General features: G+C 27.6%; 6 protein-coding genes across 10 annotated transcripts; 2 read left to right on the plus strand and 4 right to left on the minus strand.

The window, feature by feature from the left end:
- Positions 1-36815: 36815 nt before the first annotated feature.
- LOC107446527 (uncharacterized) lies at positions 36816-51808 on the minus strand. Its single transcript, XM_043045097.3, has 10 exons — positions 51592-51808; positions 51279-51395; positions 50631-50709; positions 49519-49633; positions 47029-47213; positions 44962-45096; positions 43980-44141; positions 41579-41737; positions 40226-40393; positions 36816-37187 (listed from the first exon to the last, which is right to left on the minus strand). Exons 1-10 carry the CDS (start codon positions 51657-51659, stop codon positions 37002-37004), a joined length of 1374 nt encoding a protein of 457 aa, XP_042901031.1. The 5' UTR covers positions 51660-51808; the 3' UTR covers positions 36816-37001.
- Positions 51809-52099: 291 nt separating this feature from the next.
- mip40 (Myb-interacting protein 40) lies at positions 52100-64079 on the plus strand. The gene is made up of 10 exons (XM_016061207.5): positions 52100-52325; positions 54047-54119; positions 54201-54257; positions 56856-56950; positions 58418-58596; positions 59734-59856; positions 60168-60244; positions 60328-60402; positions 61113-61183; positions 63937-64079. Exons 1-9 carry the CDS (start codon positions 52286-52288, stop codon positions 61165-61167), a joined length of 774 nt encoding a protein of 257 aa, XP_015916693.2. The 5' UTR covers positions 52100-52285; the 3' UTR covers positions 61168-61183; positions 63937-64079.
- A 103-nt stretch (positions 64080-64182) lies between these two features.
- On the minus strand, positions 64183-71936 carry LOC107446530 (tRNA (carboxymethyluridine(34)-5-O)-methyltransferase ALKBH8). Of its 2 annotated transcripts, none has more exons than XM_043045098.3 (6): positions 71874-71936; positions 71037-71119; positions 70564-70630; positions 69460-69615; positions 68667-68813; positions 64183-64591 (listed from the first exon to the last, which is right to left on the minus strand). In XM_043045098.3, the coding sequence occupies exons 2-6, from the start codon at positions 71063-71065 to the stop codon at positions 64199-64201; spliced, it is 792 nt and encodes a 263-aa protein (XP_042901032.2). In that variant the 5' UTR covers positions 71066-71119; positions 71874-71936; the 3' UTR covers positions 64183-64198. The 2 variants fall into 2 exon arrangements, with proteins under 2 accessions (XP_042901032.2, XP_015916692.3); XM_016061206.5 differs by having other exon boundaries at positions 71698-71916.
- Positions 71937-72277: 341 nt separating this feature from the next.
- Acat1 (Acetyl-CoA acetyltransferase 1) lies at positions 72278-86537 on the plus strand. Of its 2 annotated transcripts, none has more exons than XM_016061205.4 (13): positions 72278-72444; positions 73494-73556; positions 76416-76533; positions 77889-77984; positions 78785-78885; positions 79868-79960; positions 81488-81538; positions 82120-82221; positions 82663-82810; positions 84274-84387; positions 84964-85028; positions 85635-85792; positions 86192-86537. In XM_016061205.4, exons 1-13 carry the CDS (start codon positions 72412-72414, stop codon positions 86310-86312), a joined length of 1263 nt encoding a protein of 420 aa, XP_015916691.3. In that variant the 5' UTR covers positions 72278-72411; the 3' UTR covers positions 86313-86537. The 2 variants fall into 2 exon arrangements, with proteins under 2 accessions (XP_015916691.3, XP_087021678.1); XM_087165552.1 differs by having other exon boundaries at positions 72313-72947; positions 73335-73556.
- A 1623-nt stretch (positions 86538-88160) lies between these two features.
- Positions 88161-89472, minus strand: LOC107452102 (queuine tRNA-ribosyltransferase accessory subunit 2). The gene has a single exon (XM_016068409.5). It carries the CDS (start codon positions 89360-89362, stop codon positions 88205-88207), a length of 1158 nt encoding a protein of 385 aa, XP_015923895.3. The 5' UTR covers positions 89363-89472; the 3' UTR covers positions 88161-88204.
- Positions 89473-96603: 7131 nt separating this feature from the next.
- On the minus strand, positions 96604-113383 carry LOC139425169 (RNA cytidine acetyltransferase). Of its 3 annotated transcripts, none has more exons than XM_071178902.2 (11): positions 112755-113383; positions 109336-109398; positions 106996-107212; positions 105448-105609; positions 104275-104501; positions 104054-104102; positions 103452-103638; positions 102019-102191; positions 98749-98964; positions 98527-98666; positions 96604-96761 (listed from the first exon to the last, which is right to left on the minus strand). In XM_071178902.2, the coding sequence occupies exons 2-11, from the start codon at positions 109395-109397 to the stop codon at positions 96671-96673; spliced, it is 1524 nt and encodes a 507-aa protein (XP_071035003.2). In that variant the 5' UTR covers position 109398; positions 112755-113383; the 3' UTR covers positions 96604-96670. The 3 variants fall into 3 exon arrangements, with proteins under 3 accessions (XP_071035003.2, XP_071035004.2, XP_071035005.2); XM_071178903.2 differs by lacking the exon at positions 112755-113383 and adding an exon at positions 111635-111906; XM_071178904.2 differs by lacking the exon at positions 106996-107212 and having other exon boundaries at positions 109157-109398; positions 112755-112787.
- Positions 113384-116996: the final 3613 nt, after the last annotated feature.

A 116996-nucleotide genomic window follows, 5' to 3' on the forward strand; every position in this document is an offset into this window, starting at 1 on the left:
CAAAACAAAAATATATCGTGGTGTCTAACAAAATTAAAAGGCATTAACAAATAATAAATCTAGTTTAAGTAAAAGATGTAGACGAGAAATAATTATGTTTCAACGAATTCGATATGCGATACGGCACTTTATGTAATTAACTTCATGTTAATTATCATTCCAACTTATATGGGGAAACTTAGCTCAACTTCAACACGCCATTTTGCTTATAAACGATCAGTTGGAGCTATCGTCTTAGATCAAATGTGTGGGTGTTCCTGATTTTCTTTTTGAAGTACAAGTACCCAAGGCTAAAGAGAATCGAAGTATACCAGGCATAGTACCCAAGGCTAGTTCATTCCGCTCTTAGAGCTGAAGCTACGATTTCTCTCCTCGTGACGTCACTGTATACACAGATCTCTGAGATCGCTAGCAAAGATATTGTGATAACTTTGCATCTTTCTCTCTGTAAAAATAAGTTAGACTTTTTCTGGTTATTAGATTTCAAACTTTACATAATTAACATATTATTTCCGTTCATAAACATAGTTCAAAAAAACTTTCTTGGCCATTATATTAAAAAAATACCATTTTAAACTTATAAAAATATTTTACTAGTTGGCGAAAATGGCACTATAAGTACTTTATTTTGAGAAGATCAGTTTTAAGAAAAGCATATATCGACATTTTTTTATCTACATAATCTTTGATAACTATAAGTTGTGTTAAATTTAGAATCCTGATTTTAAAATATGCCGTTTATAGAAATTTGTTCATACTTAATCATTAGGAAACATCAACCTTAAACGCTAATTACTGAAACAAAATAATAATTTAGGTTCATAATGATATTTGAAATTTTACAATTGTTTATAGATATTTAATCTTATGAGAATATAATTAAAAAAAATCATAAATATTTAGAATAACTACATTAAAAAATATGTTATGAAATTAGGAGAATTTTAACAATATGCTATATATTTTATTTATACTTTTTATTTACGCTTTGATTTTCTTTGACTTTATCCATTTTTAATTTTTTCGCCTGCCTTTCTTTTTGAAGTAATGAGGCGGTTTCTGTTTAGATGGTGAATTTTTATAAAAGTTCTTAACGATAGAATAAACGTATTGCTGTTTTATATTAACTGTGTCATTTCGTTGAATCCATTGTTTACATAGTTGTTCATTTAAATTTAGGGAACACGAGGAAAATTATATTTTTTCCTTTTGTATTTCTATCAGAATTTTTTGCAAGTTGCAATCGCGCTAACTGGCGTTTCATTAATAGTTTTAAATTTTCGTAAATTCACTGCAATAAACTGAGGAAAATCATTTTATAAAACAACAAATGTCTTGGAATATGTCACAAAAAGGAATGCTCCAATATTAGTTAGAGCTAGTTAGACCGAACGCTCCGTTCTTGAAGTAAAAGTGCAAGCTCCGCGCCACGGTGACGTCATTGGAGAAAATCGGAGGTTTGGCGAGGCGAGAGTTTCTTCAAAGGAGTGAACCTGCCCTTCTATTCTCTTTAGCCCTGACAAGTACCCAATTAAAGAGTTGCAATTTGACTAGTTAATAGGATCATTTTGAATTACAAAATCAACGAGAAATTTTTTTTCAGAAAACCAATGAATTGCTCAGTTAAATTCAAATTAAATTAATTAGACGTTATTTAGAATCGATTAGAAGTTCAATTACATTCAGAAGTCCTAATAAATTTCAGAAGTCAATTTTAATACATTTTATTTTTTTGCATTTTTTCCCTATAAATAATAATTAGTCATCCGTTGTTGTAGAAAAATTTCTCTCTTTTATGATTTTCATTTGAAGGTCAAACTCGTGCTTGACCTTCTCTCTCGCTGTTTTCATTTTATAAGCTCGTGTATGACCAGATGTCAAAAGTAACAAAAATATGAATGAAAAAAAAAGAGAAAGATGGATTAGATTTTTCCAGATATAAATCTAAATGTTTACACAGAAATTTTTAAAATACAAAAACTGAAAAGAGATAAAAGCTATTTCCAATGTGAACTGTTATATGATAAAAGGTTATCGTTTATATTGTTAACAAGCATAATAAAATAATTTCTAAGTTATTACTCTTCTTACTGTGTCAAACACTCTGTATTCCTAAGTTTATTTTATTTTCAATTGCGGTTATTTATTTTTAAAATCCAGGTATCCTTTATTTCATCACGCTTTACACATTAACGAAATGCGCTTATATAAAATTAACTTTTTATAATTTTATAAGGAAAAAAAACAATGATGAATGAGTAGCAACCACCGGGGTTGGTAAGCGGAGCGAACAGGAGCTAGAGTTTTCTAACATTTTAAATCAATGTAGCATGACTGTTGAAGGATTTTCAAATTAATATGAAATATATTCATAATGGTTATACAACCTATGTATATAAAAATGAATGGGTGTGTGTCCTTTATAGATAAAATGTACTTGTTCCATGGATTCAGATTATTAGAAATCAAAACAGGACGGGGGTACCCGTAATTTCACTATTCTGAGGAACTAATGGCACGAAATAAAATATTTTTGTCTTCTATTATAAAATTGCTTAAACGACGTTTAGCACTTTTACGTAGTTTTAATTTGGAAAAACTTTTACATCATTTTAATCGACGTAGTTTTAAATCAAAAATAAATAAGAAATATGAAGAGCCGATTAATTCTTGAGAGGTAAAAATTTAAAAATACAACCTCCTTGAGGTGGCGAAATAAGCAAAATTTGAAAATTTCATTAAGGAGGTCCAATCTTTCAATCGCTGTCATACTTAAACTACAAGCTAACCGTAAGAGGTTTTCGTGGTTTTTCTCTCCATATAACGCAAATGTGGGTTAGTTATATCAAAACAGTCCTCCACGAAAGGCTAATGTCTCCCAATACTTAATCCAGGAGTTTCCTTGTCTTCTAGATTGAGTTCAAAATTACAAGACTAAGGAGTTGAACATTAGTAATAGTAAATCCGAAAATTTGGTCGGCTGTTCAACAAAGGTTATAAAATAAAATTGCAGCTACCTGAGCGGTGGTGGCGCAGAGAATAGAGCGTTCGCCTTCAAATAAAGTGAACCGGGTTGGAATTCCAGCGATATTTTCGTTGATGCGAATTCCGCACCCGGCTCGCACCTATTACAATGGTAGACGAATCATGGGTTAGAGTCCCCCTGCCTTCAGGCTAATCGTGGGAGGTGTTTCGTGATATTCCTCTCCATGTAACGGAAATGCGGGTTAGTTCCATCCAAAAAGTCATCCACGAAGGCAAATTTCTACAATTACATGATCCATGAGTTCTTTTGTCTTCTGGAATGGGCTCAAAATTACAAAGCTGTGGAGTTGAACAGTAGTAGTCATAAAAATGTTCCCGGATGCCCCCTTGCTGGGGCGGGGCGTGGTTAGTTATCAGTAGTCGTAAGCTCAAAATTGGGTCGGCTGCTTAGTGACTGTTATAAAATAAAATAAAATTGCCGCTATTCCAATATTGTGTGCGCCAATAATCCAAATCTGTAGATCAAAGGTATGTTAAGAGAAAGTACGATTTTGTGTCTGTTTTGTAACTGAAATTATAATTTGCTTTAATTGCTCAGCATAAAGTTATGACCTCGAGCCTATAAGACTGTGTACAAGTACGTGAGAATCCGATCATTGCATGGAAAGGTATTCAGGCTTTTTTAAATTATACTTTTGTGTTGTATTAGATTATAAAAAATTTTAAATTTTTTTAGGGTATTTTTACAGTTAACAGATTTAAAATAATTGTATCAATATATTCTATGAATCAAAGGAATAGAACATCATTCGTATAATAAGTGATATAAATACAATGCCCTTATTTTTAATTCTTGTGTGCTTTAATTATTTTTTAAATGTGTATTAACGGAAAAATAATCTTTACAAAAATATATTTTCTTAGAAGAGCTGTTTTGTATCTTGTTAAAATAATGAGACATATATAAGATGAACAAATTTAAACATTTTTATTCTTTTCATAACGAATAAATTGATATTATAAAAATATTTTTCTAACTAACGAATCGAAACAAATACAGGTGTTAGAAATTCAAATACATCTCCTATTATTATATTCATTGTGTAGATAGATTTAATATTTCCAGTTGTAACGAAACGACGATTAGAAATCCAAAAGCGACTAATTTCCAATAAATTGGTGGGTCTCCCTTTTCTTCGAAGAAAACCTGTATCATTATCCTTAGTGAAAATGCTTCATAAAAACACACGACTGTATTCTTTAATTTTTTAAATATTTGTTTTATTTTTTATCCAGAGTTTGGAAATGGAATAACATGTATATAGGGCATGGAATTTTTCCGCTCGAATAGATTCATAAAACTCAGAACTCTAATTTTAATTCACCATTTAAAAGCGTCAATTTGAAAGTAAAGTGCGTTTTTCATTAGAAAATTTAAAACGGTGATTGAAAAAGTTTATTAATTGATTCAAATTTGCTTAACCATGAGTCAAAGTCAATTATTTATTCACCCACACAAAATATATTAGGATCATCGAAAATAAAAGCAATAAATTGTTATCCTAACTAAACAAAAACATAGAAACAAACATTCTTCTGAAACAAGCTTCCTCCCGCGATAAAAATATTTTTTTGTTTATTACATTTGTCTTCCTGTTCTATCAGATTTAAATAGCGTTTCAGTTTTTTCCTCGATTAAATATAGTTTTACCTCCATCAATATGCATAATTCTTTTTTTTTTAATTGATTCAAGAAAATACATATTAAGAACTGTCTTTACGAACTTAAGAACTGTCTTTACTTATATTATGCTAAATAATTTGAAATGTAACCGAAGTATAAATATTTAGTCAATGATTAAAATCAATTATTTATTTATTCTCTCAGATATTTAATTTGGTTTAATAAAATAAAAATATAGTGTATAAAAATTGTTTTAATTTAAAAAAAAAAGAATATTTTACAATAGGATATTTTTGAGGTAAGAACATTTTCCGTTCACTCAGAATTATAAAACTTGCAGCCCAATACAAATTCAATTCATGATTAAAAAATACGATATAAAATATTTAATCACTCATTATGGAAAATAATTTTTTAAATGTCCATAGGCCTAATATTTAAAAAAATTGAATCATTGGTTCAGAGCTTATTCATTCAATTAGAAAATTTAATTCTTTAATCCAAAATAATAGTATTTTCTAGTTATTGTCTTGTCTGAATAAAAAAGAAAATTAACGCAGGAAGGACACAAAGCTTGTGTTGATTTATGAAATTGAATTTAATCTAAGCTCAATACATAATGTAAAATAAAATTATGTTTTAAGTCATTGTGATGTCAGAGTGGAGTTTTGAATAACAATTTTCAATAATTTGAATTAATTTTCAATGGAAGAACAGTAAAAGATTCAATGGACAAAGTCAATATTATGCCTAAGTAGAAAATGTGCTAAGCACATCAAAGACAGCAGTAACTTATAGTTATCTTGATTAAAATTGACAATGCTGACAAAAATTGACAATGGAAATGACATTTTGGGAAACAGATTTTTACCTCACTTGCAAGGCTAAGAAACTCTGCTCAATCTAAAATAAATGTATAAGTTAACAATTAACGTAACTTAATCATGGTTTTAAAAAATTAACACTTATTGTAATATATTCTTAATATCTTGACTGAACGAAAACAAATTTAACTGTGTAGAGTACCTTTAAGGCGTAAAATTTTTCCACTCGTATGACTTTAATTTTATTTTATTTGGTTTTTAAATTCTGTATAATTCCATAAGTGCGTTTATCTTTTTTGGTCGGAATTAAATATTTACAAATGAAATTTATGTGTATAACTAAGTAAAAATTTAAATGTTTTTCAAGAAATGTGAAAAAGATCGATAAATCTGACATTTTAAATTTTTGAAAGTTCATTACATATATGAAATTATATAAATAGTGTTAAGTGTAACTTTTTATTCATATAATATTTATAGAGTGATTTATAGCAGTTATATATATATATATATTTATCTGTTAGGTCTAAATGTCCAGTAAACAGTACCGTCTTTACTTATAGGCACACAGGGCAATACCCGGGGACCCCATTTTCTCAGGGGGCCCTAGAGAATTGTACTTTTTTGAAAAATTGCATTAAAAAGAATTAAGACTAAAAACATTACCTTATATATTTTTAAATTTTTTTTATAGAATGTGCATATTTTTCCTACAAATGGTGATTGCTTATCAAACACCAATAATTGGAGTAGTTTATCACCAAGAAAACTTAAAAAGTCAACCGAAAACTATTTTTCTTATTTTATTATATGGGGATTACAACTGGTTAGAGTATCAATTTTTTTTAAACTATGCATAGTTTAAAAGTACTTTATTTGAGTTTTTGTGGTAATCAAAATTAGTTAAAATTATTGCATTATACAGTCCCTGGCCAAATTGTTAGACGCACTATAAGATTCTATGTAAAATCTTAATTACTCAGGTGATACTACACAGCTTTATTGTATTTACGCTACTGAAACCGGTTTGTACTTGTTTACGTTTGTGTATCAATTGGTTAAATTTGGCGATATGTAATATAAATTCGACAAAATTTAATAAAAATACAGATTATTTATTGTATCAGGTACTATATTATTATATTATAATAATTAGGTGAAATTAATAGGCGCACTGTTGTTTTTTAATAAATGACATGATTTGCACGAGTTTACATACTATACTTTCATAATTAAACATACGCGTTAATTTATTAATATAATGCATTTAATTATAAAAGTATTAATATACATGTTAATACTTTTATAATTAAACATACAAATGAATTTTTATTTAGGAGATTTTTCATTCACCTCCTATTTGTATTTATTTTTAACGTATTTCATTTCAATGTTAACCAACTGATACACTAACGTAAAGAAGTGGAAACCAGCTACTTAAAAACAAAAATAACTGTATAGTATTACCTGCTATAGTATTACCTGCTCTATAGTATTACCTTAGTATTATTTATTAAAATAGAGCTGTATAGTATTACCTGATAATTATAATTTTACATAGAATCTTAAAGTGCGTCTAATAATTTGGCCAGGGACTGTATCTTAAAAGTGATTTATTTTTTATATGTGAAGTTTTTTAGTTTGTTTTTAAACATTACGACGCATTATAGGTCTAAAATATTTTTTTGCCCTGGGCCCCTGCATGCTATGAAGATGATACTGCCAGTAAAACATAAATTTAATTGGTTTTGTTACTTAATCACCCAATGAATTGTTTTGTTAATAAATTTCCTTTCTAAATATTTTCCTTAAACACTGCCTGCTCTTTTAAAACTATTTAATAAAATATTAATACTTAAGAAAAATAATACATATAATTTATTAATGCCATACATTTTAAGTTCCGTTGTCGAATTAGACAGCATTCTTATGTCATATTAGCACTCTAATCTTACTGTGTGATTTTTTTTTAATAATATTAGGTGCAAGAAATGATTAGAGGCCAGCAAAATTGTATCGTTACGGAATGTTGATACTGACTACACAACAGATGTAGATTGTGTTCAAGACATTCTAAAATTAAAGATTATGTATCAGAAATAATGCAGACTTGTTCCTAGTGCAGTTCCAATGAATCAATATTGCATCTTTTTAATTTTATGTTATTTTATTTCATAAACTTGCTCAAATATTTATTTATTGTATAAAATGTATGCAATTTTATTTGTGTAATTTTTATTTTATTGAAAAGTATATTCTTAAAATATATAACCAAAAAATAATTTCTTTAGATAAGTTTAATAAAGATAAAACAAATTCTGCAACAAGTGTCTCGTTTATTTTTTTAAAACTCTAAGTATATATAATTAAGATATTTTAAATATATATAGCACATTTCTTATATATATACACACATGGAAAAATTAACAAATCGAAAAAGTTTTTTTTTTCAAGAAGAAATGAATTCTACTCAATTTTTTAAAGTCTTAATGAATTTTTATTTTTTAATAAAAATTACTTTTGTTAAATAAATATTTACTACTTTAAAATAAATTATAATTCTGCTAAATTTGCGAACTGAAAAAAATTTAAAAGCTAAATCGAATCCGATTATAATTAAAGGAGAAAATATGAATGCATCTGCTGCGCCCGTTCTTCAATCGCTCTTGACGGTAGCTTTCCTGCATTACACATTCAGCGCCCAAGTTGGGGGAAAGATCGTTACGACTTAGCATTGATAGTATAGGAAGTTTCCCTTCTTTACGCGAAGCGTATAAGTTCTTTGGTGGACTGATCGTTAAGACACGTTTCCCAGCAGATCACCGAAGTCAAGCATCACTGACTGAGGTCAGTGCGCGGGTGGGTGACCACTTGGATCAGTCTGCGTAGGGACCAAGGGTGTGCGGTATTGGTCCTCGTTAAACTGTGCTACCGTAAAGTGCTCGACTTCGCGTGCAGATCGTCTTGCTACCGAAGCGGGGTTGCCATCCCCTTCGCAGAGAATCAAAATTGTGATGGTATGTCGTCGGATCATCCTCCGGGATGTTTCCCAGACCGTCGCCAATAGCCCATTGTGCAGCTCTAGTGCGACGTAAATTAGCAACAACACAATTTTGAGCCTCTGTAGAGGTCGTAATAAAAGGTAGATAAAAAAAATTATATATTATTGCCTCCATGACCACTTCTATATTTTCATAACTTTCATTAAATGTATTTCTAGTAGTGAACTTCTTTTCCTACTCACCCACTAATTAAAATTAATAATTTCACAATAACTTTTAATCCTTAAAGAATCGATTTAAGAAATTCTCTCGCAAGAGTAGATAGAATAAAGTGACCACACGTCCCGATTTTGGCGGGACAGTCCCGCTTTTTGGTGGACTGTCCCGCGTCCCGCCGATTTTTAAAAATGTCCCGCTTTTTAGAAAATATCTGCATTTCTTATTTTAAATGTACTGTAAAAATATATTCCTATTATTTATTAAGTATTATGGTGAATATAAAGAAATAAAAAATACATAAAAAACACATAAAATGCGTGCAGAGTAAACTAAATTAGGCAATGTACCAGGTTAGATTTACTCGGTGGTGTGCTATCATTGTCTTTACGTTTCGGCTTAATTCAGATAAGTGCGGACTGCCGTTAGACAGTGCGGTTTGTTGTTCTCAATTTGACGTTCGGTTTGACTCATTATTTGATTGACAAAGGTTGAGCAATAGTCGCCACAAAGTAACGGTCAATAAGGTAAAATTTAATACTCTTTTTTAGCCTTTGTAATAATTTTTTTATTTATTTCTAGTATTTACCCACAAAATAAAAGATGAGTAAAAAAAGATGATGCAAATTTAATGAAGAGCTAAGCAGAGAATTTCCATTTATTAAAAGTACCAAAATAGACTATATGGTGCTGTGTGATAAACGCAACGCTGAATTTTCGGTCTCACATTGTGGAAAAAACGATATTACTAAGCATCTAGCGACAAAGTGGCACAAAAGATTTTTTAATAATGTCGCTTCCTCATATAAAATGGAACAGTTTTTTCGCAGTGCTAGCTTTGGCAACACGGAAAAACAGCTAGCATTAGCGGAAGGGCTATTTGCTTTCCGCACCATAAACCACAATCAAAGTTTCAGATCAATGGATTAGACGTCGCAAGTGATCAAAACATTATACGACAAAAAATATGCATGTGCAAGGACAAAAACCGAAGCAATTATTTGTAATGTTTTTTCACCATATTCGTTTTCACAATTGTAGAAAGAATTAGAAAAATGCGCATTTATATCCATATATTCTGATGCTTCCAACCACAAAGATTTAAAATTATTTCCCACAGGTGTTAGATTTTTTGATCTAGAAACAGGAATTAAAATTAGAATATTAGATTTTGTTTCATTGTCTGATGAAACTTCACAAATAATTTTTGATTTATTAAGTACTATTTTAAAAAAGAATAATTTAAACAATAAAATTATTGCCCATTGTGCTGATAACACTAACGTAAATTTTGGTGGAAAAGCTAGAAGAGGCATCAATAACGTTTTTACGAAACTTAACGAACATTTGAAGCAAAAAAATATTAGAGTAGGTTGTGCAACGCACATTCTATACCTATACTATTCAAACAGCATCTGACTTACTTCCAGTTGATGTTGAAAATATTTTTGCAAACATTTATTCGTATTTTTATATATATATTGTGCGTGTTGAAAGTTTGACTAAATTGTAATTCTCATTTCATCCCATTTGTCTCAATAAAAATGTGGTCACTTTAAGATAGAATACCGAAACAGTGAAATAATTCGAATAACTTTATTTTTTATTGACTGAAAAACAGGGATTTTTTTTATTTAAACTAAAATATTTTAAATTATGAAATTTTTTCAATTATTCTCAGAGAAAAGATGTTTATAGCTTTTTTATTAAATTAAATGCGTTTTCTTATTAAATTAAATATGATTTTTTTTATAAAATTAAAGATTGCATTTCATTTTTGAATGAAAACAAAGTTGCTAAAAAGTATAAAGAATTCGAAGTTCCAATTTTAAAAATTTAAAAAATAATTTTAATAATTAATAATTTTAAAAAATATAAAATAAGAACAAAATCTACGCACACAATAAGTAGTAAAATCATGAACTGAAGTACTATATAAATGAAATTTGATATACGAATATAAAAAAAGTAATTTTAACAGTACATAAATACACAGTTTTAAATGTATTAAATGAGTTCATGCAAATTTTAAACTTACCTCTTTAGAAATAAATTTACTTCTTTTTCTTTTCTTGTTGTTGTCCAAAGAAACATTTTATTAAGAATGGGAATATCACGATTTATGTTTAAAAAAAGACTGTTGCAAATAATTTTAATTAGTCTTGTGGGGGGGGGGTAGTTATCGACAATGCCAACCTTCATCTATCAAAAGGTACCTCAAGATCAAATCGAGTTAGCATGTCTTATATACCAGTGAATTGATGTTTAATAGTCGCAGTGGTGGTTACGCCACAGTCTCAATTAAAGTTAAATTTTAATTTCAAAACGTGAACAAAATAAAAGTTAACAAAAAATTTATATCTGAATAAAAAATAGTTAATTTAAATGAGCTAAAAACAGGAATTTGACAGAGAGTATTAGAACACATTTGTCTCTTGATAGAACGACCAAAGTAAATGTCAACAGGAGTCCTCCTTTTGGATCCCTTAAACCCATGAATCTGTTTTCCTAGAACAACTAGATCAGGGGGGAGCAACCTTTTTTATCAACGGGCCAATTAAAATTTTAAAATTTTTTGGCGGGCTGCACATAAAGTAACACTTATTAATAATTTACAAAACTTCATTTATAATAAACATTAGAATTAAAAAATATAAAAAAAAGTAAAGATTTCACATACAAATTTTAATGCAGGATAAAAACAAACAAGAAAAGAACAATAAAACTAATTTACTTGAAATTTTTAATGAGAAATTTGGCACTGTTTTTACGATACAAGCTGATCATTATCAGCCGGAATTGATGAGGTACGCTACTTACTAACACGTACGCTACTTTCTAATCGTGCACCACTCAGTCTTGATTGGTGGTCTTTTATTAATAATTTCATGATTGAAAATAATTGTTCGCAAACATACGTACTTCCGAACAGAGACATCATTTGCTTTGCATTTTTCGTCAAAAGCGGAAATTTCTCAGGACTCACACACGATTTATAAAAATTTTCGATTTTTACTGAGAAAAATACATTTTTTAAATCGGTATTATTCTGCATGTCAATCACTTCCATTTGAAAGTCTTCGGGAACTGTATCCACATCGATATTAAATGGCGAGGAAAACATTTTCATGGAAACCGCTGTATTCTCAGCTTTGAACATTTGGAATCGTAATTGAAATTCTTTGATTAAAATGCCTATATATTGTACGTATTTTTGAGAAGTAGTAACGTTTTCTTTTTCTAAATGTGGAAAGTGAGACACATTATTTTGCAAAAGATGTTGTTTCCACAATTTTAATTTGCGCTCAAAGCCCTGAATTTTATCATACAAATTGTGAATAAACTGTCCTTTGCCTTGAAATTCCACATTAAGATCATTGAGATGCTGAGTCATGTCGATAAGAAACCCAAAATCGCACATCCATTCTTTATTACCAAAATGAGGAAAGGCATATCCCTTCATATCCACGATTCCCTTCATATTCATTTTAGCATTGCACCTCTACTAAGCCAACGTACTTCGGTATTAAAAACCACGTCGCCATATTCAGTTTCTAAATCTTTCAGGAATTCTTTAAATTCACGGTGATTGCATGTTTGAACAAGTTGTCGACAAGTGTGTATCTCGTCACAAAAAATCGCACAGACGCGGCGAGTTCGTATTGCATGTTTGAACAAGTCGCCGACAAGTGAGTAACTCGTCACAAAAAATTGTTTCGGTTTAGTATGTACTACCATTTTTAATTTTATAACAATACGATGGGAGAAAGTCGATAAAATAAATGTGGTGTTATGGAGAGGAAAGACAGTTTTTTTTTTCGATGATGGAAATAACAAAATGAATTATTTACATATATGATGATATTTTAAATTTTTAGAAATATTAAGTTGAAAAGTGTGGGCCGTCTGCCCCGATGATTTGAACAAGAAAATGGGCCGTCAGCCCCGGTTACATAAACATAAGCCCCGTCTGGACTACGCAGTTCAAAAGATACGGGCCTGTGCCCTGTTATCGCAACCTGGGCTATTCAGCAACAAAACGAAGAGTGAGTCTGTGGGTTAAAAAAAAAAAAAAGGAGAAGCGGTGGTGTGGGGAAATCGTGACGCTGGAATCATGGCGGCAGTGGAAGGGATGAGAGGGAGTTCTTTTCCTCATCCTGCATAAATTCAATTTTAGAAATGCTTAGCGGACAGCATAAACATGTTTAACGGACCACAAGCGGGCCGCGTGTTGCCATCCCTTCTAGATAATTGCTTTTTAAGACAACTTATCAGACATATAGATGGTTCTGTAAATATATGGCATTTTATAAAAGTACAAAAGAGCCTAGGGTCATAAAAATGATTAAGGCATTTTAAAGAAGCAAAAGGATAGTGCAAAATGAGATGGCTATTTTTTGAGTAGTCAGATAACTGCGGATCCTCTCGGTGAGTGGTGAAAAGTTAAGAGATGCCTCAAATTAGTCAGTGTAGGATGCATTTTATTACTCTATCCAGGGTAGGGTAAAAGAGTGGCAATTATTTTAGTTCTCAAAACACACTTGTTTTATTTTCTTATGCTGTGCTCTTCTAATCTTTTCGCATTTTAGTTTTAATTTCTTTAATTAAATTAAAAGTTGTCATAAGTAGAAGAAAACAGAAGTATTTTTTTCGGGGGGGGGGGGAGAGTTTTCTATTTCAATTTGGAAAACAGCTACTAAATTGAAAAAAAGTACTAGTTTCTTTTTCTGAAATTACCAATTCTATTTTACTTTATCGTAGCGTATGTCAAAGTCTCAGATGGTGTGACGCACATTGCCTTTCCTCTCAATTAAATTTCAGAGGAAAATAACGTTTTCTATCTGGAAAATGACTAAAGTTGAAAATAAGAGTTTAATATTAATTTTACTTGACTTTATTTTCGCGAATGGAATTTCAGAAAAGGTGAAGTATATTCTTCACCCCCACTTTTAATTTAAGAGGAAAATAAAATTTTCCTTTTGAAAAATAGCTTAAAAGATTTTTTTTTTAAAAAAAAGACCACTTTTACTTGATTTTATTATTGCAAATGTATAAATTTCAAAATATAGAAAAATCATTTTTGCCCCCCCCCCCTCCTATTTTAATATCAGAAGAAAATAAAGTTTTCTACCCCCTCACTATAATTTAAGAGGAAAATGAAGTTTTTTATTTGGAAAATGGCTTCGAAGTTTAAAAACAAAACATCTTTTTTCTAAAATTTCCAACTTTACTTGATTTTATTCTATTAATGTCTAAACTTCAGAAGATGCGAAGCAGATTTTTCGCCCCCTCTTTTTTTTTTCAGAGGAAAACAAAGTCTTCTATTTAGAAAATAGATTCAAAGATTAAATTTTCTTGGTTACAATTTTTTTTTTTTTTACTTTATATTTGCGCACATCGAAATTTCAGAATGGATTAAACACTTTGTTCTCCCCCTCACTATTATTTCGGAAGAAAATAAAGTTTTCGACACGGAAAATGAAGAGAAAATTTAAACTAAATTTTTTTTTCTACTTTGACTGTACTTTTCCAAATCTCAAAAAGCACATTATTCGCCCATTTAGTTTAATTTCAGAACAAAATAAAGTTTCCTACTGGGTGTATAGCTTTAAGAGTTGAAAAGGAAAAGTTTTTTTTTTTCTCTAAAATTACCAATTTTACTTCATTTTTTCTTGGTGAATGACAAAATATCAGAAGGGGCAAAGCTCATGATTCAGCCCCCACTTAAAATTTAGAGGAATATAAACTTTTCTATTTGAAAAAAAGCTTCAAAATTGAAAAAAAATCTTTTTTTTTAATTACTGATTTTACTTGATTTTATTTTCGTGAGTGTCTAAATTTCAGGAGGGGCGAAACGCATTGTTGGCCACATCTCTTGAATTTTGGAGGGGCACTCTGCCCCGCCCCCCGGTTCGCACGCCACTGGGTCTCACACTAGATAGTAGAGAAAACAACTAAGTAATACAGAAGTACAATATACAAAAAGTGTTAACAATGAACTACATGCAGTTGTGACTCCCCCCCCCCCTCTACGAAGCTTCTTTGATCTTTTCAGAAAGAGAAATAATTCTGGGAGAAAGCCTTTTAACCGTTTTTTACCCTTCCCCTTATGCCAATTACAAAAAAGAAGATTTTCATCAATTCTATCTTCACACAATTTCTTTCCTTTATGTATATATATATATATATAACATAAAAAGCTTCTATTAATCTTGTTAAGCTATAAAAAAATGTTAGTTTCTTCGTTATAAAACAATTCCTAATTTATTACTAATTATTTATTCAAATCGAACTGCTTTCTCACACTTTTAAAAGCTACATCCTGTTTCTAAATCTATTTTTGGCCCAAGTCTGCATAAATTTAAATAAAGACATTTTTTCCTCTAGGCTTCGTGGGAATCAATCAACCTAGTTCATAAACCAATAGTAATTTCTGAGATTTCCCTTTTTTCCCTAAATAGAGACATTTTCGGATTTTTTGCAAGATTTTCCCTACTAGAAAGACTGATCGCCCATGTAGTAAACTACTTTTCTCTTGCTACTCAACAGAGTATGACATAAATAAATTTCTTTCTCTTTCATTAAAATCCTGTGCCTGTTTTCCTGCTCGGTCCGACTGCATCATTTTACAAGCCAAGCAGGATGTTTAGACCTGATGAAACGGGCGCAGGCTAATTATAAATAAATAATTAGTAATAAATTAGGAATTGTTTTATAACGAAGAAACTAACATATAAAGATTAATAGAAGCTTTTTATGTTACATATATATTTGTTATTGAACTTTTAAATTTTATACAACGATTATTGTCAAATAAATCGGGAGCCAAACAAACAAAAAGGAGAAAAATCTATACTAATAATTTATCGAAGTTACTGTAATAACTCCATAAAAAAAAACAGCATTGAATCGATCCGTATTTGCTTTTTTGCTAGTTTCAAATTACTAATAGCTCTCTTAAACCAAGACTGAACTGGATCAGTAACTTAACTGTCAAAGATAAAGCTGTCTTAATATACTGGAATGGACTATCATAAAAGCAATATTGTTTCTGTTAGGTTGGTAATGACCTCCATGTAAATAAATGGTTAAGCTTTCTGCTAAGATATGTAATTTATTCTGGTTATATACAGACAAAGAAAATTTTTGAAATGAGATACTAGCTTTAAAATATGAAATATGATTTATCACGTTTAAAAGTTAGTGATTTTTTTCGAAAATCCCAAAAGAATTTAAAATCTTTAAGCCATTAATATTTATATAAGTTAGAGCTAGAGATGTTCTTAATAATCCCTTAAATATCTTGATTTCTCGTTTATAATAATAAAATCTATGAAAACATTTCACACAATGAATATAGTCTGACACAAATATAATTTTATTTAAAAATGGATTGTATTGTATTGAAAAATATCAAAGTCACAATACTGTTCTTTAGAACACCAAAATACAGTTGACTATCAAAAGCTGCTAATGATGCTTAATATCCTAATATCTAATCTCAAAATGTCCCGGCCTCATCGTACTTGAAAAAAATTAAAAAATTCCCTACAAAAAGGCATCCTAGGCACATAATACTCTACATTAGCACCTAATTCCATTCTCTATGTTAAAACAACACTCTTTACAGCAATAAAATATCAATAAATTAAATTCCTAATACTGATTTCTCTTATTCTTTTGTTGCCAAGATAATCAGAAAACATTCCTTAATGTCCAAATTTAATTGGTACTGTAAAGAAATAATTAATTAGTGATATTTTAGGTTAGTAGCACGTGCAGGATCACTAGATATGAAATGTTCTCTTTGATTATATTTAAATAATGAACAAGTCTTTTTACAAACGGTAACAATTAATTTCAGAATGATTCAGACATATACAAATATCAGAATCATCATTTTTTAGAAAAAGTTAAGTAGAGAGAAATTACTAACCGAAATCACTTAAAAATATTCAATTATTTTATAGAATTAAAATAAAACTAATAATCAAACGAGTTTAGCTAATTTCTCAAATTCAACTAAAGACAGTAAAAGAAAATGGCAAAATTCTTATTTATCTAGCATAGTATTTAAGATTTTTTTCTGCCGCGAGCGGTTGTAAGCGTTATGTTCAGATGTATAGTTACTTCAGCACGTTTTGAAAAAAAATTTACGCCATTTCTTGTGTGACCACTAGGAAACTCTTGAAATACTCTGTGTTGTGAACAGAAGCAATTACATTAAGAGTTTCCTATCTAATGATTAAACACATAAAAAAGTCACATTTGTTAACAATCTTGCTCCAACTATCTTAGAGCTACGGTAAAAAAATAACTACAAGTTAGAATGATAAGTTTATCGTTTTCTTTTATTATTTTTAATTGCATTCATGAAGTTTGCTGTAATTCGCGATCGCAACGAACTATAGGGGGCGTTGTTGTATGAGACGCTTACCTGCGATTTCCATATGAACCGTCATTCAGTTACTCTGGAGACGTCGTTAATGTAGCGTGTAGCATTGCAACGTTCCTTCTTTAATGTGGCTTATTAAATTTAAAAAAGAAAAATGCTTGATCTTCTTTCTTGTACAACCGAAAACAAAATGGTATCTCTTTTTATTAGAGAAGGAATATCCAAAACACATCGGAAAAATATTTGTACATTGACAGAAAAAAATATGTATATTCTTATAAGAGTTAAAACCTAATGCCCGAGAAATAGTATTACTAAATGTAATGATATAACATGAAAGGCCCATTTAAACTTTACATTCTATAGTTTTAAGAATCATATTAGTTCAAAAATTAAAATGAACAAAAAGTATACATAAGCCTCATAATTTTATGAAATTTAATTTTGTAAACAACGTTTTTTTGACAACAATTTTTATCAAAAAATTTCAAGTTTCAATAAAAATCATTATTTAGAAACTAAGAAACGTAAAATAAAGAATGCTGACGAAACAAAAACAAAAAAAAAAAACAATTTTTTTTTGTCGCCCTTTTTTAGTGCTACGAATATTCGTCTTTGGGATTTGCCAAAAACAAAACAAGATGCAATTTTATTTTTTCAGGAGGGAAATATTTTACCGAAAAAACGAAAATGTACCAATTCCCACAACATAAAACTTTATCTTGGCAAACGTACGTTTTGGAAATGTTATTTCATTTGGAATCTTATTCATCAGAGTTCATATGGCGATATGATTGTTTTGAATCTATGCTAAACTCTATATCGGCTCATTTTCCACCGAAATCCAATTAACTATTTTGATTTTAAATAAAGTGTTTTATTTTATGAACTGTCGCAAAAATTTAAAGTGTAGATTGGCGGCACTTAAAAACCGCCAAATCTGTAGCGGCGGTGGCGTTAATACGTCGTAAGTACCGAATTTTTATTCCATACTTTTCTGAATCATATTATTTCAAACATTGGAATATACAAGAAGTATACATAAACACATAATGTTATACCATTTAATTTTTCAAAAGTATTTTGAGAGCAATTTTTATCAAAAAATTATAAACTAAAAAACGGAAAATAAAGAATTCTTAGGATAAAAAAAACGATTTTAAGAATTATTAACATTGAAATAAAAACTTTCATATTGTTTCTTTTTTTATTATTCTTATAGTTCTTAATCAGACGTAAAAAACCATTCTGTAGAGAACCATCATCAAATGAAAAAAAAATATTTACAAGCAAATTTTTTATTGTAAAAATCATTGCACTTACCTGATTTATGATTCCCGGAGAATTCCAAAATGATAAGTTCCTTGTTTGAAAACTTTATTCTCAAATAATAGATACATAGTTTATACCTTCATTACTTTTAGATAACATACTACACAGCAAAATTTTATAATTGATATGAATTTGAATATGTAGCTAAAAACAGAATAGCTGAATTCTAGTTGAACTTATTCTTTCAAAATTAAAAAAAACTTACCAAGAAAACGATTTAAATTAATTAAGAATCAGCACAAATGGCACTATTTCAAGTAACTTGGATAATTTTTTATTGTTGTTTTCCGAATTATATGGATACAGAAATATATACTATTTTATAACGAAGAAGAATATGCTATAACTATTACAATTCTGTATGTTCTGAATTCATATTTATTCACTGGAATGACGAAAGCAATGTTGACTTCACTTTAATTCGTAATGAATTGAAGACAGAAGAAATGCATTTTACCTTAATACACACATCTGTAACAGTATCCGAAATCGGAAGTCATCAGTTGCAAGTTTGTTGATAATAGAAATTAAAAATTATTGAGGAATTTTTCTTCAAATGTTTGGCGTGTTCTGTTCCTGAAAGATTTACTAATATTCTGGAGATTTTTTTCAAGTTCTTCGGCCTTTTCCTTAGGGAAATTTTGTTTCTTATTTGCTGCTAAAAAATGGCGTCTGATTCAGTCAATGACTTTGATGGAACTAAATGAAAACGTGATAAATTAATGTCCGATATTTACAGGCTCCCGCTAGACGGCGTACTCGAGCGTTGCGATCGCGAATCGTTTGGTTATTTGTTTTATTTTTATTCTACAAAATGCTTAGATACTAAAATTCTTTCTTTGAGGATATCGTGTTTTAATGAAGACGAAAGTGCATTTTATAAAGTTAATTACGTTTTCTTTTTAAATATTTTGATTACTCTTCCTTTTCCCGAATTTATTTCAATTTTAAATAAAACGCATATTTATATGGATGAATGGATTATATGCACCTTTAATCTTTTCAAACAAATAGAAAGACAAATATGGAAAAGCGTTATTAATGTAAGATCTTTTTTCCCTTTTCTGTTTAAGTACAAGTTATTATATAACCAAATTAAATAAATAGGAGTGAATAAAAACATGACTGAAATATTTTTAATGAATTATAGAATATTCAAAATAGAATATTAGGAATTGAATAACATTTTTCATTAGTAGCACAAAGAATACTCTATCCCTATTTAAAGATTTCGAATTGATTATGTTCCAACACAATTGCAACATTTGAAAAAGTTTCAAACCATTAACATAAATTTCACAAATCCCATCTTTGTTCAATATTTTTTACTAAAAAGAAGCAAAATAACTCAACTTTAAAATAATAAATCACAGAGAAATATTGTTCATTAACACTGCAAATATAACCTTACAGTGGTAACAAAAATCATTAGTCTAGATACTATATTATAAGCCATTGAGTGTCAACTATATCAACCAACCGAGAGTACATCAGCTCTTTGGGTACGAAGAAATTTCAAGAAAAGTGTCGGGATAACATCAGAGTGTCTCAGTGATGATGATAGTCGTGATGAGTTCATAATACCACAGACTTATTTAGCATTATTGTTCAGTGTTGTGAGCAAAACTTAAAATTCAAAATTAGAAAAAGAGCCCCATTGAGTACTTTCAATTAGAGTAGAAGTGAGGCGATTATGCTAAGCCATGTGATCGTAATCAGATTTAATTGAAAACATGTAAGCGACGTCACGCGCGTGTGTTGAACCGGACTGGTTTCTGATTCGACAATTGCCACGATGACGTAACTTGAAAATATACAATTATACATTATTTATATAATCGTTTGGCAAAAAATAGGTTCTTTTTTTTAACTCTAAATTATAATTTTTCATGAAATGAAGTACAGAAAGAAGCGTTTTAAGTTTTAAGAAAATACAGCAATTCGCGATCGCAACGAACTATAGGGGGCGTTGTTGTATGAGACGCTTACCTGCGATTTCCATATGAACCGTCATTCAGTTACTCTGGAGACGTCGTTAATGTAGCGTGTAGCATTGCAACGTTCCTTCTTTAATGTGGCTTATTAAATTTAAAAAAGAAAAATGCTTGATCTTCTTTCTTGTACAACCGAAAACAAAATGGTATCTCTTTTTATTAGAGAAGGAATATCCAAAACACATCGGAAAAATATTTGTACATTAACAGAAAAAAATATGTATATTCTTATAAGAGTTAAAACCTAATGCCCGAGAAATAGTATTACTAAATTTAATGATATAACATGAAAGGCCCATTTAAACTTTACATTCTATAGTTTTAAGAATCATATTAGTTCAAAAATTAAAATGAACAAAAAGTATACATAAGCCTCATAATTTTATGAAATTTAATTTTGTAAACAACGTTTTTTGACAACAATTTTTATCAAAAAATTTCAAGTTTCAATAAAAATCATTATTTAGAAACTAAGAAACGTAAAATAAAGAATGCTGACGAAACAAAAACAAAAAACAATTCTTTTTTGTCGCCATTTTTAGTGCTACGAATATTCGTCTTTGGGATTTGCCAAAAACAAAACAAGATGCAATTTTATTTTTTCAGGAGGGAAATATTTTACCGAAAAAACGAAAATGTACCAATTCCCACAACATGAAACTTTATCTTGGTAAACGTACGTTTTGGAAATGTTATTTCATTTGGAATCTTATTCATCAGAGTTCATATGGCGATATGATTGTTTTGAATCTATGCTAAACTCTATATCGGCTCATTTTCCACCGAAATCCAATTAACTATTTTGATTTTAAATAAAGTGTTTTATTTTATGAACTGTCGCAAAAATTTTAAGTGTAGATTGGCGGCACTTAAAAACCGCCAAATCTGTAGCGGCGGTGGCGTTAATACGTCGTAAGTACCGAATTTTTATTCCATACTTTTCTGAATCATATTATTTCAAACATTGGAATATACAAGAAGTATACATAAACACATAATGTTATACCTTTTAATTTTTCAAAAGTATTTTGAGAACAATTTTTATCAAAAAATTATAAACTAAAAAACGGAAAATAAAGAATTCTTAGGATAAAAAAAACGACTTTAAGAATTATTAACATTGAAATAAAAACTTTCATATTGTTTCCTTTTTTATTATTCTTATAGTTCTTAATCAGACGTAAAAAACCATTCTGTAGAGAACCATCATCAAATGAAAAAAAAAATATTTACAAGCAAATTTTTTATTGTAAAAATCATTGCACTTACCTGATTTATGATTCCCGGAGAATTCCAAAATGATAAGTTCCTTGTTTGAAAACTTTATTCTCAAATAATAGATACATAGTTTATCCCTTCATTACTTTTAGATAACATACTACACAGCAAAATTTTATAATTGATATGAGTTTGAATATGTAGCTAAAAACAGAATAGCTGAATTCTAGTTGAACTTATTCTTCCAAAACTAAAAAAAACTTGCCAAGAAAACTATTAAAATTAATTAAGAATCAGCACAAATGGCACTATTTCAAGTAACTTGGATAATTTTTTATTGTTGTTTTCCGAATTATATGGATACAGAAATATATACTATTCTATAACGAAGAAGAATATGCTATAACTATTACAATTCTGTATGTTCTGAATTCATATTTATTCACTGGAATGACGAAAGCAATGTTGACTTCACTTTAATTCGTAATGAATTGAAGACAGAAGAAATGCATTTTACCTTAATACACACATCTGTAACAGTATCCGAAATCGGAAGTCATCAGTTGCAAGTTTGTTGATAATAGAAATTAAAAATTATTGAGGAATTTTTCTTCAAATGTTTGGCGTGTTCTGTTCCTGAAAGATTTACTTATATTCTGGAGATTTTTTTCAAGTTCTTCGGCCTTTTCCTTAGGGAAATTTTGTTTCTTATTTGCTGCTAAAAAATGGCGTCTGATTCAGTCAATGACTTTGATGGAACTAAATGAAAACGTGATAAATTAATGTCCGATATTTACAGGCTCCCGCTAGACGGCGTACTCGAGCGTTGCGATCGCGAATAGATTGTAAGCTATGCAAAATTTAAAAGCTAGTTTAAACATATTTCTTATAGAAAATATAAATCCAAAGTTTTACAATGCTTCACATAGTAAGACAATAGCCTTAAACTACCCTTTACAAATAAAGGACTTTTCGAAACAGATTTACAAAACATTTCTTAAAGCTCTATTCTGTTAAACTATAGATTTTCAACTGGAAATATCTCTCCCAAGAGAAGCTTTTCATTCCACTCTACTGACATTTTACGTCCAAAAAAAAAAAATCTGGTCGATTCGAATATTCTAAACCAAACAAAAATCCATCTCTTTTTATTCCTGTATATATCTTTAAAATGCCATAAAATAAATTTTTCGCTATCTCAAAGTTGTTTATGACTAACAGCATTCGCTGCCACATATAATACGTCAGGCACTAAAGCCTGTGAATTTATTTTTCTTGTCTGACATCCTAGCAGCGCATGTTTAATATGAATGTGATAAGTAAGGAATAAAAATGTAGGTGAAAAATCAAAATAAATTATATGTATATGGTCTGAAATGTTGTTTATTATTTTTAAAGAATATTATTCTTGGGGGTTAGAATAAATCTGCAATCTCACAGGATTTTAGTTTCTTTATTTGAAATCCTTGTCGAATATCGACGATTCTGGATCACCATGAAATGGCAGTTACAAATATTTTATTTTGTTTGTTTATACAATTGCATTCTTAGGGCAATGTAGTGATAAGCCGCATTTTCAAATTGTTTAGAAGAGCGTTTGAAATAGAATGTTCATTCATGATGAAAAACACCAAGATTTCTGTATGAGTCTTCCAATGAGGTCATTCAGGTTCGAATCCCAGCGGTGGCTGGTTGATAAGAATTCTGCCCCCGGCTCGCACCGACCACAGTGCTGACATAAAATATCATCAGTGGTCATGGGTTTTGTGGTTTTCTGTGTGAGGTTTTCGTGGTTATCCTCTCCATGTAACACAAATGCGGATTAGTACCATTGAAAAGTCCTAGACGCAGGGTAGTTTGTCCCAATGCTTGATACAGGAGCTCCCTTGTCTTCTGGCTTGGGTTCAAAATTACAAAGCTACGGAGATGATTATTAACAGTCGCAAGTTTAGAATCAAGTTGGCTGTTCAACGTTGGACATAAAATAAAATAAAAGATTTCCGTGAGGAGCCGGAATGTCTCAGGGAATAGAACATTCCCAATGAGGCATTTGACAATGGTTGGTTGATTCGAACTCCGCTTCCGGCTAGCATCGGCCATGGTAATGATGTAAATGGCAATTTAAAATATATGCAATGGTAAATCAAGGATTAAAATCGTTGGCCTTACTGTGTGAGGTTTTCGTGAATTTCCTCTCCATGAAACACAACTGCGAGTTACTTCCATCAAAAAGTCCTCTATGAAAGAAAGCTAGTTTAAATCTATGCTTAATCCCGAAATTTCCCAGCCTTCTGGGTTGGATTCAAAATTACAAGGCTGCGAAGTTGAATATTGATAGAGTCAAAAGGCCGAAAATGGGTGGACCGTTCAACTCCGGTTATACATTAAAAGCTAAAAAATTAATTCCTATCTGGAGTAAACCACTAGATGGTGCTAAAGTAACAACTCGGATTAAAGCGTGATAGTAGACTTAAAATTAACAACTCGCTTCTCTGTGAGTCAACAAAATAAGTGGAGACCTAAATTATATAAGCAACCACTCACTTTTTCCTCTCGATTTTTTAAAAATTATTTAATGATAAAAGTACATCAATGTAGTAACAGACTCCAGAAAACAGAATTTTTGTTAAAATGTCCAATACCACCATTGAAAATTTTGATCCTTCAAAATGCCTCAATTTGTGGTCGAAAGTCATGTGGAAGGAGAGTTCTTAAGCAATTCACATATTTCAAAGTTGTAAACTATATTTTACCGTGAATTACCGAAATCAAGAAAAACCGGTGAATGTCTACAATCACATAGTGGCTTTGGTGAATGTTCGAAACATTTGTTAATTCCGATTTGATATTAATTTATTCGTTGATATTATTATATTTATTCGATATTTTAATATCTTCTGAGGATAGATTAGGAGAAACATCAATGCTCGGAGTACTGGTTAAATGCATACTGAGCAATGGCAATTGGCCTTAAAAAACATTGATGAATGGCAACTGGGCAAATGTATACCAGGCAGTGGCACTGAACCTTAAAAAAACATTGATGTAGGGCATACCGGGCAAATGTATACCAGGTAGTGGCATTCAATTGAACCTTGTATGTATTTCGGACATTTACCAAAGCGACCAGTATCGATCATTCGCAGTAACATATACATTAAATGTATTTCACCTCCACAAATATTTCAACATAAAATTCTTTAAAGTCAGCATGTTTGTAAAGTCAATATGTGTCAGTCAACTGAATTTTGTCACATAGTTATACCATTTTTATTGTTGAAATAACTTTTTATCGCGATAGATTATTTCAAATATGATTTTTTTTCAAATAAAATTTAATCCAAGCAATAAAAAACAATCTTTTAAATGAGAAGAACCAATCGATATCTGTCACCAATTCATTAGGTTTGAGGAAAAAGTGACTACTAAGTCGGAATCAACCGGCCACTAGCTACTAAATAAAAATTTAAATTTTTTCAGATCTACATAACAATATCAAAGATTTAGGAATCTTTTAAAATTATACTACTGATTACTTTTGTATCTGTCATTTCCTAATTACTATTAGTAAATTCATAAGTATTGAAATATTTTATTTTGTTTTAAAAAGCAGGGAAAACTTCTCAAAAATGTTTCATATAATCAAAATATTATTTTTAAAAGATTTCAGCACACTTTGAATTACATATAAAAATTCTGATATGATTTTGAGACATTAAAAATAACTTTAATCAGATTTTTTATGCTGTGTGAGTTATTATCTCTGCTATCCTATATTTTCAAACATTTCAGAGCAGTAAACTGATTAAATCTCGTGATAGACTTAAAAATAGTAATAGTTTTCCGAAAGTTTATTTAAACAAAAACTGTTTGCGACTTATTTATCAGTTTTTATTCAAAATTATTTTATTAAATATGAGGTATATACAATTTCAAAACCTCACCCAATATTGTCATAAAAACTCCTAACTAAGTTCAAACACATTCAAACTAGCTAAAAACCCAATAAAAGTTATTGGAAAACGATGAATAGTTAGTGGTTTATCGCATAAGTTTTAGTTTTTAAATTCCTGAATATCAAATTATATAAAAAGAAATGCAATGAATTTTTAATCTAGCATAACTAAAAAACGAGCAATAAATATCCTTTGAAAAGAAATTTTATTACTGGTACTAATTTACTCGGCTTCTATCTAGTAAACAAATTTATTTTTTTTTCGAATCTCAAAGTTATATATAAAAAAGGAAAATCTTTTTATCTTATTTTAAATACGTAATAGAATATAAAAATACTTTTAATTCAACTTTACAGCTGCGACAGACAATTGCAAGGCTGTAGCCTTTAATTGTAGCGTAATAGTTTAGATTTGTAATATTAGATTTGTATTATTTAGATTGATATTAATATTTTATTACTAGGGGCTGTGATCTTTGTTCGTTGCCGCTTATCAACCCAATGATTACATTGCAATACTAGTTGTTTCTAAGCATGAAAGTTTTTCTACAAAAGTTGAAATTATTCACTTTAAATATATCTCTCTACATATTTTAAAAAATGAGTGTCTGTCTGTGTGTCCTTTATAGACTTTTAAACCAACCAACCGAAATCGTTGAAACTTGGCATACAGGTAGTTTGAAACTCGAGGAAGGACACGTCGACATTAGAACATTCTAGTATTAGAACTTTTAAATTCCTCTAATATTTTAGACGCAAATGATGCCTAATTAATTTCGGCAATATATGTGCATATTGAAATTAATAAATTATGCACTAAAAAGCAAAAGTAATGGAGTTAAGATATTTATTTGTTTAGAAGAACCGTAAGAAATCGTCATACTAACATTGACGACAATGATGATTCATTAATGTTGGTAATATTTTAATTCATATAAGAAAAACTTATGTACTAAAAAGGCAAAAATAATGGAGAAAAGGTTATTGATTTCAGGAAGACGTAAAATATTGCCATATTGTTATTGACACTAATACTTTATTAATATTGATAATATTTATTAATTGAAATAAAATAAAATAAGTTATATGTTAAAAAGCTAAGTTAAAGGAGAAAAAGCTAATAGAAAATTCGTTCAGAAAAACCATAGAAGATCGCCATTCACAGATGACTCATAATTATTTTGTACTACTGACAGTAATATGTATTACTAATATTATGGCAATTGGTGCAGTTTTGATAAGAATTCTACAACGGGGCTTCCGTAGTTTCAGAAAATATTTTTTGCAGTGGCAGCAAAGATAATGCATTAATATTTTATTGCATTAGAATTAAAAGAACATTGTGCCTCTACTACTTGTAAAAATTTTAACAGTAAAATGGCCATGCTCCAAAATCCTCATCAAGTTCTAATAATAATTCCATATTTTTTTAAAAACGAATTTCGGTTTTAGAGACCTGTCACTGATAAATGTATTTCGCACAAAACTTAAATGCTGAAGGGTTATGTAATAGATACCAAATTAGCTAATATAGGTATAAAAAAAATATATTGATATATTGGGTGATTATTAAAACAGCACTAATTACTTTAGAGATAAGTGTTTCACGCCCTCCCCCCTGAAAGGGCTATATACCGGATAAAATTACTTGATAGTATTAAATTTCGGCTATTATGAGTTGGCCGCGAGCAATAGCCAAGTGAGGCTAAATACATTTTATCTTTATTTTAATGGGATGAACTACAAAAAAACGAGTTTTGCTTACTTCAGTAACTTGAAGGCACAGAAAAAAGCAACAAATAATAGTAAATAAAAAAAATTGAAATTATTTTAGGTATGTTAATCGAAAAATTTAGTGGAAGAACCGGGAAAGTGACATTTTCAGAACGAAAAAAAAATTGATTCCGGTCTATTTTATTACCAATTTATTAGAAGACATGACTAATAATTGAGCCGCTCAGAAGCCAATGCGGTTAAGTCCATTTTTTTATATTTTCTGATTTTTGTAAATTTTGATGAAATAAATAATAATCTTCTTAGTTATTAAAGGATTTACTCGTTGGTTACTTTTTTCTAGGTTAGACAGCCCTTTTTTTAATAGCTTCTGAATATATTGTATAATAATTTCAGAAGCCATTGTGAATAAGTCTACCTTTTATCAATATTTTTTTACGTGAACTTTGAAATAAAAATTAAATTATTCTTCTTCTTTCGATATTTGTTGGTAACACTGAATAATAATTGGTAAATAGGTAGGCCAGTAAATTTAAAAAATATAACTCAACGTATATTATATCCTAATGGCAGAACAATTTCAAGAGAAACAAAAAAAGACATCATGTGTTTATTAAAGTATATACCTCCAATTAAACACGACTTTTACACGACATTAAGGACAACACGTGGAGATCAAGATTTACATTTAAATAACTCGGAAGAAGATGATGTTTGTTATGATGAATAAACATAAAACTCATGACAATAAACGTTATTTTATTATTTTTACATAAATTTCTTATCTTTTTCAGCTGCCAGAAGGTATAAGTCCAAACATTTTTAAGATGCTGTCATTATTTCAATAAATACTTACGTTTTTATTTACACATCCTGTACATATATTGTTTTTTTGCAGAGTTTACACCTCGAAAAAAGACTTTATGCACTTTTCTAATTAAATTAATAAACCAAGAATTTTAAAAACTAATGTATCAAAAAATATTAATTTTCTCAATTTTTGTCTTTTGGACTTAACCGCATTGGCTTCTGAGCGACTCAATTCACTCCCTAATTTGAAATCAAAATCATGCAAGCATATGGCTAATATTTATATGGTATATAGCAAAAGGGCTAATATTTCGAAAGTTGATATGATATCTATCATATCAACTTTTGAAATACTAGCCCTTTTGATTCTCGTTTTGTCTCATTCGATTAAACGAGAATGAAATATATATAAACAATACCTCACTTGTCTGTATAGCAATGTAAGTGTAAGTAAAATCAGGTACAAAATTGCACTTTTTATGCATAAAATCCTTTTAACTTCTGAGCTATTAAACTGATCATCTTGGGATCGGTCTAATGGAAATATATGCAAAGAAAACTATTCCTCACGGGAAATATGCTCCCTTCTCCCCCTCAAATAATTCCCTCTGTCCTCAAAGAGGGGAGAAGTGTATAGAGGAGAGGAGTTTTAGGTATCATTTATAATAACATTGCAAAGCTTTCAATGAAGAGGGGGAGGGGAATTTTGGCTATCAATTTTTTCGGTTGAAAAAGTATAATTTTACTGGACTTCAATGAGTATATAAGGTATATAAAAAATAGCATTCCTAGTTTCTTGTCCCAAATTTAAAAGATTTTCTAATACAGTTTGAAAATAAAAATTTGCTTTAAATTTTTTAATACATCACTTTTGAATATTTAAACGCCACAATTTCCATCTAAAAATCTATAAAGCATAGTTAGACACCAGTTTTAAATTTAACCTCACTTCAATTTGTCAAATTTGAATTTCTGAACCCCCCCTCCTCCATGGAAAAGTTATATCTACGTGCTTGAGCAATACCAGACGCATAAGAATTATCTGTTTCTATATGAAACTTAAAAAAACTTCTTAGATATATCGATTTGTGTCTGACTTAATTCGATTCACCGTAAAATCTTATATCAGAAACATGATATCACTTACCTAGATAGCAACGACTATGTTTTACCCCTTCCCGCCAATAAATTCTAGATAGAGACTAAAGCTCACACCGGGAAAGGGTATTAACTTTTGATATTCATATTGGACTTAAATCAACTCTTTTTCCCGTTCCTTCCTCAGCTTTCCTATAACTATTTCTGTATTCATTTACTCAGTTACAAGCCTCAGAGGGCCTTATAATAAAAAAGTTGAATCGGTAATCATAGATCTGTGAATTGATTTTGTCTCTCCTATATTTAGTGCTCCTTTTCCAGAAAATTTCATACTTTTCTAGTTTTGGCGAAGGCAGTTAATGACCTTAAGAGTTGTGTGAAATTTGAATTTCTTCCTATTTTAAGGTCACACCAAATGGACCCTACATATATGTTGATTTTTTTTTTTTTTTTTGGATACTACTCATTAGTATATATTCATTCATTTATAGGGACCGATCAAGACAAATTCAGGCCCAAGGCCCACAAAATTTTCAGGGCACCTAGCAAAATATTTTGAAATTAAATTACTGAAGAGTAGTCCGAACAATAAAAAGAATCTATTGAACTGCATGATTCAAGAGAAGCATTCTAAAAAATTTTGAAAGCAGACAGTTGAATATTGTTTTTCTAAGATAAAGTTTAAGCATCTAAATATTAAAGCAAAATATAAAACAACAAAACAATGTTGCATAAAAATAAAATTAGTTTGGGGACCACAAGGAGTTGAAATCAGTGATTTTTGCTGAATATCACTGATTAGCTGAATTATTTTAAAGATTGTAGTCTTCCATCTATAGCTTTACATATTTGCTTAAAATAAGCTTTTAGTTCTTGTTGTCACTAATCATTTATAAGAAACATTGCGAATATGCATTCTCGTCGCATTTGCTTAAGCTGTTGGAGTAAAAATTGCACCAATTAAAATTCAGCTGTACTTTTGAATTTGGTTAGTGCGATGTTTACCCTTGTTTGGTTTATCACAAAAATTTGAAATAAAAAAATGCTTTTTTTGAAAAAAACTACTTTTTTCTGTATTTACAAAAAGTATGGACTTTTAATTAATTTTTGAGGCCCCCAGAAAGTGTGGGGCCTAGGCCCGAGCATAACCATCTAGATGGTTATGGCTCTCTTCTAGATGGTTATGGCCCGAGCCTGTTGGGCCTAGGCAATAATCAGGCCCTGTTCATTTATAGTTAACTATGTGGGCACAAATAGAACTTAAGGAGTACAAGTCTAAGAATGTATCCTTATTTTATACGTTCGATACAAAGGTCCACTGAAAGTATTTAAGTATTAATAGCTAATATGGAAGAAATAGAACACAAAATAATGGTCTGTGTCCTGGTTCACTCATTTTACAAATTGCAGCGTGTAAAAAATATAAGTGTTTTCAAAATTCCTCAGCTTTGGGCCTGAAAAGAAACATTTGAAAAGAAGAACACTTATCTAATACATAAATAACATAAAAATATCGACAAAATCAATAATGTTAAGTATCCAAACCTATCCGATACTTAAAAAGTTAGCTTTTAACTAAAACGCGGAATAATTTAATTGTTATAGAATAGTTATAACTAGATACGAGCTTTATTGTTGGGCATTTAAGTATGAATTAAAATGAAATAGCAATTAATTGCAATTAAAATATAATTCTACCCTAGTTGTTATGCAGTTGCATGAAAACTGTAACAAAATAACGTGCAAATGGCAATACAATAGCATTTTAACGCAACTCCTAGTAAATTGTAGCATAGAAATGCTGCAAACATTCAAAACCTTGAGACAAACATTGAAATAGTAGAAAACTTGTATTGCTACCTATTTCTCATTACCTCGATTTTTAACATATGCTGAGCATAGTGGTAATCAAGTGATAAGCAAGACTTTTTTTAAACGGAAATATTTTTATAATCCAACTGTTTCTTAATATTGTACCCAAATAGATAATTAAAAGTTTTCGAAATTTCTACTAGATAAGTGACCAATACACTACAACATCATATTGCCTACATAATCGTAGTATTTTTCACAAAAAACGTTCACATAAATTTTTTTAAAAAAATTATTTAATATTATTAAAAAGACATATTTTTCAAATCATTATATTTTTCACTAAACTAATGCTACTTTATTTGTGCTTTAAACTTCATTTTTTTCTATCCAAATGACAAATGTGTATTATTACTAATTAATTACTAATTACTAGTACTAATTAAATGATAAATGTGTATTTATATTAGCCGAGTTGACAGAATTTGCTTGGCGTTCAACGCGCTAAAACAAAAGCGTCATCTTCAAAAAAAAAAATACATTTAAAATAAAAAACTTTTAATGCCTTAAAAAAATTATCACGAATGGCAAAAGTATTTCTAAAAGAAATAATAGCTAGTTTTTTTTTATTTAAAAATTTTAAAAAAGAAATGACATATCAAAATAGAAAAACAAGTACTACATTTATGATAACTAAATCATCTTGCTGAAGAAACTCAAAAACTCAAAATAGGTTTGAAATTTCTGGTGATCAACGAATTTAAGAAGACATTCTTTTACCAATTAGCAGCCATTGTGAATGGCAGCCCCTGGAGACATGTCCAATAATAAAATATAAAATTTGTCAAACGATAAATTAACTGCCATGCAAGTCATTGAACTCTGTGTTCTCCCTGTTTTTTGTTCGAAAAAAATATGTATTGAAAAAATGTTTTATTTTTTAAAAAGAATGTGTTAAAACTAGTTTGAAAATAATGCTGCAATAATAATCTTTTCCAAAAAAATGTGATACGATAAACATTGCCTCAAATTTTCATTAAAATAATAATATGAACTTCTTTTATGTGAAAAATACTTTCATTTTTTTTTAAGGTAAGTGTTCCATAATCATCAAAATTTTCGGAATTCTGTGCCAATTTTCAGCTTTGTCCAAGCATTCAAATTAATGTTTCGTCCAGGAGGTAAATCTACTTGCCATTTAAGGTGGTAAGAACGAATGAAATAAAAACTGTTAAACTAAAACATCATGAAACTGCATAAAACATCAGAATCAAGACATATGTAAAAAATTTATTCTACAATAACATGATTAATAATCTTAGATCTTATATAAAAAGATTGGAAAAAGAATTTCCATTTACTTTAAAAACAGGAAACAGCAGCTTTATTTATATAGAGGAAAGGTGCCTAAATAATGGCAGAAAATACAATTTTTATCCAGAAGAAAGTAAACTCATATGTACGATAAAAAAATTTGTATTAAAAATTCAATTCAATTAAAATAATTTTAATTATTAGATGAAAAGTGATAAATTTTCATTTTTAGCTTTTAGAAGAATGATACATTTAAATTTTGATAATGAATTCAAATTTAAAGTGTAGGATATTTTTCAAGTGAATTTCTTCACCTTTTGGTCAAGAAAAAAAAAATCAAAACTCAATAAGATATTTATGTTCCATAAGACTATACTTGACTAACCGACTAACACGGGTAAAACCAATTATATTTTTTAACATACAATTACTTGATGAAGACATCAAGACATAAAAAAAAACATAAAATATTATTTCTAAACGTGTTAAAATTGTACCAAATGTTGTACCATTGAATCTCAGGATGGAGGGCACCCCTAATAGTTGCCATTGCCGCATGAGATGGACTCCCCAAAAACTATTGGTTATAGACCTATCGGTTATAGTTTGTCTACGGTAAGAACTCCCCTCGCCACAAAGTCTGAGGACATCTGCTGCTATGGAAACAAGAATAGCGCATTTCAGGAAGAGTAGCTTCTCTTCATTCTAGGGCTAACACAATAGATCGAAGAAAAAGTTTCTTTTTCTCTTGCAGACCAGACCGTGCCAAAACCTGTCCCAAGCAATGACCCTACCTTGAAATAGTTATACCTCGTTACCATAGTCACCATTATGGGTCCAGACGAATGGCTAGGGGAGTTCTTGCTTTAGACAAACTATTACAATAGAATCATATTTGATTGTTGAAAATATTAAAAATCGTACATTTATTCTAACAAAAGAACGATTCCAGCTGTTCAGCCAAGCTTCATAAAAGAAAACCGTTGCCTAATAACTAAGATAAAAATTTCTTTAGCAGTTGAGAGAAGGTATTTTTTTTTTATGTTAATGACATAAGGTTTGTTGTTTCTTTAGTACGGGAGAAAATTATACTCAGAACTAATAACTTGAACAGATTACCACTAAAAAGGGCATGCTGTCAAAGTTTCCTCACCTTAGGTTGCACAACCTCCTTTGCTTCAAAAACGTCACATTCTCATGTTTTCTCCATAATATGTGTTTCAAAATCAAATCTGTAACTACGATTATCTCGGAGGCGCGATAAAGTAAAAAATCCCCTAGTAATGTTTCTTACTTACTTTTTACATCATATCCCAGTCCAGTTTTTGAGATTTTGTTTGTAAAAAATATTAATTTTGAGCTTTTTAATAGTGCAATAAAAATTTTGAATATGCGTTTGCTTTTTAGAACAATTAAAATCAATGTATTAAAAAATGACGCCATTCAAAAAACCGGATAAACTGAAGAATAAATAAATTACAGGCAACTACTTACTTGCTAGCTAAGATACTAAGATCTGCACACAAATGTAATTGTAAAACGATTATTTAGCCGTTATAATGTGTTTTAGATTCCTTTCCAAAACCCAATTACACTGAGAAAATTTTTTTTTCTTTTGTTTCTTGTTGTATGTGGTTTTTTAACAGATCTTGGACATTTTAACGTCGTTGATTTCAAATATGCAATTGGTTTTTCTCTCCATGCTAGTTTAATTTAAATGACATTTTTTGTCAAAATGTACAAATATAAAACGTTATATATAACAGGCGGCAGCATAGGTGTTGCGACAAACTTTTAGGGGAGTTAGAGCACATCATGAGGATTAAAATTGCGTTGGAATCCTACCGATGACGACGAAATGTCGTCATACGCCGTTAGGGGTGCTTCTCTATTGCGAATTGTTTCTTCGTGTGCTTCTGTTTATATCATAGTCGCGAACGACGAAATTTCCGAGTATGAGTTCCTATGCAATTTTAATTCTGATGATGTGCCCTGACTTCCCTACAAATTTGTCACAAGAATTACGCGACCCCTTGTTATATTATAACGTTTTTTTAACTTGTACATTTCGACAATAAGTAGACTAAAAATGTAGTTTTAAAAAAATCTTTAACTTTAGAAGTAAAAGTAATTTCATATTTGAAATCTCCACACTCTAGTTACGTAAAATCAAATATTTGTATTAATGCACCATAGAAATTGCCCCCCAGTGTCATTTAGCACTTTAAACTTCTCACATAAATTTAATGCTGGCAAACAATTTCACCAAAACCTGTCACAGAACTTTAGGTACAAAGCGTTAAGTCTGATAAACAACAACACTGTTTTATTATAAGAGAATAAATTCGTTTTCCTGATATAACCAAACAGATTTTCTCTATGCTTTAGAACTCAAACTCATATTCTTAACTTTAAAATTAAAATAGTAGATTTGCTATAACTTTTTATCTTTTGCATATCATTGGGGACTTTTAAATTCAAAACAATAAAGGATTATGGTTCATCTTTATTATTGTTTCTAAAAATTTTAGCTGAAAAGGTAAACATGTCCGAATTAAGTGTTTAACATTTACTTTTAAAAAATCTAAAACAATTCGTCTTTAAAAATTTTAAGAACCTATACTTGTATTGGAAATCATCAAGCTATGTTTTATTATTAAAAAAATAAATCATACACTTCATTTAAAAGTATACTACTAAAACTTTTTCTCATATAATAACATAGAGAGTTAAACTATTTATTTTTCAACATAAAACTTAAAAAAAAAATGCAAAGTAACTACAAAAGTGATCTGCTTTAATAATAGCAAAAGAAAATATTTAATTTAAAATTTTAATACAGAATTTTCGGACATTAAGCACTTTTCAAGCGCTCAAAAGATATTTTTAAGCACTTTAAAAAAGTATCATAATTAAGCAGGGTTGGAAAGTTTTTTACAATTGATTTATTTCAACCATCATGTCAGAAAAAAACTTTTGGCATTGTTTTTAACAATTGTTAAAAATTATGAAGTTTTGAATCATATAAAACGAATGGCGTTTTCAAACGCTACGGACTGACAATACGCCGAAATAGATTGGGTTGAATGAATTGTGAAAACGTTAAATAGAAAAATTTGAACTGCGTCTTTTTGCATAATTCACAGCTAAAATCAATATGGTAAAGGAAAAATCTCATTTTAAAAAAGGAAAAATTAAGCACTTTTTAAAAACACCCAATGAAAAAAGCACCTTTAAGGGCTTTCAAAAAACGAAAATAAGCACCTTTAAGCACTTTTTAAAAAAGCTAAGCATCCTGTTGCATAATAAATACATGGGGCGAAATAGCTCAGTAATTAGAGATCTGGGCTTCAGTCTGAAAGGACCAGGGTATGGTCCTCAAAACCTTTAACACCCACCGAGTACATGCTCGTAAAATCTGTGGAATAGAAAATCCTGTGGTCGGTCACTCAGCAGCACCATGGGTACAGGAATCTGGAGAAAAATTCCTTCCCCTTCAGATCAATGTCAAAATAGTGAAAGTGGTCTCATAGATGAATGCTACCATCCATCTGGGATATTCTGAGCAATGGCACACTTTCACCCAAGGGGTGTGCCCTTGTTAAACAAAAGATGCACTTTCCAGGTTTAATTTTCAATGCGAATGTCTCGGGTGCTTGACTTGTTCAAGTGTCATTAGAAATAACAACATAAATAGACAATTTGAATATGGAATTTGTAATACTCAAAAATAAAATTAAAAAAACTGCTAAGTTAATCATTTTTCTAATGCTTTACTTTAATTTACTGCCCCTTTTTCTCATGTATACTAAAATTTAAAAAAACATATAAAATGTTTTTATTTTCTTAATATTTATATTGATTATATTTATATTTTCTTAATATTATATTGATTATATTTATATTTTCTTAATATTTATATTGATAGAGGAGAAGTAATTTTTCAAAAAAACGGCTTTCATTGCAAAATCGTAATATTGGGAGTCAAGTTTTCACATTTTTTCAGCTATAATATCACATTACAATTTCCTTTAAAGAAAAATTATTCCTTTGTAAGATTTTTTATAGCAGGTTTTCACGATTCAAATAAAACTGGAGACAGGTAAAGTGATCTTACTAAAAATTAATCCAAAGTTTCATCTTTCTTTGTAACATATTCATCTTTCGATTCTAAAAATCAAATATTTCTTTCAAGCAATAAATTTATATTGGTTTTCAAATTCTTCCTTAATTAACAAAGAAGTACTGTATAATAAAGGATTTATCAAATTGCCAGGAGTTAGAAAAAAATTTACAGCTTTAGTTGTCAAAAGATTAAAAAAGTGGTACAATCCAAATACTAAGTTAACAAAATACATATTTATATCACATTTATAAAACCTTGTAATAAACCGATCACAAATTGAAATACATCCAAAGAACCAAATAAAATCTTAACTACATTTTTTTTTTAAAAAATACAAATTTTATTCTGTACTACACAACAATTTGCATCTACTTACATAACTATTGCATAAACAACAATTAAAACACTCATTAACAATTCATATAAAAATTTAAAATAATACAACACATCTTAGTGGCAGTAAATAGCAGTATAAATCAATATAAAAATGATTTTGTAAAACTTATGTGCGTTGATCATCTAAATTTGTGAGAGCTTGCATACTTTGGACCATTTGTGAAAGTTGTTTCCATTTTTCACCAGCAAGCTGGGTGGCAGCTTGATTTGACTGAATAAACTTCTCAACAGAAATTTGCATCTCTTGTACTTTAAGCTTCAAATTAACTATTTCATCATCTCTATGCTGCAACTGAAGAATGCATTCATTTTACAAATAAATAATTCATGCAAAAATAAATAATATAAGAGTTTTATTAAAATTTTCAATCAACTATTTAATCATCTCTATGCTGCAACTGAAGAACACATTCATTTTAAAAATAAATAATTTGCATGGACATAAAGAAATAATATAACAGTTTTATGAATTAGTTTCATAAACTAAATTTTATTTCATTTTTTCAAAAAAATGAGTTAAAATTCAGATTCTGCTCAGTTATTTAGTTGTTTTTAATAGAAGAATGTAATTATTTTAAAATAAAAATTAATGGACAATTTTAATAATTATAAACACTATGCTTTCACTTCTGAAGCAATGAGTGGGCAAAAAAGAAACCCTTTCTTTAAAGATAAGAGTTTTTCAAAATTTAAAAAAAAAAAAATTCAGCTTCTCATTTAATTGTAAAAGTAATATATAATACATATAATAGTTTTAAAATTAATAGCCATTAAATTGTAAAAATAACTAAAAACAAATTAGAAATTTATAAGAAATAAATATTTTTCGGGGAAAGAGTGCTAGTTTATAATCATAAAACCACTGACTTAGTTGAGTCATTGAAATTAATAATGAATTATATTTCTTCCTTTATTTTTAACTAGCCGCCTAAGGCGGCCAGCTGTCCGCCAAGCTGAAGGTTTTCACAAATAAAGTTTTTTAAAACATAGCAGGAAATCTGAAGATTAGTGGACAATTAAAGTGTTCCTGTCCTGCAATTTTGTCTTCATATCCAGTTCTGCTGCAGATGTGTTATAGCTCTTTAGGATGTTTGAAATTATATAGCTACAACGCTTAAGAAAAAAGAACTAAAATGCCAAATACATGAAAAGAACACGAAAACGAATAAATTTTTTATGGTATCAATTTTTATTTCTATATAATTTTTTATGGTATCAAATTCTATTTCTATATCTGCTACGTCAAGCACTCAGGTATTATAATTTGATCTAGTTGTGCTTGTATAATTTTGATCTAGTTGCGCTTTCTACGTCATTTTGTTAACATCGTTTGGTTTGTTATTTAACATCGTTTGGTTTGTTATTTCTAAGTTAACTTTCAAAAAATTGGCTGGCATCAGCATTTTTATTCTTTAAGTTGTTTATTTTTTCTTTTGGAATTCGTTCCTTTTTAGCGAAATGTTTTTCAACCTAATCGAATTCTTTGCCGACTGTTCTCTGTATATATAAAGAAAATAAAGTAAATATTTTTAAAGTGTTGTGAAAAGAATTTTTAGTTGTACAAAGTACTACAATATCGCTACAAAAATTATCGTCTTCGCTTAAGAAAAAAAATAGAGCGTGGAAAGAAGAAGAAAAACTTATTATAACAATTATGAACAGCGACAAATATATCAAAGCGACGCGTTCTATTTACGTATCGAATATGTTGCCACATTTTTAATACAAAAGTTAAACTTTTCTCCACTTTAATAAATGTAAACTAATGCGAACTTTACAATTAAATTATTAATTCCTTCGTATATTATTGGTTTAAGTTGTCGAAAATTAATATTTCAATTGTAAGGTTCGCATTAGCATACATTTATAAGAGTGGGGAAAAGTATATGCATTTTTTAATAGTTTTTTGAATATGGCTCTTTGAAGACGAAAAAGCAGACGAAAAGCATAGACTTACAAAATGACTGATAACTAAATAACTAATCCAAATTTTTGAAAAAGAAAAAAAATACTTCTTCATTATGTCAAAACACAATTATGTGCCGAGTTTCGTGCCTGGGCGAGGCTTCTGGGGCGATATATTGTGATTACAGACACACACACACACACACACAGCCGCTTTTATTATTATGTATAGATACATGGCTATTTTTATCATTTCAACTCATTCTCTCTGCATAATATTATTTGTTTTCAAACCAAGTATATGGTAATTAAAAAAATTTATTTGATAATCTTAAATTACCCATTTATTACTGCTATAACATTAATAAGCAAAATTTCTTTAATGTAATTTATTATAAAAAAATTACTCAGATCTTAAGTGTATAAAGATAAAAGAATCTTAAATGCTTATTCCATGATTATAAAAATGAAAGTCATAAAAAACTAATTGTAAAGATTATACATAAAACCAACAAATATACATTAGAAGATCTTGATAAGATCTAAGTTCGAACGACCCACTCTATTCTTAGGATATACGAAATTTTCTGATCCATCGCCGCGGCTGACCCGCCCCATGAAGATCTTGATAATGCAAACCTTGAAACATGAGACTCTGCATATTATAGAATTTTGTACTATATAGATTACTTCATATATAGATCTTCTACTGTATATGTAATTAATAAATTTTGGCTTTAAGGCAATCAAAGCAATCTTAATTATTCAATGAGGTTCGTAACTAAGTAAGAAATTCCCTTGCAAAAGCCTTTGCTTTGGAGTTCAAACAAATTTGTTTGTTAATAATTTCTTTATATCTTTTTCATATTTGTTTACTTCTTAAATGTGCTAAGCTATGTACAGAGCTAAATATTTCAGAACTGATAAGCTTTGCCCCATCACACATTAAATGTAAAGTTTAAGTGATTATTAAAGGGTTATAATATATACTCTTACATAAAATTATCCATACATTGATTATAACTCATGCTTATTAATTGCTGCGTCTTTATTGTCATACTATAAAAGCATAGACTTTAATTTTCAAGTTATAGTGTACTGAAAAAGTTGTAATAAATATGTGCTGAATATTGATGTATAGCTCAAAATAAAGTTATGCAAGTACATAAATAAAGTTGTGCACATACATAATTTCTTGACATAAATTTAATAAATTGTGTTCTATAATTTAAACAATTTATTATTACATAAAAAAATATAAAATTACTTTATCATTATCTCTAAAAAGCGAACAAATATATTTAAATTTTACATTAAAAATATTATTAAATTAGAAAGGCATATTCATATTATAAAATTAAGCTTTTGCTTTATATTCATAAAAAAATAATAATTATTCTATGTTATTATAAATTTGCTATCTACCTGCTGCTTGTACTGAGTAACTTGATCAGTCAGATAAGAATTGTCCCTCCATAAACCTACATTCTCCTTTTTCATTACTTTAAGTTGCTCCTCTTTTTGATCAAGTCGTTCCTGAATGTTAACGAACCTCTCTTCTCCTCTGATTCTCTGGCGTTTTTCATCAGACAACTATAAAAAAAAACAATTAAGCAAATAAAATATTAATAATCCACTGAAAATACTTATTACAAAAGTTTTAGGCAAAAATTCATCAAAAACATTTCAAAAATGTTTCCTCACAAACTTCACAAAATTTTAAAAATTAAATAGGCGAGCGATACCAGAAAAATATTTATAATAAATCAAATGAAATACAGAAATAAATAAAAGAATGCATTAGAAAGAAATGTGAATGTGCAATATTGACAACCCAAAACTTTAAATAAATATCAGCACTAGCCAACTAATCATGGAATTCTGCTGAAATATATAACATAAATTTGACTTTTATTTGTAATTGTTAGGATGTATAGCAGTCTAAAAACCTTAGCTAAGCAAAAGCCATTTCTCAACCTAGAATTGCATTTGAATAGGGAACCACATTTTCTAACATTAATACACCTTTAAAGATAATAACTCTGGTAAAAAAAAAATTTTAAAAATTCTCATTTTTTCAATAAAAATCTAGCTTTATTTTTAATGCTTCTACTTCATTCTGTAGTACAGTTTTAAATAATTATCTTAATTTAAAAATATTTTATTTTTAAATATTATTAAAAATTAAGTTTAAATTAAATATTTCATTTATTATCTCTAATTTCCATTTTGTAATTATCTTAATTTTATAACTAATATTTCATTCCGCCCACTAACATTAGAATTTCACAGTTATAAATTAACATCAGTTTAGAATATGAATGATGTAATTTAAATACTATTATTGATGCAAATTATCAATAACATAAAAGATTTATGTTTACTGATGTCCATGTGGTTATTATGATATTGTTCCTAGGATAGTTAAGAAACCAGAAAAATACATCAAAAAAAAAATATCTGAAAACACTTAGCGGGTTAAATTAGTCTCAAAACAAAATCAAATATTTAAACCACATCACAAATAGTAATTTTCATGTTTAAAACTAGACTCTGATAATGGTTGGACTTAAAAATAACAGACTTATGCAATTATTATTCTAAACATTAACAATCTAATATGTAAGTCAGCAGTTTATAAACTGGGAAAGAAATTACAACAGAGTAATTCCAATTTGTTATATAATAACTATAAACTATGTGTAAAACACAAAGCTGAATTCATGGAGAAAATATTAATGATTAAAATTTTCTATTAAAAAAATCAAAAATGTTTACCTTATGCTCTAATGTATTTGTTGTTTCTGTTTCTTCTTGTAGACGAGAAGTTAAATTTTGGATCTGATCCTTTAAAGTATTTTCACGACTCAAATTTTCTGCTGATTCAAGAACAGTGCCAAGATGAATTTGTTCCAATGATGATCGCAGACTTTGTTCCTGTAACAAAAAAAAATTAAAAAACATCAATAAACATACTCATATTTTTTATCGACTGCTAGATTAATATATTGTATATGTATAAATTTGTATATAAGTTGTATATGTATAAGAAAACATGGAGAAAAAAAATATTTTTAAAGAAAAGAAAAAAAATATTAAATAAAAAAACATTTAAAAAATATTTAAAATTTTTTAAAAAAAATATTTAAAAAGTTAGAAAATAAAATAAAGAAAAGAAATAATCTCTTCAGTAGCTCAAACAATCATATCTACTAAAAAGAGTGCTTTTTTTTATATTGTATTAAAAAGTACAATATTAGAAAGCACTCTTTTTTGCTGATATAATCACAAAAACAGCATGCCATTACTGATAATTTTGTTAGGAATCCTCTCTAATATCTGTAATACGTCACTTTACTCCTATTAGTTATACTATACTAAAAGAAAACACAAATATGTTTAATTCTAAATAGAAAAAACTTCTTTGAAAAAAATGCGCTAAAAAGCAGCAGAAATTTCAGAAAAAAGTAGCAATGAAGAAAAATAAAATAAAAATATGACCACCGAAGCCGACGTCTTCAGGGGGTACCGGCCCCGGTAGCCATAAAAACAAAACCATTTCTAATTGAGGGAGAAGCAAATGCTTAAATTAACTCCCTCAGTACCCCGATGGTTTTGTTTTTATTAGTCCCTCCTATTAGTTAGTTACTTTTCAATAATTTTTTTTATTTGCTTCGATAGAATAAAAAATAAAACAGAGAAAGTAAGTACACTTTTTGAATTTGATCATCTGAACTATATATATATTTTTTGATAAGTTTATGACCGTAGTAAATTGATTTTATTTTTTGAAGTAATTAGTTGTATTTATTACGAAAATATGTATAGAGGTTATTAATTTAATATAAAGTGCAAAATAAAAACTTCTATTGCCATGGAATAGATATTAATTTTATACATTTTAATAATTAATAGTTAATCTACTCATTATTAATATTTTATCAACTCCTTATAGAACTTTCTGTTTAGAAAAAGCAAATAGATATAGATATTAGAAAGTGTCTGCGTAATGTATGATTTTCAAAAAAAAATTTGTACTAATAACTTTAACTACTTTTAACCTGAACAAATTTTCTATCCTCCTTCGAATTGATGTTCATGAGGTTTGACTGTGTATAATATATATTTAAATTTTTAAATATTTTTCAAACTATTTTATTTATTTATTAATAATTTTTTTTCTTCTCTTTAAAAACTTTATATATTTCTCCTTATTTCCTTTGTATTTTTAACTTATTTTGTGAGTTCTATGTACTTGCATCTTATGCGCATTAAAAAAAAAACCTATCATTATTTTCCTAAATTTTTTCGTGAATCTATCTTTTTTGTCTTTATTGTGTTATCTCTCTCTCTCACTGCGTGTGTGTGTGTACATATATATATAAATATGTTGTATTAGCTTAATTCATTAAATCAAATTATAAGCCTTTTATAGGCTTAACAATAATATATATTATTAGAATTACTAAATTACCAATATTAGGAAAAAAGTTTCATTTACTTATGCAATTTTAAAAAAAATTACAAAAACTTTTAGTAAACAACATAAATTTTGCAATGCTGATTTCATTTATAGTGATAATCGTAAAGGGTTACTACTATTGCATAAATAGCACATGGCTTTTCATTGAAAAATATTAATTACGGAAAACATGTGATTTGAAAGCAGCTATAAATTTAATCAAATTTATTTCTTTAGCAAAACATATACTTTATGTTATACTATATCTTATCATCTTTAGGTCAACTTTAACATCATATATTTCATTCATAAATACATCATATATAAAACAAATATTTTACACATTTACTGATATTTTCTTTCAAAAAAAATTTAAACATTTATTTTTAGTACTATATATGTTTAATAGTATTAAGTGTTGTATGCTATTGTATCCTAAATATTACTAGAGATCAGCTTCAATTTGTGTTAAAAAAATAATTTTTAGATAAATATACAATTTTAAATATTCACTAAAAATATTTCTTAATAATAATGCAAAAATATGAAGTTCCTTTTTTCTAAATTACACAAGATAAAATTGCACATTTCATTGACATGATTGATCAAGGATCAACATATTCTCGAAAAAAAAAAAAAAAAGGAATTTAAACATGGAATAAGTTTAAGATAATATACATAACAAACATTATAAAACAAAGAAAGGTGCCTACTAACTTCTCGCAGCTGTGCCTTCACATCAGCCAACTCAGCTTCAAGTTGTGCATGTCTCTTTATTAGATCAGCATTGTCTTGAGTTAAGCGTTCCCGCAACATATGTTCATGAATATGAGACCGTTTTGCAGTTTCAAGTTCTTCACTGATTTGTTCAATATTGCACTATAATAAAATTATCCCAAAAAGTAAATTTTATGTATATATATATATATATATATATATATATATATATATATATATATATATATATATATATATATATATATATATATATATATATATATATATATATATGTATGTATGTATATATATCAATATCATTACTATTTAGAAGCAAAATAATATGAACATATAAGCTTTATAAAAATTTTATGAATACAAAAAAGTTAAGTTTCATTTTTTGGAATAAACTGCAGTTATGTATATTATTAATTGATATCAAAAATAAAAACATATTTTAGAGTATAGTGTTCAAAATTCTAGCAACTAATAAAAATATATTATACATTCCGTCTTTTTTTCTAGTGAGTTCATGTTAATTGTTTGTTTTAACATTTGAGTTTATCAGAAGAAGCATCACACTCTCTACAGAAATTCACTGAGAAACGAGTGCTTTGCTTTTAACGGTAGGGATTTTTCATGAAAACATGATGCAAGATTTTCAATTATGCCATAATCACGAGATACAGAGGAGAAAATAAACGCTTTTAAATAATTCTCATCATTTATGTGAAACTATCCCTATTTCCTAAAGAGAAATTTTTTTTACGATAATTATTTTTATAGATTTAAATGTTATTGATTTTTAACAGGAAATGAATCTATAAATATGAGAAAGCTTTCTATTCAACTAGAGACTTAAATATTAGAGATTCTAGCTTACCTCAAATATAGATCATTAAACAATAACAAAAACTGAAATATAAATTAAAAACAACAAAACAAAAAGTTGATAATATATGATACAAAAGAAATTCTTTACTTTTAACATTTTCACTGCTTCTTCATGTTTGTCAGATGGCTTGGAACTTAATATCATTTTTGCCTCTATTAGTTCCTTTTGTATTTTTTGCTTACTTTCTTGCAATTCTTCAATAAATTGCTTGTCAGCTTTAATCTAAAAATATTCTTTACTTAAATATAATAATGCAACATGCAAATAAAATTATTTTAAAACTGTCAAATTAAATATTTATACAAATTTAATTTATCAAAACAGTCAAACCTCAGCATTATAAAATTGAAGGGCAACATAAATTCAGTAATATAGAAAATTAATAAACAACCTCAATTAAATATTTCTGAACAATTCAATCAAAATAATAATTCTATTGACATTCTAAAAATTGTATAACATGTATTTATTTCAAAAAACAGTTACTTGAACAATTGTTAATATCATTGTTTTTTCATTGATATTCGATTTCGCAGATTATTTTGCCATTTTAATATTTTTGTTTCTCACCACAAGTAACCACACAAACTAAAGCATTACTGCCCTCAGTAACTACTCCCTTATACGTATCCTCTTTTTGGGAGGGATTCATTAAATTAACAAGTTCTCTCCAATTTTATTAAACATTTCTATCTATGCACACATCTTGCAAGTCTACTTCTTTAGAAATTGATGATTCTGGTAAGGGCTTTTCAAACATGGCAAACTTCTTTTTATTAGAGTTCATAGAAATAATTCATAAAATTACTGAAGAAAAATTTTTAAAAATTAAAACTCTAGAAAGCATTTTAAATACTTCAGAAATTAGAAGAAAAAAAATTTATCAGTTATTTACAGAAGTATTACAGAAAAGGTACACGAGAAAACTGCATACCTCTACTGATTTAATGATAAAATTTCCTTTTATATCACTATTTTGCCACTTTTTATTAATTGTAAAACTTCTCAATTTTTCGTAAACATGTCTTTAAAGTTCAAATGCAATAAAAATAAATTTGTATGCTTGGTGCTTGCATTGACATAATGGGTTCTTTTATCATTAAACTAGGTTATGAATGCAAATGAAACATTTAAAAAACCTTACTTTAAAGCCGTTATAATTTAGAAAGTTTTTAAACCAAATGTAGCTAGAAACAAAAGTTACTCTAATGTTTCTATAGGGTTTTTTTACTGTACACAAAATGTTGGAATTTTTAGCTTTGCTCACTGAAAAATTCACCATAATAACACTGGTGATCAAAAATATTTCATGAAATCTATTAGGCTAAAAGAGGTCATAATTAACAACATAACAAAAGCTTAGATGCAGATTTCTTTTTAATACTGAAAAATTGGTGTTATCGAAGTTTGTAATATCAAGGTTTTACTGTACAACTCTTAGTAATTTAATATTGTACAATAATTGTTGTAATTAAAGTTCAGACTGCCTAGTTCTTACTTTTATTAACAATTAGCACTCATGATTCCTATTTAGAATGTTTGTAACCATAAGCTTATAAGATTTATATTTTCATCATTAATTAAACACAAATTATTTTTAAACATTGTTTTGTTTTCAATTTTATTAATGAAAGCCAATGTTGAGTATTTGACATATAATGTAATTTTTTATTTATTTTTAACATTGAAATCTGACTTGAAAAAAAGGATCGTAACAAAATGTTAAGTATAGTTAGATTTTCACTAATTAATTTATTTGAATTCAGAAAATATTTAGTTAATGCAATTGTGAGAATAATTTTTTTTTTTTTACATTGAAATCTGACTTGAAAAAAGGCTTCATTACAAAATGTTAAGTATAGTTAGATTTTCCCTAATTAATTTATTTGAATTCAGAAAATATTTAGTTAATGCAATTGTGAGAACAATTTTTTTTGTGTGTTAATCTTATTATAAATTTAATTATTTTCTTCTTGTTAGATTAGTTTCAAAATTGTACAAATTTTTAAATTTTCGATAAGATTTTATTTTAGCAATTTTTTAGATGTCACAAAATCTAATATTAATAAGCAACATTAAAAAAAAATGCTTCATTAAAGAGGAAATAAAAGTTTCAAATAACACAAATTATTTTCATTATCACATTTGAAGTACCTCTTTTTCAGCCTGCTGAACATCTATTTCCAAATTGTCATTTTCGTCCTGTAATTTAATAACATTTTGTTTATGCTCTTCTAAAAGTTGCTCCAATTTAACATTTTCATCTTGAAGGTTATCTTTTTCTTTTTGCACTGTAATCAAGTCTTCCAAAATAGTGCATTTTTCTTTTCGGAATCTTTCTGAAAATGTTTGTTCAAAAATTACATCAACATAGAATTTATTTCTATTTTAGCCATAAATTTATATTTGAAGATATTATAAATAAGCTATTATAAATAAAATTCATGCAATTATAACGTAATACAGTTTTTCAGATTTTAATACCATAATAATTGCAAATTAAAAACACTGTTACTTCATTAAACTGGGTTTCTTACAGAGTATGGGTGGATACATTTAAAAGCATTACAATGTTTTGAATGCATCAAACAAAGCTTAAATAATACAAAGCATTTTCTGAATAGAATATTTTTACAAACATATTAGGTGAACAGTCATAGCTTTCATTTTCATGATTGTAAATCAAATTAAATATGACCAAGACTAATTTCATTTTTAGTCAAATTTTAAATTGTATTATCAATATTAAGTAAACAATAAATTAAAAATTAATATTATGTATATGGTTTTGGTAACTTTGGGATCTCTTACCATTGTAAGCAAAAATAAGCAAATCACAAAACCTTCTTTCATGCTTAAATTAAGTTGCAATACTGCCGCCCCCTACTTTTTGCTTTAACTTTTACTGTAGTGATATAATTTTACGATTAAATACAAGTCAAAATATAACTTTGTATAAAGCAAAATTTGCTCTTAATTTATTCTATCAAATCTAGTCAAATAATATCAGAAATATATTCTCTATAGAAATATAGTCAGAATATATTCATTAGAAATTTTTAATATTTTCCTATACGGTTAAATGTCTTAACCTTTGAAACTCTTTAAATAAAAAATTTTCCAACTTTTTCATTTCCAAAATTTAACAATTTGGAATTTTTCCAAATGTAATTTTTCTAATTAATATAGTTTTTAAAATTTAATTGAAATAAATAGATGATAATATCTGACATAAGTATGACTCGTGCCCTTCTTTTCCTCCTGTCAGCAAAAATAAGCAAACAACAAACCCTCTCAAGTGCTTGCTTGTGCAATATTTCAATGACCATGGATAATCAATTTATTTTAATACAGATTATAATATGATTGCATGTATTATAAAGCAGATATCCTAAACACAAATTATTTTGAATTAATAGTATGTCATTTGCGTTTGATATTAAAAGTTATTCAATAATTTTAAAAGAATATTTTTTGAATTGAAAAAAATAAAACCATATTCCACAAAATTTATGAATGAGTAAAAACAAAGAATAACAGCTACAATCTAAGTACTTATTAAGCAACTACTTATGCTTTAAGCACATTTAATAACCTTAATTCCCCTATAACCAATTACATTTTCTTTCTTCTTTTCTTTTTTTTTCTGTTAAAGCAAAAAAAGAAGGCAAACTTCTGGAACACTTATTACGTCAAAGGTGGCTTTTTTCGTTATTTATTTTTTATAACTTAACACACCTGAATGAAATCATTTAATCATTTGCCAACGTCAGAAATATGCATAAAACTTTAAATATCAATATCGTTATTTAAAATTACAAGTCTAAAAATTAAAATTATTTAGCAGTTACAGAAGACTATTATTTAAGGGGAAAAAATTGTAATCAATGTATTAAGTAGAATCTGTAAAACCAAATTTAAGTTCAAATTATTTTCAAAAGAGTCAAATTAAGCACAAACATTTCTTTAAAAAGCAGGTCAAACAATCATTAATTTCAGTTTTCCTACTACAAGTTTTAATTAGTAACATTAATATTTGAAGTATTTTACAGCATGCTCGAAACTTGTAATCAATTAAAATTAAAATAATGATTTCCAGAAAACTATACAGATGTCCAATTAATAAATCATAGTTAGATTGAATACAAACTGATTTTAATTAATTTTAAAAAATTCAATAAAAATTAAACAAAGCAATAACAATTGTAAGGCAATAACTTTTCAAAGTAAATGTTTGTAGAATAAAGATTTCAATATAATTCTACTGACCAATTTTATTTTCTTTAAATTAGTATTTCAACAATATTTAGTTAAAACTTATTCTTACAAGGTTTCTTTTTCTTTTTTTTAATTGACTTCATTTCTAAAAATAAAATTCAGAAAATGATAGAACATTTTAAGCTACAAAGCATGGGTTTAAAATTTTTATTTCAACAGTTTAATAAAATATTCGAATTCACAAGCATAAGCTTTATTGAAAAATCTTGCAAATCGAAATGAATAAATTTTAAAAACAAAACTAAACCAACAATAAAATATAAATTGATAAAATTCTGGAAGGATTAAAATAATCTCAGATTCTATTTTAATAAATATATAAAACAAGGAAATAAATCTACAGAAAAAAAGCAGTATTCTGTATACCTTCCAACTCGTTAACAGTTTTTTGAACTCTGTCTCTTTCAGATCTCAACAAATCAATAGATGTCTGCTTTCTTTTCAAATCAATTTTCATGTTCTTCATTTCGCTGTGGCTATCCTAAAACAAATGCTAAGATTAAAAAATCCACTTATCAACTTTAGTATTTTAAAAAGGCATAAACATAAAAAATAGATATAAAATGAATTCTTCGCACATCAGAACTAAAATAAATACAAAAATGAGATAAATAATTCTAAAGTTTCCGTGAATACAATCAAAATTTTATATAACAAGCACTCAAAATTCTTTTCAGATAAACAAAAAGAGTAAATAAAATTATCCGAAACCTCATATAAAAAAAATTATAACATGCTTAGTACAACAAAAAGAGTAAATGTTGTCCATGTTCAAAAAAGGATTTAGTATATTATTTGATAACTACCAACATATATAATTATATTTGGGAAAATAATGGAAACTTTAACAGGGTGAGTAGCCAAATCTTTCAACAAAAAATAAGCACCTTTTAAGTACTTTCTAAGTACTCAAAACATATTTTTAAGCACTATACACTTTAACAAAATACAAAATAATTTTCGAAGACTTTATATGATCATCATAAAATAACTAGTTTCTGACTAAACACTATTTTTTTTATTATATTAGCCACAACAAAAAGATTTTTTGGTTCGATTTCAGAGGGTGGTGAATGAAGCCTGAAATTGAGAATATCTTGCAAAATGCAGCAGAGTTGCACATGAGAGTGCAAGAGTCTCATCGAACCCAGCTCAGTAGTCACTCCCAAGTATTTCCTCAAACATGTAACATGATTGGCGAAATTGATTGTGGTTGAATGAATTGTGAAAACGTTGAATAGAATAATGTGAGAAGCACGATTTTGCATCATACGTGGCGAAAATCGACATGGGGAAGAAAAAAATCACATTTTCGAAAAAGGAAAATTAAGCACTTTTTAAATACACCTAATAAGAAAAGCACCTTTAAGGGCTTTTAAAAAACAAAAATTGAAAAGAAGCACCTTTAAGCACTTTTTAAAAACGCTATGCACCATGTTTATAAATGAAAAACTCAGCCATCAAGTTGAAATACTTACAGATAACTTTTTCACCATACGTTCACTCTCTGCAACCAAGGATGGATGTTGCTTGCTCGTCTCGTGCATATGAGTTCTCTTAAACTTAATTAAGGAAGATAAAAATCTGATAACATATATAAATAACTTTAAGATAAAATAAAAATAAATAACATTAAAGAATGAGAACTTAATAAAGAAGCTTATACATAATTTACAAACATTCATAATTTTCAATGCTAAAATAATAATGCCAAAAAGAGGAGAAACTTTATTTAAACAACAAAAAAATTTAGACCTATATTATTCATATTTTTAATCAAATATTTTATTAATACAAAAGTCAATCCCTAAAAAAAGCTTAAATTACTTTAGATGATTATATAGATGATTTGTGCAAACACAGTATAAATCCTTTTCAAAAAAATCCCTTACATTTTTTTTTTTCAAAATGCTTACATTGTGATTTAAAAACAATTTCTATATGCCTAAGACATGTTTTATAAAGTAATTACTAAATTTTTCCAGAACTATACAGTTAGGAGCTGATGAAAATTTACTAATTAAATAGTAAAATTATGATTGAATAAAAAACATTTATCAAATTTTAAATAATGTAAAAGTTTTAAAAAATTTAAGAATAAAACAAATTGTTACTATAAAGGATATAAATATGCTACTTCATTTTCCAGAACATAAATCTGCTGCTGCAAGTTTTCAATATATTCAATTTGAGATTCACTAATGCAATCTGACTCAGATGCACCAAAGGCTGGAGGTCTGTTTCTAAAACAAAATAAAGATTCTTTAATAAATATGCTATAACTTTTTTAAAAAGGGATTTTTATTTAAAAAAAGGCATTAATTAAAAAAGGACAATAGGATACACAGCAATAAAAATATATTACTGTGTAACCTCACCAATTGTTTTTTAATGGACGGAAATACTGAAAAACTTTCTTAAAACTTTAACAAAAGATACCTCATGTTCGACACTTTTACAGGATGCAACTTCTTATCGGTTTTATAAGCTGATGACTTCTTCATCATATTCTTCACCCAAAAGAGACTATCTTCGTATAATGAAAAATTTTCTCAAATACTTTTCAAGTTAAAAAATATCAAAATACAATATTTAAAAACATGGACAGTACACATTAAAATGCCCAGTGTAAAATTTTATAATAGTTCTCAATATTTCATAAAAATATAATGTTTACAAATTTCAAAAATATTATTTAATCCATAGTAAACATATCAAAACCCAAAACAGAACTTAAAAGAACCGGTTGCTATGGTGAGAAAAATAGTTACAGATACAAACAACAAGAACCATAAATTAAAATAAAAGCTCATTTGATCTATAAATCCCAAATTAGTTTTTGTATACATCATCTGTAATTTTATTAATAAGGAATTCTCAAGCTTTATTTTATATTTTTGTAATATTTTCCAACCAGTTATTTTTAGTAAAATTAATGATCTAGCTCAGCCTCAATCTCAGATTTGAAAACTACGCGGACGCCATACGACCAAAATAAACAAATTTGGTTTTGATTTGTTTCATTAATTGAATATATTTTGCTTTTTATAAATGTTTTAGTAATTTATTTAAATAAATTAAGTTTATTCTTATTTGTTTGAAAACTTTGAACTGCAAACAAATTATTTTACAGATGCAAAATATGGCTTTCAAAATAAAACAAGAGAGTAATGGTATGCATTTTTAGTTAACTCAATAAGTAATAATTGTTTAAATAAAGTCATTCAATATTTCAACTTATGAATAAAATTGAAAATATTTAACTTTTTCATTACTTCAAATCCTTGGTCTTCATATTTTTCTTTTACTTTACTCCAAATAAGGTATACGGATTAATAGCTAACATTCTATTTAAATTATCATTTCAATAATTCTTAGGTCTGGTGTATTATCTTATTATTTTATTATGAAAAATTCTAAAATATATTTTTAAAAAATATACAGATCATCATCGAGAAAAATTGGTTTGAACAAAATGAAAAATATCTATATTTTTAAGTGTAATAATTATTTACTTAAACTATTCTAATAAGAAATCTCAAAACTTGTTATCAATAAAAATAGTGGGTAAGAGTTTACAATAATGTAACTCTCTTATTTTTCTAAATTTTTATGTTCTTGCAAAATACATGGAAAATAATGAAAAGTGAGATTTTATGATAAAAAATTTTTGATGAAGTAATAGGAATATGGAAGATTTCATATACAGTAAAAACTCCAAATTACTGTGCATAATCCAAGAAACACCCTATTCTATATTCTTGCCAAATAATGTACTTAAAGTATTGTATCTGGTGTATAAACAAATTTTTAAAAGCCTGGAAAATGTAAAATTTGTGATTTTTACAAAAGTTATTAAATTATCCTGGCTCTCGTAGTTTTGAGTGTTAAACAATATATTGAATTTCTTGGTAAAATTGTTTTCAACATATTTTATACAATTTATTAAATTGAATAAAATAATTATTTTAGTTTTCTGTTGGTACCTTACTCGCTATAGAAAATATATATTTGTCTTAGAAAAAGAATAATAATAATGAAAAATTGATTTCAACTCTAAAAATTTTAAGTTTTTTTTTATTTAAAAAATTAATTTTTAGCTATTTTGAAAGATGGGTACTTTTCCATTTTGCCAATTAAAAAACTTTCGGCCATTTTATCTATTTATTTAAAAAAAATAATAATAATATGTCACCACTTAAAAATAAAAATTCAAAAACAGAAGTTTCTTGCACTCAGTAAGTTTGCATTGGTGACTAACTAATAACAAACAGATTTATCAATTTTGGTTTGCTGAGCTCTTAAAAATTTTAACCTCTGAGCAAATAATTAAAAAATAATGTAAAAAGATAATTGCTCTTTCTTAGTAAAAGAAATTAATTTTCCAGCAATTTTTCTTCTTTACACCTGTAGAAGTTAATGTGGGTTATAGCAAACTGTAGTTTATAGAATTGCATTACGTAGATCTGTACATACACTTAATGTTAGTTTGATACACATTTATGGATTTTTAGCAGGAAACTATTCTAAATGAATTATTGATGTCGCAAAGATAAATTAATTGTAAAAGATAATATATTTAGGGATTTTTAGACAAAAATATTTAGGGATTTTTTGACAAATAATAGTTACTTTCAACTAAAAACATTATTTGAGAGAAATGATTTTTGAAAGAAAAAATTTCATAATTTTAGCTTTAATAATGTCATGAACACCACTGTGATTTTACGATAAAATTACGTCTTTTTTTAAAACGCAACAAAAAAAAACTTGAATATATTTTATTCTCTCAATACTAAAATACAATATTTTTTTTAGCTAAGCCTCAGAAGTGTACATTTTTTTAATTTATTTACATGTAAATACAAACAAAATTGATGTTTTTAAATTTTAGGTCCTGAGTTAGAAAGTGCCAGATCTAAATTGGATGAAGCCCTACAATTTATAATTGAAAAAACTGAGGAAAGGTACACACAATTTTTAATATTAATTATTTAAATACTTAATGTTTTGCACTTTTTATGTTTTTATATATTTGTTTATTTTAGCCCTTCCTCCTCTGATGATGATTGTAATAAAGGCTTTTCAGACTTAATGATAAAAAGGTATGCAAATACTACCTCTTCTTATCAAATATTGTGTTTCTATTAATGAAATGTATGTAAATTTTTATTTTACAATAATATAACAGGCAAGTGACAAATGACTACATCTAAAAGTGTGAAGCTTAAGGTTTTTGCTAAGTGTATACGCTTAATTTTTTCTACCAGGTTATTAAATAATACATTTCTTTAATGGAGGAGAATTAAACAGCTTCTGTATTTTATTTTTTTAAATTTTAAAGTGATGTTCTTAAGAAGGAAAATACATGTATTCATATTTATTTAATAATAATTTACACGATATACAAGTTTTAAAAAAAGAACAACTTGGTTATCATGTAAATTATTATTACACTCTAAATTTTTCAAGTTTTAATTTAGTCATGATTTACAAGTTATATGTATGTTTTTTTTCTTAGTATGCATCTTTTGAAACTACGAGGGGGGGGGGGAGTTCTATTACTACATTTTTGCTTTTGTCACAAATAATTATGTCTTACACATGTTTTGTGTATAAATTACAATTGCAATCATGAAAATATTGAGTATTTAAAAGCTATAAATTTTGGTTTAAAAACTTGTAGCTCTCAAAAATATCTATAGCTTATGTGCTTTAATCCACTAGTGGCTTAGCTAATGGGCAAAATTGGGAGGATGTTTCTCCCCTATACACTATTTCCCTATCTAATAACATGAAAAAACTGGTTTTAGATGCAGAGAAGACTGCAGATTAAAATACAACTTTTTACATGCACAACCATCATTGGGTTTAAATTTATTACAATTTTTAAAAATCACCAAGCATAGGTGCAGTTATACATATTTTTATTTTTAACATTTACAGGGAACACTCACTTATACACTGGTGTAAGGGGCCAACAGAAAAAAGCGCGTAAGTGAATGAGACGCATAAGTGAAAAACTTCAAAATTCTAAAACTCAAAGTAAATTGCAGTGACAAAAGGAATAAATATTTTTTGAAAGATTAAATGTTAATATTTATACTGTTTTGGTATTTACTATAATTATACAAAGGAAAAATTTAACATACCTAAAGACAATTTCTTTTCTTACAAAATCATCCTTAATACATGTTTGTATTTGTTTTTGCCGACGTATTTCAAAAATAGTTTTTTCCAGTTCATATAAATGGGATAAGGGAGTTTCAAAACCAGAATTAATTTGTAAAGTCACGAATAGTGTCTAAAGCTTTTAATACTGTTGTGTGATTTGGAGGAACTTTATCATCCTCGTCAGTATCATCCACCACGTGCTTATCCTCCACAAGTTTAAGTTAGATATAACTGAACAGTTCTCCACAAAAATTTTAGTTTTATGGGAGGGGGTGAAACATCACTTGATAAATAGGAAAGTACTTGACATCAAAAGTTGTTCGATTTCTACTGTCACTAAACAGACCACGTCCTTTTATTTACTCAGGATGTCCATCTGACTGCAAGTAAGTGATCACTGTCTCTTTCATATTTCAGGTGTATTTCTTTTTTCTTCTTTCTAAAAAGCGGCATGGGAGTAAAACTAACCTCTGAGCAAGAGGAATGGTCATTTTCTTTAAGATGAATGGAGTTTCATTGTTGTTGGTGTAACAGATAAGACACCCTATACAAAAGTGTGGAAAAAATGTCTTTCTAGAAACAGCAAAAATGAGAAGGTTGCAGGGGGAAGAAAAGTGAACTATTTAGAAGGATCTAACAATATGTTTCCTCTTATCTGTAACAAGGCTTTATCTGCTTAAAATTGCTTAATTTTTTTATTTAAAACCTTTTTTTTTTTCGAAAAAAATTATTTAAAGAATAAAAAAATTTAACTGTTAGCCTAAAATTTCGGCGCATAATTGAAACATTTATGTTTAGAGTGACGCATAAACAAAGGATGTTTATCATTATTTTCCTACCTAATGTACTGGGACCTATAAAAAACATCGTATAAATGAAAAAGGTACATAAAAGTGGTGGTGCATAAGGGAGAGGTCACTGTATATTCATTTGAAGCATATAAGTTATCAACTCTACTTTTAGAAGTGCAGATTGAAAGTGTCTCTTATATGTAGACCTCTCATATCTTTATAACTCATGTGCTTTAAATTTAAAATAATTTTGAAAGATCTCCAAGCAAAGCTGTGATAATTTTGGAATATTTTTTTCTCTGTATTTGTTATTTGTTTTGGACATTTATTTACATTTGTAGCATGAAAGTTATCAGGTCTTCATTTAAGAGAAGACTTTGTGTATGTCTCCTAAATGTAGACCTGACAATTTATCTGTTTAAAATTCAAAAGAATTTTAAATCACCAAGCTAAGTTGTGATCATCCAAAATTAAAATATAAGATCATACATATTTTGAGTTTTTTTTCCTCCATACTCATAATTTAGTTTGAGTCAATACGTGTCTTCTACTTAAATTTTTTTTATGAGTCTATTATTATTAATTATATTTTATGTTGATGTGACTGGTATTGTAAACAACAGTTTGCCTATTGTAATTTTTATCCATATTTTAAATAGCTAGGTATCATTTAATATCTTTATATAACTGAATAAATGCTAATCAACAGAGAAATAATTTGAAATTTATTATTTTCAGAGAACCATCACCTATTTTATCACCTACCAAAAGACCTGTTCAAAGAACACAAAGAAAACGTCGTCGTAAAGATGAAACTTTGAACAAAAATGCTAGTTAGTGCAATTTGATTATTTAATTTTTATACTTCAAAACTTTCATTATTCTAATGTAATGCTGACAAAGAAATGTAACTCATTGCCATTTCAAAATTGGGCCTTGTGTTCCAACAATATAATAATTGCTATTTTATGCGTTTTGTGCATTACTATTTTATCCATTCCAAGAAGTCTGTACTTCTGAAGAAACTAAATATGAAAAAACATCTACCTGTGTGTCAATTTATCCAGGGATTTTTTAAAAACAATTTTTTAGATAACTTTCTTCTTAGTCACAAAATTTACTTTAAATTGTTTTCTTTCATTTTTTTTTAACTTCAGTAACATCTGAAAATGTACAAGGATATTATATAAATTCCTTTTTTTTTTGTGCACTGGTACAAAATACTTTGCAATGAAATTGTCAAATTGATAAAACATTTAATGCTACTTTATTATAATTTATATACATTTTAAGTACAATACACTATACTTTGATGGTTGGGCAGATAAGTAAATTTTTATTCTTAATTTGACACTTTTTATGCAATTACTGAATTTGAATAATTTATATTTTCTTTAGAAATAGTGATTTTGCAAATTCAATTAGTAAAAGTTATTATTGTCTTTAAAATAAATAAACTAATTTTTAATACTTTTGCCTGCTTAAAATTATATAAATATTATAATAATATTTTTTTAAAAAAAACATCTAGCCATGATTTTGTCATTTAATCATAGTTTTGTCTAAACATTTTTAATAATTTTTATCAAAAAAGGTTCTTTTATACGAAATATATCACAAAATATCTACATGCCTAGTATAAAAATATTGAAAAGGGTGCAAGTACAGTAGAATCTTGATTATCAATGTCTCACATAAATTTTTAAAAAAAATTATATTACACCTTTTGTATTATGCTAATAGCAGATTGCTTCAATATGCAGATTATTATTGTGATGCACTGCTTAAATGACATATGCTCTCCTGCTTTGTTTGAACCATCTAAAAATACAAATTGAAATTTTTTCATTAAATTTTCTATACATTAAAATATTTTTCCATACATATATTGTGAAAGAATAAAAAATATTTTATCGAGTCCTATATTTGAATTAAATTATTACTATTAGTAAATGAGATTCTTTAAAGCAAGTATAGTTAAATGAAGACTTTAAAAAAAATTTTACTTTTGTAAGATTTATGTATATATAAAAAAGCCTTTTGATTTTGTATTCATAATGTTTAGTTAATTCTTTTTATTTTATTTTATTTTTCAAAAGTAAAATATATATATTTGTATTTTATAATTTGATTATAAGGAACGTTTTTTTATTTTTTGCTTCTAGTCATTACAATTGTTTTAAACTTAAACTTTTCTGTATTTTTCTTTCTTAAATATAATTCTCTAGGGATAAACAACATACAATTCAATAATGAATTGTCTTGTTGTGACTACAATTTACTTACAATTATTTTTTCAGATTCATACGTTATGAAGCTATTTGACCGAGCTGTCGATTTGACACCTTTTACTGAACAGACACCACTTTATCCGATTTGCAGAGCCTGGATTAATAATCAGTCATTATATAAACCAGTTACGACACCTAAAGAAGAAATTGTAAGTGAGGATGTAGAAAGCTGTGAAGACACAGATAAGGTAATAAGAATAAGCTTCTTTTTTTAATTCCTCATTGCCAAACTCTTTCTCTAGAATTCTCTTTTTATTTGTTGCAGTTTGATGAACTGCTATTTGATAATTAAATATTAGTCTAAAAGAAAATTTTAAAAAAAATCATTAAAATCCCAGGTGACGTGACTATTTTTTTTAAAAAAACATCCAGAGTTTGTTGCTGTAAGATTTAGTTTGTAATACAGTTGAAATGATGGAATCGAAATAATATTGAATATTTTTAAACTGATATACACTTTATTTTTATTGTTAAAGACGAAATGGTATAGTTTGTTCATTGCGCTAAAAAAAGGTATCGTTTGAGCACAGTACTTCAGTGTACATTACGTAAACTGTGAGTATATTATTTTAAAATTTGTTTCAGTTAATTATCACAATTATATGAATAAAAAAATTTATAAATAACTATTGGTATAAACATTGAATTATTAGTTTTATTACATGATTAAATAAATTTGGATAACTTTTTTACTGGAAGAGTGAAAAATATGTTCCAGATGTAGACAGTTCAAATTGAAGTTATAACTATGGTTTATATGTGGAAATTGGTAACATAACCAAATTTGAACCTTCAAACTATTTTAATCTCAAAGCTTTTATTTCAAAAGTAATATGATTAGTACAGTCTGACTTTTTTTTTTTTTACTGGAATGTTTATAGCCTAATTTTTTGATTATTTGCAGTAATTTTAAATTAACTGTGAAAATACTAACTTGAACATTAATTTTTTTCTTCTGTTACACATAATTCAAAAAAAAATTATCCCTTAAACATCAGAACTTGTTTGATCAGTCTAAAAATCGATAAAATGGGTGCCATGTTTGCTAAGGAAAATAACTGTTTTAAGGTTGGATCTTAGACTCTTGTTTAAAACCACAGACCCAAAGAGAACTAAAACAGAGATTTGGTAGCTTAATATCAAATAAATCAAATTTTGGCCCAGGTGATTTGTGTTGATACATTTCTTGTTAGTATTAGTGCATGCATAATATTGTTTTAACCATGTTAAGTGTAATATTACTAAATATTTACATGCACTATAATAATTGGTAACTATAATAATATTAATAATTGGTTCATTGTTGATAAATTTCATTTCCAAAGGGTTCTGAAAATCCAGTGACAGAAGATGTCTATCAGCTTCCACCTCCTCGTCCCTTGCAAGGTAGAGACTTAAGAGTTCCATCTCCTGTTCCTCAACCTGTTGATCACTTTGTCATTTGTTCAGTAAGTTGTGCCTACTAATTAATATTTTTTATGATAAAACAGTATTTTAACATTTTTTAGTTGTGTTTCTATCTTTAATAGATTACAGATACTGCATTATTTACAAGAACCATTTTAATTATGCTAAAATTTATTGCTAAAAAATTATTAAGATCTTATTTTAAAAGAGCAAGTTTTTTGCAGCCAGCTTCAAAATAATACTAAATTCTCCTATAACATCACTATCTTTAATTTAAACATTTTAAACTTTTGTGATTTGTTTGTACGGGGGATTATTTTCTTATAAATAAAACCTTATTTAATTTTTTTAGGATGGATCAAATAAAACAAATACTACAGACGCATTAATGATCAAACATTTACTTCACTGGAAAGCTGTGAGACAAAAGTATATTTCATTTTATGATTTTTTTTTTCATACATTTATATTCATTTGATTTCATTTAATTTCTTTTCTCTTAACTTCATAAGGTGGAAACAGGCTGCTAAAGCTAATGAAGATCGCTATAAAGAAAGTGGAGCTGTACTCAAGAGCATGTTTGAAAAGTAAAAGTGTTTTTGTTTTTTTTATATCATTTACATATTAAATTTAAAAAAAATAAAGACAGGTATTAGTATAAATTTTATATTAGCTAGTTTTTGTAAATACTTTATCTTATTTATTTACAATATTTTTAAGTTCAGAATAATAGTTTCAATAGATACTAATTAGACTTCAGTAAAAAGGAATATTTAATAATGATTTGATTTTCTATATAAGCAAAAAAGAAATTGAAATTGTTTTTTCAAATGCTACATTTTCTTGTCAAAATTTAAAATAATTGTTATAATTTAATATTAAATTTATTCTTTATCTTCCATTATGCACTATTTAAAAAAAAAATTAATAAATTTTCTGAACGCAATGTAGTTTATAATTGTTTCTCAAGTGTTAATTTTTTATGTGCATTTCCACCTTTTCTTCTTAATTTGCTATTTTGCTTCTCGTGCCTGTTCTCTGTCTTAGGTTGCATGCAACATAATACTACATATGAAAATTATGAAGTTATGCATGAAAGAAACAAAAGAAGATAAATAAAACAATCTATAAAACTGTACATAAATAAAGCTTTATAAATTACTATTCCATGTGTGAGCAACGAAATTTAGCTTTCTTCTCAAAGTGCAACTTATGAATCAAATTTAGCCTAGAACTTTCAGACTTCAAATCTCTCATTTAAATGTCATTTCATGAAATAACTTTTAAATTTTTAAAGGGCTCAGTGTCGAGATGATGGCCTATCTTCTGAGCAGTGGGATACTCCTACTTAAGATATTTATTTGTCCAGTAAGTGTATTTCATATGTTTTTCATTTATTTAATTAAACAAGGTGATAGATACAGACATGTGATTGCTGGAGGAAGAAATTATCTGAATTTTATTTTCCTCACTGTGTAGGTTTTTATGTACGTAAAAGAAAATTAAACTTATTTTTAAGCACAAAAGGAACATTTATAAAATTTAAAGAGAGAAAGAAATTTTTTTTAATCTGAAACAAATTGTTCTCATGAACACATAAAAGAGTATATATATATATTATATTGAAAAAAATTACATATTCCTCCTTTTTTGCACTTCGCACCTCCTTCATAGCATGAAAAAAAGGTTTTTAAAAACTGTGAAATTTACAGCAATTACTGAAAAAGAAAATAATGTGTATCTATGACAAAATCAAATGAATCAGACACGCCAAAAAAGGGGTTATTTAAATGTACGATTCGAGAGTCACGTAGCGTGAATCACATGTTATAAATAAATATCTTATTTAAAATATCGAGATTTTCTAAAATATGCAAAAATCAGTAGTGATAACTTCAAAAATTTATGGAAAAAAACTGTAGAATTTTAACATCAAATTTTGAGTACCCGAGTGCAATTTGAATTTTCCGTATCAGAATTTTAAAAATCAGGTGAAAATAAACAGCTATGACTGGCAATAAAAAATAAAAAAGATTGAAACAATGTATAGATTTATCGCAAATAGTGTGTTAAAAAGCATTTATTCTAAAGTGCGATTTGAATGTTTCGATTCTTAATAACATGTTATGAAAATATCAGTATTTAAGAAACCATGAGGATATTAGTATATTAATATCTGTAAAATAGTCGATCGAAAAAACAGCTGTATCATTGTGCCAAAAAGTGACTAATGAATGCACTAATTACATTTTGTGTGTCATAATGTATAGAAAATCTATAAATTTTTAAAAAATGAGAAAATGTGTTGCAATAATAGTAATAAAACACCATGGATTTAAGATTGTTTCGACGTAAATCAAGATCACCAAAAAGTGACTACTCAAATGTGCAGTTCAAATTTTGCGTGTCGTAATAATATTGGAATTTTATAAATCTTGAGAAAATCAACTGGACTAACTGCAAAAGAAAAAAAAATTTAAACACGGATTTACGATGGTATCGAGCGCGGCGAAAAGTGATAACTGAAATGCGAGATTCGGAATTTTCCTGTCCTACATATTACAAATTAATTTGATTTAATTGGAGTCAAATGAAAAAAGGGCAAATATATCACATGGATAAATACTTATTCTGTTACAAATCGGAATTTGCAACAAAATTGCTCCACATTTTGCAAATGCAAAAAAAAAAAAAAATTATAGCGAACGATTTTTTAAATGCTGGCCATTGAGGAATAACTTAATGTGTTTCCTCAATTGTTCATCGATTCCAAAGTTACTAGGGAATTTCTTTTTCAGCTCGTGTTCTTGAAATTTATCCAAAATTGCATTTTTTTCTACAAATTTGGGTAATAAAAAGTCATTATCATCCATAATTGAGAATTTAGGAAGAAAAATGGTACTGGTTCTGACAGAATAAATGTCTGGTTAACGAGATTTTGCTTACGTAAAGCTATGAAAATTTTAGATCAGTGAAACTCTGAGAAACTTTTGTCTGAATCTAAATTGATTCCTGGAAGTCCGTGAATCAAAGATCTGGAGATTCGCATAATTCCGTGATTTAGAGGAAGAATCACATGCCTTTGGATACAAGCTTTCACTTAGGATTGAGTCCCAATCTTTCAGAATGACAACTCAGTATCTTTCACCCTCACTTTATAAACAGACATTTACAACTATTTCGTAATGAATATATTATAGCCTTAAAAGACTTAGCAATATTTAAATTATAACTTATATTCTATTGAATATCACATATTTCAAATGATGATTAATATGAACAAAATGTTGATTTTTGTTTTTATAAATATAAATGCTATTTATAATTTAATTAAAATTGTATTAAATTAAGAACAATTTTAAAAATAGTCAATTTTACTTGCCTGTAAGTTCTCACTTGGCCAGTAAAGGACTTCAATGGTAAGTTGTAGCAGAATAGTACAATATAGTAAATTTAAAGATTTTATATAAGTGATATCACTTATCATTTAAGTTTTTCATCACCTTGTCAGAAAATTGGTCTTCAGGTTATTCATTATTTGAACTCTAAGATCTGACAAAACAATTCTTTGTTAATATCAAAATCTTAAAATTATTTTTAAAAAATTGATACTTATCCTATTTGTGTCAAGCATTCTATCTAAAACTTTAAAATTATGGTAATATTTGATACGTTAATTATTCCTGTTTGATTTAATTGTCATCATTTGAACTATCATATAAAAGTATATAATACATATATATAAAAGAATTATTAAATAATTTATTTCTTTAAATTTTGTTATCTAATGTCTTTTTAATTGTTGAACTTAGAGCAATATAGTAATGAACTGCAGTTCCCGAGGTGATATTTTTACACCTGTTCCTTAATACTGTTAACAGTTAGAAACTTTACATGTATTCAGAATTTACACTAGATAGCAACATGATGCACAAAAACATTTTATGACTTACATAGAAATCTTAAAATTTTTCACCGAAATGCTCCTCTGGGCAATCAGAATATGTGGCTTATTATATCGCTCTAAGCTCACTCATTGTATGTTTACAAGTTATCAATTGAAATATTTTCATTATGCTATGTATTTATTGAAATTAGTATTGAATGTATTTTTCTTGCAGGTTTTCTTTGTGACATTTTAGAATAACGTTTTAACCTTTTTAATTTCATGGAGCATCATACTATAGTGATCTATTGACATATTGATTGTAAATATGATTTTGTTTATAAATATTATTGATAAATAAATATATTTTTATTCTTATTAGTTTAGTAATTTATTTTATAAAACAAATTATTTAATGTTTTTTTCAAAGCATTCATTTCTGTATTGTTTGGCTGCAATCTTTAAAATTATGGCACACAAAAAGGAGGAACAAATATTTATTTTTCAAACACTGCACACCAATTACCATCATCATAATAAGATTTTATAATATTTGATCCACAATCCTTAATTAAATCTTCAAGTTCATTTTCTTGGAAAAGGTGATAAAACCTGTGTTCAACCTTGTCACCCGATTTAAATGGTACCAATATATCTTTACTGCTAAATTCTGTCCGATTCTTATGCACAGGCATCTGTATAGTTCTTGAATTAGAAAGTTTGATTTCTTCAACTTTGGATTCTAAAATTGAAAGAGGTTCTCTAGATTTTTTTAAATAAGCAGATGATCCCTTGGGACCCTCTTGCTTCATTGACCATACGTATACTAAACATTGTCCCTTTGGATGAAGAACCCTCAATATTTCCTGTATTGCTTTCTTCCTCCGTACCTGAATAAGGGAAATTAGTTATTAAGAAAAGATTGAAGAGCTTTGTGGTAATAGGTTTTAATGGACATTTCTGTAATAATTGAGATTTTTCAGCAAAAGATCTTACTTATACAACACTTTGCCACGTTGTTAAATTATGGAGATGTTCTTACTGAGAGACAGTCTTTGGGTGTAATTAAAAAAAATAATATTCTTTGCCAATTAGCAGTCGACAACTTTAGGATGCCAAGAATGTGGAGTGACAGAAACTAGTGAAAGGAATTTATGGATTCCACCACTCTGGCACAAAATGAAGAGACAGAAAAATGAATAGTTTTTAATTATGAAAACCAAATATTTCAATTTCCTTTTAAAAATAGATTGTAATCTTATTCCTTATACAATGTTCTTTTATAACACTTAAATATTGGTATTTTTCCAAAATTTCAAAAACTATTCGACAGACTTCTTTTAAGAAAATATGGTTAACAAGAATAATTTCAAATTGTATCAAAATGTGATTAGCATTTTATTATCAAAAAAAAAATTAAAATACAGAAATAGACATATTATAGTTTCCGTTCTATGAACAAGAACCTTTCTCTGTGTCTAAACACCAAATGACAAAGTAAAAAGATAAACAGGTAGATACAAAGTGATTTAACAAATCAGGACACAGACACACAATATACAGGGTATCCGTACACCTGGAAAGTCATGAAATTCAGTATTGAACAAAATTTTTAATGATTTTAACTATTTTTTTAAAGAAATCATGGAAAGTCATGGATTTAGGGTGCCAAAAAATTAAATTTTTAAAATTAAAATTTACCCCCTCCCCTAATTTTGTGGTGTTCTGAATATCCAAATTTGTAACAAAATCCCCATTCACGGTCATATTTTATTAAAATATGAAATATTTTTATCGTGTTTGAAAATTATGGTGTTCTTTCAAAAAAATGAAAGAAAAAGCGGCATTTCTAGAGCGAATTATCTTTTAAACTTTTTTGATTTCAGAATTTTTGTTATTATTTTTTATTTTATCAATTAATTCTAACTGAAGCAAGCCAGTTGTTGGCAAATCTTTTTTATTCGGAAATGAGAACAGTAAAATCAGTATTTATTTCCTTACTGATGAACCAGAAAAGTATTTTTAGAATATAATTCTGCAGAAAAAAAAATTATTTGCTTTTGTATTTTTTTCCAGCTATTTTATTGCTTCAACTCTTTCTTTACTCTATTTTTTAAATTTAAAATCTATTAATATGAAGATGCAGAGTATAATACCTATCATTTCAGTTAATTTAGCAGCTATTTTATTGCTTCAACACTTTCTTTACTCTATTTTTTAAATTTAAAATCTATTAATATGAAGATGCAGAGTATAATACCTATCATTTCAGTTAATGTTATTATATAATGTTATCCGTTTGATTATACCTATCATATCAGTTAATGTTATTATAATGCTTTTTTAAATTGTTGTGTTTTTGTCGGGTGAAAATAGTAACTTCGTGAAAAGTTCTTGGAATTAGTCTTGAATTTGAAAATCTAAAATGTAGCAGATACCCTGAATATAACTGCCCTGTTAAGGTTGGGTATAGAAAGAATGAAAAAGTTGCAAAAAAATAACAATTTAGAAAAGAGAAAAACTAAAAAAATAATGGCCGGGTGAAACATAGTTAGTTGTACATTTTACGAAGTTTGGCTAACCCAGAAAAATAGTAATTCTTCTTCTTCAAAAAACAGTTCTAGAAGATACCAAGTATATTTAAAACACATACCTTTTTAGGCATAAAAAGATATCCAGTCCTGGATCGGAGATGAGTTTAGGATGAAACAAACCAAAAACTTTTTTTGGGTAGTGAAAAAGGAATCAGTCCAGTTCTTTTTTGAAAAAAAAATCACTATTGTTTTATTGGAGGAAAAACAAACTAGACAAATCACCATGTTGAGGCACGACATCATTTTAGGAATGGCCCATGCCAAGGATGTGGAACTAGTGATGACTGGAACAGGAGTGAAAAATGACCGTGGGGGATTTCCATCCCTGACGGTAGTTGGTCAGCGGATCATCCTTTAAAAAAACTGGAGATTTTATCAGGAGAGTTCTTTAGTAGGCATTTAAAAACCGATTTATCAGGAAAATTCTTTAGTAGGTATTAATCCAATTTGTCAGGAAAAGGAAAATTCTTCAGTAAGCAATTCATCAGAGATAATGAAAAGTACAGCATGGCGATAGGTGAGTTATTCTCAGCGAACAAAACCCAACATCAAAATGAAGATGGCGCAGAGAAGCCATCTTCGAGAAAAAAAAACTTCTCCACCTTAGGGAGGTGGGAGCAAAAAATGTTAAAACTCCGTTAAGCGGAGGGCAGCAAATTATATGACATCAAATTATCGAAAGCTATCCGTCTTTCGCGCTCATCCTTTTTATAAGATACTAAAACTTAAAATTGAAGTTGTAGTGCATGTTGTGCAAGTTAAAGTTAAATTATCTAAAAATCACGAGTTGAGACGAAAAATTGATTATGCGTTAAAAGTTACGGTTGAGAAACACAACAAACACGCGGAGATGAAAGATGCCGACGACCAGTGGAATTCTCAGAAAAAAAGGGTGGAAACCTCTCGAAAAAAAGGGGCTCTTTTAAGGAGCTGGTAAGGAATTTTAGGGGGAGAATGTCCAAATTGCGCTATCGCTTAAGGGGCTAAAGAAAGATGATGAAAATAAAAGAATGTATTACAAAATTAAAAAGAATTAGTATTATTGATTAAGAAAAAAAAACAGGATATTTATAAATTAGGCTGTGACCTAATGTCACAATAACAAAACAATAAAAATAGAGAGAAGTAACGGGTGCGAGGGGATTTGGCAAGATCCCGAGGAAGCAATAGATTAAATTATAATAGACTATTAAATGGTGGTATACTATTAAGGTCAGTAACTAAATATTATTGGAAATTTTCAAAACATGAAATGACTCTCAAAAATCAAGTTCAGTAGATAAAGAGTAGTTTTTAATGATTTTAGCGACAAAAAAACTCAAATCTATGATTAGAATTCCAACTATGTAGAGCTATGAGAGATCGGTAAATGTCTTGATTTTGCTGTTCTTTAATTTGAAGTCTAATGGAATGTTTAGTTAGTCCAACATACGCAATACCACATTGACACAAAATTTGATAGATATCCCAGCTATTAATATCAGCAACAGTGTCTTTGAGGTTGGTGTAATACAGTTTATTTAAAGGGGGGAAATGAGTTTAAACTCAAATTTCTACAAAATCTTAGCAATTTGAGAACTGATTTTCAGATATTTAAAAAAAAATAAAAACATTAGTAAAGTTCAAATTATAGAGTTTGGTGAATTGCAAGATTAATTTTCTGCGGATGGAATATCAATAGAATTAGCAGTGAAACTGTGGTCTACAGTGATAGCTTTAAAGTAAAGGAGCTCTTCATTGCGAAGATAATTATTTGAACAAATTTTATAAGTACAGTAAACAAGCTCATGTAAGGCAGCTATCTTTTGATTGAAACATGAAGTGTACTTGTTTACTGTGCTTCTAAAATTTGTTCAAATAGTTATCTTCTCAATGAAGAGCTCCTTTACCTTAAAGCCCTGTAGACCGCAGTTTTCTTTCTGATATTATTGATTCCATCTATAGAAAATTAATCTACCAATGCACCAAACTCTCTTACTCAAACTTTAACAACTTGATTGTTTTACCTTATTATCTGAAAATCAGTTTCCAAATCGCTCAGACTTCATACAAATTTGAGTTTAAAGACATTTTTTCTCTTGTATATAAACTAAGAATCATCAACATTAAAGATCCTATTGCTGATATTAATAGCTGGTGTATTTATCCAATTTTGTGCTGATGTGTACATTGGACTAAATAAACGTACTTATCAAACATACTCCAAAAAAATTTTTCAAACTCATCTAAGATATTATATAAAAACAACAAATTAATGCAGGCATGTATGTTTTATTTTCAAAATATAATTAAAATAAATTCAAATTAATACAATTTCACCCATTTTAGTTTACTAGTTGATTAAAAACCAATAATCATGGTTACAAATTACCTTTGTTGACATGTGATGTATAACAGCAATGCAGATAACTACATCAGCACAATCATCTCGAAAAGGAAGTTTTAAGCAATCTGCAACTAAAACTTCACTTTTTCCAGAACAATGTTTTGATAAGTTATATGAGGCATCACAACCAATCTATAATATATTAATACAAAAGAGATTTAATAGATTGAAGTAAGTTTACAACATTTTTTTAATAAAATCGAAACAATATATTTTTCTCTACTTCTATTTATTATGTTTTATAAGCTTAATTAAAGAAATATAATATATTTTAATAACATATAATTTTAATTTTATAATATATAATCTATTTTTTAAATATATTTTAAAACAGTAGTACATAATTTAATTGAACTAAAAATAATAAAATCTTAACTAAAATGTATGTTAATGTTTACAGTTATTTTCAATCTATCTAGATTAATCACAAAAAGACAACTTTCAGTTATATCATAACTTTACTTTTGATATGCTTGGTGCTAAATCATGAAATGTATAAATGTAATACAAGATTGTAGTATTATATTGATAAGTATTATAAAAATATACAAGATATTTTCAAATTAGTTAATCATACAGCTTTAGCTAATTAATCTGTGAAAAATACAATTAGATTTAAATTAATTGTTGATAAATACAAACATTTGTTTCTAATATAGATGTTCAATCGGAGGCATTTAACTTATGTGTTTAATTAAATCAGTTTATTGAGAATTGATTGTACCCTTTATAAAAATCTGTTACAATTTATATACATTTAACATAGTAAACTGAGTACCTCGTAACATCCAATGCTGTGATTCATATTTTTTCCATTTCCACATCCAATATCAAAAATAAGAGAACCAGGCGGAATGTTTTGAAGAAATTCTGCCACTTTAGGCCATGCTTTATATCGGGTCGAGCAAAAATGATCCGCAATTTTCTCATACACCTGTGATGTTGAAAAAAAGAAAGGTTATCAAAAAGGTTTCTGTTTGAGTTTCTTTTTATAAATTCAAAACCCTATAAAATGTCCTAATTTTTTTCCATATGGGAGAATGCAAAATATTAAGCTAATTTTGTAACTTCACTGTTGAATATATAAAGAAAGTATTACTAAAAGCAGAAAATATATTTAAATACCGATTTCGGAATTTGTTAGAATTTTGAAATCGTTCAAAATGTCTATAAAAAATTTTTTTATCCAATGTGAAACCAGAAATAATATAGAAGACAATTCAAGTAAATACTATTTGTAACTTCACTGTTGAATATATAAAGAAAGTATTACTAAAAGCAGAAAATATATTTAAATACCGATTTCGGAATTTGTTAGAATTTTGAAATCGTTCAATATGTCTATAAAAAAATTTTTTATCCAATGTGAAACCAGAAATAATATAGAAGACAATTCAAGTAAATACTATAACTATTTTTTTTACTTGTGATAAAGATTTTGACACATAATAGGTATGAAAATATAAGTTAATGTTTACATTTGTAATTTTTTTTTTTTTTTAACAATGCTTTGTTAGATAATTATGTAAACTAATGTTCATTGTATCTCTAAGGGTTAAGTATGTAATAAAATTAAGTAATTTGTCTATGTAGATAAATATATATTAAAATTAATTATATAATAAATTTAAGTTTATTGTTTTTACAAAAAAAAATTTAATATTATTCACTGCTTGAAGTAAATCATTTATGATCAATCTTTTGTAATCAAATTACAACTGTAACAAAACTTTTTTACTTTATATAGAGCAAACTTTATTCAAATACCTTTCACATAATTTGCACAGTTATTGATAGTTAAAATATCAATTATTATTTTCACAAATTTAAAACAGTTTGAAAATAAAATGATAAGTGTAATAAGTATATAATCTTTTTTAACCTGGTTTACGTATTTTTTTTCCAATTCTTCGGCTTCCTCACTGCTTATGAGATCATCATTAAATGTTCTACAAAAAAAAAGTTAAAAGAATAAATTAAGTCAATCAAATACACAATTTGTTTTACACTACAATAGTACTACCACTCATTTGATCACCCTAAAATAATGTTTTATCATTAAAACAATTGTAATGCTTAATTTTCTAAAACTTAAAGAGTAAAAAATGCTATCAAACTTCTGCATTACATGTTAAATTGGTATTCTTTGGTCCACATCAGCCAAACACACTATATGACTTTTAACTTCATTTTTATTAACTTTATACATTTGTAGTTTTACACATTATAATGTCTTTCTTTAAAATTTATTTTATATTAAAGAGACTATGATTATGAATTTGAATTATGCAATTTTAAGAATTTACAGATTATTAAATTTTTTTTTGTTTGTTAATAAGTTTTATCAGAACTTACGAATTTTCTTGAGCTTGTTGCATTATCATGCAAGATAAGAATTCTTCCAAATGAAAAAGTCTTCTTCACAAACATTAAAATTTCTAAAATAAGATTAAAAAATAATCAGTGGGGGTTAATAGCCACGTTGTATAAAATATGCTGTAGTTTAGAAGAAATATTCTCTAAAGAAAAAAAATATTTTTGATACAAACATTCGATCCCATTTAAAGTTACTTTGTAAAATTTGGATTTTTAAAAATTTTGAACTAGTTATGATTTTTTTTAATTACCACAATAATTATGACATGATTAATTAATCAGTTTTTTTTTTTTTTCAGATTTAATACTTTATAGCAATAAATAAATTAATATCTGAGGAACTTGAATATGTTCAGTTTTACTTTCTAGGATTAAGAAACAACTAAGCTAGACAGGAGGAAAGACTTCCAAAGTTTATTATACATGAAAAATAAAAATAGTTAAGGAAACCTGAAGAAAAGCATTTCATTTTAATCAAAAAAGAAATGAAAGCATTTTAAAAAACGCATTTATCATGGTCGTTTTTATTAAAATTATTTAGATACCCCTATTTTTTTCACTAATTTTATAAAATTCTTAAAACAATACAAAGATGGAAATAAGAATAACTAAATAAGAAATAATATCAAATGGACAATACGTTATTAAATTCTTGTCAATTTTAAAATTCTCGCATAATTAAATTTGCGACACAAATAGTGTAGCAAATTTAATTATCCACAGTTAGTTGAATTGATAAATTATTAAAAAAAAATACAGTAAAATTCGTGCAGTGATATTTTATATTTTTTTAAAAAGTGAGTATTTGATTCTCACAATCAGAAATGATGCTTCAACGTAAACAAATATAAGAATTGCCAAATTGGAAGTTTGAAAAAAATCGATGTTAAGAACTGTTTATACTTTTTCAACCTGATGCAGATTGCTCTAATTCTGAATACCTAGTAAATTTTTTACAACTGAGAAAACGCGTTCAAACCAGACGATCGGAATTATAATTAAGTCTAATTTTGGAATTACAGGCTCTTTTTCGCCACTGATACACCTTTTGAGTTCTTTACCTGTTAATTAAAAATCTCAAAATACTAAAAAGTAATAATAATAAACATAATATAAGGTAGAAATTGTTTTAAGATGTATACAAAGTTTTCTAAAATATAAAATTTCATGAACATTTCTTATGAAGCTATATGCTAATACTTTATATAATTTCAAAGCTTATCGCTTTCTTGAACTTTTTTAGGTAAACAAAACTGAAACTGGGGGGGTTGCAGTAGTTGACCTAAAAGAGCAAAGGCAATCACAAGAATTGATTAAATTGTTTGCCATTTATTAATAACATATTTGATTAAAAATGAGGCAACTAATTAGTAGAGTTTTCCCAAAAGTAAACTGCGAAAGAATTAAATTCTTGATATTTTTTTCTAGTATTATATAATTTTAATTTCTTCTCTTATTGTGACTTATCTAAAAATTTATTTGGACAACTATTACAAATAGTTCAGGAACAATTGTGTCACAATAGCAAATTTACCCAGCGTTATTATGAATGTTTTCAAGAACAAAATTGGAGCAAGGAAACTATTATAACGAAATTTTTAACATCTGTTTTAAATTCATTAAATTAATTTTATTAATCTTGTTTCAAAACTTCAAAAGAGTAACTTTTAGTAGACTATACAGCTTATACTTATAATCAATAACTAAGTTTTTAATTTAAAAGTGTCTGTATAATTCAAAGCTTAAACATACAAAACATAAATTAGCAGCAAATAAAATAAATAATTGCAAATAAGCAATAGACCAGCTTTTATAGTTTATAAAGGCCAACCTCTCCTGCTTTCTTGTAACTTAATTTACTAAATGGTACTTGGGTTTGAAAAGTTTCTTGTAACTTTATTTACTAAATGGTACTTGGGTTTGAAAAGTTCTCAGTTCTGTATCTATTTAATAAATTAATTTTATTAATCTTGTTTCAAAACTTCAATAGAGTAACTTTTAGTAGACTATACAGCTTATACTTATAATCAGTAAGTTTTTAATTTAAAAGTGTCTGTATAATTCAAAGCTTAAACATGCAAAACATAAATTAGCAGCAAATAAAATAAATAATTGCAAATAAGCAATAGACCAGCTTTTATAGTTTATAAAGGCCAACCTCTCCTGCTTTCTTGTAACTTAATTTACTAAATGGTACTTGGGTTTGAAAAGTTCTCAGCACTTCAGCTAAACCAGTTTAAAAATTCTTGGTTAAAGATTTGTCCAACTATATACTAGTTATGAATAAAAAATTTATGGAAATTATGAATATTGTGAAATTTACATAAAATTACATTTCATTAAATTTGTTTTACAGTTTTCGAATTTATTTAGATGCTTTATTTAGTAAGATCTTTAAAACCTTACTTTTCAATACATTTTTTCCCTTCATTTTAGATACATTCAAGATGTTTTGGAAATTTGAATAGTCAACTAAATAGTATACGAAATTTACATAATGTAAGTAGACATTTCCAAAGTTTTTTTTAATCTAATTTATATTTAATAAATCAAATGTGAAGTATAGGAATAAATTGTATAGTAACAAAAATCTAATTTGCATTGGTAATTGAAACTATTTTTCCAAAATCTAAATTCATTTTTGTAAAGTATGTAAATCTTAGTTTTTTAACATGAATTAATATTTTTAATAACTTTAAAACTAATTTTTTTAACAAATTTTGTGTATTTTGGCTCATTGTCAAAAGAAAATTATTGATTATTTTAATAGTATCAATTGATTGATAAGATGTGTTAATTAATTTTCAAATCGTGTTTAAATTCTAGTGCTCATAGAAATTTTTCTGTATCTGCATCAAAATAATTGCCAAGTATTGGTGAGATCTGGGCAGTAGCATACAAAAAAATAAAGGAAAGCATCACAGAAGGAAACCAATTCAAACTGCAGCATTTTATTTTTTAATTTTCTTACCAAATGTTTGCAAATTCAAAAGCTTTTTCACATCTTGGCATTGTAGTTGGCACTAACAGGTACCAATGCAAAAATATTCTCTCTCATGCTCAAAAGTTAGATTTATATTTTATACATGCTTAGATCTTAAAAACAAAGTTCTAAAATGACCATTAATTTTTATAAAATATGACTTTTTTGTTTTAAACTAATTTTGTTAATTAAAAGATAATTTGAAGAAATTAAATGACAATAAATTCATTGTGTCTACCAATTATTGCCCATTTTTTATTACTATTTAAATTGCAAATAATGCCTTGTGCATAACTTCCATTGTGTTTTTCATATTGAAATATCATGTTGAACCTAACTTGTACGTATTTTTTAAAATTACTATCTAGATCTGTTTTGTTATATATAAAAAAAAAAAATTGCATTTGTTATTGAATGTTTTCTTGTCTATAATGACTGTAAGGATGGATAAAGTTTCACTGTTCTCTTACTGTGGTAAGGTTTCATTTCCATTAATGTATATTTATTAAAAATTATTTTATTTAAAAACCAAAAACTTATCAAAATAAATTATTTATGCAATTAGAAATTTGTTTAAGTTTGATATTTTTATAGGGTTTAAAAAGATATTTCCTATTGTTATGTTGACATATAGTGAGTGATATGCTGACCCCCATTAACATGCTAATGAGGAAAAAATTTTATAAATTCTTGAATGCTTGGATTTCTATTTGTTTGGATTTTAAATAAAAATAGCTGTTACAAAAAAAAAAAAAAAACCTTTTATCATATTTTTTTCCTTTAATGCTACAAAACAAAATCTAAATCTTATTCACATTACTTGCAATACTTTTTAGCCTTTATTAAGTAGAATATAGTAGAATCGTTGTCATTCAAATTGAAATAATTGAAACTGAATCTACTTGAGATTCATCAGTGATTCATGTAGAGATTCATCATTTAGTAATAAACTTTGAAAAAATGAGTTATTTTTAAAATAATGGTCTTATCAAATTTTAATAACGAATAATTCCATATGAAATACATGTATAAATACATTACAAATTTACTTTACAATACAGACAATTTACAAATTTACTTTACAATTAAAGTACAGTACAGAACCCGTTATCCGGAAATCAGAAAACCGGAAAACCAAAAAACCGGAGCGAAATTCGATAAATTTTCCCGCCACTTTTAAAAAAAAAAAATTTTCCTCATAATATTTTAGGACTTTTCTTTCTTTTTTGAAAGATGTTTACCTTACCATCATCTTGGAAATAATCATTAGTGTATTACTCCATAGTTTTTTCTTTTTAAGATTATTTCCAAAAGAAAAAAATTTTTTTTAGTTGGGTTTAACAATAAAAAGAACGGCTTTTTGTAGTGATTCAGAAAACCGGAAAAATCAGTTATCCGGAATAGCGATGGTCCTGATCGTTCCGGATAATCGGTTCTCTGCTGTAGTAACCTTTACTGGTTAGTAAAGTAACTTCTACTAACTAGTTAAATGCTTATTTGTTGCCTACAGAAAGCTATCAGTTCTTTTGAACCCAGAAGTTTTTCATGTTACTTTTATAAAACCTTTACCTATACTATAGATATGCTGGGGTGTGATTCGAAGGCATAAAAAATATTGCATTACTAATAAATAAATAAATTTGCATTACTATCTAGACAGGATTGCCACTCCACAGGGAGAACGGGGAAAACCTGGAAAATACAGGAAATTTAAAAATCACCTAATATAACAGAGAATTTTTAGTTTTTCTTTACAAACTGAGAAAATACAGGAAATTTCGTTTTTATTCTCGTCTTTTAAAAAATGGTCACCACTCAAGTGCAATCTGTGGCATATTTAAGGATGATTTTTCAGCTATACTAAACTATTTAATTTACTTTAGCATTATTTGTTTTAAATATGTTCAGCAGTACATTTTTTCGCTGAATTTTTCTTGTAATTAAATTTATAGTTAGTGCAATATAGCTCACACTAAAGTGCAGTGATAGTGTGTTTCCTCTTAATATGTTATGTATAATATGTTCAGGGAAAACACAGGGAATTTTTTTTCCAAATTAGAATGGCAACCCTGCTAGAGTACAGTACTTTCAAAATCAATTATAATTATCTATAAATATGGGAAAAGTCTGGAATTAGTGGCACTGTTTTATCACAGTATATTATTTCAAAAAGTGGAGAAAATGATTTTAAAAAAAAGCCTTAAAAAATAAACAAACTGGGAAGTGATTGTGTTAATAAAGATATTTGGATGAATATCCAAATCAAGATTCTGTTGTATATTGTTCTGTAGGGCTACTTAAAATTTAGCGAGTATTAAGTAAGACTATTATATTTGTTTGAAGTTTCATCTATGTGTTTAAATTTACTTTTATAGGAAGTAGTAATCGTGTCTGCTGTAAGAACACCTATAGGGTCTTTCCGCAGTTCATTAGCAGCTCTGACTGCTCCTAGATTAGGTGCAATTGCAGTTGAAGGTGCTGTTAAGCATGCAGGTATATGAAAAAATTTAACTTTATTTTGCTAAAGTTATAGTAAAGAACAATTATAGTTTCATTACTAATAATGAATAGCACATGATTTAATTTCAGAAAAAAATAATAAGTTTAGCAGCAAGCTAAATGACCTCTATAAAAGAAAAATATATTTCAAATTCTTGAAATAGTTTTCCAATTTTTGAAACATTTTAAAACAAATAACGCTTTTAAAATATTTTGACGACAAACAAACAAAATATTTTTATCACAGCATATGATAAACTCAATTTGATTTGAAAGTTACTAAGCTTTTTTTGTAGCTGAAATTTTTTTAAACCGAACCCGGACAACAGAATATGCCAACAGGATATAGAACTAAAAGCACTTGCTATATTTTTCTGTCTGAGCACAAAAAATTTTGACAGGTTTACCAATTTGCGTTAAGATCAAAGGTATCACTTTAAAAATCTGAAAATATGTTACAGGTAGTAAAATTTTCATGTTCAGTTAGAAGTTTATTTATGATATTTTAATTTACATTAAAATTTTGTATCATATCTGTCTAATTAATTTCTTATTGCTCTCTTCATCTTAGGTTTTAATCTGTTGAAACTTAAAGAAAATCATGTAAATGAATAAAGTGTAAAATAATTCGTCCTTCATTATTTCTTTACTTTTAACACAGAATCTTTGCGTGATTTCTTTGTGAGAATTATTTCTCTTAATCTACTGAAATGAGTGACAAGTATAAAAACAGACAGTCTTTTTAATAAAGTTGTTGAGAAACCAGCTAAAATTGACTGAAAGTACATATTAAGCAATTAAATGTTTCTTCAATAGTTTAATTACCTTTAAGAGGAATTGGGGCCATTAAATTATTATTTATTTTTTATAACTGATGTATCAAAAGCTGTGTATTGATATATAAACACTATGTAAAATCATTATAATTATTAATATTTAAAAAAAAATTGAGAGACTTGTTAAAGTCTAGACCTTGTAATAATAATAATTGTTCATAATAATTCAAATCCTCATGCTGTTTTATAAAAATTGATTTGATTAAACGTTAAGTTAAAAGGAAAAGATAATTGCTTTGTTTTCTGCATAATAAATACTGGTTGAAAAGTTAAGAGAGAAAAAAAACTGATGCAGAAGATTTGATTTATAATATGTCATCAGCATATTATAAATCAATTCATCATCATATTATAAACAAATTTTGATTCAGTTGTGAATTTATGAAAAACAACTGTATAAAACTTAACAAATTCACTTTGTTACTAAGTTTATGCATTAAAATTGATGCACTTGTACGAGAAATAATTTTGTCTGCAGAAATTTAAATTAAAATAAGTATTTTTTTTCTTCAGGAATACCTAAAGAGTCAATTCAAGAAGTTTATATGGGTGAAGTGCTACAAGCTGGTGCCGGCCAAGCACCTGCACGGCAAGCTGCTCTTGGAGCTGGTAAATATTGCTATAATAATTTATGTTGTAAATTTAAATTATCAGTACCCAAGTTACCAATTTGACAAACCTAATAACTAATCCAAAAAATTCAGATTAAATTATTATATATTAAATTATTATATATTAAAGTATATACAGGATAATTTTAAACTAACTTGCCAAAATATGACCCTCTCAAAAGCATACTATTTGAGTTTTCAAATGGCAAAATTCTTTTGTATCAAAATGTAATCCTAACAACCTAACCTAAAATAACAACTTAATATAACAACAACAATAATAACCTAAATAACTGACTACCTTAATATAAACTAACGTAAACTTAATATAGCAACCTAAAATAGAGTTGGAATGATATTTTTATCACAAGAAATCATTACCCTAATAGGTTTTTGCCAAGTGTCACCATTTTTCTGACCACTAAAAAAACAAGAGTGTTATAAAAAGCTTTAAATCCAAAGAAAAAACTATGGACATGTCAACTATTTTTAAAATATAAAATGATTTCTTTGTAACTTTCTCTCTGTTTTTAAAGGTTTTTATCACTCTCTATTCTCGTAAGTGGTGAGAAAAAATGCTGACACTTGGGAAAAGCCTAGTAGTGTCATAATTTCTTGTGCTAAAAATTACAATCGATCTCCGTTTTAGGCTTTTACTGCAAGGAAAACTGCTGAAAAAAAAGTTTAAGAAAATAAGGTACAACAGATAAGGCATATTTGTTATTCTGATATTATCAGAGATATTACACTGATTTATTATTAATTCTAATTGATAACTTAACTCTTGTTTTTTTACAGGTTTGGCAATATCAACTCCTTGCTCTACTATAAATAAAGTCTGTGCTTCTGGGATGAAATCCATAATGCTTGCTGCTCAAAGCATCATGCTTGGCCACCAAGTATATATTTTTTTTCCTGATTAAAATTTTATTACTTTTAAGTTTCAAATACGTAATAAATGAATTTTAAATTTGATTAAATCGGATTTATAATTAACTCAAAAATCTCAATTTATTTTTGTAATATTTATATTACATTTGAGTACTAAACAAGCACATTTGGTTTACGTAGTAACTTTTAAATGAGGATGCCAATCAATCTGCTGCCAAAAATTGCAATTTCAACCAAATAAATAAATAAAAAAATAATTTATTTTAGAGAAATATTTATGGTTTTATTTGATTAAAATAAATTTCTGTGTGTGAAAATTTTTTATTTTAAATATATTTAAATAAATACAACCTGCCCAAATTACTAGAAAATGTAAAATCGTTTATAAAAGATCTTATGAAAACTCAAGCTTTTTCTGATGGCTATTGGAATTAATGTGCAGATGACAATCACTGCACATTAATTCAAATGCAATGAACAGGCTTTTAAAGCATGAATAGAGCTTTAAAATTTTTGTTTAATTGAAGACTGACTAATGTGTTTCTCAAAACATGTCAACTGCATTTTATTTTAAAACTTTCTTTATCAAGTTTACTTTGTTTATTTTTAAATGACAAATAATGATTTTTTCCTTTTTAATTAAAAATTAAAAACCTAGTTCAGTAAATTGTAAAGTACACAACTTTACACAAAAATGGGTTGTTCCAACAAAGTCTCCCTTTAAAAAAAAATAAAAAATTGAACTTTTTCAAATTCAACTCATTTTACTGAACCCAGCCTCCCTTTTACTAACTGAGCAAACATTACTTTAAAAAGGTCTTTGAGGTTTGAAATTGTAACTAACTTAGATTTTATGAAACCATTATTAAATTAAAATTTTTATTTTCAACAATTGTGAACTGTGGTTCTGTCATTTTTTTATTATTAACTTCTTTTTTGTTAAATATTTAATTTATTATTTTATTGATTGGCTTTACCATTCAATTTTAGGATATTATGGTTGCAGGCGGTATGGAAAGTATGTCTAACACACCATTTTATATGCTAAGAGGAGATACACCTTATGGTGGAATAACATTATTGGTTTGTATTTAGTTTTACTCATAGATTTTAGTATGAATTCATTTGTAGAAAATAAAAATCTTTAAATGTTTGAAAGTTTAAACTTCTCATATTTTTCTATTGTTATTGTAGCAAAAGATTTAAGCCTTGAATCAAGAATATTTAATTATTGATATAAGTTCTGAAAATGATATATTTTGCTCTATTAAATAAATATTAGATTAAGCATGCACCTTAATATATAAAACGAAATTTATAAACTTTTAAGTGCTTCATAATTATAGTTGTTACTATCTTCATTTTTTAACAATTTCCTGAAATATTTTTTTCGTTTAACATTTATTAACCTGAGAGGAATATTCCATACTTGTTTGTCTGTTTAAACTGTCTGTTAAGCTCTAAAAAATTCTCAATTAAAAATACTCACCATTTTATTAAAAAAAATTATTTTTGCATCATCTCACTTTTCTACATTTTAATCATTCTTACAAATTCATTAAATTTACATGACTAGGTGTCAATTTCTAATTTTAAGGGTAATGTTCTTTTTCAAGGTCACAACATGTATTGTATTTTTATAAATATTAATTTTATGGAAATGATTTGAGATTTACCTATGCAGTTACACTCATTGAAGGAAAATACTGTAATGATGTAAAAAATATTTCCAGTGATATAAAAAAGGAATTACAATAAAATAAAGCATTATTTATTAAAGAAACATACTGAACGAGTAAACTAAAATTAAGTACTATTTTATAAGTGTAAGAGGAGCTCTTTCACAATCTTTAAAATTCCGTTTATATGAATAATATTGTAATAAAAAATAAAAGTGTTTGAAAATATACCAGACAGTAACACACAGATTTTTTTTTAAAATCTTTGTTAGAACCAGTCGATATATTTTGTTCTCTTGTTAAATTCACAGCATGACTCTCTTAGATTCTCCTTAACTACAAATCAGTACCAACTAAAGAGGCTTTTTAATTAGGAAAAAAGTTAGCAGCTTCCAATGATTAAAAATATAGTTTATTGTTTTTGTAAAAGAGATAGAATAGTTTTAAAGAAAAAATTGTAATTAAATTTCTATTAAATGAAAAAAGTTCCTTTTGCAACAAATGAGCTACAATTTGCATATGTAATTTACTGATTAATACTTTACAAATATTGCCCCAATTGAATTTGAGAAATAACTTATATTTTCTATTACTTGAAGTGATAAAGCACTGTGTAGATTCCTTATTAAAATTTTGTTTGTAGCTTTATATAATCTTAATCAAAATCTGTATATAATCTGGCCAGCATTATTTGGTTATAAAATTTCTTTTTTATTTCATAACAAATTTTGTCATGGTTTTCCTTTTTCAGGTAAAACACAGGTGATAATTTCTTTTTCCTTCTGTTTTTTTTCATCGGGCTTAGTTAATAACACTGCTTGATTTTGTTGCCTGCATTAATAAAAATAACATAGTATAACTGATTCTTAGTCCCGTGTCTTTAAATTCTACATTCTGTCATTAAAAATGTATTTATTTATTTTTTCTTTAGGACAGTCTTGTTTATGATGGATTAACTGATGCATATAAAAAGTTTCATATGGTATGTAAAATTAAAATGCATTTATTTTTGTCTGCATGTTGAATTCATAATCATCAGTTATGAAATTTTTTTTTTTACTCTAAATGTTTAGGAAAGTTAATAAAGTAACACATGGTATATATAATCACAAAGTATGATATAACTTTATAGCTGCTGTGCTTCCAAAATATTTTTTAAATTTAAACTGCATACAAACATATGAGATATTGTTATAATATAATAATGAGTATTTTAATGCAAGTGGCAATGTAAAATTTTATCTTGTTTATCTCTACAGAGATTATTCAGTTTTTAGATTATGCATGCTTACTAATTTAATTAATAGATTTTTAAAAAAAAAACTTTTTTTTTTCAATTTGAGAAAAGTTAGCCTAAAAAGTACTTTGTTGACTGTTAATAATTTGTATGTTAATGTTAATAATTGTATTTAATGTTAATAATTTGTATTTAATTAAACAAGACAGGATTATTTGCATAACAATTATCAAAATGTTCAGAGAAAAATTTTAACAAAATCTTGCGAACTTAACTATTTAGTAGCTTCATATTATGTAACTTACCATGTAAATTATTAATTGTAGGGTGTTTGTGGAGAAAATACAGCTAAAAAGATGGGAATTTCAAGACAAGAACAAGATGAATTTGCTATAAATAGTTATAAAAAGACTGCTAAAGCTGTAGAAGTAAGAACTCTCTTATTTCAAAATAGAGGTTTTAGGGTTTTAATATTTTTCATTAATAACTACAAATTTCCTACTTTAAAAAAAAGTTTTTATTTTTCTAACTAGAAAATCTATTAATTTAGCTAATGTTGCAGATACATACTTTTAAATTAAAATATATATAATTATAACACATATAAATTGGTGCATATTATTATTTAAATATATATATTTATTTAAGAAAATTCTTTTGTTTTAAAATTTCAGTACCCTTTTTTCAGTTTTAAAATAGTAATAATTTAATAAATATTTTTTGTCAACTGGAAAATTTGCAATTCCTTTTGAATTTGATTTTTAATAATATCTTGAAGCCAGTTTTTATAATTTACATATATTCCATATTTAAATTGACAATTGATTTTAATTTTTACAATTAATTGTTAAAAGTAGTTCTTGTTCTAGGATGGGGTATTCGTGAAAGAAATTGTTCCAGTGACGATTCCTGGTAGGAAAGGAAAACCTGATGTTGTCGTTGACACTGATGAAGAATATAAACGGGTTAACTTTAGTAAAGTTCCTTCTCTACCAACTGTCTTTCAAAAAGAAAATGGTAATTTTGACTATATCATAAACAGATTTTTCATAATTTTATTATTAAAATTAAATTTTTCAACTCATTCCTACTAATACATTTTCCAAACTTAAAGTCTACATTAAAGTTACTGTCTCTATTATTTCTCTTTAACCTCTTAATCAATAATAGAAATGAATCCTCTTATGTTATAAATCTCAGATCTGTTTATCTTGTTCAGGTAAAATGAAAGTTTTAAAAACCAAAGTATTTTTGCCTTCTTTTTTTTTCTATGGAAGTAAATTTTTAATTATAATTATAATAAAATTTTTATTACCTTGAATATGTAGTCATTTAAGTTGGTTCAGGAGTTATTAAACTTTGTATCCATTACATTAACTTTGCATAATTTAATATGATATTTGATTGGAATTAGATTGCAGAAAATTAGACGTAAAAAAATTCTTACAGGACATTATCAATTTTAACTTTTTTAAGGACTTTTCATTTTTGATGCATTGTGTATGCAATTATATTGTGCTTAAGTTACAAGCATTTTTCTTTGGAGTTGTTTTATTAATTTACTTGCTTTTCTCACATATACTGAAAAATAAATTATGGAAGATTATCACTCTATTGTCTCATAAAGATATTGTTAAGATTTGACATTATATCGTCTAGTATTGTTTTTCTCACAAAATATTTAACACTTTATGATCTATTATTGTTTTAAGTCCATTCGTGTCATATGTATTATGACCAACAAGGATTAATAGTTCCTTATTAACACTTTAGCTCAGTATTAAATTTAAGCATTTATCTGTATTGTATACTTTTATAATTTTGAAATCACAAAACATCTTGGTTCAAACTAAGGAAAAAGACATTTTTCATTCAGATTGTTACAAATTTGACAATTTTAAATAGCTTTTACAATCATACCACTATCTATATCAATATCTAATGTACCCAAATTTGTATTAATTTAAATTGATACTAGTTCAAATGTTTGTGTTCATTGTAATTAAATCTAACCAACAACAATTTTCCTTAGGGAACATGTAGGCTATATCACATATTAGCTAAAAGTTCTGTCCACAAATATATTTGTTATTTCAGTAAATTTTTTCTTAGTTAAGAGAATAATATACTAAAATAAGCATATAAGATTGAAAAAAATAATAAAAAAGACACTACAGCAGAATGATTGTAACTCATTGCTAGTGACTTTTTAAGCTAAAAAAACATAAGACTTTTGTTCCTCCATTTATTTGACACTTTTTACTTAAGTTCACTTTAATTTTGTTATCCTTAATATTCACTGTTCTCATTTATTGTTCACGTATTTTAAATATTGTATATTCCTATTGATTATGTATTCATATTACTCATATTCTCACTTTTTGTATATGTTGCCTATATTCTATGGACTGACTACTAATAAAACTATATGTTTAAAAAAAAATTATTCTTAATTAATATGTAAGAAAATTTCTTTTCAGGAACAATAACAGCAGCAAATGCCAGTACTATTAATGATGGTGCTGCGGCTTGTGTGCTTATGAGTGCCAAAACAGCTCAGGAACTGAATATCAAGCCTTTGGCAAGAATCATTGGTGAGCTCAAATGATAGCGCATCTCTTATTTGCCATATTGATGAGAAATTACTGCAATAAATCTACTTTGTTGCCTAGAAAATCATAAAATAAGAATTTTTTAATACTAAAACTTTACGTTTCCGTTTACAAATTTTAGAATAAATTTCTCAAGTTTATAATAGCTAGTATGAAAGCAAAAGCTGCAATTACTAGGAAATTTGTTAATAAATTCAAGACATTTGTTTTGCACTTTAACTGTAGAATAGAAATTAACAGTGCTTGTATTGCTTATTCTTTAGTAACGATTGATATAATGAATTAGAATTTTCTCATAAATGTGATTATAGAATTGTGTAGCTGCTATTCGAGCTGCTATTTTTACAAACATGATTTATTTCTATTACAACAAAATTAATATTTGTGAGAGAAAGGAATGCAACAAATTTTAAAATCACTTAATTGCGCATTCTAATAATATATTTCATACTTTTAATGTTAAAACATAACATTTATAATACATCCCTATATACTACGTAAAAATGTAATATGTATTCTATTAAAATATATATCTATATAAGACACATTTTACCCCAGGTTTTGCAGACGCTGCGGTAGAACCTATTGATTTTCCGATTTCCCCAGCAGCTGCTATTCCAAAGGTAATCTGATGTACATTCATTTTTTCAGATTTACTTTGCTAATAATAAAAGCATTTATGTCTTTAATCTTTATAATAGTTATTTTTAACAATAGTATATATTTTATTTTACTGCATAAGTATTTTAACATTGAATAGTTAATTAAACACACCTTTATTATATAAATTATTTATATGACAGCTAATTAATCAAACCTTTAACAACCCTAAGTCAGATGATATAATAAACTAATAAAGAGTGCCGCATTCTATATGAAGATGCATACTTCAGCTCTATGTTGTGCAAAAAATACTGGTTAAGAAATATAGTTAACATAAAGAAGAAGCATATAATTATGCATTTTTGGTACTTTAATATGTTATAAATAAGTGGTTTTAGACTGGACGCATTACCTCATATGTGATTTTTCTCTTAATTAAGTTTCTTTTTTAAGTTTTTTCACTTAATGAGTAATATACTATTCCAAAATGCCTTAAAACATATTTGTAAATCGATACTTAGATTAGTAACATTTTTATTCATATATTATAATGTAAAAATTGTTTACCCCTCTCTTTCTCTAATTTAAATATGACTATTTCCTTTTTTTTTTAATATTATTTACAGCTTTTGAAGCAAACTGGAATTAAGAAGGAGGATATTTCAATGTGGGAAATAAACGAAGCATTTAGTGTAGTCGTACTCGCCAATATAAAAATGCTAGATTTAGATCCAACTAAAGTAAACATACATGGTGGAGCTGTCAGTCTTGGCCATCCTATTGGGTAAAGGATAACTCTTTATATTATTATCAAAATAGTATGATACTAACAAAATTTATTTCGTTTATATGTGATTTTGAAAAAAAAAATGATGAAATTACTGTTCCAAAATATAAAAGATTATTTGAATTTCTTTAAAAAAAGTTAAGGCATAAAAAGTATATTTATTAGTCCTCATAACAGTGTAATAGTTGTTTGTATTTTTTAACTGTGGATCATTTTAATAAAACATGTGTCTTAATAAAATTTCGATTAGAGGATTTTACATTCTAAATGTTCTACAATTTTAAATACTAAATGATAAAAATATTCCTCTAGTTTTATGTTTAATACTGATTAATATTTAAATAGTATGATAAAATTACCCAATTATTAATTATTCAGTGTTAATTTTTTTTCTAGAATGTCTGGCACACGGATTGTGAACCATATGGCCCATACATTAACCAGCAATCAGTATGGGGCTGCTGCAATATGCAATGGAGGAGGTGGAGCTTCATCTATTTTAATTCAGAAAATATAATAATCTTACTTTCCAAAGTGGTTAACAGACAAATAAAGTTATCTTGTAATAAATATGGAGCTCGTATAGAAAAATGTAATAGAGCCCATCTATTTTTATACAAAAAATGTAATCTCACTTTTATGCTCAACAAATGTATAGAGTTCCTCTTGTATTTTTATAAAGTGCCACAATTTTTACTTGCAATAAAATTTTTCGTAATAAAAGTATATGAAAACTGTTTTACTTTGTAGTAGTTTTATTATTTCTGTTTAAATTACTTTTGTTTCAAATTTTATTAAACTATTTATTGTTACAATAATGGAAAATCTAAATAAAAATTTCAGTTCCAAGAAAAATAAATGTATTGCAAAATTGCATTTTGATTTCTTATTCGTAAATTCTGTGTTAATTGAAATATTTTAGTATTAAATTTCCTTTAAATGTTTTAGTTTTAGTTAGATATGAGATTTTTTATTTTTTACTAAATAAATTTTGAATTTTACCAAGTCAAACTTGTTCTTCTGAGAACAAAGCCTTGATTCAAATTTTAGGGTAGAAATTATATTTATGTAACAAAATTTGAAGGTAAAATTTCACTTGATGTCAAAGCAGAAACAATTCAAAACAAACATCAATTATGTAAAAATACTTTTAAATTACATGGAATTATAAATTTTTTGTTATTTAAAAGTTACTAGTTCATCTATTTAAATTTTTAACCAACAAACTGGCTAATACTAGGTAAAATATCACAAAGTTTTCATTATAATTCTTAGATAAGGATTATTGATTTTATTAAAAAATTGTATTCAATCAAAATATTTTTAAACTTGGTTTCAAAAGAAATTATTCTTTTTGTAAATAAAATTTTATTTCTAGAATCTTCATAGTTTGGTATAAATATATTTCTAATAGTAAAATAGAACTAATAAAGTACCAACATAATAAAGCTCAAAAGGTTAACATTTTACAAATAACCATTTAATATATTTGTAACACAAGGGCGCCGGCAGCGGGGTGCACTTGCACCCCCCTAGCTTTTTTTTAAAAAACAATTAAAGAGATACAGAAAAATTTTGCTATAAAATTTTTTTATGGAAAAACAAATAAGTAATTATTGATACATAACAATTAAAAAATTGTTTAATCAAACAAGAATTGAAATCGTCTTGTTTGTTGTCCAAATCTGTTTTTAACTTTTTCAATGAATTCTGAGTCATCTTTGATTCTTTTCTTATGCACAGTGAGCATTCACAAACTTGGCAGATATCTAAGCTATATTTTTAAATTTCATTTAATAAAATGTAAATAATATTATATTTTCTATTAATTATTCAGTTTAACAAAGGTGTATAACACAAGCTGACTTCTCGCAACTGTAAAACTTCATCAACACAATAAATAATGTTAAGCGTGCACAAACACGTTAGTATACGAAACTACTGTTTGTAGTTATTTGTGTTTCAAAGTCAGTAGCTATGCCAGCGCGATCGCCTCTGGGCAAAATTTGCAAGTACAAGAAATTTGTACTTTTTTTTAAATATCTTGCTAACAATGAAGAAATGCATCTTGAAAAAATGAACAGATGAAAGATTATGTAATAACAAAACAAAATGTAATAGCAGAATATTTTAATTTTTTTTTCGGGGGGAGGGGAGGGTAGTTTGTTAGAGGGTTGCACCCCCTTTTATATTATTCTGCTGGCACCCTGGTTGTAGCAGCATTTAAAATTTAAAAAATAATAAACCTAAAATATTTGTAAAAAAAAATTCCAATTTGATCTGATATTTTGTCAAATGAAAATTTGATTAATAAAAAATAAATTTTTGACCTTAGGCTTTAGTGATAAAAAATCTATAAATCATGTAAGCGCTATAAAAATATTTTTATCAATATAAAACAAAATAAAATCAATTCCCTAACACATGTCTTATAGTTTTAAAAAATTCTGAATAATGATGTAAATTATGAATCATTAAAAGAATTTGAGCTAACAATTCAGTAGTATCCAAAAGGTGATGTATGTATGCACGGGTATAATGTTTACAAGTATAACAAGTACAAGTGCTCAATATTGGGGTCAAGTCATCTTTGTACATTTCATCTTTCAAAGATAGTTCAGGAGTACACTTAAAGCGTTTAGTTGCAATATCATTTGAATCTTTTTCAAAATGATGTGGAATAGATTCTAAAGGAAACACAGTAGCATCTCCATCCTCTGCTAATTTGAAAGCATGAGAAGAATCAAATATATCTACACCCATTTTAATAGCTTCAATCATCATTTCTGCATCAAGTGGTCCATTTAAAAGTCTGGGTTTATTAGCTGGTAAAATATCAATCACTTCTTTCAACAAAGGTTTTACTTTAGAAAAGTTTAAACTTTCCAATGTAGCGCCGTTTGTATGAAACCCGTCAATTACGAAGCCATCCACTGCACGCTTAACTGTAGCTTCAGCAGATTTTTTTCTTAAGAAGGAATCATAACCTCCTTCAATTGTTCCCCATATAGCAACATTTTTAACTTCCTCACACTGTGAATGCTCCTCTAAACATTCATCTAAAAATTTTATTGTATTATCAACAGATTTATTTAAACGTTTCTTGGAGCAATCTTTTGGCGTATCGCTATCACATAGAGCCTGGTATGAGACAGGCTGGAATGCTTTTATGATCTTCATAAATTCCGAAACCGAAATCATCTTTTTACCGCCCGTGCACCAAACTGATACACCTTTGTTTACATTATAGCCTGTAGGAGTTTCATCAGCCGGATCTTGGATTGATAAATGAAATGGATACTCGGGCAGTCCGACAAAAGCACCCAACCCTTTCCCTTGAAGCTCGACAGCATCTTTAAATTCAACAACAGTCGGCAATGTTTGCAAAAAAAGTAATTTCTTATCATCTAACCTTTGTAATGAGTTATAAGTTAAATGCGGCACTGAACCTGCACGAGCATATATCAACATTGTAGGGGTTTTAAATTGTTCTGTTGACCAAGGTTTTGGAAAATCAGTAATACAGCCTGATCGACCGATACTGGATATTTTTTCAATGAACCTCATATTGGAATTGAAGCGAAAATTAAGTATTCACTAAAGAAAATTACAAAACAGGCTGCTAACGTCCGGCATGGGATTTTGTTTGTTTACAATAGAATTTACTCAATTGGTTACAGTTAAATCATTATTCTAACTTCGTTAAAAGGTAAAGTTTCACTAATATGAATTTTCCTCCCCAGCGCAGCAAATTATTTTTGATGCAGTTTTCTTATGCACGCTTCTGATGCAAACGTCCCGCAGTTGACTGGTTGTCAAGACACTGTTCCAGTAGAACACTGAAGTCAAGCATCACTGGCTGTGGTCAGTAAGAGATGGACTGAGGGTGCACGATCTCGGTCTCCATTTAACTGTTCTACGGTAAAGTGCTCAAATTCACTCGAAAAGGGAAGCCAACCCTCCGCAAAGGATCAAAATTGTGATAACATGTCCTCGGATCATCCGCAGGGATTTTTTCCAGATCATCGCCATTAGCTCATTGTGAAGCTCTAGAGCTAGATAATTGAAGTACCTACCTGTCTGACACAAGACAAACGTCCCAAGTTCTTCCCATAATGATGGCTATAGTTTAAATTATTCCAGGATTTCACAAACCGTATTACTGTCAGGCTAACTGTAGACTGTTTTCGTGCTTTGTCTTTCTTTGAAACGTAAATCAAATTTATTTTCCCACGAAAAGATTTCATGAGAACGGTGATGTCAGTAGTTTTTATGCATTTCCTGATTTATCATAAGGCCTGATGGCGTACGCAAGGGAGGGGTTTAGGGGTCTAAACACCCCCCTTGAGCTCAGACAAAATGGAAAAAATAAAAATTTTAGTACATATCTAGTACATCTACAGTAGTACATCTACATATTTTTATTTGCCTTATGCCTACTTTTTTTTCCTCACGGTATTTCTCAGAATACTGAGAAAACATTTACTATAATAGGATTGTACTTTTGAAACCAAATTCACGTGATACTGATACGGACTGGTTCCTTTCTGTCCTGCCTTTCGCGATAGTTTTCGAGACTTTCTGTCATTCGCGAGGTCTTTACGCGATGATTCTGGAATCCTAGCCGTTCTGTCGTCTTTGAGACAATTCGGGAATTTTGGAGATGCGGTGAAAAATTATATAAAAGGGGGAACTGAGTACAGTGGAGTTAGTACTTGTATATAGTGTAAATAATTTTCTTTTACCTTCAATTGTTTCTATTACTTTATTACTATGTATCAAATTGCGATTTTATTGTTATGTATAACCCAGATTTGAATTTTGATTGTCAACTGTTGTACATTATGAGATTTAACTTACTGTTAACGCAGCACCCCCTTCCCATCCTCCAATTTATTTTTCTATTGTGATAAAAGCGTAGATATTCAACACTGGATAGGTACTCTGATAAAACGTGAATAGTTAGCTAGTGCAGTTAGTTAGTCAGACTAAGAGTTATCTCTGCCACTTATCGCTAAATCTGTTTTGTTTTGTCTTAACAAAAAGTTCATTCAATCGCCGAACCCGTCGTCGCCACTATTTCGACTAGTGAAGAAATCAGTAACAATATACCTTTGGAGATACTGTACTCGTTGGAGTTATTCATTCCAGCTCGAAACTTTGAGATCGTAGCATAGCGGATATTTCTGTGCCAATATATATATATATATATATATATATATATATATATATATATATATATATATATATATATATATATATATATATATCTTGGCCCAGATCTTGATCTTTAGGATGTCAAAACGCAAGAATTTAGCAATTTCTAATCATTTTGAGAAAAAATCACGACCTGAAATTAGTGTTGCTGTTGTTAATTTACGTCGCACTAAAGCTGCACAATGGGCTAATGGCGACGGTCTGGGAAACATCCCTGAAGATGATCCGAAGACATGCCATCGCAATTTTGATCCTCTGCGGAGGGGATGGCACCCCTTCTTCTGTAGCCCGACGACCTGCGCGCGATGTCGAGCACTTTACGGTAGCACAGTTTAACGAGGACCAATACCGCACACCCTCGGTCCCTACGCAGACTGATCCAAGTGGTCACCCACCCGCACACTGACCGCAGCCAGTGATGCTTGACTTCGGTGATCTGCTGGTAATCGTGTCTTAACGATCAGTTCACTGCGGGACCCTGAAATTAGTGAGGTGACAGCATCTAATACCAATATAAGTTTTTCTGTTGTACATAAATGTGATACTCCCGTTGAAGAAAATGTTTCTAGCATAACAAAATCTGATAAAAGTAAAAGTGGTCCTCAAAGTGTTACTTCCCACCCATATTACATTGGACTTTTTTCAGAAGATATTACATGCAAGAAGATATTACATTATGATCTTAAACTTAAAAAAGCAAATCAAAATTTAACTAAACAATGCTGTCTAAATAAAAAGTCAAAATTGTCTAGCTGTCTAAATTAGGGAAATAATAGTGCTTTATTACATACTCGAATTTCTTTTAGTAGTTTCAAAAAATTACGAACACCCCCCTTGAAACAATTCTGCGTACGCCACTGGGCCTGAAAGTCCCAAATTTGAAGCCCTTAAATTTTACAAAAAATGTTTTTAATGGTCCAAACAGGGTGTACGTTTTGGGTCAAAATTACGACTAACTATGAACCCTCAACAGTTGTGTCCTCAAAACTCTTGTGAAATAGACAAAAGAACCAGGCCTTGAATTAAGTATTTCAGTGCTATTCTTTTCCGGAGAACTGGTTTAAAATAGATATCAAGATTAAAGATTTAATATGCGATAAGTAGATCGTCTGTTCAACGCCTAGGATAAATTAAAAAGATAATGTGAAGGAGTCACTCAAGGAAGGAAATAATAGGGTGCCTCCTGAGCAAGCCATTCTTAGTTTTGAGCCTTGCAGGTAATTCAGAACATCGTCTTCTGAAAATGTTATCTTCAATAGAAAGAACAATGCGATAAAAAAACACTGCTCTGAATGACTTTTGATTTACTGATCGGATTTTCATACACAAGGACGCAATGGTTCAAAGAGGTAACCTCAAATACGCAAATTAATCTGTGCTATTTATGTTACGATATTTTAAGTTTCGAAATCAGCCACAAAAATCGTACTTTCTCTGAATATATAAATTTTTCTTTGGATGGATTCATTACCCTCAAATTATATCTATTAGATAACTGTAAACTGAGAAATATGGTACTAATAGTTTGGTCAGGAGGGCGGTCTAAAGATAATTTATTAAAAATAAGATTAGATTAGAAGACCTGTTAAAAGGAAATTTTACTCTATGCGTAATTCAAATTAAGAAAAATTTAAATTCGAGAAATTGAAAATTTTTTGAACACAATTATAAAATTCGCTTATCCAAAGATAATTCTAATCAAAAATTAATTTTTAATAATAGTCGATCTTGTGCCTGTTCGAATACATTAAAGAAGTCATCATACTTTCTCTACATTGATACTTTCGAAATAGTTTGTTTCCCTCCCTTAAACAGAGATGAAAGGAATTTTTTTTAAAAAAAATAAATTTGTCGAACTGCTTTGATAATACGTTCTGTTTGAAGATCAATAAGAAAGAATACTTTACTTTCGTTCTAAATAAAAAAAAAATTTCATTCTCTTTTCTTTATGTGTGTGTATAAATGAATTTCAGATAATCGAAAGATAAATACCTTGCTTGCGGTTTCTAAGGCGTTTTTTAACCCTGAAAACCCCATCCTGAGTGAACCACTATTTGAGAATGTCAATTTTTTGCTGGATAAAAATCTAACCCCCTTATTCACCGTTGACACTGACGTAACGCGAAACCCCGGTTTGGAAACATTGACCACGAGTCAAAAAGTGTATTCTTCAATATTTTTTTACAGTCTGTTTAGCAACTGCGGGTTGTGAATGTGTGCGGGTGCGGGAGAGAATTGATAACAGTGTTTGTTTTCAATTTGCTTTCCTATTTTCAAAACAATTTTTCTATTGAAAGAAGAAAATATTGCACTGAGTAATTAAATTTGAATCACTCTTTTACTGGACAAGTTAAATATATATCTTAAGTTCTGTTTTCCTAGTTGACTTGCATTGATGAGCAAAAGGAGGAGTTTTATTATTATGAATTTCGAAATTTTATTATTATGAATATCATAGAGCCGAGCACAAACATAGAAATATTACTGAAATTCAATAAAAATACTTTTATTCCCCACTATTATTTAATACTTTTATTTTACACAAAGATCAAGGGGATTATGCTAATATCATTCTCAACCTTATTCACATCTTTTATCCTCCCCCCCCCCCTTCATAACATATTATCGATAACTTAAACCACTGAAAAGAATTTTTTTTAATAAAAACTTTAGATGAAATTGTATAATATAAGTTTTTAGCTCAGATAAGCGTAAATCAACACATTCCTATTATTCAGAAGTTATAAAAGACTAGTATTCTGCTGCCATCTGCCGATAATAGAGAGAATCATCGGCGGGGATATGGTGAGGAAGATAAATTTTTTAAAGGCAAATGTCATAACCTGAACAAATTATTCCAAAATTTTTAAAATTGAAAAAAAAAATCATGCATTTAAAATTTTAATTAATTGTAAATATATCGATTGTATACGCACCAGATGTCATAAAGTAGCCAGGTCATGTATTAAAAAAGATATCAACTAAAGATGAGAATGTTGACTTCATATAGTTTTAAGCAATTGATCTCTCCCAAATAATTCTATTTTTTTCCAAATGTTCAACAGATTATTCTATGGTTATAAAATTCTTAATTTTTAGATTTGCAAAACTATTTGATGCAGATTACAGAGCAGTTTAACCTCAGATCAAAGTTTGTAGTAATAACATAATATTTATTTCAGCATAATTTCTAATATATATTTAAAATAATGTATAGTTTTAAAATTTTATTAATAGTTTTTTTTATAGATTTTAAAATGCCATTCGTTATCTTCATATTGCGCATTATATTGCCTGTTCATCTATATAAACTATTTTTAAGGCTATTTTTTGGGCAAGATCTATCGTCTCGATAGATATCATCAAGATCTTTTTTTTTTAATGGCGGGCACTTGGGGCAAGTTCCTCATTGGCCTCAGAAATGCCAGAATTGCTACTCTTTTCTCGTTACCCAGTGGGCACCTGTGGCTAAGCCACGGCGGTGGAGCAGCGTCGCCCACGTCACACAACCACAAACCCGTTTATAGGGCAGGTTACATTCACACAGAAGAAAGAAACATCCATGCCCTGAGCGGGATTCATACCCGCAACTATCGGCTCCGCAGTCAGGCATGCTAACCACTCGGCCACCTGGTTGGCATATCATGAAGATCTATAATTATTTTCTGAATTGTATTCTTTTTTAAATTTTATATTTCTTTCAAGCATCGATTGTTTTTTTTTATTTTTCTTCATTAAAAATTAAATAAAAGCTAGTTACATTATTTAGAATCTTATTACTTACACCAATTATTTGAAATAATACTGTGGTCACAATTTGTATCATCCACGATTTTTTTTCTCCAAACAAAAACTTACTTAAGTGCAACAACAACTGCTTATAATAATTTGAGAAATATATATATCTTCTATAGAAGATATTAACCCAGGAAGATTTAATTTTCATTTTATTAATAAGCTTTTGATATAAATTAATTCTAGTTACATCTTGTAATAAATTGACCTCACTGGACATAAAATAAAGCAACCGAACATCAAAACTGTTATATTTAAAAACATAAGAAATCCTCTACTAATAAAAAAAAAATTGTCCACGGTTACATGCATCATGAAATTCTAATTCTTGGTAATCCAGGTTAATTCTTGGAATCTAACCTGGAGTTGCTCTCATAAATCCTGTTTTGAACTGTGACTAAGGGTTAGTTTCTATGGTGAATTCAGGCGTTATTGTCAAAATATGTCCACGCCATCTGATACTATATAACTCTTGAAATGCTAGGTTGTCTATATTTATTATATATTTTATGATTTGCGATCGCAACGCTCGAATACGCCATTTGGGGAGAAGACCGGTTCCATGTTTGACCCTCCTCCCTTTCCTCTCCACCTCTGCTCAGTTGTATGGGAATATACTACATATTTTCCCCTTCCATAACATTTTTCGAATTTAATTGCCAAAAATATTTTTTTAAATTTCCACAATGCTCTCCTTAAAAACTATGTTTAATGCCGTTTAGAGTTTCAAATTCTTCTAACTTAAAAGATTTTAGTCTGCTTGAAAATCAAGACGGAAACTAACGTACTTCCTTTCCCTATGACTATCCACACGCTAATAGTGAATGCATGCAATGTTGCGAAAGGTAGAGAGTTTTGCTCTGCGCCAACTGTAGCCCATTTCAATTGTCAAGTATCGCCATAAAAAATTTGCGCTTAATTTTAGTTTTTATATCATTATTAGTAATCAGTGGACCCAGGCACTTAAACTGTGTAATGAAGCATTCAAAAGTATGACTTCTTATCCTAACCAGTTACACACTATGTTCTTTATTGCCAAGCCCAAATCCTTGGCAGCATTTTAAATATAATTACACTTATTTTTAAATAAAAGCTTAAAATACGATATAATTTTTTTTAAAAAAAAAAAAATTTCAAGATTAATTGCAGTGAACGATTTTTAGTTTCGAAACAACTGAAACTAATTTAACTAAAAGAACTTTAAAAACTGGTTTAAGAAAACACCCTACAGTTATAAGTTGTTTTCATCATAAATATACAGTTCCCAACTACTGTTATTTGCAGAAGATAATTTTTAGTAATTTATTAAATCACAACCTTATAAATGTATAGATAATTTTTTTACTATGTCTCCCGCAATTAAGGATTTAACCAATTGACGTACACATATCTGTAAAATCGCTTGTTGATGATTATTCTATGTTGATGGCAAATATGGCAAGTTTTATGTGAACATTAATGCTCCATCCAAGCGATGAATACTTTTTATCAGTCAACTTAATAAAACGTTAAAGTAAATATTTTCTTTTCTTAAAAAAAAAACAAAAAAACATTTAAACTATAAAAAATCAGAAATAAAATTACAAACAGTGAGCAGTTTGAAAACTCACATGTACCTCCACCTTTTATATTTTGTGTGTTGCTATGATTATGTATTAAAATTTTGGATTCTATACCATGTGGAAATGCATGGTGTTGACTGCCGGAAAAAAAAGATAAAAAAAGTAGCTTAAGTCACTGAACAGTTTAAAAATATTTGTCACATGTATTTCATAAATATTGAAATTAAAATAAAGTAACATAATAAAAAACATTTTAATAAATACAAAACTTTATATACATTAAAAAAATTTAATACATAGATCAGTGTTTTTTCTTTTTAAATTGTTTTTTGTGTTTTCTGAATTTATTTTCAGTTTTAGCAGCATTTTCATTTTCTACTTTATTCTTGATACTGCAAAGAAATAAATCAATTAAATCTTTCAGTTATAAAATAAATATCAGAAAATAAAATATGAAACATGAAAAGAGATTAACTGATATGTAAATATAGACTGAAATTTTGCATCATATTTAGCAATTAAAAATTTTAATGTAAAAAAATATAGAGGGCTTATCATGTAATCACTATATTTCCACGGCAGTAATACAACCATACACCAGGAAGTAATAATATTTCGATCTCAAAAAGAAAAAAAGATTAAAACATTTCTAGATTATGTATTGAAAATGTAAAAGAGTGAAGATTTTTGTTATTAGATAGAATAAAATGATCTGATTAAATGTAGCAGGTGGGGATTATTTATCTTGCATAAATGAAGATTTTCTTAATTACCCAAAATCTTTTTGAAATCTAAAACTAATTTGCAGACATGTTAGAGAATTGGGGATTTTCAAACATTCTAAGCAATTTTTTTTAATTTTCTGAACTTGTTTAAATATTAATAATAATAAAGGAGAGAAGAAATAAAGGGGAAAAAAATCTTTTGCAAAAATTTTGTTATAGGCTATATTGGGATTTATTACAATTTTGAAAATGTTATAAATATCTATGAAAAATATATTAATATGACAGTGAGAAATTGAAGTTAAATTAACATATTTTTTGATGCATACTTTTTTTTACAAATTCAAAGTTAGTTACATGCATGAAGATTAAATCTTGGTAATAAGTTAATAATTTTTGACTACCTTGGGGGATCACATACAAATTTAAATTTAATAAGATTGAGCTATAAATTGTTTCAATAAATTCTAAAACTGAGTATAAGTATAATCTCTTGGCAAGGATAACGCTTTCCAGTACAATGCAGATTCTGCAGTTGTTTAGGTGTTTTAGTAAGTTTTATTTCTTAATTGTTTCATTTTTGTTCAAGTGCTAAAGATGATATTCACATCAACTTACAAGAGGTTAGTGTGAAATTTCTTTTCAATTTTACTCTTAGATTTCTGAAAATGTAATTATTCTTATCATTTAAATCTCCAATTTTATAATATACAAAGATGCAGCCATTACACGAAGAAAAAAATCTTAAAAAAATTAGCTTGCAAGAGATTAAACACATTTTACCAAAATCATAATTATTCTAACTGATAGGACTAAATAAACAAAAAGGTAGGTAAGTAAAAACCATTGTACATGAACTAACAAAAAATATTGTCATTCATATCAAAGTTAATAGAGAGGTAGTTCAAGGGAACTTTTTCTCTCATAGATGACTGATTGGAATTGTTGTACAGTTTACAGTTTTTATTTTTGGATGATTTTTAATGGAAGAAAAGTGTTTTAAAACTTTTATAAAATCAATTCCTAATTTTTTTACATGCCATATTCTTAGTGTTTGGAATAAAATATCAGAATACATTACTTTAATATAATATTAGCATTGTAAATTTTTAATTTAAACTATGAAGAAAAAAATTATTAATCACTCCTAAAAGAGATAGAATTTAGGTTATAAAAAGGTGTTCTATACAAAATGTTAACAAAAAGCTTGGTTACGCATTTGTTGGGTTCAGTCATCGATTATTGTAAAATCATACCAGAGAATGTTTTTTATAATATAAGAACATAATTCTTGATAAAAATAAACTGACAGTAAAAATATTTCACACTAGACTCCATATTCAAATTCCATAACAATGAGAATGTCAATTCAACACAGCATATAGAAAACAGCAATTAATAAATGGAAAAAAATAATAAATAACAAGTGTACCTCTTTATGCTAACAAGCGTTTTTCTTCCAGTAAAAAGTGCCTTTTGCCATTCATCTTCAGATCCTTTAATTGCATATTGAGAAACATCCAAAGCAAGTAGTTTTTCCTGTTGCTTCTGAACTTGAATAGCAGCTTCTTCCTGTAAAAATAATAAAATGATTGATTTTTGAATCAAAATGTAATAAATACACAAAAAACTATACTCTCAAATGCTGCCTTACAAGCTCTTCATCCAAATCCATTTCTAAAGGCTTCATTTCAACATCAGTAGAGATTAATGTACTTTCAACACTTTTTTCAATAATGCCCGAAATGTAACTGCTGATTTTCTTTAGGGTTCGATTTAAAAGACCAACAACTTGAATATTCTGTAGTTCTAAATCTTTTGAAATAGCATCTAACGATTTGTTTTGTAACCCATATGACAGCAATATAGCCTAAATGGACAAAATAAAAATTAATAACGGAAAGGTTAAAATATAACGATATCATCAGTAATTAATCAGTAATCTGATCAAATATATACATGTAAACAATTGTACATTAACAATGGCTTATTAATTTCATATAGACTTTCGGTTCCACACACAGAATATAAAATATAGATCATTTTATGGTAAACCTGTCATGTTCAGTATGTAAAAAAAAGGCTTTTATTACCTTATTTTTTTTATTGGCATTTGTGTTTTCTGAGTAAAAAAATGCAGACATTTTAGATTAAGTTATAAAATGTCCTATAAGTACCACATTCTCCTTTATAACTACACAATTTTAAAAATTATGTATAAAATCATGGGCGCTATCCAAAAATTAGAAAACTAGATATTTTTTTATACAATGTTACATAAAGGCAGTACCACTTAATAAACTGAATTGTTCAAGGTATGCTAATCATATAGTAAAAAAAAGAAGGAAAAAAACTAACTAGAACAATAACTAATTAGAACTATCAAAATTTTATTTATTTAACTTTTTGTATTCAATTTTTATCAAGTGCCAAGTTGTACATTGGCTTAGTAAATGTCTGTAAGTTTATTCAAAGACATTACACATAAGATAAGCATGCCAAGTTAAATCCTGCACAATGCACTTTTGAAATAGGCTCCACACAATTTAGTGAGCCAAAAAAGACAACATATTTGAAATGTGTAACATGTTAAAATAAAGTCAGAGACAGGGTTACTGCTCTGTTAATGTGTGAGAAATGGCATGATTGTCTCAACTGATGCACATTGCACATAAACCACTTTACTTCTCAGTCAATCTCGTACCCATCGATCTGACACTGAATGGGACATCAAGCTGCCACTTGGGATCAAACCATCGTTTTTTACAATGATGTCAACTGGATCTCAAGGATGGGATGGCTCAGTGCCTTTACCACTATACCATTCCGACTTAGGGACTATGCAATAGAGTTTATATAAACAGGCAATAGCATTTACCTTTACAATAAATTGAGACATATCAATTTTATTGCTATCCTTTAAGATGTCAACATGTATATATGGGACAGATGCTGAATATAAACATTCGCTGTTATAAACAAAAAATAATGGTATTTAACAAATATTTCGGATATATTCCCCAAAATGATTACTTAAACGTTGACATTTTAGTACCTTATAATAACAAGATACTTTACTTATAATAACAAGATCAAAAATTAATTGAAATTGTGGCATAAAACAAAAAGTACCAATCAAGAATTTATTTTTTTATCCCCTTAAAAATATTTTCAATGTACTTTTGTCACTGTTTTTTACTATTATCAAAATAACCTTAGAAAAAATTGCTTAAGCTCATAAGAGTTATGGAATCAAAACAATATAAAAGTTTTTAAAAGTTAAACAAGTTAGACAGACATTTCATTTGAAGTGTTTTTACTTTTGTTTTGCTGTAGAAGAAAATTGTTTACAAGAAATAAAATTTATAATTCTTTTATCCGTTCCTTTAAACTGAAAAAAAGAAAGTAGTATTTAGTAGTATTTAAATATGATACAACTTTCTATTTTTATGGGAAACAAAACAATAGTTTTTATTCAATAAGTTTTGTTTTCCTCATTTCACACAATTTAGAAAAGCAAGCAAAAAGAAGACTGTGCAAAGGTAGCGTTGTTGATATACGATCAAGCTGGGAGCTTGGCATACATTTGGAGTTCACTTAGAGGCAAACAGGTTCCCTCTATAGGGATAACAGGGTGCATAGCCAAATCTCTTAACAAAAAATAAGCACCTTTTAAGGACTCCAAAAATATTTTTAAGCACTATATACATTAACAAAATGCATAATAATTTTCAAAGACTTTACACGATCATGATAAAATAACTAGTTTCTGACAAAAAACTCTTTTCTTGATTATATTAGTCTCCATAAAAAGATCAGGAGATTTTTCAGTTCGATTTCAGAGGGAGGAAAATGAATTGAGAATACCTTGCAAAAGGCAGCAGAGTTGCGCATGAGAATGCAAGATTCTTTCGAATCCAGCTCAGTAGACGCACATGCAGACTCCCAAGTATTTCATCAAATATGTAATATGATTGGTGCCATCATATGTTACGGGCCAACGATACGCCAAAATGGATTGTGGTTGAAGGAATTGTGAAAACGTTGAATAGAACATTGTGAAAACCACGCTTTTAAATTTGCATATTACGCAGCGAATATCAATATGGTAAAGAAAAAAAAATCTTTTCCGAAAAGGGAAAATTAAGCACTTTTTATAAACACCCCATGAAAAATGCACTTTTAAGGGCTTTTAAAAAATGAAAATCGAAAATAAGCACTTTTTAAAATCACTACGCACTATGGATAATGGTTTCTCTTAACAAGCAACAGAGTATAATCTAAAAACTGTTAAAAAAGCACTGAGTATCAATTCTTTTACTTGATCTATATGTTGATCATTAATAAAAGTTAAGGGCTTACCAGAACGGTGGTCATCTTTGATGGATTTTCTACATTTTTAAATTTTCATATCAACCAAATACTGCTGCTTTTGTTGTACATATTTCATTGCGAAATAAAATTGAATGCATGTTTTTTGATAGTTTTTTCTTTTTAGAAAATCACCGGAATGAAAAACCATGTCCAAATTAAATACCTTATATTTATAAAAGTCATAAAAATAATTCATAAAACTTCACAGACGATATTCATAACGGATGAATTTTAAATGAAGTATTCCAGGAATATTTAGATCACGGTAATATATATCAAATTTAAAAACTGAACTTTAATGGAGTATAAAAGAATATTTTTGGTTCAAGAAGTAACAGAACATGTGTATGGGTATTAAGTTTGCACAATAGTATCAAAGCAATGATAATGTAGCATAATGATGATATTATAATACTGTATTGTAGAATTAAGATAATGCATGCTTTAATTGTTGAAATAATTAAGCATGTAAATTATAAAATTGCATTGCATGCATCAGGAAACTTTTTCAGTTAATAATAAATATTTTAATATTTATAAATGTTTTTACTTCTTGGGCAACTGGAAGGTGTACATTTTTCAAGATATTCTTAAAATACAGTTTGGCAATAGTAGGAATGATGTGAATGACTGTATTCAATTCTTGAAGCCTTAAACAATATTTTTCAAGTGACTTCATATGATAGGGCTTTAAATATAAATCCAATTCCTCTTTAGAAATATCTAGAAAATAAAATAAAACAAGTTTATACAAATATTGAAATAAATTATTAAAATAAATTATTAAAACAGTTGTAAAAAAGTTAAAACAATTGATTATAAATATGAAATTTTTGTATTCTGTAAATCTAAAGATTATAGAACACAAAATTAAAATAACTGCAGATACTCGATTATCATAGGAAAATTACACCATATAAGAATGTCATATTTGCAGAATAACTTGCAAAGCATTAAGTAAAGCATTCCAGGTGGACTATGGCTCTACAATTTCAGGACTAATGGCATGATTGTGGGATTGTGCTCAGCATTGAACACAGCCTGTGTTTACATCCCAGACAAGAAGGTACCCATCGATATGAAGTTGGGTGAGTTTTAAATTACCAATGGGACATCTAATATATAGCTTAGTTTAAAAATAAAATCTAGTAGTTTTTTTTTCAAAGTTAGAGGATAAATGATGGCAAAGCTTTATTTTCACAAAAATATTATTAGAGTTGTTTGAATTTTTAAAACTGAACTGTTTTTAAAGTCTGCATACATGACATTCCCAAATAGTGAAATCGCTCCATAGCATATAGAACATGCAGATCTCTATGTTAAGGAAGACATTTGTTTGAGAAAGAAATTTTTGAAATCTTACATATCTGATTTATTCACAATCAGGAATTTGTCTAGGATTTTTTGAGAGGTACCTATTTTGTGAAAATTTAGAAATAATTCGTGAAAAATTTAAACATATATTAAATAATCAACACAAAAATATGGATTTATCGCTTCTTTTAAGAAAAAGTATTCTGTGAAACTACCGTATTTCCCAAAGTTGCATTTGTGAAACTTCCGCTTTTCCTAAAGATGAATTTGCGAAGGTACCGATAAACGGTAGTAAATTCGGCCTGGACAGACCCCTAACAATAAAAGGTTAAAAACATAAGAGTAGAATATGACTAACAATGTGCACCACTTTCAGAAAACAATTCTTAAGAAAAATGAACTCGGAAGTTTTGCAAGGTATAGCATTTAATTTTTGAGTAGAAATTATTTAAATAACTCACAAAATGTAAAATAATGAAAGCGTTATTTTGAATATTCAGAATCGTATTTTCCACATCTAATAGACTTAGAACAAGAGAAAAAAAAATACCCCCCATTTTTAACCCAAAATAGTAAATATAGTAAGATTTCTTTAATAAAACTTCTTTTTCATAGACTAAATATTTTATGACACATATATTCTGATAAGTGGTCATAAGGATAACATACCTTTTGTGTTTATAATTCTCGGGCAAGAATTGAATATGCTAAGAGCAAAAGATGCTGGAAACTTCTTATAATGTGATTTGAGAATTGCAAAATAATGATTGATGAAACTCATTATATTTTTTTCTACAAAACTAGATGACTCTTCATTGATTGGTTTAAACATGGCAATAGGTACTACATCAGAATCCTGAAAAATAAAAACTGGCAATAAACAAAAAGGTAATCATCCCAAAATGAGAGTTTAATGCAGTATTTATCAGCTGGAAGAGTAACTAAAGCAGCTAATAAAAACATTACAAATTCAATACAATCAAGTGCAAAAATAAATTTAAAAGCAAAAAAAAAAAAAAAAAAAAAAAAAAAAAAAAAAAAACAAAACAAAGAGTATTTTAGGTTCATGGGCATTTATTTAGACTACTTAAAGGTTTGGTTTTTTTAAAATGGCTAACGATATAAAATAGCTTTAATGGCTATTGAAATTTTACTTTCTTGAAAACAAACAATCATAATACATGACAAACTGAAATAAAATGCTAACAAACAATCAATAGATATAGAAAATAATGATGGTAATTAGAATGCTAGGAAAAACCTTTTCTTACTTTGTTAGCAGCCATGTATAAAGGTACAAATTCCGCTTTCTTCCAAAAACTAGAGAAAAAATATTTCGACATAAATATATTATAAAGTTTAGAAAAAAATAAAGTTGCAAAAATTTATATATATATTTTTTAAAATTCTATTTTAATTGACATTATTTTAAAGATTTTTTTTCTTTTAAAAATAAAATTTGATTATAAAAACAAAGAGACAGAAAAACAACCTGAAAACATCTGATGACAAATTGAAGAAAACACACATGAAGTCTATATTATCCAATTTTAAATCTGATAGTTGAAGTAACAGAGGGGATTCGAATTTAGAACCACCATCTTGACTTTCAACCGTTTGTTGATTATTATTAGACAATTTAACATTTTCTCCAAGCAATATAACTTTTCCTTCATACAGCTCTTTCAATAGTTGCACAGCTCGCAAGCCATATCCCATCTAAGGTAGAAATTAAAAACACTTCAAAATAAAAATCAAGTCAATTACACCAAATATTAAAAAGGTAAGAATATAAATTACAAGTAAGAAATTGTTTAACAATCAGTTAATTCAAAATCCTTTATTAAATGAAAACAATCGAGGGTATTGGAATTTTGGTAGCCACAGTTTCTAAAAAATCAAAACTGGAGTCAAATATTTTAGTACGATATTAAGCAAATCTACAATCCATAACAAGCTGGCTCTTAGAGAATTTTATTTGTACATTCCTGATAATAAAATACTAATAATAAAGAAGTGAACACTTATTTAAATCAAACTATAATTTCATTTCAAGTTTGATATCTCTGAAAGAACATTTTATCAATCTAAAAGTTGATTTTCCATACATTGCACAAACATGAGTACTTTTTTATTCAATTTTTGGGGCAGGCAACATTATAGCAAGAAGTTAAAAGAAAATTAAATAATTAAGCTATAGATAAGAGTGGTAACTTTGATTCATTTTATGGAAATTTTTATCTTTGTACACATGAAAAAATCGTGCAACTGATAAGTTACACTTTATCTAACTGCAAAATTTTTACATCAGTTTTTTTTAGCAATGCTTACAGATAAATACTTTATAAGTTTGTAAAAACTCTACTAGCAGCAAAATGCAAAAAACCATCTAGATGCCCACATAGAAATCACAGTGCTTTACAAACCATTCAAACATATTTTCCTTGTATCAAAAAAGTATTCCTCCTCTCAAAATTGGTCACATTAAATTGGTCATGTATATTATCACATTAATATGCCTGTCATATAAAAGGGCTTAAAGTGACAACTTTCAACTATGAAACTGTTTTCTTTGTTTACAAAAAAGAAATATTATAAATAAAAAAAGTTTAATAATTTCTATTTATTACAATAATTGAATAAAAATTTATAAAGAAATATTTACTTTTTTATACTGAGGATGTGTTGCTAAGTTAATAATATGAAGACCACGTAATTTCGAAACATCTGTCTTCACATTCCATTTATTGAAGCAACTAGGCATGGGTTGAATTAGATTTGATCCACATTTCACAATGTCAGAGGGAAGGTTAAACTCAATATGGACCTGATAAAACAATTAATCAAAATTTAATTTTCAAGTAAAAATAACATTTAAAAATTATATTACTAAACATTTAAGTTGCCACATTTTTTGCATGGCTAGAATATTTGGTAACAGCCAAGATAGTTTCATAAAAACGTTAAAATTGTACATAATGTTAAATTTAGCAATATACAGAATTTGATATTTATTACAGGTTATCACACTTTTCTTAAAACTAAAATGCCTGGTTAAAACTAAAATGAGTTCTTATGTTAAACTTGTATCTGATGACGTCAAATTTAGTAATATAAATTTTTACTGATCGAGTTCAAAATATAGCTGATTGTTGATGCTTAATTCTAAGAATTTGGACTTAAAAATCTCTACTTCACTTTTGATATTACCTCAAGTTTAGAGGTTTTAAGACATTTTTGGAACAGTAATTTTACACATTTGGAGTAAAGAATTACTAAGTTTTTTTTTCTTCAAATGTGCAATAAATTTATTAGCAAAGCAAGCTAAGTTAAAATTAAGAAATGTTTTATATGCAAATGAAAAATTTATTTATTTTTAAATTTATTTTTCTGGTGTAAATATTTCTCAAAAATGCCTACTTTGTTTTAAGTGACATTTCAAGGAATTCATGTAAACTAACTTTTAAACTTTGACAGCAAGAAAGAAAGATTATGCTATGCCTTCTGCCTGTATTTTTTCTCCCCCTAAGTTGCCAATTGGTGAAATCTATAAATCACTCACAATCATTTAAATGAGCCACTCCCCACTGAAAATACTAAAAAAAAACTGTCACTTAGTATCTCTATTTCTTGTCCAAAAGCTTTAAATGGACAAAATCTATAAATCCCAAACACTTATTTAACCTGTTTGTGATATATTGCTTTAATTTGCTGAGGATCTTAATGATTTTAAGTAAATAACCTTAAACATTTATAACTAAATTATGTGAAAAGTTTATATATTAATGAAAGGAATTAAGGATTATATTTTGTCTTTATTTCTTATCAGATTCTAATTGGCAAAATCTGCAAATCCTCTACACGAATTTAAAGTCATATCAATTTATGTCACAGTTTGAGGTTTAATTTATTGCAAAAATATAAATTTGTTAAGAAATGGTAGTCGCTAAAGGTACTTGAAGCCCTTAACACTGGAAAAATGTAGAGAGGGTTACTTAGCACCATCCTCTATTAAGGTCTACAAAACTTAAGATTTTGCAAATAAATTATTGTTGTACAATTAAATATCACTAAAACAAGTTTCTTCAAGACACCTTAACTTTTTTTTTAAAATGTCACAACCTTCATTCATCAAGCTTTTTAACATACTATAAATTTATAGCAGTAGTAAATAATAATTAACATGTTATTGTAGTTGGATTTATTTTCTTACAATAATAGCACACAACACTTCAAGAGGAATTTTGGTAGTACACCTTTGCAAAGGAGGTAAGAGAACAAATATTTGGTAATCAGGTGAATCAGCTATTCTAAGAAGTTCTTCTACATTCAATGTATTACTAGACTGATTCAGTATTGATACAAGAGATTTTAAAAATTTCTCAGTAAAAGGATTGCCACTGAACAAAACATCACGAGAGACACAATATCTAACATATTATTAAAGAAAATATAAATTTCAAAAGAAAATAAGTGATAATTGTTTTTTCTTTTTTTTTTTTTAAATTAAAGTTGATCTAACATTTAAAATAAAATTCTTAGAATTAGAAATGGGAAAGGCTTAGAATCCCAATATATTAGGTAAATTTTTTCGGAACATATCACAACTTCTCTGAATCTTAAATTGTTTTGATCCATATATATGTATGAATAAAAAAAATTAATATTTATTTTGATTCATATATATATATATATATATATATATATATATATATATATATATATATATATATATATGTATACACATATCTATATATTTACATATATATATATATATACACAGTACAGAACCCGTTATCCGGAAATCAGAAAACCGGAACGAAATTCGATAAATTTTCCCGCAATTTAAAATTTTTTTTTCTTCTTCTTCCTCATAAGATTTTAGGATTTTTCTTTCTTTTTTGAAAGATGTTTACCTTACCATCATTTCACAAATAATCATTAGTGTATTACCTCATTGCTTTTTTCTTATTTTTAAGATTATTTCCAAATATTATTATTATTTTTTTTTAGTTGGGTTTAACACTAAAAAAACGGCTTTTTGTAGCTATTCAGAAAACCGGAAAAATCAGTTATCCGGAATAGCGATGGTTCTCGATCGTTCCGGATAATCGGTTCTCTACTGTATATATATATATGTAAAATGAAGTTCAACTATTGTTGGTTACAAAAAGAGTTTGAGTTACCAGCACTTTTGTTTAAGTTGATTACAAGTAAAGTTTCCCATGTTTTTATAACTTGTCACATAAAATTTTATTGCATATTTTTTTGTTTAACCTCATACGAAATAAGATTTTTTTTATAAAGGATGAGGTTTTGGATGTCAGTAAGAGGTTTTGGACAGGAATTGTAGTTCAAATATAAATTGACCTGCCTAAAATTTATAAATTTAAAAATAGATAGACTAATAACTCCAAATATAATCATTGTGTACTTTTTGCACATAAAAACTACACCTTTTTTACTGATATTCATTTTTACATGTTTCCTTTTCAATAAGATCCCAAATTAAAAATTTTAGCATTGTTCACATAAAACTCAACAGCATTATTTAATTTAGGACAGTTTAAGACAGCAAGGATAAAAACAAATATTACCAACTCAATTAAATGCTTGCTATGTTGCTATTAAAAAAAACCTTCTTTTTTAGCCGAATTTCTTGATGATCCTTGATATTCATCAACACATATCTAATGATCAAAAATTTTTTTTTCTTAATGAATGAATTTTTAAAAAGGCTTTTCCTTACAACTCTATTAAGAAATAAATTATCATGATTGAAAAGAAATTTCCTGAATTATTTTTCCCTAAAAGAGCTGACAGGGAAAATATGTGTATAAATAAGCATATTTGAGGAAAAAATAAGAAAGAACTTGATAATCTAACAAATCCAAAAGAAACTGATATTTATGAGGAATACAATGAACAATACTGTTTCATTATGTGGTGTCAGGGGAGAATCAGAAATATTAAATGAAGCAAGAGCATCAGTTTTATTTTCTATTTCTGCTATCAGAAAAAAAAAAAAAAAAATAGAAAAACTTTAACAGAGACTAAAATCAAATAATTATGCAAAGATTTTAACATTACACAGTAAATGCAATGATTTCGACATAATGAAACAAATTCATGTTATACCACTTTCAAAACATCAATAAACTTATTATTTTGACCGAATTGCTAAACAATATTTAATTATAATATTGGATTTTCAATAATCCGAAATTCTTAGCGTCTTTCGTTAAATTTCTAATATTGAAGTTTGATTGTAATCATTTAGTCATTAACTATGTTATTTCGTAATAAGTTTGTATTTTTGATGAAACTTATACAAAATCTAAATACAGAAAAATAAGAAAGATCAAGATGTTTACCATTGTGTCCAACCAAAATGTATCACAAAACCCAACCCAAAATATATTACAAAACACTCTCATCTGTATTTAAAAATACCTTGAAGTCTTAAAATATGCTTTTTTTAAACTCATAAGTATTAGTTACATAATTTTCATTTATTTCATAGGGACTCAGATGAAAATATCAGTAAGGATACAGTTCACACAGTTTTGTCTCTGTACAACCAAGAGACAGTTGAGATGGTACGGTTGACTCCATCCTGCATATTTAAGAAGAAAAAAAAGTTAAATGTATAGAATTTTTAATAACTGAAAGAAAATTTCAAGCGATATAACTAATCTAAATAAAAATTTCAGGGCACTATTAAAATTTAAAAATGACATTTCTTAGCACTACTTTAAAAGAAGAATTTTTAATTAAAAATTTTTTACCACAAAATTAATAATATTGATGCAAATTTTAAAAACAAATACCAATGTTACTCATCCAACAGTCAATAAAATTATTCTTACATAGAAAAAAACAGATATAGGGCTGCCACTCAATTTTAGAAATAGAATTCACTTAATTTTTTAGGAAAATGTCAACTAAATTCCAAACCACATTTTTCATTATACAAAGTAATTCATTAGAAATACATAATTTTGTTTTATTAAGAAACAAAACTTTTTGATAGAACATATACTAAATTAAAAAACAAATATTTACAAACTAATGCAAAAAATAAATTAGATCATCAAGGTAAATTGCAGGTTAGAATAGATTAGATTTCAATAGTATTTTTTGCAAAAATACAATTGAAATCAAATTTATCTCTATGACAGTGATTCCACTTATGCATAATAACTTATCAAATTTGTCTAAAACCATAGGACAACATAAGGAAATTTATACTGAGAAATATAGTCAGATAGACATAGCATTATACATTGGTTTGAATAGGTTTTTTTTAAAAAGGAAACTAAACTCATTTCGAATCAAAAGTATACTATCAGAAATCGTAAATAAATAATAATGATAAAAATACCACGATAATATAATAGTGTTAGGCTGACTTCAGTCAGAGTTCTAAAAGCAAAAATAAATGTGAGATAGGTTTTATTATTTAAAAAAAAAAGAGATGTTACATTATTTAGGAAGAAACACTGCTTCTAAATTATTAATAGATAATCGTAAATAAATAATAATGATAAAAATACCACGATAATATAATAGTGTTAGGCTGACTTCAGTCAGAGTTCCAAAAGCAAAAATAAATGTGAGATAGGTTTTATTATTTAAAAAAAAAAGAGATGTTACATTATTTAGGAAGAAGAAACACTGCTTCTAAATTATTAATAGACTTTATTTTCTTTTTAAATAATGTAGTTGGATTGATTAACGGCTGTTATCTTATTAATATTGGAAAACAGTGCTTGAATTTGAGTTTACAAAGACAGCTTATACTATGGGTTATGGGTTGTCAAACTTTTTTGATCAGCGACCCCTTTATAATTTTTCGAAATCTCCATCGACCTCCATAAAAGTAATAGTACATTGTGTAACAATAGTTTTATGAAAAATATATTAATGTTGAAATTTAAATACCGTAATATTTATTAAATAATAAGTAATTATAAATAAGTAGAAGAATAATAAGTAAAGTAGTAACTATAGATTTATTGCTTCTTAATCAATGAGATGGGTGCGCATGTTTTTTTTTTGTTTCAAGGCTGGCTATATTGGGTTCAAAATTGAACAATTTTAATCCTAAACCCCTCGAAACTCCACATTTAATTTATTTCTGTACATAGTTAAGATTGAATTTACGTGACTGAAACCGGCTTCAACCATATAGGAACTTGGAAATGCTAGCATAATGGCTGAGGTATTTCGTATAGCGGGTGCATATTTTTGCATTACAATGACACTGCAAATATACAACACTGTTCACACACAGTTTGCAAAGATAGCTGAAACTGCGTATGATATTTGTGTTTGTAACGTCAATGCTCGTCACATGTGACATTTGGATAAGCGTACATATGCATATGACTTATAAACCAGAAGTGCAGAGTTCATGCCACTGAGCGCTGGTACGAAAATACTTGTTTCAACCGCATAAATATATGCTCATTAATTTATGTTCTATAAAGAAAGTAATATTAAGTCAATTATAAAAAAATTAACAAATTTTACATACTCAATTAGGTATGTGTGATTTGCGTATTAAGACCTGTTTTTTCTTCGACCCTCAATCGACACTTCTGATTCGGATCGACCCCCCGCTTTCGTTAAATAGACCCCTGGGTGTCTACATAGACCACATTAGGACCCTCTGGCTTATACAAAGTTTTTGATTTTTATTCTTTGATAAATTATTACTGAATAAACTGTACTTATATATACATATATAGTACAGTCGGACCTCTATTTAACGAAGTCGCTAAATCCTGAAAAAAAGTTCGTTATATGGAAAATTCGTTAAATAGAAAATCATCTTTTGAAATACTTACACAACGTAGAATAGGTTTTAAATTCATGGATACTAGAAATAATTAAAATTGCAATTGATGCACCTTTATCTTGTAATTTTTTTCTTTAATAGTCAGGCACTTTCGCTTCGACATTTTGCAGCCGTAAGAAAAGCAACAAGCAGCACTCTGATCAGCAATCTTAAAACAGGAGCTCTACTGAGTGAACAACGAGAAAGTTGAAAGTTTTTCTAGAGAGGAAGTGAACAGTGGGGGTGGAGATAATAGGACATGTCAATAAGGGACCAGAGACCACACACTTTGATGACCCATTCCTTTTATCTTCTCTGCTCATTTCCTATTCAAGGAATTTGACCCTTTCCCCCCTTTTCCAGTGGGATTGCATTTCCTGTATGAAATGCAAACAAAAAGGGAAAGGAATTTTACTGCTATCTCTAAAAGTTAAGGGGATGCGAAAATCAGTTCAAGGTCATTTCCCCCATAAAATGCGTTAACTAGTTAATAATTTTCTCAAATATTTTGGGAAATGGGGAAAGTAGATCTAAAAAAAAATTTCGTTAAATAGAAAATTGACTTCGCTATTTAGAAGTTATTTAACGAAGAAATTTCCAAAATGTTCTTGGTTCCACGAAAAAATTCGCAAAATAGAGAAATTCGTAAAATGGAAGTTCGTTAAATAGAAGTCCGACTGTATATTCAAATCACGAAATATTGATTTATTATATCTATAAAAGTAATGATACTTTTATAAGGGACCAGCATTAAGTAAAAAAAGAAAAGGCTCAGAAATTTGGAAGTCTCGAATCTTAAAGAAAACTCATATTTTTCTAAGTTGAGCGGAACCACTGCTATAACATAGTAACTCAAACAATCAAAGTACATGATAAATAAACATAGTAAAATATAAAATTTTCTTAGGAATTATTAAGTATATTAATAGATCTTTATAAATAATGCCTTTTTTTCATTTAGTACACTATTAGGATTCCAGTAAAAGTGTACATGTGAGCAAATGTTACTACTAATCTATTGTATATTTTTACATAAATGCACATGCAGACAGAGTGCAAATAATTAATAATAAATCAATAAACTAGAAGAATAAATATAATAAAAGGAATAAAGCAACATAAAAATCTACCTGATGACACCGCTGAATCTTCTTTTAGAAATTGAGTTGATTGTATATTTTCTATCTTTTTTTTAAAAACGCCACGCTTTTAGAAAAACATGTGCTTGCAAGTCTGTGTTTGCGCATCTAATAGCGTGTTGCCACAATTGATTAATTGATGGATTGTGTTTACATTTATTTTGTAAACAACCACTTGAAAAGAGGAGATTTGTGCTTAAAAAATGAAATTAGACGAAAATGTTTTCGAATTTTAAGATATTTAAAAATAAAACGTAAAAACGTAGAACGTAACATTAAAAACGTAGTTTTCTTTGCTATGTTTATTATTTGTTTTTAAATAAAATTATATCATTTTGATATAAGAGTATGTATATTAAGAGTATTCTCTTATAAAAGTTTAGCTGCAATATTTATATAATTTTCTTGCTTTCTGTTGTAAGGAAAAGATAATTCGGATTTTAATTAAAATAATAGTTATGCCATGTAAAGTCTAATCATCCTATTCATATTTATCCTAACATCTGTACTTAATTATTAAGCATTGTAATTGTAACATAGAAAATAATTCTGCAGTAAAGTTAAAATTGATGTTTAAGTGTTTATATATTATGTTTATTCGACATCGTCATTGAAAGGGTTTCTACTTATAACATTTTATAAATGAATTTGTAAGGTGCAGTTTTAATAACAGTTAATAAAACTATGGCTAATAAGAGTTAGCTGTTAAAAAAAAATTATCGATAAAATTTTTATGTGGTTATCAATTATTGTTTATTTATTTGGAAATAATGAAAAATAATAATATATTTGTGAATTTAAGCACATTATGATAAACAATAATATTGAAATGATAAAAATTTATTTCTAATAACTTTGAAAATGAAAAAAATTCATGTTACATAAAATTTATTTTTAAATAGTTCAATACTCACTTTAATGAGGATAGATTAGATTTTTGATTACAGTTTATTTACTGCTGAGTATTAATAGTTAGTCAAATGTGTTGATTACAGATTATTTACTGCTGAGTATTAATAGTTATGTCAAATGTGTTGATTACAGATTATTTACTGCTGAGTATTAATAGTTACGTCAAATGTGTGGCAAGTATTAAAATGTTGTTTTTATTAACTTGCCACTGCTTTATTCGAAAAACAATTCTGAAACAATCAAATAATAAATTTATAAAAATATATATTTGAAGCATATAAGAGTAAAATTCTTTATATTTTGACTTAGAAATTATCAATCAAAAAGATCCTTTAAAATTTGAATTACATTTATATAATAAGTAGAAGGAAATATTAGCAAAGGATAAATTTATAATGTGTCATTCCTTGTCAGATCAATCACTTTTGGAAATTTTAATTGAATTTTAATGAAATTTGGTGGAACATGCATACATGATAAAGTATAGCAATTCAATCAATTTTTAGATTTTTAAGTTGAAAATTGTGAGAGTTATAGACACTTGAAAAAATAAAATGTTCATAGAAAAAAACCACAAACTTGCATACATATAAATGGCTGTAACTTTTTTTTTAATTGTATCAGGAAAGAAAAAAATTTGAAACATCATTTCAAAGCTAAGAAATAGACCTTTCATTTGATTCCTTATGACCTTCTGAGGCTAGATCATCTTTCAAAGCAACCTGATTTGGCCTTTGACCTGAAATATGTGGTCTCAAAAATATACGAATTTTTTTTCTACACATTTCAAATTTGTAGCATAGAAATAGAAATTTAAAATATATATATATATATAGATTATTGCAAACTAAAATTTTTATTAATTGAAACCGGTCTGCTGTGCAACTTTTTTTTCCTTTAAGATACTTAATATAATATACATGGAAAACTGAGTAAAAAGCTTAAAATTCTTAAACCAATATATATATCAATGATCATTCATACCAAAAGTAATAATTTATCCCATCCTTTTGGCTCCTAAAATGTATCCAAAATTAACAGTTTTATTTCTATCAATTATATTTTTCTTATTAAAAAAATGGTTTACCTTTAGATATGCAAAAAATATGTAAATCAGTTACAAGATACGAATAACATTTATATCATAGAAAATATTTTATCAAACTTGAAAGAAAAATTATGATTATTAACTCTGTAACAATATGTTATGAACAGAATTAGTAATTATTTAAACATATAAACACTATAAAATTTTATGAAATAGTTAGGAATGAGGTAGTGCCCTTTTTGTGTTTACATTTTTATCTCATTAGGCGATATGAAATAATCTTGACCTGTTGTTGTTTCTACATCAACCTTTTAAATGATCTATGTTTTATTTACTTTCAATGTTAAAGGCTTCTATGGGTACGAGTATGACAGTGAAGGTTCATGAGGCTGTAGAAAACTTAGCTTCTTCGTAGTTTATATTTACATCTAAAATACATCGTATCCACCATTGGCTGTCCTGCAAAATAACAACATACCCTCGAATATCTTCTAAGAGCAGTTCTAAAGAATTTAACAACACTGAATTGATCTTGCTTTCAGATAAATTTGAATACATTTTTGTTTTAATTGATGTGCGGCTTTCGTGTTCGTTTTAATTGATTTTTTGTGTACCAGGGATTGTGTTGCTTTTCAAAAAGTTGTCTCTGTTTCTCACAATCTTAATATGATTTTATAGTACAACAAAATTTGTTTATTGATGACAATATTAAAAAGTAAATAATTTACTCTAATTTTTATTTCATTAAAGTTTTTTTTTCTTCCTAATTTTTTTGTAGGATTGTTTCGTGTTGAATGAATATCTAATTTGAATTGGTCTAAATGTTGCTAGCATATTTTTTTTTTTTGTTGAAAAAGTTATGTATAAATGCTGAAACATGAAGGAAAAAATGTTTACGGTACAACTGTATCGTTTTTATGTTAAACGGGAATTTATTATTTTTATTTCTTTATGCTTTATTTAGAAACATAAAGAGACCAAAGAACATCTTAAGGGAGTGTGGACCTCATTTCAAATCAGATTAAATAAATGGAATTAAATTGTTTATTCGTTATTATTTGAAATAATAGCATTTGTTTATGCTTACTGCTACTTTATAGCCTAAAATAATAATGTTTTGTTTTGTAATCAAATGGAGAAGTGTATTGTTTCTTCTTAGTCTAAATCAACTACAGTTTAATGGTAATAAAAAAGTATATTAAATTCTTAATTTATTAACCATTTGTATCAATGTTAATGCACTCAAGTGTCTTAAAGTTTGGTATGAAATAAAACCTAATATAAAAAAGGAGCTGTTTTTGTACATTGTCTTAAAAAAAGCTACAGGTAAAGTTTCATTTCATTTTTTCATACTATAGCAGGTATGAAAAAATTCATTTTCTCATACTATACACAAATTTTTTTTTATTTTTATCATGACTAAAATAAATTTTAACAAATTTAATGCAGAAAATGCCTATGCTTATCCCTGTGATTCATACATAGAATGAAAAGGCATTACCCCATTAATTTAACATTACTTTCCATTTTTATAATTGTTTTTTAACTGTTTATTTGTAAAATCTCTGAACTCTAATGCACCATTGAAAAAGATTTTCCTTAGAGCATGATGGTGAGTTTTCATTGCTTATTACTAAGGCCCAGATTTTGATGACATTTGCATTTTTTGTCCTTTAAAGAATTTTTTCCAACTTTTATTATTTTTTGGGGCATTTTTATTACATGAAATGCAAGATTTGTCTTATAATTTGTCTTGATTCAGAAGATGCTGCATCAATTAAGACAGCGCAAAACGTGTTGGCCTCTGATAAAATCTAAGGAAACTTATCATTTATCAAGTCTAACTTTGCTATTGTGTCTTCGGCAATTACAAGCTTGGAGAAACAAAAATTGGAACTTTGCGATGCAATAAATTATATTGACATAGTGAGTCAAGTGTTGCAAAAAGCAAGGGGAAAGATAGCACAAAGTGTAGCAGCTAAATTGAACAAAGTTTTGGAGAAGATCTCTGGCTTCCAAACAATGAAGAAAATCTCTAGGATATTAACAGGTGAAGCAACATATTTTCAAATTAAAGAAGAATTGTCAGTAAGTGAGACCGTCTTTTTCAAGTACGCACCAATAACATCAGTAGACGTTGAAAGAAGCTTCTCCAGGTATAAAAATTTACTTTCAGACAAGAGACGCTCGTTTACATTTCAAAATATCAAAAATCATTTAATAATCAAATGAATTCTGATATTTAGTAATATTATGAGATGGAAATTGTTATA

This window comes from Parasteatoda tepidariorum, chromosome 6 (assembly GCF_982258835.1).
Source record: "Parasteatoda tepidariorum strain Cologne lab strain chromosome 6, Ptep-v5.0, whole genome shotgun sequence".
In the NCBI taxonomy this organism is placed as follows: domain Eukaryota; kingdom Metazoa; phylum Arthropoda; class Arachnida; order Araneae; family Theridiidae; genus Parasteatoda; species Parasteatoda tepidariorum.

Bases quoted from the DNA above. Each gene is read 5' to 3' on its own strand.
- LOC107446527 (XM_043045097.3), bottom strand. From the start codon at position 51,659: ATGATGAAGAAGTCATCAGCTTATAAAACCGATAAGAAGTTGCATCCT. The intron at 49,634-50,630 runs GTAAGTATTTCA...CATTTGTTTTAG, and splicing joins GTATGGTGAAAAAGTTATCT to GATAGCCACAGCGAAATGAA. The intron at 40,394-41,578 runs GTAAACATTTTT...TTTTTTTTATAG, and splicing joins CAAATACATTAGAGCATAAG to TTGTCTGATGAAAAACGCCA.
- mip40 (XM_016061207.5), top strand. From the start codon at position 52,286: ATGCAAAATATGGCTTTCAAAATAAAACAAGAGAGTAATG. The intron at 54,258-56,855 runs GTATGCAAATAC...TATTATTTTCAG, and splicing joins TCAGACTTAATGATAAAAAG to AGAACCATCACCTATTTTAT. The intron at 58,597-59,733 runs GTAATAAGAATA...TCATTTCCAAAG, and splicing joins GCTGTGAAGACACAGATAAG to GGTTCTGAAAATCCAGTGAC.
- LOC107446530 (XM_043045098.3), bottom strand. From the start codon at position 71,065: ATGATAATGCAACAAGCTCAAGAAAATTC. The intron at 70,631-71,036 runs GTAAGTTCTGAT...TTTTTTTTGTAG, and splicing joins CAACAAGCTCAAGAAAATTC to AACATTTAATGATGATCTCA. The intron at 69,616-70,563 runs GTTAAAAAAGAT...TCAACATCACAG, and splicing joins AAAAAAAATACGTAAACCAG to GTGTATGAGAAAATTGCGGA.
- Acat1 (XM_016061205.4), top strand. From the start codon at position 72,412: ATGAGGCAACTAATTAGTAGAGTTTTCCCAAAA. The intron at 72,445-73,493 runs GTAAACTGCGAA...CCTTCATTTTAG, and splicing joins TTAGTAGAGTTTTCCCAAAA to ATACATTCAAGATGTTTTGG. The intron at 73,557-76,415 runs GTAAGTAGACAT...TTACTTTTATAG, and splicing joins GTATACGAAATTTACATAAT to GAAGTAGTAATCGTGTCTGC.
- LOC107452102 (XM_016068409.5), bottom strand. From the start codon at position 89,362: ATGAGGTTCATTGAAAAAATATCCAGTATCGGTCGATCAGGCTGTATT.
- LOC139425169 (XM_071178902.2), bottom strand. From the start codon at position 109,397: ATGGAGTCAACCGTACCATCTCAACTGTCTCTTGGTTGTACAGAGACA. The intron at 105,610-106,995 runs GTAAGAAAATAA...TTGTTTTATCAG, and splicing joins AAGTGTTGTGTGCTATTATT to GTCCATATTGAGTTTAACCT. The intron at 98,667-98,748 runs GTAAGGCAGCAT...TTATTTTTACAG, and splicing joins TGGATTTGGATGAAGAGCTT to GAAGAAGCTGCTATTCAAGT.